Source organism: Phaseolus vulgaris, chromosome 4, assembly GCF_051622355.1.
Source record: "Phaseolus vulgaris cultivar YP4 chromosome 4, ASM5162235v1, whole genome shotgun sequence".
NCBI lineage: Eukaryota > Viridiplantae > Streptophyta > Magnoliopsida > Fabales > Fabaceae > Phaseolus > Phaseolus vulgaris.
In genome coordinates, this window is record NC_143501.1 from 42,457,290 (window position 1) to 42,601,468 (window position 144,179).

Sequence of the window (144,179 nt, forward strand, 5' to 3'; positions counted from 1 at the left end):
TGATGGTTATTGCAATAGATGACATAAAAAACTTTATTTACTATGACGGGTGTAGGAATATTTGTCATAGAAAACCACTTAATATGACGGTTCTGATGATAAACATCATAATAAGTCGTATTTTTTATGACGATTGTAGAAATATCAATCATAAAAAATTTTGTTTGAACATATTATAACAGGTATTTTGTACATTTTATGACGATTTATAGATAACAGTCATAATAAGTCAACTTACTATGTCAGATTTTCAACCAACATAGAAAGTACAAAGTTTTTATAATGTCTGAATCTATATCATCATCATAATCGCCATAAAAAGTCTTGTAGTACCGTAATAGAAAGTCTTTTTTGCACTAGTCTGCAACAGTTGGTGGCAACACATCCACATAAATAGCAACAACTACTTATTTCTTATCCCTTCTACGGATTGACGCCATCAATATTTGTTTAGCTTCCACTAGTGATGATCTACCTTTGATCCTAGCCATATATTTGCCAACAATAGGAGTCACATGATAAAATCATTAATTTTTTAAAAATAATTTATACATTCTGGAATGTGCATTCAAGAACATATTTTTGGATCCAAAAATATATTTAAAAATAAAAAATGTAAAATATATTTATATATTCTAAATTGTGCATTTTGGAATGTGTTTTTATATCCAGAAATACATATTGAAATATACAATTTAAAATGTTTTTATATACTCTCGATTGATATTTTAGAATGTGTTTTCAGATCAAAAAATGGATAAAAAATCAAAAACAACATAAACACCTATCTCTTATGGTAGTGTAACGTAGTGATTGAAAGTGATGGTTAATGAAATTTTGACATGACTTTCACACTCAAAATCAACAGTTGCAGCGGGGGTGCAACATAGAAAAAAAAAAGTGAGGAAAGAAGGAAAGGTAGGATTTAATATAAATATAAAGTTTGCGTAATATCATCTTTTCATATATCCTTCAGGGGTGTGGTTTAAATTTACGGGGTGCAGATGTAGATGCCTCTTTGAGTGGGTTTGATTTTTGATTTTTAATCCCGTCAAAACAAGATGAGGCCCAAATTGCATAGCCCAACACTGTAATTTTACCCAAAATGTAATATATATATATATATATATAATTATATATATCATTATTAGGAGATCAAATGGCACTCATGTAACTTATATAAAATATTACAGCATTAACGATATCTTTATTTGATAATTATATTATTAATAAGTTAATTGAAGTTGTTATATAGTTGAATGTTTAAGAGAGGGTTGACTTCTCTAATGGTGCTTATAATAATATTACATTCAGTGATTATTACCCTTTTCTTTCCACCCTACATAAGTATATTTGGAGATGATTATTATAATCTTAAACTTTGTAAATGATAAATAAATGTAAACGAAAATTCTTCAAAGAAAATCTGATACTTAAAAAGAAATAGAATAAGTTTAATTTGACTCAAGTTCTTAATGTAATACTATTAAAAAATTAATTTTTATACCTATTACAAAATAATTTTAATTTTAATAAATTTTACTAATATTTTAATTTTCTTCCCAGAAAGTAAATATTATGAAAGTGTAACCAAAAGTTAAATACCCATTACACTAAAAAAAATTATTAAATAAAAACTAATTTTAGATAAAAAAAAATTAATTAGTTACTATAGTTACTAAATTATAGACCATTAGATACTAAAAATATTATTAATTTTTAAATTAGTTTTCATTATTGATAAATAGTTTAAATTGGTATTTAATTAGCTACCAAGATTTTTGCTACCAAATTTAGAATCTTAATAATACCAAATTTAGAATCTTAATAATTGGTAGTTAAAACCTTGATAGCTAGATATCAATTTAAAAATTATTTATCAATAATAAAAATTAATTTAAAAATCAATAATCTTTTTAATATCTAAAATAGTATCTAATTTAGTTATTATAACAACTAATTATTTTAAATCTCTAAAATTGGTTTCTATTTAATGATTTTCTTATAATGAAAATTAGGATATAGATTAGAAAAATATATGACATAAAAATAGGTACAACATTTATTTATATTTAAAATAAAAGGAAGGCAATATATATATATAAAAGAATTGAGGTAGTAATAATGAAAATTGTGAAGATTATTTAATTTATTAATTTTTAAATTTATTTATATAACAACATGTGTTAATTAAGTATATTAAGACAATTATTAGATGATAATGCTAAAAAGATGCTAGACCCTAGAAGGTGGGAAATACTAAATTAAAAAGTAAACGATGAAGTCATTTGAAGTGAGTTGAGAAAATTTATGGGTACTTTCTTTGGAAAAAAATATTGTTTTAATAAAATAATTACTTATTATACTTTTAACATGTTTATATAAACTCATTTAAAAATCATTAGAAGGAAATTTTGTTTATAAATAGTTTGGAGTTTACTTCTCAGATATATAATAAAAGAAATACTCTGAATAAGAAAAGTACTTACACACACAAAAATGGAAACAAAACAAGTTTATCATTAATGGCCGGTAGTAATCAAGTTGTTATATACATTAATGTCCCCTTTTAATTAGATTTATTCTTTGCCATAAAAAAAAAAAGCCCACAGAATATACCCGTTAAAAAAATAAAATTTCATTATTTGTGTAATGTAGGAGTTTGGCATATATAAAATTCACAGTGAAACAAAAACAAATTCTAGGTCAAATATTCTTGATCATGATGTGTATAATAAGTTCATAACATTGTTAATATTGGTGCTAACTGTTGACATTAATTGGAAGTTTCCAAAATGGAGACTTGTGTGGGTGATAATGGAAAGATAATAGTTAATAGAAGATGACTAAATAGCCATGCGTAAGCCACAAAAAGTTTTTGTTCAAATGCTAGCTGTTCCATGGAGCTCATCATTCATCTCACAAAGAAACTAATTAATAAATTAATATAAGAAGGGAATCCCATGCAAGGATTTTATTAGGGTTTTTCCATAGTTGGTTTGATATGGATATCTCTTAAAGCCATTTGAAAACTAAAGAACATCTTTATTTTGATTTGAAAATCAATGTCTTTTTAAATAATCTAAAAAATTAAGCATATACATACATATTTAAAAATGTTAATCATTGTAATAGTTTGATTTTGTTACTTTCTTGTTGAATATTATGTATCTATTTTTAAATGTCATTTTCTATTTTCTTTATCAATAATCAATAAAGAATCACTACTGTATAAACAACTACTATTTATTTAATGCGTTTTTAGGATTAGTCATTGTCATTCAAAATTAACTTTATTTATGAATGCGACTATTTGTAATAGTCGTATTCTTAAATCAAAGTGCATGATTTAAGAATGCGACTATTATAAATAGTCGCATTCGTAAATCAAAGCATATGATTTAAGAATGTGGCTATTACTAATTGCCGCATACTTAAATCATTTTTTACCCTAATTTTGAAGCGCGTTACTTACGCTTTCATACTTTCTTTCTTCTTGGCGCTTCCCGTTTTCTCTCTGATTCTGCTCTAGTGTTCCTCTCTTCTTCTGCGAGGTTCATTGTGTTCTCGTATCATTGTAAGTTCGTTTCGATCCGCTTTCTTTCTTCTTCACAAATGGTTTATAAATTTTTTTCGTTTCACTTATTCACTAGTGCAGAAACATAAAACAAATGCGGTTGTTTTGAATTTATAAATGCGGTTTTATAACCGCATTTGATCAACACGCACTTGTAAATCAAGAAATATAAATGCGGCTATATAGCCGCATTTATAAATACCATTTACAAGTGCGGTTATTTGCTTTAACCGCACTTGTATATGCCGAATCATTAAAAAAAATTAAAAATTTTAAAACATCGTCAATCTTGTGTAAAGCCAAGATTGATGAAGAGTCACGGGAGCGAACAACGGTGGCGGCAGCAGAAGCGACGACGGACAGGAAGCAGCAACGGAGCAAACCAAAAAATCCACAAGAAACCACGAAGACAATGAAAGAGTGCTTCGAGACCACTAATGCAAGGAAAAAAACATATATAAGAAAAACGAAAAACATTTATGCATATATTTGTGAAGATGAAGAGGAAAAAAGAGAGTTCAAGAAACTTACATTGCACAAATGGAATGCAGATGCAGTAGAAGGAGACGAACTCAGAGTGCAAACGCGAAACGAAGGCAAAGACGAGAAATAAAGTTTGAAATTGTGTGTGGCGCGCTTCAAAATTTAAGGTAAAAAAGGATTTACGAATGCGGTTAAAGGTAAAACCGCATTCGTAAATCAAAGAATTTTGATTTACGAATGCGGTTATTAAAATAACCGGATTCGTAAATCAAGCCCTTTGATTTACAAGTGCGGTTATTCAAATAACCGCATTCGTAAATCAAGCGCTTTGATTTACGAATGCGGTTATTCAAATAACCGCATTCGTAAATCAAAATAATTTCAAAAATGCCACCGCATTTTTTTCGAAAGCGGGTAGCGCAAAAGCCGCATTAAATAAAGCGTATCCTTTTTTTCTTTTTGCACTAGTGATTTGTTTGTTTTCTTGGATTGGCAAAGGGTTCCCTAGAGCTTCATTTTCTCTTTTGTTTCTGCACTCGTGCTTCCTCTCGTTTTTTGCGAGTCTTCTTTGTCTTCTTTGCGTCATAGTAAGTTTGTTTCGAGTTCTCGTTCTTCTTCACCATTGGTTTATACATTTTTTTTCGTTTCTCTTATCTATTTGTTTTCTTGTAATGGCGAAGGTCATCATTGTTTCATTGCCTGTTGTTTGGTTTTTTGCTATGTCGTATTTGCTCCGTCGTTGTTGCTATTGCTGCCTTAGGGTTTAGGTTTTTAATTTTTTTAAAATTAAATAAGAATGCGGCTATTTACCATAACCGCATTTACGAATGCGGCTAAATAGCCGCACTTATAAATCTTCAATTTTAGAATGTGTGCTAATCAATGCGGCTATATAGCCGCTCTTATAAATGTAAAATAACCACACTCGTTTTACCTTTCTGCACTAGTGAATAATAACATTAAAATTGAATATTTAAAGAATGTTTTCTATTAATTTTCATTAGTTCCACCAAACTATAATCCAATTATGACTAATCAAAGGCCTCAGCCAAGATTTAAACTCCTCTCTTCAATTTCAAATAGTTGTTCTTTCTCAATTTAAATCTCTGCCGCAAATAATAATTTTACAAAAATAAATCATCAAACACACTATTAGATTATCTCATAATTAATTTACAAATTTTCTTCGTAACACATAAGTCTCTTATGTACACAATAACTTTACAATAACATTAAACGTTTGTTCTATGATTTGATTTGTAAGCAGGAATTTACATTTATGATTGGAGTTAATTTATTTTCATTCAAGTATTTCTAAATTATAATCTTAATGTAATGCTAAAAGGTTTGTAACACAAGAATATAAGGTTATTTAGATTAGCTTATTAAAGAACGATCACTAGACATTAAATTGTGATTAAAATATATATTCCGATAAACATTCATTGACTTAGATCATGAATAACTATGAAGTTCCAATTTTGTAACAGAAGACATGTTTTTTAGATTAAAAAAAGTTGTATTATTAGTACGTGTTTAAGAAAATGACACGAGGCAATCTCAAAAAGTGATTTGAACATTGCTTATAAATATGATCGATATATATATATATATATATATATAAAAGTTTAATCAATAAATTAGCTTTTGACTTTGATCTTTTCTACCATCTCATTTTGGTACTTAAGAAAAACTAAAGCAGGTTTAGTATGTTTAACTATTATAATCTCATTTTGTATTTGCCAAAGACTGCTTTCTCTAAGCATGGCAAATTTGTATGTAGAATAACACATTTCTCAAATAAATATATGCACATGATAAACATTGCATAACTTAATCTCTTATACTTTATGGTATACTCATGAGCTAAATAGTTAAAAAGTTTAATTAAATTTTAAATATTTTATTTAGCTATTTTTAATTGAGCTTTTATTAAAAAATTATTTTATTAAATACATAAAATATATTTTTAATTTAAATACTTAATTAGTTAATTTTTATTAATAGAATGATATAATTTATTAGGTTTTTTTTTTCTATTTTCAACTTGCAGATTAACTTTTTTTCTTTTTTTAAATTGGAGAACGAGTTGACTGGTAAATTAAAAAAACTAAAAGAATAAATTAAACACAATAAAACAGACATCGCATGTAAATCATATCCAAAAAAAAAATCAAATAAAAATATTTTGAATAAAAAAAACTATTTTAAATAATATAAATAAAATTTAATTAAAAATATTTAAACTTATAAAATTCTTAAAATTTGATTAAGATTAGTAAATACTACACATATCAAACTACTAAATTATTAAAATTTTAGCTTATAGTTTTAAATGTCTTTTCTCACCCTTTTTTTTTATCCTTTGACATTCTTTCATATCATCAGTTAAATCAACGGTATAATATAATGAGCTATGAAATTAATAAATTTAACTGTTAGTTTTAAATGTGTTTTTTCGCACTTTTCTATATTTTGAACACTATTTCCCTTACTGTCACCGACGCCGTTTCAGTCAATGACAGAATTTCTCCCACCATTATAATTAATTGCTTATCATTAATTTGTTGCTTATTTTCATTATCTCAGTGGTTGCGTTGCAAGATCACACTTCTTCCTGTCTATTTCATCTTCATTGACATTCTCATAACAATTATTAGGATAATTCATTTAAAAAATTAAAATAATCTTTTTATACTTTTTTATATTTGATTCTATACTTTTATTTATTTCAGTTTAATTTATACCATTAAAGTGTCGGTCCATCCGTATAATTCCTTAGTACTTCAAATTTATACTTGTTCAAACATAATTTTCCTAAAATTAATCATTGTATTTTTTAATTGTTAAGGTACTGGATCTTTGATTGAAAGAGAGCGAAAAAAAAAGATGAATAAATGAAAATAATTAAAACAATTTATTTATAAAAAAATAGAATAGAAAGAATTAGAAGAAAAATAAATAGAATTCTTGTTATTATTTATTATTCATTCAAACAGTTTTTATTTTATTTTTTTGCAACATATTTAATTATGTAGTGAATATAATTACATCTCTATATGTGTTCAACAAAGTTAGTGTATTTTTTTTTTAATTTTGCACGCTTTCTTTTCTTTTTGTCTCAAAGAAAAAATGCTTAATTTCTTTTTTCTTTTCGTATTTTACGAATAGCATAGAATCGTAAAATAGGAATAGCATAAATATTAATATTAAAAGATAAATTATAACTTTCAAGTTATAAACTAAATTATTGTTTTGTTGGAGATCCCTAGAGATTAGAGTATTTTATAGTATATAAGTGTGTATAAACCTTACCTCATTGAGTCGATTTTATGGGGTTGAGTTAGGCTTAAAGTCCACTTTGTAATATGGTATCAGAATCATTTCGAGTCTATCCTAGTGAATGTTTGTGTTGGACCTATCGTGTCATTCGCTATTATCGGACCACCCATATAAATAGTCACACGCACGAGTTGACAGTCTCAACGATATATATATTTCAGAAACACTTCTAGCTATTACAATACAAGTTCAACTTATTTCTATCCAAATTTATAGTTTTTTCAAAACATTCCTGAATATTTTTAGTTTTAATTTAATTTATTTAGATAAACTTCTCTCAAAATTCCCTTAAAAATAAAATAAAAAATTGACAAATTAAAAGTACTTTATACTTGAATTAAAAAAAAATTAGAAACATATAAAAAATAACTTCAACAAAATAACTTATATATAGAATTATGAATTTTATTTATTCATTTAGAAATGCTTGTGGAATAATTTCTCAACTTAAAAAACTTAAAGATTAAGAAAAAGTTAGACTATGCAACTGTCAAATGTATAATAATTACTTATATTTACAACATAAAATCCATTTATTCTATTTTAGCGTTGCTTAATAATGTCAAACAATATTTTTATATATTTTATTTTTATATTTGTATTTCTATGTAATAACATCTTTCTTAAATATAATAACATAGAAACATTATCTTATTAGTCGAAGTCGATTGCATGGATTACCGTTAAACTAAGATTTTCCAAAATTAGCCCTCTCTCGTGTCTTTTCATAATAAATATACGGGTAAATTTTTAATTATATAATTAGTAAATTTTAATTTATCTATTTATTACTTCTTTAAAATGAAATTTTTTTTCTTTATTTTTTACCTCAAACAAATAAATAATTTTTACTTATTCCATTTTTTTCTTTTCTTTTTTTTCATTGTCTTTAATATTTTTCTTGCAATCCAACAAAGGGTAAATATTATGATTATCAAGCAATTGCATAGTGAATCTGAGTTCTTTACCAATATTAATGGAATTGTTTACATTTTATTGCAAGATAAAATTATGATTTTACATTATAGAAGGGATGAGACTAGAAAATAGTGTAATAAGAAGAAAAAAAATATTATATTTTTGTCACCTAACTTGATAATAGAAACAAATGAGGAAGGTGTTAGGATGGTGGAAAAACAGATAAAATGGTTCACATGTAGTAAACATAATAAGATGATATATATATATATATATATATATATATATATAAATAAAAAGACTCAAACCATTATCTTAAAATTTTGGAAGAAAATTAATGTACTCATTAGTTATATAAGTTTCATAATAACTATTAAATTTTATTATATATTATTGTTATTATTATTTTATAAGTAATTTAAAAATTCTCAGAAAATTACTACTAATAAAACACTTTTAAGTAAAACCCAAAAATAAATATCACATCATATATAAATTTTATTAATTCACATAATATATATATATATATATAAATACACTTATTTATGAAAAAATGAAATAAAAAAATCTTTATTTTATATTTCTCTATAAATGTTGGTCTTGTATTTATATATATATATATATATATATATATATATATATTTATATATATTTTTTTATTCCTATACATAATACAATTATCAAAATTTATATACAAACATATGCAAATATAAGCTATTAAATTAAAGTAAAGTTCTAATATATAAAAATATAATTAAAAGAACCAATTTGAATAATAATTTATAATTAATTTAATTTCTTTCATTAAAATTGAATTAATGAAATTAGTTTTTTTAATTATATTTTTATGTTGGAATTTTATTTTGATAGTTTATCCTTACATGTATTTGTTTATGTATGAATTATAATGACTATATTGGGTACACAATATATATAAATATATATATATATATATATTATCTGAATTAATAAAATTTATATGCTATGTATGTTATTTTTTTTACATGAAAACGTTTTGTGAGGATCAATTTTCTATGGGTTTTAAAATTATTTATGAAATAATAATAACAATAATATATATACACTAGTAGAAAATTATGAAATAGAAATCAATTTTAGAGATTAAAAATAATTAATTATTATATTGATTAACTTAAATACTATTTAAGAGACTAAAATAATTATTGGTTTCTAAATTAATTTCTATTATTGATAAATAGTTTCTAAATTGGTATTTAATTAGTTACAAAGTTTTTAATACCAATTATTTATATTTTAAATTTGGTAGCAAAAACCTTAGTAACTAATTAGATATCAAATTAAAAACTATTCATCAATATCTCTAAAATAGTATCTAATTTAGTCAATATAGCAACTAATTATTTTTTTGTCTCTAAAATTGGTTTTTATTTAATGATTTTCTTGTAGTGATATATATATATATATATATATATATATATATAATTTAAAATTTATTATGAAAATTATATAACTAATGAAGACATTAATTTTCATCCAAAGTTTTAATGTAATGGTTTATGAGGCGTTTTATTTATATATGTCTCGTCTTATTGTGTTTACTGCATGTGAATATTTTTATTTATTTTAAATTTTTAATATGTTGATGAATTAAAATTAGTATTTAGAGAATTTTAGTTTTAAAATTCTAAATTTAAGAGATTAAAATTAGTTTTTAGAGAATTTTGGTTTTAAATTTAAAATTTAGGGTTTAACCTAAAATTTAGGATTTTAAATTATTTTTAATTACTCAAATTTAGAGGCTAAAAACATTTTTTTTATTTGAAGGGCTAATTTATTTTTAAAATTTAAAAAAATAAAACCAACATTAATCTAAATTTCAGTATATACATATTAAAAGGAGAGGATCCAAATATAAAGTTGACAGCTGGTTGGCTTGCGTGTTTGTCTTTGATGAGATTCTCATGTTCCTTCACCAACCTAAATGCCTATTGGAGATTATTTTTTATTCAATATATAATAAATTTTTTGCCATATGATTTCATTTAGAAACTTCCACCATGTACTATATTAGAGTCCAATATGTTGATTAAGTTATCCATACACGTGCCTACTTATTCATTTATTTATTTATTTTAGGTTTATATTGTAATATTTTAAAAGTTGATGACTAATCATTTTTGTTCATATTTGATGAAAATATCTTTAGACACAAAATATTATTGAAAATATTAATTTAGTAATAAAAAATAAACCTTCTCGTGGTGATTAATCATATAATTATTATTTTAGAGAAAGTTAAATTAATAAAAGCCAATCATATTTTTATAAAAAAGTGGTCAGAACTTTAATTCCGACAGTGAGATAAGGAAAGTAATTTAATTGAAGTTGAAGGATTTTTTATATTCAACACTACCAAAGTCTTTACTAATAATTACGTGGACTTAGAAAAATTAAAAGTCTTCATCTAACACTTTAAAATGCCCCAATTTGAAGATATACCTGATTCCATTTTTAAAAAATAGGATAAAATAAGATCAATTAGGGAAATTTTATTGATTTAATTAGGCTTACATGTGCCAACTAATCTCCATTATATTTTTATTAAGAATGTTCGTCCATATACATTTTATCATGTTCAATTCATGAATCCCACAATTAATTAATCATAAAATCACTCAAACTTATGTTTTTCTTTCTTTATTTCACTCGTGACCATATTCTATTACTCTAGAAAAAAAAGTTCAATTATACGATTTTATTACCTGGTATCTTTTTTTATGGTGTAGTTTTATTTAAAAAAACAAAAAATAAATAAATATCTTTGTGCATGAACAATTGACTCAACACCACCGATGAACCAATAAATCACGTAAGTTATATAAAATCATGTTAAATTATTATTTAATGTAATTTTAAAATGAATGTTTACATGTTTTAATACAAAGGTGAGTTATGTGATTAGAAGTATTGATTAAATATTCAATGGGTAATATTTTTTTTATGTAACTATTGTTTTTAAGATTTAATGTATTTTATATGACGGTTAAGGTTAAACGTGTTTTTTTTTATAATGAATATAATATTAATTATTATATAAAATAACTTTTTATATAAGATTTTATTTATTATATATATGAAATATTATTTTTTATGATAGGTGTAATTTAAATTGTAAAAAAAAAAATAGTGCGATTACATTTTAATATTCATTCTATAATAATTAAAATTTCACCCATTATAAAAAATAATGTGATGACATATATTAACATTTCTTAAGACTGGTTTTTTAGAGCTGATTTAGAAATTGTGCAACCATTATAGAAAAAGTCTAAATTTTCTATGTTCCTTGTATTTGGTTCTGGAAATGAGATAAAAGTTCATTTTAAACCTTGTAAAAATGTGTTTTTCTACATTAGTGAAATCATAATTGATATATTCGAATGAATTTCTTAAAATATAAAATAGAATATAAAACATAAACAATCATGATCAATATTTGACTTAAAGCAAATTTCTTAACTCTTGCGTCTTAACTCACTTACCATAAAACTCATCTGCCTTATTATTTTAGGAAATGAAAAAAAAATCTACCAGTTGACAATAACTTGTTTAAGAAACATATGAACAAAGAGACAGAATTAGTTTTGGAAATTATAAAGCACAACATATTGATCATATAATAAAAAAAATGTTGGGTTTGTACAAACTAAAACTTGGTATTGAATTACTATTAAAATTAAGATTTTGATTGATATTTTATCCTACATTAATATAATTTTTCTTGAATTAGTGTATTTCTAAAAGATAGAAGATGAATACGAGGATATACTCATGAAATACAAATATAAAAACACATGCTATCTATGATCTAAGAAATAATACCACTAAGTCACAAGTAAATCATATAAGGGATCATGACACTACCTTCAACCGTCGATCACCAAAACAAGTTATAGGTTCCGATACCATTGTTGGAATTTTTCTAGGGAATAAATTGATTTTTCTTTTAATATTACTGAGTCATAAGTAAATCATATAAAAGATTATTTTTTTTATCAGTGAAGAAAAAATAAAATATAATGAGACACTTCAGGGGTGTCATAACCCTTATACAAAAATTCCAAATCAAGCTTCCTAGCACCCAACCAGTTGGGGATCCAACAAACATTACACCACATCAGCTATATTAACATACTAGATCAAGATACAAGAGCAAAACAAAATACAATTACATCAACCCTCTAAAGGAATTACATTCTCAAAACAAGACTCAACAGTCCAACAACTAAACAAGATATTTGCTAGCAAACAAAAGTACGCCAAACATCCAAGTGCTAAAACCATCAAACCGACCATGTGAGGAGGATACAAAAGCCAAAAAAACCTGTATAAAGCACACCACAACTTTCAAATCTGGACAAATCGTTAAACATGAATCACCAAACCTCAATCTCTCAAATCTCATACAACATAAAGGTTCCAACACCAATCCGAATAAGATAAATTAGCCAAATTTTCTTTACCGTAACCCAAGACCAAAATCATCAAACCGACCTTGTCAAGAAGGAACATAAGCCAAGAAAATCTGCACAAAACACACCCCAACATCAAAACCTGGACAAAACGTTAAACATGAATTACCAAACATCAATCTCTCAAATAACTCATACAACATCAATCTGAGTAAGAGAAATCAATTAATTTTTCCTTTACTGTAATCTGTTGGAGATCCCACATCGACTAGAGATTAGAGCCTTTCATTGTATATAAGTGGGTGCAAACCTCAACCCTATGAGCCGGTTTTATGGGGTTGAGTTAGGCTTAAAGTCCACTTTGTAATATAATCCAAGACCAAGTCTTCCTTTGTACCACAGTAAAAACCATAACTAGATCAACTCGCCCATTCTTAAAAATAACTCTATTCCTATAGTTTTAAATTTCACCTATAATACCTACCCAAATTCCTCCAACACTTAAGAATAGCATGTTTCAAACCTATAGGTTTAAACATCTTAAACCATATAAATGATAACATTACTTTCAATCCAAAATCTTAAGATTTTATGTTTAATTTTTTATTTATTTATATGCAACACAATTTTTTTATTTATGAAACTTCAACCTATACTTATTTCTAACAAATATCAGTCTAAGAAATAAATCTAGAAGGGTTTAAAAATCAAGCCCAAAACATCAGTGAAACAGTAGGCATAGAGGGATTCCTGCAAATATCTTAAATCAATAATGGTACGTACCAATCTTGAAAAAGAGGTAGAAAATGCACATTATGCAAATCCAAATAATGAAGGAAAACAATGAGTACGACTAGTACATCCAAGAGTTACTAATAAAATATTTAAGTTTTTGGACAAAATAGTGGAAGCAGTTCAACTTTATCTCATCAAATAGACTTTTGCAAGCAACATGAACAAAATGTGTATTATGATGTTGAAAAATAAAAGGTAGAGAGATATAGTTGTCATAGTTGCAACATCTCATCCAAAAGTTTGGCATAATTGTATATTGGTTTTTGACCACGGGAATCATGTGGCCTTAAACTTGAATTGAGGACATGAAATGTAATTTTTTTATTCAAAATAAATCAAGAAATTAATTAAAATGTATGGGAGTTTTTTTCACCTTGGTATGAGTGAAATGATTGTAAAATAAACAATTATTAATTTTTGTAATACTTATTTTTGAAAATTAATATTCGTGGTGATTTTAATAATTAATAGCATGAAAATGTTTACATAGATAAAATATAAAAAAAGAGTAAACTCATACATTAAATCACCCAATACATAATTAATAATTTAAAAACAAAACATAAGTCCTGGTTTTAGATTTTTTTAACAGTTTTTTTAATAAATAAAAATTTGTTTTCTTTTGTTAATAACATATTCACCAAACTATGTTAACCTTTGTTAAATTTTTAACTAATTATCCAAATTCTACTTAATTTCTCATCATGTATTCCATGGTTGATGCAATAACCATTGTAACTAGCAAGTCAAAATTTCTCCCATACATGATGACAATCACTAGCTACATAAAATTATTCTTGAACAATAACTTAATGGTTGGAGCTGGTATTTATGTCTTCAGCTGCATACATCATCCAATGATGAATGAGAAACACTGGTTTTCTTAGCAGCATTAACTTTGTAACAATGTTTTGATTTTGATGTTTGTATAAAGAATGGAGGAATTTTCTTTATACCAAATACTCTTGTCTCTTTCTCTGTGCCATCATCTTCTACAGCTAGATGTTCATTTCTAGTCCTTTTATTAATCATATTCCATCTACTGTATTAACCTAATTTCTATTTCTCTTCATTTGTCATGTCTTCCAAACTAAGGAAGATATATTATCCAATTCTACTACCGACACCAGTAAAAAGTTGTTGTTAACAAGGGCAATGCATAAGCAAAAAACAAGATTCTCTGTCATTCTTTGAATGATTTGAATTTTGAACCATGTTCAACTTCAAAGATATTACAAATTGGTGCAGTTGATTAATGTTGTGTTTGGATAATTCAGATAATTGATTTTATTTACTTGAAAACAAAACTATTTGTTTTTTAGCTTTAGTGTGATGAAACTAAATGGTGAGACATGAATTATAAATGCATCCTGCAAGCTCTTTAATCTTTTTTCGTAAGACTTTAAGAAAATAAAAACAAATTGAAAAAGGGGTTTATTTAAACGGCTTAACAAACACTTACAAGAAAAAAATTTGAAGTAATTTTGTTTTCAAAAGTTAGATTGTATATATATAAATTCATTTTAGAAAAAAATTAAATATTAATTTCCTTAATTTTTTTTTATATATACAAATTATTTTCTTTGTTAATTATAAGTGTTTATAGAAAATTTTATTTAAACAAATCTATACAACTATTTTTCTATTATACAATATTATGCTAATTGCTGCTGCAATCATAGAGAATGTGTTAATTAAGCTTCGAAATTGTTGAGGTTTAAAGGAGACAAAATTTGCCTCAACTAGATAAATTTAAGTTGTAGATGAAGTTTGAAGATTCTTCTCTATCTTTAACAAGGGCTTTTGCTTAATTAGGTAAGAAAAAAATAGATATTAAAATACCAGGTGAAGGTTTAATTAAATGACTGGAACAATGATTTTTTTTAAAAGTATGCAAATAAAAATGTTTAAAAAGGGTCATTCACAATAAAATAATCATGTTGCATTTGGGGTTTTGAACTGTAGTGTATACTTATTTTGGTGAATGATTGAGGTCAAGAAAATAGACAAAACAGTGATGCCTATGGTACAAAACTAAGCCAACAATTTCCAACTTGGTACTTCCATTGAAGTAGAAATAGAAATGGTTTCATGCAATAGAATATATTTTTTTAAGTTATCATTTTGAAGGGTTTTCATATGCTTGGTTTACATATATTTATTTGTTTATTATGATTCAAAGTTTCAACTCTTTATTTTTGCCATAAAATTATGAATATATACTGCACAATCACACCAATCTATTCCATTATATATCAGTCTGCTTTTGCACTATTTCAATGCCAAACATTCTCTCCCTTCTCTATGCTTGTTTCTTCTCTCTTTAGTTCATACCTACTCTAAGGAAACCAATCTTACCATTGAACTCAAATTCTGAGAAGAAAAAGGCAAAATGGAAAACCAGCCACTAGAAAAGGCAAAACCAAAATACAGAAAAGGGTTATGGTCACCTGAAGAAGATAATAAGCTCAGAAGCCATATCCTCAAGCATGGCCATGGATGCTGGAGCTCTGTCCCCATTAAGGCAGGTGAGACCTTTTTATTCCCTATGATCCTTTATCCCTCATATCAGTAGCATATCCATGAATTTCTACTGTACCTTTCAAATTAAGGAGCATTCATTGGTTTCTCTTACTTGAACTTGTTTGACTTAGATAACCAAGTTGAAATGTTGACATGCTTCATTGTGTGTGACAGTAATAAATTTAACAAGTCCAGTGAAATGAATCAACAGTTAAGAGTTCATTCAGACATTCTTTAGCAGAAGCAGTTCTGAGAACTTTGTCCAATTATATTCAATTTAGAGTAGTTGAAATGTGGTTAAAAGTTCTTTTTCATGCTTCTGATTTGCAAACTTCTATGTTTTATAATTAGAAAACCATTTTGAGTCAACATTACACATTACTTAAAATCAAAGTTAAAGTGCAGAAGATACAAAAAGGGTTTTGATTCTTAACATAAAACTTTTAATATATGCTTTATTTTTGCAATATATATAAAGGGTGAAAATTGTATTTATTTTATTTGATGTTGAGTTACCAACTACACTTAAATTTCTAGGTTTACAAAGAAATGGAAAAAGTTGCAGACTAAGGTGGATTAACTACCTGAGGCCTGGACTGAAGAGAGGGGATTTCAGCAAACATGAAGAAGATACAATCAGAACCCTTCACCACATGTTAGGCAACAAGTAAGCAAGATGAACATTTTTTTTAATTATACTTATTTCAAATTTACTTAGTAAAATAAGTAAATTTTGTAGTATTTTAGTCAGCATACCACACTAACTTAGCTACCTAATAATTAGTGCAAATTGACAAGTCAAGGAAAACATTTGTTTTTCTTCTAACTTTTTTGGAGGCATCAAGTTAAAGAATGTAATTGGATGAGCCAGCTAGCTATTTATATTTATTTTTTATTTTAGTTTTGCAGAAGCAATTGGGTCAAATTCAATTTTTTTTATTTTATAGAAGCAATTGGGTCCTATTTAAAATGTACCAAAAGGAAAAAAATATGATAGGATGGTCAAACCATGAACTGGCATGGCTAGCAAGTTCCATTTTTAAAAGAGGGAGAGAAGAGAATTTGTACACAGAAAGACAAAATTTCTAGTTTTTTTCTCTTCAATTAATTTAAATTTAATTTGCCCAATATGAATTTTTTAGTCTTCTCATCATACATTATTAAGAGTTTATTAAATTTTTACACGCAAATATGCTTGTGTATTCTTTCCTCATGTTTGTTTTGATATGGAATTATTCTTTATAATTGTGAAGGGTATGAATAAAGATATATATATACTTTTAATATAGTTTAGAGGACACTGTGATCTTAAAAAAATCAAATTTGCATTCATAAATAAGCTCAATTTAAAAAAAAAAAACTTTTTTTTTTCATTTTTTCCTACTATAAACTTCAAAACTTGAATTTATGTATCATAGCTTCATTTCCCAATTTTATAAAACAAAGTCAACACTCTTTTTCTAATTCGTGTGAGGAGGAATAAAATAGTGAGGAGACATCTCTTCATGAACCATGTTTGACATCTTTATTTATTTGCTTTCAACTCTTGAAAACAAAGCCTTGTAGATTAATCACTCTTTGCATTTTCCTATTTCTTTCCTAAAATATTTTTATTTTATTGATAAAAATTGCTGAAAACAAGTTAAATTGTCTTGGTCAGATGGTCTCAGATAGCACAACATTTGCCAGGAAGGACTGACAATGAGATAAAGAACTACTGGCATTCATATTTGAAGAAGAAAGTGATGAAAGCTAAGGAAACAGAATCTGATAAACAAATTCAGCATGCTAGTTCAAGTTCAGACTCAGTGGACAATTCACTCTCTCCACAGAAACTTGCAATTCAAGATCCAAGTTATGCATTGCTACAAAACATGGAAAAAACAGCAACACACTCTGATAACTTTTTCTCACACAGCTATGACTTTTCCCAGGAGGCTTGTCAGAGTTCCCTACCAAAACTCTTATTTTCTGAGTGGCTTTTAGAGGATCAAGTAAATGGTGCAGGCTCAGTGAATTCTGATGACTCTTTGGTATTGGGAAATGTATTTGATCAAAATTCATCTTTCCAAGAAGCTATAATGCATTTGTTAGAAGGGAACTTTGGTGAAGAGTATCACAATAGTCTCATTCAGAGTTCAACCACTGAGGTGTACAATTCACAGCTTAAGCCATCAAATCAAGTGGACGGAGATGATTTCCTTCACTGTATTCCTGGGAATGATTTATGTAGCAATTTCAGCCTAACCAATTGATGAGAATCAAATAAAGGAGGCTTTTATTAATGGAGGAAGAGGACATCCACCCTCACATTTGAAGTTCTTCCTTCTAGTCTTCTCAAAATTAAAAGAAGACATAAAATAAAGATGAGGCCCAAGCCCAAAGCCCAAGCCCAAGCCCAAGAAGGCCAAAGCCCAAAGAGCCCAAATCCATCCCATGAGGGGCAAGGCCAAGCTTTGAAATACTCTTGTATAGTTTTAGGAGGTGTGGTTATTAAATAAAGGTGTGTGAAAATGTAAAATAAAGTCACATTGTCCATGTGACTTAGGAGAGTGGTGTAGGTGTAGTTTTTGGGAGGTGTCATAGTAGAAAAAGGTCACACCTCCCATGTGACTTGTTTTTGGTGGGAATTTCAAATGAGTTTATTTGAAATTTCCCACCTATTTTTCAGCACCTTAGGCTATAAATAGAGGTGCTTCCTTTGTAAAATTCAGATTTGAATTTTATCTAAAGAAACTATACTCAAAATTGGAGTGAGCATTTGGAGAGCTTTGAGCTTCTTCTCTAGTCTTATCTTGAAGGACCATGGTTTCCTCAAGTGGCGGCTTCCACACTCATCTAGGAGCATCCATTCTTCTAGTGGCGTGATCATCCAACCATTCCTCCATCTTCATGAGCATTCTCTTCTCCTTCCTTTCTTCTTCTTCAATTTGTTCATGTTATCTTGTGTTTTGAGTTGTCTAGCTTTCGGTTTTTCTATTTTCAGCACCTATATTCTGTTTTGTTTTTTAAATTCTGTTCGGATCTTTTGTTTTAAGTTCAATTCTGTTCGGTTTCTTCTTTTCCTTCTCCTTTGTTGATTCAATTTGACAATATTTGGTTCATCCAAATGAGTTTGAGAATTGGTACTTGTTTTGGTGAGTTCTTGATTTTAGAACCATGATCCAACTTCTAAGAAAGTGCCTCTATATTTTCCAGCTCAAGGTGATTCCTCAAAGTGTCAAGAATCTTGTTCTAAGTGGCTATTGGAATCACATCATGTGGTATCATGAGTCTTAGGTTCATTCTTGTTAATTGTTGAGTTGTGTGCACTTTAATTTCAAGAGCTCTTTAATTTCTTGCAATTTTAGTTGCTGTTTTAGAATTTTAATTGAGTATTCTTGCTGTTTTTCTTTTGCTCCAAGTGTTTGTGGAAAGGTTTATGGCACTCATAATTCTTATGAGTATGGTTGCTCTTTTGGAATGGCATTATCCTTCCTAGAGTTTACCTTAAGCTTCCTTCCACTTGTTACAATTTGTGTTGTGTCTTTTAATTTTTGAATCTTGTTAAGTTTTGTCTTAGTCATGTTATTCCATATATGTCATTACTTCTAGTAGTACTTTTATTGTTTTGATTGTTTCTTGCTTTGGTGTCATATATTTTTTCTGAATTGATGTTGATCCTTTGAGCATTTTCTTTTTAGCATTGAGTTCATACTTGTATTCTAGACCTATACAAGTTCCAATACATCATTTTCTATTATGTCTTTGCTAGTTCATCATCCTGTTTTTTTATTCCTATTAGGATTCCTCTGTTTCTGAAAAAAGTGCTTACTGTTTTTCCTTATTGCAATTGATTTACGTACTGTAAAATTCTGAAATTCTGGATTTGAGATATTGAAAGTGTTAGAAAAGAATAGAAAAAAGAATCATTCAAAAATATGAAGTACACAAAAAATGATAAATAAAATAAAAAAAGTGTACATTCCTGCCGAAAAAAATACGGTAATCTGGCAGTGATTTTAAAAAATTTATTTCTCTCAATTGGCTTACTGTTTTTAATTGATTCCAGTGCCATTTTTGAGTTAACATCTTGAAGTTTCTGTGGTATAAATTTCATAATCCAGTTCGCTCTACAACGTTCCAGTTAAATCAGTGAATATCAAACACAGTTTGCATAAAAAAAAAAATTTCCAGTAGCTAAATTTTTTGTTTTCTTCATCTCCTCTAGTGCTTTTCCTTAGGTTTTCTTTTGTGTGCCTACTTTTCTCATTGAGTTCTTTATTTTCTTGATTGTCTTTCATTCTTACTCTTTGAGTTTGTCTTACGTATAGTATTCCTTTTGCAATTACCTTTCCTTGCTTATACCTTTTCTTGTTTGTCTTTATTGTTTCTTTGGTTTTGTGGTGGTTTGCTCTTAAGATTGGTGTGCTTGCTTTGACATATTTCATTTGAGGATTCCAAGGCCTCAAGATCAGATTCGTGCAAGAACATTATTTCTTTGAGAGTGATCTCTTTTTTCAGCCTCATTTCACTTCGGCAGTTTCATTGCCAAGCTCACTGTTTTTGCTAATTTTGTTTCTTAACTTGTTTGCTGTTTTTGTGTGTTTGCTGTTTTTTATTTGCAAAATGGCTGGCTATTCAAGTGGTGCATATTACAAGCAGCATTCTCCTTGCAAAGTTTCAGTCCTTGGTGAAGAAGAACATAGAAGAAGGTGGCATCACCATCATTCTCATGAAGAGAGCTATAACCGTGACCAAAGATATCACCAAGTGTTCAACATTGCTTGTAAAAAAGTCCCTAGTTTTAATGGTGATACTGATCCTAATGTGTATTTAGAATGGGAGACTAAGGTTGACCATTATTTTCATGTGTATAAGGTCCAAGATGACCAAAAACTTAGATTAGTTTCTTTATCCTTTTTGGGCTATGCCAAAGAATGGTGGCATAAAATTGTAATGGACATTATGTATCGCAAGAAACCTCCCGTGGTTTCTTGGAATGCTTTGAAAGAGTGTATGCGCGCGAGGTTTGTTCCTCCTTCTAGGAAGGAACACTTGTTGAAGTTCCAAAGGCTTCCTCAAGGACATAGGATGGTAGAAGAATACTTTAAAGATTTTGAAACAACTTTGACTAAAATGAATATGCATGCTAATGAAGAGTCAAAGATAAAATGGTTTGTACGTGGTTTGAGAAGAGATATTAGAGAAATTGTAGAATTAAATGAGTACTCTTCTTTAAAGAAAGTGTTTCGCCAAGCCATCAAGGTGGAATCCTATCTTTTGAAAACAACTTTCAAAAATACTCATGATGATGATTTCTACAACTCTTCTAGGAAGGATGCCAACAAAATGTCTACTCAAAATTCTCCTTCCAATTTTTCCAAACAAACCATATTTCCAAAAAACGTTTCTACTACAAAACCTTCTACTCCTAAGTCGCCTACCAAAACTTCAAATACCAAATGTTTTAAATGTTTAAGTTTTGGGCACATAGCTCTTCATTGTCCACAAAAGCAAATCTTAAAGATCAACAAAGTAAAACAAGACCTAACTCACCCACCTACCACAAGTAAACAAGAAAAAGACAAAGAAGGCCAGTTTACAAGCTGCTCAAAAAGGAAAAGTAATTTGTAATTAAACATACAGAAAAGAAGACAAAATTGATCAATGTAAATTTATACTTCTAATTGTTTGTATTGTCTCCTACCCAACACAAATAAACTCAGTAAGATAAGAAAAAAGTGTATTTCATTGTGATTTTTGCGGTGTTGTTTCAGCATACTCATGTACATTTGCTTCAAATCAATGAGTCAAAATCTTGTGGTCTTCAATGTTGTTTTTCCCTGGAACTGTTACACTGATTTATATGCTATATGAGAATTCTCATCAGGAAACTCATTTTTCTTTGCCTGCAAGGAAGCAGGAGTTCAGAACTACACACAATCGACACATTCTTCTTGATCACCACTTATTTTGAGGAACAGAACACATAGCAAAATAGTAGCATGTCTCTCGTTTAGTTTATTCCTTCACAATTTGTCATGACATGACACAGAGCCAGAGGATTCAATCATTGACCTAAGTAACAGTTGTAAATGATTTACGAAAAAAGAATGAAAAAGGTAAGAAAAGCACAGGAAACAAATTAATCACAAATTTCAAGTTAATGTAGACACATGTCTGTCAATATCATAGCCTTGTTAATAGCATGAAAGTGGAACTTTCATAGCAGAATAATGTCAAATTTACAGTTAGTTGATTGAAGTTTGGTTTTAGGTGTACTAAACTAAAAACAAGAGCAGCATAGAATTATACTTTACCCTAGTCATCAGTTGACTAATGTTTAAAAATTAAACATGACCAATCTTCTTCTACTTAGCAAAGAAATATAACGAACACCAACTAGCAGAAGGAACTAGTTTCTCATTAATTAAGGGTAAGAAAAAAATTCAAATTCTCATATCCAATCAATCTATAATTATCCAAATTTATATTGCTTTTAAGTCTATTTAAATCCATTTACATGAAATTCAAATCCAAATTTTTGGATTATAAGTCAAATCCATTTAATTGGATATAAATGAAATAATTTTTTGAATTTTAAAAATCAACAATTAAGTCTAGATCATTTCAAATTATGAAATGTTAGCTCAGGCTAAACCTAACTAAGGTGATATCGGGTTAAACTCATGTAAGGTCGAGCCGAATCGGCTAGGTCAGAGTCAAGCCAAGTTAACCCGTACTCAAGTTGAGTTGAGATGGCCCTAGCCAAGTCAAGCTGAATCAACTCAGACCAAAATTGAGTCAAGTTGACCTGAGTCCAAATTGAGCCAAGTTGGGGCAAGCCCACATTCAGTAGAGTCAGGATAGGTCCATGTTCATCCTAGTCGGGTTTGACATACGTTCAACCAAGTTGGGATAGGCATAGGTCGATCCCAGTTTGATCAAGACCAGATCAAGCCTAGCCCAATCAAGTCAGGTTAAGCCGAATCCAAATCAAGATGAGTTAGCCTAGACCAAGTCAAGCTAAATCGGGTAGGGATTAAGTTGAGTCAAGTCGGTGACTATTTTACGGCAAGTGTACCGTGTCAGAAGTAATAAATTTGTCCCTAAGGACAGATATCTAACCCACAAGGAACAATTGAATTCTCAAGTATAATATTCACTAAATATAAGACAATATGTAAAAGTTTGTTGGAAAAGGTTGTTTGTATGGTTAATTTGTAAGAAATTAAAAAAAGCAAAGTAAAAGATGTGTATGAGTCAATTGGGAAAATTGAGATTGAGGGTTCTTCCTTCTCACTCTTATGTATTCTTCAAAATATTAGAATATTCAGTCTTGGTTGATATTGATACACATATAAAAATAATACATATCGATTCCTCGCATACAAAATTATTAAGAGAATTTCCTAAATATCGATTCCTCGCATATTTATAAAAACTCCTTATCATTACGAACAGATGTTATAAAACAATTAACATTTCAAATTATTCCTAGCATTTAAATATGTTGAGCATTATCATTTAGGTTAGATGCTTCAAAATACTTTCCAGTCAAATCTAATGATCAAAATCATGAATAATTCAAGCTTTGAGAATAAAATGATAATACCAATCATCAATCAAGAATTGAAATATTATAGATAAATATCACCTCAATACATAAGAGTTTGAAAGATTATTCACAATTCCAAAGAAAAGAATTAGCCACTCCTGGTGACTATTACAAGCATGGACAACAAGAAAAGAAGATCCAAAGTGTTTCTCTTTGATGACTGCCTCCTTTAGGGTGTCCTTCCTTTGGTTCCTCCCAATAATCTCAATAATGTCTAGGGTTATGCCTCACACCTTCTATTTAACCTAATTGGGCTTAGGCTAAGTGACATATTTATTCATAATATATCATTTAGCTTAATCTCTTTAAATTCTTGAAAATAACAAAAAAATAGGGAATAAATCATTCTTATTCATCTCATTATCCAAAAATATGTAAAAAGATTCAACTTCCTAATTTAGAGGTTGAATTACAACTATTTTATCAATTAAAGTGGTGTTAGCACTAGCCTAAGTCAAGCCAAGTTAGCCTGGACATAGGTCGATATGAGTCGATCCAAACTAGGTCATGTTGAGTCGGCTTCTACCCAGGTCAACTGTACTTAGCTTGGGTCAAGGTTCAGCCGAATCAACCCTAGGCCCAGATTGAGCCAAGTTGGCTTAGGTTCAGGTAGAGATAAATCGATCTGGACCCATGTCAAGCCAAGTTAGACTAGGCCCAATTCAAGTTTGATTAAGGTGAGACCATGTTTAGTCTACTTGGGTTAGGCCCATATCGAGTCAAGTTCAGCCTAGCCATGCCTAGGTGGGATCAAGATAGACCGAGTCAATTTTTGGCCAAGTCTAGTTATGTTAGTGTTGGGCCAAGACATCATGCCTACATCGATTTGGGGTCTTGCCAAACTAAGTTGTGTTGATCCAACTTAGTTTTAAAGGTCATATGTTTCTAAATGTTATATTAGGTTTCTTTGTGACAAGGAAAAAACGAAGAAGTCAAATCTAGCAAAGATGAAAGTAGAAGAGGAGACATTGCTAATGGTTATCCAACACATTAAAAAAGTTGAATCAGATTTATGGTAAGTGGATACAAGTTGCAACAACTATATGAGTTGGAATAAATCTTCTTTTTCATTTCTAAATGAAGATTTTCAATCTACTATGAGTTTTGAGGATTACTCTATGGTGAAAATGATGGAAAAATGTGATATTAAAATAAAAATCAAGAGTTATTTTGTTGAAACAATTTCTAATGAGTTACATGTTTTTTATTTGAAAAATAATTTGTTAAGTGTTGGACAATTACAAGAAAATAATTTGTGAAGTGTTGAACAATTACAAGAAAAGGGCTACATTATCATCATTAGCAAATGTTCTTGTGAAATTTATGATCCTATTCGAGGTATTATTGTTGTTGTAAAAATGAGTTCAAACCAATTTTTCCTTCTAAAGATTGAAAGCATTCAATCCAGTTTAATAGCCAAAGGTAAAGATCCTTTCTGGCTTTGTCATTATTGTTATGGGCATTTGATTTTTAAAGGATTAAAGTTCTTCAAATATAAAGAAATGGTAATAGGTCTTCCACAAATTTTTGTTCCTTATCAAGTTTTTGAAGAATGTGTTGTTAATAAACAACATTGATCTCAATTTCCTAGCAAAAAAATCATGGAGAGCAAAGAATATTTTGGAGTCGGTGCATTCGGACTTATGTGGCCTAATAAAACTTTATCCGATGAAGGTAATAAGTATTTAATTACTTTTACTGATGCTTTTTCTAGGAAAATAAGGGTATATTTTTTTACAGGAAAAGTCATACGTCTTTTATGCATTTAAAATTTTCAAAGCAAGAGTTAAAGAAGAATTAGGAAAGGCCATTAAAACTCTCCGAACAGATCATGGTTGAGAATATTTCTTGAATAAGTTTGATGTTTTTTTGTAAAGAACATGGCACTGGAAAAGAACTTACGACTACTTATACACCATAACAAAAATGATGTATCAGAGAGGAAAAATAGAACAATTCTCAACATGGTGAAAAGTTTGCTAGCACAAGGACAAGTTCCAAAGAAATTTTGGCTAGAAGCTGTAAATTGCAATGTTCATATTTTAAACAGAAGTCCAACTTATTTTGTTTAAAAGATTACACCTGAGGAGTCTTGGAATGGAAGGAGACCAACCATAGATTATTTTAGAATTTTTGGATGTATTGCCTATGCCCATATTCCAAATGAGAAGAGAAATAAACTTGACGACAAAGGAGAAAAATATATTTTTCTTGGTGTTAGTGACCAATTGTGTAAATTGTACAATAATATCACCAAAAAAAATTGTTATTAGTCATGATGTGGTGTTTAATGATGATCAATTCTTTGGAATGTAGAAAAAGTTGAACAACACTTACAGGTTGATCTTGATGGTGATAATAATTTTGATGAAAGGGGACAACAACTAACAAGGAAACTTCAAAGTGAGCAACAATCAACTGAACCAACAAATGAGTGTCTTCAACAAAATAGGAGGAGACTTGCATGGATGGAGAATTTTATGGTAAAGGGAATTAATGAAGAGGAAATAAGCGATACAAATTTGATTATACGGAAGTGTTTTCTCCCATTGAAATACATGACTCAATCTCTTTGGTGGTTACATTAGCAACACAAAATTCCTGCACAATCTTCTAGTTAAAGGCCAAATCAACATTCCTGCATGCATATTTAAAAGAATAGGTATTTATTAATCAACTCCTTAGATATGTTAAAATTTGACATGAAAATAAGGTTTATATATCAAAGAAAGCTCTTTATGGGCTAAAGTAAGCCCCGAGGGCTTGTTAGAATCACATTGAGACTTATTTTCTAAATATTGGATTTGTGAAATGTCCTTACGAGCATACGTTGTTTGTTAAGGTGGGAGACAAAGGAAAAAAAGCTTAGAGTTTGCTTATATGTTGACGATATTATATTGATTGGAAATTGTACTATGATTAGTGAATTCAAGAAGTCGATGATGAATGAATTTGAAGTGTTTGATATGAGTTTGATGTATTATATTTTGTATATAGAAGTGATTTAACAAGAATATGGGATATTTTCTATCGCAAAAGAAATATGTAGGAGAAATTTTGAACGGGTTTCAAATGAAGGATTGCAATCATGTATTTGTTGAAGTTGAATGTGGCACAAAGCTACACAAAGATGCAATGAAAAGAAGGTTGATAGCATATATTTTAAATAAATTGTTAGCAACTTGATGTATCTTACTGTAACTAGGTCACACATCATGTATTTTGTGAGTTTGATTAGCAAGTACAAGGAAAATCCAATTGAATTACATTTGTTGATTGTAAAAAGAACTTTGCGCTATTTATAAGTAACCCATAACTTTGGAGTATACTACAAAAAAAGACAAAAACATTTGATTTGTTTGGATTTACAAATAGTGATTATGCATGTGATCTAAAAAACACCTCCGATTTTGTCTTTATGCTTGGAACAAGCTTTATTTCATGGTCTTTTGAAAAGCAACCCATTATTACTTTATACAGTACATAAGTTAAATTTGTTGCAGCTACAACTTGTGCTTGTCAAGCCATATGGTCGATGAAAGTTTTTGAAAAACTCCAATTCATGCAAATAAAGACTACTACTTTTTTTTTTTAGAATAACTCAACAACTAATTTGTTAAAACATTAAGTCCTACATGAAAGAAGCAAACATATAAATGTAAAGTTTTTTCTCTTAAAAGATCTTTACAAAGAAAAAACTATTGATCTAACTTGTAAGAGTGAACATGAAATCATTTGCAAACATTTTTTAAGTTTTTTAAGTTTGAAAAGTTACTAGATATCAAGGCTTTAAACTAGTATAAGTATATAATTTTAAGGAAGTAATAATTAAAAGAATAATTTATTGAATTTAATAAATTAACTGACTACTTGTAACCCAGTAATTAAGAGGTGGCTATAGGGCATGCATCTTACAATCTTTTGTGGTGTCTATCTTACACTTTTTACTTTTTATTAGGTAGAATTCTTCCTTACAATAGTTACAATTTTGTAATGTGTATTTTAAAGGCTATATAATTTGAATGAAATATAGAAAAAGAGAAAACAAAATCTTATAATTTTTGTCACGATAGTGTCAACACTGAATTTTTTTATCTGGGTAAATAAAATTGTTTTCAATAAAAATAACTAAAAATAAAGTTTTGAAAATAAAAATAATAACAAATATATATAAATCTTTAAAATTGTCTTCTTTGTATTATGAAATTTTAAAATATCAAATTTTTATTTTTGAATTTGTATTTTCATTTTCATTTTTTTTATAAAAGAAAAAGAAAAAGAAAAGAGAGAATACGAAAAAAATGTTAGGCCCCGCCCAATTTAATTTTGTTTTAAAAAGAAGAGAAAACATGACAAACTTTGAACCCAGCCCATTTTCGTTTTTTTTAAAAAAATGATAAATTAAAAAAGAAAAATAAAAATGAAAAGAGAAAATATGGTTTTTTCTCATAACCTCTCCCTTCATGAATCATAATACTCTAACATTTCACACCACCCATTCTCTCAAATTTCACTCACCCTCTACAAATATTCCCTTCAAATATCTCATCTTCACTGTGTACGCGGGGCACCAAACAAATATCTCATTTTTTATTATATTTAAAAAATAAAATTATATTTCATATATGATTATTTAAAATTTTAAAAAAATTAAAATCAACTTTTTATAATTAATATGAGGTGTATGGAGGAAATATGGAAGTCTTCTTTTTATATATGCGTTTCTGAAAAACCTGGATACATTCCACTGGTCCAATATTTTTACTATGTGTCACTCTTTCTTCTATTTATATATATATATATATATATATATATATATATATATATATATATATATATATATATCCATCATTTTTTAGGTAGTTTCTTTCTGCACCCCTACATTTTTCTTTCTGCACTCCCACAAGGTTGCGCAAAGACAAAACTGTTCTTATATAAACTGTACATTTTTTTTTGTATTCCGGATTGTGAAATCTGGTAAATTTTCGGATTGAATTTTCTGGTAAATTTTTGGATTGGCGCATTCGGTAATCTTCCGGATTGATGCTTCCAGTAGTGTTAATCCAAAATAAAAAGATGGAAAACATCCATAATTGAAAAAACCATTCCAGATCCGTCAATCCATAATTTAAAATATGCATTCCAGATTCAGAAATCCATAATTTAAAAAAATCATTTTGGATCCACCAATCCGTAATAGAAATTAGGCTTTCGGATTCAGCAATCCAGAAATCAATAATTTATGCAAACCTTGCTTCCGGAACACCCCCTCATCTGGAATGCAACATAATTCACTTTCAGATTGATGAATCCGTAGCACACTCCCAGATCCCGAAATTGTGGGGGTCAGTTTCGGAATTTACAAAATTGTGGGTGTGCAGGAAGAAAAATGTAGGGGGTGCAGGAAGAATATGTAGTTAAAAACGATTTGGGTCAGTTCGTTTGGCACAATCTTTCTTCTATTTGCCACATATTTTTTATATGTTCAATCACTACAATTTTTTTGTGAAAATTAAAATATAAATAAAAGTATAGTTTTAACGCTACGCTCAAATAAAATTTAGATATATGTATGATTACAAGCGTCATCTGATACTCAGTATGGTTGTTTGAGTATTTGTACGATTATATATATAATCTTATATTTTTTTTGAAAAAAAAATATGTTTTCTCCTATAAATTCACGCAAATGGTTAATAATATAAGTGTACTATCTTTATTTGTATTGTTGTCTGATTTGTAAAGAGTATTAATTATAGTCGGCCACACCATCTTATATTCTAAATATAGTGAGTCGTAAAAAACGTAAAACTTTGAAATATAATTTTTTATTAAGAATATCAACACCAAATAAATTTCTTTGACCTCTAGAATTATCTAGTTTATGATTTTTTTTATTGTAAATGGAAATACGTAAGAGTAAGACCCTATGAGACTCAGACACTTATCTTAAATGGGTGTATCCGTGTCGGACACACGTATCGGTATCGACACTCGTACGACACCTGTAGGACACTTATCGGTGAAGTGTTCAATTCAAAAAATATTTGTTGGATTTTTGAAAATTCTAGCATGGTTCTGACACAATTTTAAAAGGTATAAATATAATAATTTTTTAAAAACTCAAATTTATTGTATAAATTTGTATTATGATTATAAAAATAAGGAACAAATTCTTTTAAACAGTCATGAAAAATATCTTCCTGCTCCCAAAAGAATCTGAAACATACTTTTGCACATAAATATTTATTTTCAATTTATATAATTTAAAATTATATAATATATAGATATGTGTTCCCGTGTCCTACATTTTAGAGATTATACGTATCTCCGTGTCCGTACCCGTATCGTGTCAGTGTCGTGTCCGTATCCGTATCTGTATTACGTAGGTAAAACCATTTTTATCATAAATAAATAAAAAAAATTAATTTTTTTTATTTTCACATGCGTTTTTGTTCTATTTATTTTTATTTATGAAAAAAAAGTAAACATTTCAAAAATCACACTCATTTATGTATATTTAATTAAGGGTACCGTGTTATATGTATATTTAATTAAGGGTACCGTGTTAGAAGGAACGTTGTAAAATACTAAAACACTCTTTACACGTAAATGATTTCAGACCTTAATATGATTTTTCAGACCATTTCTTTCTATTTTTCTATAATTTCAAAAAAAATTCGTCGTCCCGTGCTGCCATGAATAATGAGAATACTACGTATTTAATATGTAATAGTCTTGTATCATTAAATATATTAAATTATTGTTGTATGTATACATGGAATGTATGAATGATAAGGTAAAACTCTCTATACTACGTTCTTAGAAAATAAGTAGGCTCATATGTACATTAAATTATTATTTTGAAACTATTTATTTTAAAAAATTCTTATTTAATAAACTCATAAGAATCTAAATAATTAAAGTATTAATTAGATACAAATTTAAAAATTATTTATCAATAGAAACTGATTTAATATTTAATTTATTTAATATAATAATTAGTTATTTTTAATTTTTTAAATTGATTTATATTTAATAATTTTCTTTTACTAATGGATAGAACTTTAAATATCAATTATTTAAAGTCTTTCTATTTCATTTACCTAATTTTATAATAACGTATGAAATGGGCATGGCTGAAAGATCAACAATTAATATAAAGTCTTTTGGACTAGTTTCATTTTTTCGAACTCATAAAAAATGGATTAAGGTTTAGATAGTTTAGGTAAACTAATTCATCCATCTTATCATTAACTAAATGGTTAAATATATTTTTAGTTTATATTTTTTTTATAAAATTGAATTTTGTCCCTCATTAAAATTGTAGAAAAATTGTAGAGTAATTTTTTTCTTACATTTTAGAAAGTTATGAAAGAAATTTTTGTTAATTCACGACTTTGTCAAATGATAAATAAATATAATAAATAGAGTTGAGTTTTTGAATCGGCTTTTGTCTTTATAAGTTGTTTCGGGGATTTAAATAAGAAAATTGTATTTAAATTGATCTTAGTTTCAACTCCTAAGTGATGTAAGACTATTGGATTACCAAAACAAACCTCGAGTCGAAGATTAAGGAAACGAGAGTTCGTCTTTAGAACTACTTTTCCATTTTTACAAACAACGTAAATGTTCCAACCTCAAGTCTGTCAAGATAACATCATTACGGTCAATTACTGCACTCGAGCTATTGTCTACTTTGAAGCTCGTAACTTCATCATACTTTTGTTTTTAAAAGACGTATTTGAGAGTTAAGGGATAAAGAATTAATTAGTTGTAAAAAATTAATTAAATAAAATTTAAATATGTTATCTTTTTTATTTGTTTCATACATTTAATTATTTCATTTGATGGATTAAATTAGGAAGATCTAAGAGCTTTGAAATAGTTTTATTTTCGTTATTTTAGTGTAATGTAATTTTCTAACCCATATTAATGGGTAAAACTTTAAAGATCAATTATTTAAAGTCTTTTGATTTAATTTATTTTCCTATTCACCTAATTTCCCAAACCATAAAATGGGCATGACTAGAAAGTTAACCAATATGAAGTCTTTGGACTAATCTCATTTTTCTAACCAATAAAATGGATTACGCCTTAAAAGTCCATATAAACTAATTCACTCATCTTATTATTAAAAAAAAAACATAGATGATGTTTTACACGTGATTTCAACAAGTTTATAGTTTTTACTTGAAAGCAAAATGCTTGTGTGACCATGTTATTAGATTTTGGTAATTTATAGTATTTTTTAATGCTATTAGAAGTACCCTTTCATGTAATTATTAATTAACATAATAATTTTAGTTTATGCAACACCTTAAACTATACAAATATTTTACAAAAGAATAAAATAAAATTATGTTCATCATTCTTTTTTTTCTCTAATGTACTTACACATACATTTACTAGTGTACATGGTATAGTTATTGATGGTTTATATAAACAACATATGTAAAAATAAGCTATCAAAAATAAAATTTTAACATACGAAAATATAAGTAAAAAAGTCAATCAGATTAATCATTCCTATATATATATATATATATTCTATTTTTACCTTTTTTATCAATCATAATCATATAATACTCAATATTAATCACCACTATCAAACTACATTCAAATATCATCATCAACAATCATATGAATCAAATTATCAATCACAATCATTTTCATTTTCATTAATACTAACAACTTATACATTTTCCTTTTAATTCCTATTACTTTTGATTTCATTTCAATCATAATGATTGCATATAGATCTATAGTCTTCCAAAAGACTCATTAAGTATACCCCTACTAGAGACTAATATATTCATTCCTTTAGAATCAGGATAAGTCCAAAAATCCAATATTGTGCGTCTATGTAAGTTACAGTGTGTAGGGACTCCCTCTTTAACTTCTTATTACAGTCAATGAAGATGAATATTTCTTGTCTGATGTGGTGCATCAAATGCAGCGCACGTAATCGCAATGGAGAAATGGAGGTTCTGATGAACCCTAATTGCAAATGAAAAAGTGACCATGACTTAAGCATAAAAGAGAGAAAAGCAGAGAAAAGAAATTCTTATTTACTTGTGTATTAAAGAGTTAAATACATGGTGTATATATAAGAAAAAGACTAAGACCTAGCTGAAACAGAAAAGGAAAGTTGGGCCAAACAAACAAAGTCCAATAACTTAAAAACATAAAAACTAAATATGTTAACACTTCTCACTACTTGGTATCTTAGTCTACGCGACTTAGATCATCAGTGAAGCTAGATGATCCCTGTTAAAATATAGGTTGTTGAAGATGGATGAAGGTCATCTCTACCTAGTCTTAGTGTGTTTGATGTAGATGTTAGCTAGTCTGCTTTGTAGGTTGCAATGTGTCTTAGATGATCTTGTACTCTAGGGTTGTGTGTATTCAAGGTTGCCTTTTGCTACATGACCTATCCTAGATGCCTAACCAAGCATAGATCAAGCACTTGAAGTGGTTAAAAGTTTTTCCAAAAGCTTTTTAGAGTTCTCTCCAAAAATCAGGATACTGTACAAAAATAAATCTGTTTCTCTGTAAAAGAATAGGTTTATTTTTGGTGTGCTGAAAGGATTTTCGAAAGTTGGTTAGGGCACCAAAGGTACAACTCAGTCAGTTATTTCAGTTAGCTGAGTTGGCAGTTTTCCTAAAATAAATCTGTTTAGTTTAAAACTGAATCTGTTGTTTTCATAACAGCTTTTCAACTGTTTTTTGAAAAGAAGTTAGAAACTGTTTTCTATATAAAGAAAAGCTTCTCTCACATGAAAGAATGCTGAGCAATCACGTTTTTGACAGAGATTAAACACTTTCTATGTGAGAAGAAGGATTGAAAAGAGTGTTTGAAAGGTTTTCCAAAGGGATTTTCAAGTGTGCTTGTTCTAGGAAAACTTTGATCTTGGTGAAGGTGCTGGTGCAGTTCTACAACAAATTGAACTACTGGTTTTGAGTTCTTGCATCTTCTTTTCAGGTGTTATCTTTCCTTTATTCTGGTTTGTAAAGGTGTAAGTGTTAGTCACTCCTTGATAGGGTTTCTTGGAGTGCAAGGTGTGCTGAAATAGGGTTTTTCAGCATTGGTTGTATTGTTCTTGTAGTGTTCAAGAACTGTTGTGTTTGTAAGTGATTGATACTGTTTTAGTGGATTCCACCTTGGAGTAAGGTGAAACTGGATGTAGCTCTTTATGAGTGAACCAGTATAAAAGCTTGCCTGTACTTTTCTTCTTATCCCTGCACTCGTTTATGGTTTTTTGCTTAATTCTGTCAAGAACGAAATCTGTTCATTTGAAATCAAATCTGTTAATTCTGGGTTTAATAAAAACTATTCTTCCTTATTTGTTAAAGTTCTCTAATCACTAACACAGTATTTGTATATGAGGTTTTCACTGATTTAAGGACAAATAGTCTTATTCATTAAATCCTAACAAAGATTCATTTCCTTTGAAACCTTGTGTTGAATGAACTTGATTGTTTTCTTGGCATAATCTGTCTTCTTCAAACTGGTAAAATTTAACCAATCTGATTCTGTTATACCTCTCTGTTGATTGCAATTTTAATCTGAACAAGTTCAAATTGTGTTAGATTGTTCTGAAAAATCAATTTGTTTCGTTTAGAAACAATCTGTTCTTTTTCCTCTGATATACTGAAAGTTGTTTGTATTTGCGAAAATTTTATATGTTCAATTCACCCCTCCCCTCTTGAACTTAGACACTAATAGACCCAACAAACACTTCTCACTACTTGGTATCTTAGTCTACGTGACTTAGATCATCAGTGAAGCTAGATGATCCTTGTTAAAATATAGGTTTTTCATACTTAATATACCATTACATAACATGTCATACATTATCCCAGATGTATGACATCATACAAGCCTTCATTATTCACATACAATACATATCATTCACACATAATGCATATTAATCACTCATACATTATTTAAGATTTCTCAAATCAATTACACATATATCTCAATTTCATATACCTTCCATCATTCATAACACAATTTACAACATTCAAAAACCTATTTAACATAAAAAAAATAACACTTGAATACTAAACTATCAAAATCTAATATTTCTAAAAGTTCATATAACATATAATCACACAACATTTTTACAAGAGAAATTGAAGTTTGAGATCAAATCCTCTCCACATCCAGATCTTTTAACCTAAGATGCTTTTAAAAACCTAAAGTTAACTTTCCTGACCTGAAAATGATTTAAGTAGTTAGTTAATTATAAAAAAAACATTAAAATTATTTAGCAATTAGTTAATTGTAAAAAAATTGGTTAAACAAAATTTAACTATTTGTTTAAATATATTATCCTTATTTTTATTTGTTTTCATACATTTAATTAATTCATATAATAGATTACATTAGCAACATCAATAACTCAATCTTGAAATAGTTTTATTTTCATTATTTTTGTGTAATGTAATTTTCTAACCCCATATAATGGGTAGAACTTTAAAGATCTTTATTTAAAGTCTTTTCATTTAATTTTGTCCCTATTCACCTAATTTCCTAACCCATAAAATGGGCATGACTAGAAAGTTAAGCAATATAAAGTCTTTGGAATAATCTAATTTTTTTAACCCATAAAATGGATTAGGCGTTAGAAGTCCATGTAAACTAATTCACTCATCTTTTTTTTAAAAGAAAAACAAAACATAGATGATGTTTTATACGTGATTTCAACTAGTTTATAGTTTTTTTTTCTTAAATAAAAAATGCTTGTGTGACCGTGTTATTAGATTTTTGGTAAGTCATAGTGTTTTCTAGACGCTATTAGAAATCCCGTTTCTTAAAATCTCATTTTCCTCAGTTTTATATTTATTCCTCTTTTTTCGTTTAAACATTAATAAGTTTTAAAATACACTCAAAATATATTTTATCAATAAAAACTTGTTTATTGTTTAATTTTGTTGTTTAGTTTCATAAACTTCTTTAACTTATATTTATCAAACCCTAATAATTTAATTAGTTATATATCATTACAAGAAAATCATGAAATAGAAACCAATTTTAGAGACAAAAAATAATTAGTTGCTATAGTGACTAAATTAAAAATTATTTTAGAGACTAAAAAAAATTTTGGTTTCTAAATTAGTTTCTATTATTGTTAAATGGTTTCTAAATTAGTATCTAATTAGCAACCAAAGTTTTTGCTATCAAATTTAGAATCTAAATAATCGGTAATTAAAACTTTGGTAACTAATTAGACACCAATTTAAAAACTATTTAACCATAAAAACTAATTTAGAAATCATTTTTTTTTTAATTTTTAAAATATCTCTAATTTAGTAACTATAACAACTAATTATTTTTGGTTTATAAAATTGATTTCTATTTCATGATTTTCTTGTAGTTGTAACAACTTTCAGCTATAAGTTAGGTTTTTTATTTTTAAGTATTTTTAATTTAGATGGGATAATGAATTGATTTCTCAAAATGCAAATAGTGAGAATGATAAAATAACGCGTGTTGAACTTAATCCAACCATGAGTGACTGATGAAGAGGGGAAACGTGTCAAACATCTTGAGTAATTGATATTAATTTTTGTGTAAAAAATTGAAAATTTTAACTTCACACTTAATTAAAAATAGATAATAAATGAATTTATCTCAGTTAATGGACATATTAGAAAAAAAGAAAGTGTGGAAGAAGAACGTTAATCTCTATATGTTGTTATTTGTGTCCTGTAATTAATCTTGGAGTATTAAGTAAACGAAATGCAGACAAAAGACAAAGACTTTTGAGGTGAACACTCTAATTCGTTTTTAGCACCTAAAATCACGTTGCTCTTGCTCAATTAAGAAGATAAAATATGATATACTGATTTTGAAACGTGAATTTGATTTTATAAATTTAGTATAGAAAATTAAAAATGTTAGATAGATAGCGTAAATATGAAAAGGAAGTGCAATACTATATATATAGGCTATTTAGTGTGCATAGCCCATAACCACTTCTTTCTAATAAAAAAAAACACTTGTTTATTGAGAGCTTTTGTGATGATGAATTCCTCAATTTTAATGGTTGTGTTTGTTCATCTTTGTTGGCTTTCTCTTAGTGTTTGCAGAGAGATAAAGTGCATTGGAAGTGAGAGAGAGACACTGTTGAAGTTGAAGCATCATCTCAAAGATCCTTCAAACAGACTTTCTTCTTGGAATGCTACTGCCAATTCCAATTGCTGCCAGTGGGATGGTGTTCTCTGCAACAACATTACATCCCACACTGCAGAGCTTCACCTCAACACTCCATTTCCTACTTTCCATGGTTATGAAGTTTACGAAAAAGTTTACGAAGAGTATACTAGACGAGCATTCGGTGGAGAGATAAATCCTTGTTTGGTTGATTTGAAGCATTTGGATTACTTGGATTTCAGCGGCAATATTTTTGAAAGCACTCCAATTCCTTCCTTCATTGCAACAATCACTTCCTTAACTTATCTCAACCTTTCTTGTGCTGGATTCACGGGGAACATTCCTCCTCATTTTGGAAATCTCTCAAATTTGCTCTATCTTGACCTAAGTAGGAATGAATTGCTTGGAGGAGGTATGCCAATTCCTTATTTTGTTGGGAGAATGACCACTTTAATTCACTTGGACCTCTCTTATTCTGGATTCATGGGCAACATTCCTCCTCAGATTGGGAATCTTTCCAATTTGGCCTATCTAGGCCTAAGGTATGTTGCCAATGGGACAATTCCCTCTCAAATTGGGAATCTTTCCAATTTGCTCTACCTTGAACTCAGAACTCTATTTCTATTTACAGAAAATGTTGATTGGCTATCAAGTCTTTCAAAGCTTGAATACCTTAATTTGGGAGGAGCAAACCTATCCCATTCGACTCTTCCTTCTTTAATGCACTTACATTTGTCAAGATGTATCCTCCCTCACTATAATCAATTATCCTTTCTTAACTTCTCATCTCTCCTCACTCTTGATCTTTATCATATTTCTTATCCTTCTTCAAATTCTTTTGTTCCAAAGTGGGTGTTTGAACAGAAGAAACTTGTTTCTCTTACTTTGTTTTTTAACAACATCAACGGTCCAATTCCTGATGGTCTTCGAAACCTCACACTTCTTGAAAATCTTGACCTTCGTCGAAATTCATTCTCATCTTCTATACCTGATTGGTTTTACGATAGTCTTCCTCATCTCAAGTTTTTGGACCTATCATTCAACATCTTACAGGGGACTATTCCTCATATCTTGGGAAATATGACTTCTCTGATTACACTTGATCTATCAGCCAATCAACTTGAAGGTCCAATTCCAACTTCTTTGGGTTATCTTTGCAGCTTAAAGGAGATACATTTCTCAGATCTCAATCTTAACCAACATGTTAATGAAATTTTAGATATTCTTACTCCTTGTATTTCCCATGGACTCGTGACACTTGAAGTTTATAGTTCTCAACTTTCAGGTAATCTGACAGATCATTTTGAAGGTTTTGAAAATATTATAGAAATGGATTTTTCTGAAAATAAAATTGGTGGAGAACTTCCAAGATCACTTGGAAAACTTTCATCACTGAGATATCTTATTTTGTTCTCAAATCAACTTAGTGGAAATCTATTTGAAAGTCTTAGATCACTCTCTAAGTTGTCACTCCTTGACATTGCTGACAATTGTTTTCAAGGAGTTGTCAAGGAAGGTCATCTTGAAAATCTTACCAGCTTGAGTAAGTTTTATGCGCCAAGAAACAATTTGACTTTAAAAGTGAGTCCCAATTGGCATCCTACTTTTCGACTTACTGATTTGGATATGAGCTCTTGGCAGTTAGGTCCCAACTTTCCATCATGGACTCACTCACAAAATGACCTTCAAAGTTTAGTGATGTCTAACACAAGGATTTCAGATTCTATTCCCTCTTACTTCTGGGAGGCTTTTTCTTTTCTTCAATATTTAAACCTCTCCAATAATCACATTCACGGCAAGATTGAAAATTCATTGACAAATCCAATATCTTTCTCGGTTATTGATCTAAGTTCAAATCACTTTCATGGAAAATTACCTTTTCTTTCTAATCAAATTATATGGTTAGATCTTTCAAGTAATTCGTTTTCTTCCATGAATGATTTCTTATGTTGCAAGCAATTCAAGAAATTTAACTTGTATCTTCTCAATCTTGCTTCAAATAACATATCAGGAAAAATACCTGATTGTTGGATAAAGTGGTCAAATTTGATGGATTACAAAGCAACCATTTTGTTGGGAACATGCCCTTATCCATGGGCTCTTTAGCTTGGTTAGAGTCTTTGAACATTCGTAACAACTCATTGTTAGGAATATTTTCTACTGCTTTGAAGAAGAATAATCAATTGATATCATTGGACCTTGGAGAAAACAATCTTTCAGGAACTATTCCAACATGGATTGGAGAAAGGTTGTTAAGATTAAAAATTCTTCGCTTTCGATCAAACAATTTTTCTGGTCATATTCCTAATGAAATATGTGATATGATATTTCTTCAGGATTTGGACCTTGCACAAAATAGTTTGTCTGGAAATATTCCAAATTGTTTCAACCACTTTAATGCCATGTCATTGAAGAACAAAAGTACAAATTTAATGATCTACTCTAATGCATCTAGATTGTATACGAGATTTGATGTAATCAGTATTATTATATGGACAAAAGGAAGAGCTTTAGTGTACAACACTATTCTTGGCTTGGTGACAAATGTTGATCTTTCTGATAATAATTTATCAGGAGAGATACCTAGAGAAATCACAGATCTAGATGGTTTGATATATTTAAATTTATCAAAGAATCAATTGTCAGGCCGAATTCCACAAAGTATTGACAACATGAGACTTTTAGAATCCATTGATATCTCTAGGAATCAAATTTCAGGAGAAATCCCTCCAACCATATCAAAATTGTGCTTTCTCAACCACCTAGACTTGTCTTATAACCATTTAAAGGGAAAAATTCCAATAGGCACTCAAATTCAAAGCTTTGAAGCATCTGGCTTTATTGGAAATCATTTGTGTGGTGCACCTCTACTCATCAATTGCGGTTCCCACCAACAAATTTCATATATTAATAGTTTTGGACCAGAGAATGATAAGCATGGAGTGAATTGGTTCTTTGTGAGCATGACACTTGGATTTATTGTGGGATTCTGGGTATTTGTTGCTCCTTTGTTCATTTATAGATCATGGAGATATAGGTACTTTTGCTTCATTGATGACATGTGGTATAAGTTACAATCTTTTTGGTGATTGTGTTTGTAATGTAGCATTATTGTTTTACTTGAGATCCATCTATTTTGGTATTAGTTTGTCTTATCTACATTCATGTTTATGTTACACATGTTTTTGTATTTTCTTCATCTTAGAATGTCAACAAGAATTTATCTTTTGCATGTTGCTTACTTGTATTAATGTGTCATGTTTATATTGTTTTGATAATCTAATAATGATGGATCTCATTTCTTTTCCCTTCTCCTCCTTTGCTTAAAATATTGAGTCATTTGAAGTAGCAATTCCATTAATAACATTAAGCAAATAGGTTAATATTTTTTTCCCTAATAGTTCTGCTGGAATAAAGTGCAATATGTTTATCTTGCCTCTGTTATTATTTTCGGTGATGAAACGGCTACATCAAAATTTTATCAGGCAATTATCAATAATAAAGAAATTATTTCAGAAACTCCTACTAGATCACATTTCTTATTAAAAAAAGTTAGAAAAAGTAAACCAATTCTCTGAGACTTTGGTAACTATTTTGGATCTTCTGATGTTGATCAACATTACTGTTAGTTGTGTGGGCCTCAACTTGCTCGTGCAGGCCTATCAATTTCCCAGCTACAATTATAAAATAATAATCACAAAAAAATTAATTAAATTTTCCTAGAAATAAATTTTCAATTTTGAGCTGAAATTGAATATATTAAAAATTTATTAAACTTAACATCTTAATAGCGAATTAGATATAAATTTAAAAATTAAATTTTAATAATAGAAACTAATTTAAATATTAATATTTTTTTAATTTTTAAAATAATATTTAATTTAATTAATATGATAATTAATTATTTTTTGTTTTTAAAATTATTTTTTATTTAATAATTTTAGTAGTGTCAAATCTACATTGAAAAAGTTTGCATATTTCATATTTCATATGTCAGATTTATTGCAAGTGACACTGAGTGTATGAGTATGTGAAACCCTCTTCAAATAATAATATGTTGAATACTTTAATTTTCTTTGCATAATGATAAATAAGGCTTATGCTTATCAAATTCCACCCTCTCAAGATTGACAATATTTGATTTAAGAGCATATAAAATTGTGATTTCCACTTCAAATCTTACAAAAAAAAATTAGTTTTCCATTTTGGTTGGGTTCGGTGATGTAAAATAGTTTGATTTGCTTTTCAAGACCCCATTTACGAACACTTCTCATTTTATCTAAACTACTTAATAAATTGCATGGCAAATTTATGCTTCAAATTTTAAAATGACGTAATTGTATTTAAACATAAATTGCTTTTTATTTTCTAATAATATAGTTATGTTAAAACTACAATTTCAATAAAAACTAGTTAACTAATTTTAAGATGTTTTATTCTTTACAATAATTTTTATAATAATTTAAAATATAAAATTATTAAATTAGATGAAAACCATGGAAACCATATGCTATTCAGAATAAAATATTATTTTAATCATAATTTAAATTTTATTAGTAAGATGAGCAAAAATAAACAAAAGTAAGTGTTTAACATTAGAAGATATTTAATTAGTTAAAAGTTTTCATTCTTGGTTCCTGGTTTATATTTGAGTAAAACATGATTTTAGATTATGCAAATATATACCATTTATTAAGTAGTCAACAAATCTCTGAATATTTCTGAGACTAGATATGATTTGGCTTTTGCTGATATATAAATGTGCTTGGAATGATTATATCAATAACATTATTTACCGTAAAAAAAAATATGATTCTAGTTCTCTATTTTTTTCTTTTACATAAGAATAAATGCTAGTGTAGTACGATTAGATGTATATGACATTAGTATTAAGCAGTGAAGATTTTTTTGTTCAATTTTAAAATATTTAAAATAACAAAGGATTATTGATATGATATGGAAGACTACAAGAAAATCATTGAATAAAAACCAATTTTAGAAAAAAAAAATAATTAGTTGATATAGTGACTAAATTAGAAATCATTTGAGACACTAAAATACTTTTTAATTTCTAAATTAATTTATATTATTTTTAAATAGTTTCTAAATGGGTATCTAATTAGCTACCAAGGTTTTAACTACCAAATATTTAGATTCTAAATTTGGTAGCAAAAACCTTGATAGTTAATTAGATACCAATTTAAAAACTATTTAACAATAATAGAAACTAATTTAGAAACCAATTTTTTTTTAGTTTATAAAATAGTCTTTAATTTAGTCAATATAGTAACTAATTATTTTTTTTCTCTGAAATTTGTTGTATTCAATGATTTTTTTTTTTTAGTGTTACAAATTATAATTACTTAGATAGTTTTATCTTTTGAGTATGTTATCAAGAATTTGATTTTTAAGCTTATGAAAAGATGTGTTTCAGAAAAAAAAAAAAAACCAGTTTCTTATATAGGTTTTAGTGACAAGTCCAAGGCCAAAGATAGAGAAGATTCAAATAGTTTAGAGATGCTGAAGTTGGTGAATGAATTCATGGCAGAAGTAACAAATGAACAGATTGAATCATTAAATTTTCTTATCCACAAAGTAGTTGATATATACAGGCCAATGTGTCGGTTTGCACACATAATAAATGAACATGGGCATATAAACTAAAGCAAACACACTTGTATGCATGATACTTTAATGATCAAAGATACACAACAATAATTAACATTTTTTGTTTTCAACAATGTTTGATGTTTGAAGCTTCAGAAACAGCCTAGGAGTTTCTTTGGAGCTGTTCCAGTTGCTCTATACTTTGCAGCTGTCTCCTCTGCATTTAGAAGATCTTCCCCTTTCTTTGCCTCAATTATTGCTCTTTTCTCTTCAGCTTCCTTGTGAATTGTAGCTATTTTGTTCTTTATTTTTTCTGCATATTCTGCTTTTTTCTTCTCCAATTGTTCCTACTCATGCAAAAATGAGAGTTAACTTTGGCCACATTCAATGCAGGAAGCATCACACAAAACCAATATTTAAAAATGTGAAATAGAAGAAAAAAACACAAAACATGTTAGAATTGGCAATGAAATTAATTCTTACTTCAATCTTTTTTAGTTCTGCCTCCACTGAAGCCTTCTTGCTGTTTTCCCATGCTGAAATGGCTGAAAGCTTTTTATGTGCCCTGTTCAATAATTTTAGTTAAATTAGCATCCTAGACTTTGTTAACCTCAGAAATTTATAATACTATCTGTCATTTATGTTCTAATTGGAATCATTTTTTAACATATATGTTTCCAAATTGACCACCTTTATGATGGTGATATTTTACAATGAATGGTGTATATTTGGTTCCAAGAGTGTTCAATGCACAAAAATAGCAAAGATCAGTACAAGTTAAAAAAGAAACCAACCAATAACCTTTCAATTCAAAGATAAAAGAACATAAAGTTGATGTTAGGTTGATTAATCACCATGGTTAAGGTAAATCAATTAAAGAATCTTACCAATTATTTGGCACAACAATGAAATTGATTCTACTACCCAACAAGATTTTAGGTTGATGTTAGGTAGATTAATCACCATTGTTTGTTTGTGTGCTGGGGTAACAGAAAAATCAATTACCCCACAAAATTTTGATACTATGAAAATGTAGAAGTAACTATTTTTCACTTGATCTTCACTATGAAAAATTATTGATTATTTCTTACCAAGAAGTTAATGTAAGCACACCATTAAATATGAACCAAAAGGGATGCAGATTCTTACTTGTTTTCAGCTTTTGATTTTTCACTTTCTTCCCATGCTTTGATTAGTGATAACCTCTTCTCAGTTGCAACTCTTGCAAGCACCGCATCTGAAAATAAATGAGGATGATGACATAATACAAAAGGGTTCATAAGTGGAAATGAAATTTCATAATGTCACATGACAAACCTCTGTTTACAGAACCCTCAGTAGGTTTCACTTCAGCAACTTCTTGAGTCTCTGACAATATAACCAAATTAACAATAATAAACAGCATAACAACAAAAATGGACAGAAGTTATGATCATAAATATGATGATGAAACAACAAAAGATTATTTTGTTGCAAACCATTGTTGGTCTGTTACTAAATGGCATGTAACTTGCTTCAATATTAACATTGAAAGCAAATCAATCCCTCACATGGGAATCAACAAAACTCATTCTTTGTATCTTTCACCAAATAAGAGAAACTTTTGTTATATTTATTTCTTGTTCTGCTTTAATGAATCATTGAACTAAAAAACCTCATTCAAAAATAAATTTTGTTCGTTTACTCTCCTCTGAACTAAGTTTCTGAACCAACAAGGCTACATCACCTTGAAATTGGCTCAAAAAATAGTGAAGCACAATAAAATTTGAAAAATTTATGTAAAATGAAGTTGTACAAGACTTGGATTTAAAGAAGGACGACTCTGTCACTTACTGATAGAAATGGAAAAGATGCAGTGCAATATGAGAATATTGTTTTGAATAAAATTACAACAGGAAAGTTCCAGCAAAAGGGAATCTGATAAAATACCAGAAAACGCAATCAAGTACAAGTAACGACAAACGACCAAACAATCAAATATGAAATTTTTTTCTCCAAAAAGGGGTTAGGAATATTAATATAAAAACATATCTAAGATATTAAAACCATTTCTCAGTGATTGTTTATAGCTATTTAAGAGAATAATAACAAAAATATTTATATCGTTAGCAGAAGCATATCACCTTTAGACACTAGAGTAGGAAATATGACACGAAATTTTCAGAAAAATCAGGTCCAAAAGCAGTGAACAACCATGTAATTTGAAAATATACTCAGAAGAAGCAGCAGAAGAAATAGTGAATGAAAAAAAACACTTTTTTCCTCAAGCAATTACAAAAAAATCTTTTTTTCTTTCTCAAAAAATTACAGAATAATAAAATTAAAGCACCCTTTGGAATAAACAAAACACGGGTCCTCAAAGAATTGGTTAGCCTAATAAATAAAGCATAAAAGAAATATGCAGAGAGACTCCATAAACACAGGTTTCAATTTCTTTGTTTGCAATCAGTTTTTCTCACCAACCAAATATAACTATCCCCAACTTCCAGAACATGAGATAACATAACAAGAATCAACATAACAATATTTTAGTCTCGACCAAGACAAGAGCCTTGGACTCCACCTTCCAAAACATGACAACATGAGAATCAACAAAACAATATCTTACTCTCAACCAAGACAAGAGCCTTGGACTCATCAGGCTTTTCATCAGAAGAGGGCACTGGAATCACAGATTTCTCCTCAGCCACATCCTTTGGAGCCTCAGGAACAGGAACAGGAACAGGCTCAGGCTCAGCTGGGGCCTGTGAAGAAGGAGCAGCAGGTGCTGCTGACTCTGACTCTACCGTTTTAGGTTGCTGTTCTGTCATTTTTCTCCTAAGAAACTCAGAATTCTGTGCACACAAAAGTGGTAAACAGAAACAGGTATAACTACACTTTCACTTATTTAGGAAAAATCAACACTTATTGAAGAGAGAGAGGGAGAGAATTGAGAAGGGTGTTGATTGGTTGAGATATTATAGTTGGAGGAAGGTAACTGCTTAACTCTAAGTTCCAAAAGCTTAGCTGGGAGTTAGGTACTTGTGGCCTCACCATGCGTTGGCACAGTAACAGATATTAGAGACCATTGTGGACGATGAAAGCTACATATGCTAACACTTGTACAACCAAAGTAAATTAAGGATAAACCAAACAAAATGTTCAATAACCCTTCTACACCTGTTCTTCGTGGGTCCCTTCATTAATTCTCTCTTCTTCATTCCATCAATGCCATCATTTCATGCCATCATTTCTTCCCAACACTTTCCATAGATAAAGTTCAAGAATAGGAATTTTAATTGTATGTTTGCTACTTTATTAGAGTAAAAAAAATTAAAATAAGAACAAACAAAGAGATAGGTATGATATTTGACTTTTACTTAACACTATTCAAGGATTTTAAACCATGACTTTAGTAAATTAAATTGTTCATAAAGTTTTTCATTCATTTTTCAATACCTTCACCTCACAATAGTTTGTATTGTTTTATGTATTTATTTAATTGATTGCCGAAACAATGAATTCTACATTTTTTGTTGTTGTTGTTTATTTGCTTGGAATTCAATTAAGAACCGCTTATAAATTATTTGTAAATGTATTGGTAATGCGCTTTACAGAACAAAATTTGAAATAAATGTAGTTAAAAGCATAATGTATAAATTATTTAATTTTTTTTTATGAATATTGATTTATATGATTTAGTAACAAATTCTATTCCTTAATAAAATATTTAGAAATTCAAAATTTAGTAATATCCCTTTAATTATTACTTTCAATCAATATAAGTTAAAAACAAGTATTTAATTATTTTTTTTCATTTTCTAACTTGTCACATGCTTTACAATTCACACAATAATTTTCTATTTTATTTTATTGTTTTAATAATAAAATGGATTACCGTATCTGAACCAACATGATAAATTGGTTCAAATTAAATAACTATTTAAAAAATATATGACTAAAATGTAATCAATTTAAATCGATCAATTCTAACTAAAGAAAAAACATTACAAAACCTATCTCCATATTCACCCTACTTCCACCACTACAACTATTAAGTTCTATCTCCATCTCCACTTAATTGAAATTTATGATGTAGTTTTAATAAGTCATGAATAATTTCTTTTTAATTTGCAACAACTTCCTTCTATTAGGAAAATATTCTTTAATTTTTGAAGATTTGATATTTTGTTTGGAAAACTGATATTTAATTAATAGCCACAAATTATGGTTACTCTTTGAAGGGTTGTTGACGCCATTATTGACAAAGAAACTTGTGATACATACAATAAAGTAAACCAACATTATTAGGTAATCACTCCTTAATCTATTGATTGATGATAACAATTCAATACTTTATTGGTGTTATCTTATTAATCAAGGTTACCCCACATATAGACACATAACGTGCTCTAACACCCTTAAACGTCGCCGTTTTTTATTACCTTACTCAAAGGGAAATTTCCATAAAAAAATGTATAGTTAATAAAGATTCTTTCATATCGTGCACACAAGGGAATATTTTGTGAGTGCCCACCTTGTAAAAACTAGGAGAAAAATTCATAATGGGTACCCAAAAACAATGTCATTAATCATCTATCACAATCAATCTCAATCAACTAAGTTGATTTCTTGCTCAACTTGTGCAATATTATTATCAAAGCTTTTTACATTTTAGATTTCAATGTTGCTATGATTTCAAGTCCAAATCTCACCTAGATATGGTAGGTTTTAAGGATGAGCTTCCTTTTGCAACATCGCAATATAAAGTTGATGTTGTTTGTTTCAACATATTGATTTGAGCAATCCTTTTGGTCATTTGAAGGATAAATAAGTTTTTGATTAATTGAGAATTATAATCATATCATATTTTGATATCTCCTTCTTTAAGATTTTGATATTTATATTAATATTTTTTTTACAAAAGTAGTTAGTTTTAAGGAAAAAAATAGTATTTTCACAATTTAAAAGTATATTAAACTTGTTATAATGATTAAATGAATAAATTGTTTGAATATTTTCCTTAAGTGGTAGATTTTTTTTAAAGAATAATCTAGATACTCTATTCTATTCCACACTCTAACCGAAAAAAATATTATGATGTGATTATTATGAATTAATTATATCTCATCAACCAATTTTGTTGCCTTGAATTTTATGTAAAATGAATAAATTGCTGTGGTATTAATAATACAAATTAATGACATTATTACTTGATGTAATAAATACGAAGACAATAGAAGCACTTTTTTTTCTGTCTTTGTTTTTTCACGTTTTCACATTATACATGGACGGTTTGAGAAGGAACACACCAACCACTACCTGCTAGGGACACAACAATATAATTCTTCTATGGAAAAAGTATCATCAATTTTTATTTTACTTTTCATACAGTATAAACAATCACTTATTCTGGTTATTCTCTTATCCATTATTATTATTATTATTATTATTATTATTATTATTATTATTATTATTATTATTATTATTATTATTATTCAAAACAAATGTTTGCCAGAAGTTAATAGTTAAAAGTGATTTATTAGGGCATGTATTTTTTTCTTAATAAATTTTAACAAAAAATCATTTGATTCTTTAACAAGCAATTATAAGCAAGATATTTAATTAAATGCATCAAGTAAAGTCATTTTGGGCTTATAAAAAAAATGTAAAGTTGCCATTCTATGAGTTTCTCCTCTAATTAACATTTATCCCTGTTTGTGTATGTGGAAATAAGTTGGTATGCTTTTAGTTTTACATTGTTCTTATTAGAACTTGGCATCATGTAGATGAGATTTTTCATTTTTATTCAGGCAGAGGTACAAGAGACCTAATGCTTAATTGGATATGAGAGAAAATTATGAAATAGAAACTAATTTTTAATGACAAAAAATAATTAGTTGTTATAGTGATTAAATTAAAAATTATTTTAGAGACTAATTTTTTATTTATTTTTAAATTAGTTTCTATTATTGTTAAATGGTTTCTAAATTGGTATCTTATTAGCAACCAAGGTTTTCGTTACCAAATTTAGAAACTAAATAATTGATAATTAAAACTTTGGTTTCTAATTAGATACCAATTTAGAAACCATTTAACAAAAATAGAAACTAATTTAAAAATCATTTTTTTTTAGTTTCTACAATAGTCTCTAATTTAGTTACTATAGCAAATAATTATTTTTGATATCTAAAATTGGTTTCTATTTCATTTTCTTGTAATGTATCTAAAATACTATAAGAAAAATAGAGTTTAAAAATATCTCCAAATTCCCCTTTTAATTTTTATATTTTCATTGAGATTTTTACTTTGTAGAATAATAAATGAATAAGATAATTGAAAAACAATATATTCAGAGGACTTCATATATATTTTGTTGAACAGTCTTGTTTGGCATGTGTTGTTTCCACTTCTTTTTATGAGATTATTTTCTTATTGGGATATCATTTTCAAATTGGAGAAGAAGTTAAAGTAGTTTTCATTTTTGTTACCATCTCTTGTAAAATCATGAAAACAAAGTGTATGTGGACACCAAGTGTGCTCCTAAACCACAAAAACAAAGAAAGTGATAAGTTTACAGAAGAAAGAAAAAGGACAAGAAAAAGAAGAAACAGGACAAGGTGGATGGAGCAAACAAGAACAAAATGTAGAATTGACCAGGAGATTGTCACCATGTACCCTTGCCTTCCACACTGTTCAGTGAGACAAAAAACACCTGTTTGCTTATTCCATGCACATGCATGTTTCATGAAATATATTTTGGACTAGAATTTTGGAGATGGTAAGATTCATTTTAGGCCATTCAGAATGGGAAGATTGGATAAGTACCATTTGAAGTGAAACTTTTAAGCCACCAAAAAAAAATATACCATGAATTGGAAAAGGAAAAAGAAAGGAAATGATGGGATAATAGTTCCATCAAGAAAATTTGTATCCTTTTGCATTTTTGGAGTTTGGTAAGTGTCTGTGTTTTTTCTTAATAATTTTCAGAAATATGTGTTACGAAAAAGAAATATTATCTATCATTTACTTCAAGATATTTTGAGGACATTGTTCATATTTCTCTGTGATATTTAGATAATTAATTAATTTCATATTTATATAAAAAAAAACTCATCTTTTGTTTGTTGTCTCTTTTAACTAGTAAAGAAGAATGAGTAAGCTGAAACTTCTAAATTGGTTTCACATATGTAAGGTGTGAGTTTCATTAAAATATACCAGCAAATGCAAGCTCTTGCACTTTGAATTTTTATTTATGATAACATGGTTATATTTAAAAGAGAATTTTCAGGCTCTTTAGAAAATTACATGATCATGGGTTTTCAACAAAACCTAAATTTAAACTATCTCAATTCTTAAAAGAGTAAAGAGAAAAAAAAAGGTTTTATTTGTGATTTAAGAAAATGAAACATGGAGAATGAATGTTGCTTCCACTTGTCACTTGATATCCTTCAAAGCAAAACTACTCTGCAAAGTAAGATACAAGAGCAAGCTTATATGAATAAATATAAAAATATGAGTAATGATGTGAAGTGTGAGAAGATGTTCAGTGCAAGCACAGGCCAAGTAACAAATTAAATTGAAGGAACATATAAGGGAAACTACATAGCAAGAATAGTTGAAGTTTGAACTTTTAAGACACTCCCTTTTCCCAAAATGGTTGTGCTGGCATGGACAACTTCACTGCTATGAAAGCAAACATTTGGCATACAAGTGTGCAAACCTTAATTGATGTTTGGTTCCTAATATGATTTGCTCCTAATGTTTAGATTAGATAAAAAAATTTAAAGTGAATAAAAGTGAGATACAATGCTTTTAAAATGTTTGAAAAGTAGAAGGTAAGATATGTACAAAAATCACAAAACACATCTTATAGTAAAATTTGCTTATTATCCAGAAAGATAAAATTGCCTTTGAACTCAAAGCTCCAATATTGTGATTGCATTGGCCCAATCTTTAAAAAAAATGGCCCAGAATCATCACCCTACAACTACACCGTAATTTTCTTATCCCTTCTATTCTATGGTACTTTCACATTCAATTGCTTTCCCGTAGAGAGATTCTTGTATGTAATTAGTTTAGACAAGTATGTGAGACAATTGTGAGAGTAAATTATTTTAAAGAAAAAAAATTAGTTTTTAAAGACTTCAAAAATTATAAAGGTGACTTAAGAAATATACAATACAACAATATATAGTTTGTATAACTAATATAATTATACATACTCTCATAATATTGATAAGTGTCATAATTCAATAATATTTCATAAAAAAAAAAAACTTATAGACTTTAATTGCTAAAATAGTTGTAATTCAACCCCTAATTTAGGAATTTGAATATTTTTACATATTTTTGAATAATAAGATGAATATGAATGATTTATTCCCAAATTTGTGTTAATTTCAGGAATCTAGGGACAAATGGAGATAAAAAGGCTAAGGAGAATGAACAAGTTAAAGACAAGATGAAAAGACAAAGTGATATTGGATACAATATGATGTAAGAAATGGAAGTTGTAGGCTTTGGGATAATGGAAGAATCTGACTATGCTATTTAGTTTTTTGATGAATTGATGTTCTTTTCATCATGTGAAGGTTTGTTAGTTGTGATTTATGTGTTGATTCTTACAATTGGGTTGTTGATTTCTGAATTTTATATTATTTGATATTGCATAAATGTGGTTTTGTGAGTTTTGTAAATAGTTTGGACATAGATGAAGCTTTCTGCATAAATTTTACTGATTTATGGTGATGATTTCCATTTTACTGATAGTTTATTAGACAAACCAGATTATTTTATTGTCTTTGTTTTCTTTTAATGTTGTTATGAAGTTACTTAATTAAAGTTATGTTTGTGATTCAATGATATTGTTTTGGTGGTGGGGTGTTTTTTTGTACTGTTCCCATTCTGGTTTGTCTTGATTGACTGGAAGTATGTAGAATGGTGAAATCTTGTATAGTTTGTAGAAATGTTGTTTGATATTTGAAAAGTTTCTATAAGATGCAAGTGTAAAAGATTGTATTGTATATTATGTCAGATGTAGTTAAAACATTTTAATGTCCGATTATGATTAACTAATTTATTTTGAACCTGATACATTTTTCTTGGCTATTTTTTAGATTAGATTTTGTTTAAAGCGCTTGATTGATTATTAATTTGATATTAATTGGTTAATATTTTGTTGTTGTGGTGAATGATAGTTTTATGAATGTATAGTGCATGTGTGTTTGTACCTCTAGTTCTTGTATGTTTGTACCTCTAGTGTATGTGTTTTAGCAATCCTTTTAATGATGAATTTCTTAAACTTTTGATGTTTGTTTCTTAATTTCAAACATGCATGAGTTGATCTTAGTTCTTACATGATAATGTTTGTTTCTCTCCTGGTATGTTATTTGTGTGTCCTTGGTCATTTATACGAGCATGGGTTTCTTTAAAGGTGATTCAAGAGGAAAACAACGATGAAGAAAAAAGAAACCATTTTAGAATCCATTTTGCTACTAAGTGTTGATTTTTCTCGGCAAGTGCACTGAATCAACTGTAATATAGTACTCTTTAAAGTACGAATGTCGAACCCATAGGGAACAATTCTAATTAAGATGTTTTGTTATAAAACTCATCAAGTATAAAAAATAATGTTGAGATATTTGTTCATAACCAAATTAAAGATTTCACAAGTAACTCAAATATTTAGGGTTTGATTCAACCAAAAACAAAACTAACTTATCAAATATAGAGAAAGATACTTGGGATTGAATTGCGTCTATCTCAATCATCTGTATTTTGAATAATACAATATATAATACTCAAAACTACTTATTCTTGATGCTTAATTTAAAGTCATTCACCTTGATTCCTCACAGATGAAATTCATAAGATAATTTCTCAAATACTGATTTCTCAGATATCTAACAAATCATCCAGCTTTATGAACAAAATTATGATGCAATTAATAACCTGGAATCTATTCCTAACATTACAAGTTATCAAATATTTTCGTCTATTTCAGATCCTTAAAGGTACTTTCCAGTTAAATTTAAGAATCAAAATCAAGACTCCATTGATCAGATAAAATCAAGCAATAAGCATGAAACGAAAATACCAGGAACGAGTAGAAAAGAGAATAATATATATATATATAATATATATATATCACCAAGAATACATTTTATCAAAGTAGATTACATTCAATCCCAAGTTAGAAAGCACTTAGCCACTCATGACAGCCCCTCCAATCTTCATTCTTGTTCTGGATTGCATAAGAAGGACTGATATGAGCAAGTTCTTCTCCTAAGAACAAAGGTTTCTTCTCATTCTCTCACTAGCTTCTCTCTAAAAATCACTTCTTGTTTTCCACCGCTTCCTTTTGAGTTGTGTCTCAAAATTTATATAATGAACTTTAGCTCAAGCTAGCCAATTTAGCTTAAGCTAAATCTTTCGGTGCATTTTTAGCTTGAGCTAGATTAGTACTGCACCTTTAATCAAATCTGGACAGTTTTAGCTTGAGCTAAATCCTCTAGCTTGAGCTAAATCTTCTTGTGATCCAATTAAGTTTTTTCTTTCTTTCTTTCAATGCTTCATATTCATTTGCAATTTACAAAAAAATTGAGATTAAATTTCTTCATTTGTTTCTTGGTTCAAAATATATAATCAGATTCAATAATTCTCAAATTAAGGTAATTTTCTTACATTAAGCAACAATTAAGTTCTAAAGTGTTCAATTTTCTCAATCATAAAAAGTACACATTGACACTTATCACTAAGCAAATTCCAAGCCTAAAGGATTTAATTTTTAACATTAAGAGTGAAGGACAAGACAAAAATTATTAGAAAATGAATTTACTAATATTCAGTAGAAGCAAGAACACTTTTGTATTATTAATTAAGCATTTTTTCTCTTATGGAATTTCATTTCTAAGACATATATTATTGCTTGGAAATGTAGTGACTTTATGGTGTATAAACATGATAAGCTTACCACTGTAATTGCATTGGAATCAAGTGTTCATGGTAAGTAATATATGAAATTCTTCACTATGATCTCTACACTTTTTTTTCCATTGCTTCTACTTTCCTATAGAACATTGACTTAATTTAATGATTTACTTATTATTATAACCTTAATTAATCTTTTCTATAATCTTCAACTTCCTCTCGTTATTTTTACTGTCTGCAACTCTACTATTATTTAGATTTTGCTTGAGTAGTTCTTTTAAATGAGCATTTGCAACTCGTGAATGTAAAAGGTTGCAGGCATAGAAAGAAAGAACTCAATCCAAAACTAAAGTTCTTCCGCTATATGATAATTTGTAAATCCTAATGCAGGTATTAAAGTAAAAATATGAATAGAATAGAAAATACTCAAACTGAATCCAAATCTAACACATAAAATACTCAAACTGAATCCAAATCTAACACATAGTGACCCTCATCTAATGCCATTCAGTTGTAGTAACTAGTATATTTTTCTGTGGAATGTCCTGCCAGAAAATGAAAGCTAACTATTATCTGATGTTAAATTTTAACTATTACTTGAATTTCTAAAATCATCTTGGTGTGACTTAAATATTACAATGGAACTTAAAAGGACTCTAATATTAAGATATAATTATGGATATTGGATTATTCTTTCCGTTATAATAAGTAGATGAAGTCTAGAAAAACTTTGGATCGTACAATTTATCAGTAACTTTTTAAATTTTATTTTATGATTTATATGAGTTATTTTATGATTTTATGAATAGTAAAAACAAGAACAACACTTGGTTGACTGTAAATATTACAGTAAATGAAGATGAATATTCTTTGTCTGATGTGATGCTTTAATGTAGCGTACGTAATCGCACGTAATCGTAATGAAGAAAGAGAGGTTTTGATGAACCCTAATTGTAGAGAAAAATAAATATAAAAGAAACTTTTATTCACTTGTGTATTAGAGAGTAAAATACATGGTGTATATATAAGAAAAAGATTAAGACCTAGCTGAAACAGAAAAAGGAAAGTTGGGTCAAACAAACAAAGCCCAATAATTTAAAATAGAAAATTAAATATATTAACAGTAAATTCTCTTGAATGTTTCACGTGACAATGCTTTTATGTTTTTAACAGTGTCTGAGTTGAAAAATGGGGTGGTAAAAGAGAGAAGTAATTGTGGCATGTTCATAGGAAATTGATGATGCCAAAAAGAGATAAGAGATAGGGAAAAGGTTAAAATTAAAGAAGCAAACATAGAAGATGGTGTGTGTCCCCTACTCTCTTTAGATCACCTTGGTCCAACAGCAATGACCAAATATTCCAATTTAGTTAAAACAATGACCCACCTTGTATTGTCTTGTTGTGGTTGTGGATAGTTCTATCGTTTACAAGACCAACCTCTTTTCCCTACTCTACCTCTACCATCTTTTTGTTTCATTTTTAATATTAAAATTTGAATACACTTCTCTTACTTTGTATTAGTACATTTATAAGAAAAAGGAAAATGGGTAAATGGCTTGTTAGATATCTAAATATGTGACTTGCCGTCAAAAGAATAAAAGATATGATTTCATCTATTAATATAATAATTACCAACATGAAAATATTAATTATTGGGAATATTGAAAAAGAAAATTCATCACAGAAAAAAAATCAATCGGTCTTAAGTTAAAGGTGGAATATTGCACTCAAATGGCCGAAAATCACGCTTGGATATTGCATTATTAGGCCTGATAAATATTACTTATTCCTCATGTGTAAGAAATTATATGTAATTCAATTCAGACGTATAAGACATAAATTCTTTATAACCATAACACATTTTTCTTAGGAACATAAATATGGACTACCTATTGAACTGGATGACTTATTCCTTACCACTCACACAAACAACAAGGGTGACTAGGTATATAGTCGTTCCAGACTTATGTAAGTAATTTCTTTGTTTTAAATTTTTTACTTCATTAAATTTTTTAATGTAAATTACTAACATTTACAACTTCCATTACTCTTTAGGAAACCTATCATGAGCGATTGAGGATGATGCAATCAGAGAGTTCAGAAGGATCAACTTTTGTTATCTCTCTCATTGATTTCAGTGCTGGAAAGATGTTGCTGGAGGGAATACTAGAAGTAGAGTTTAGGGCACTTGGGATTTGGCTGCTAACTTCCGCCATGGTGCCTCATCCCTCACTCAACCCCATGTATTAACTTGTAGTATTGATCATGATGATCATCTAGCTGAGAAAGCACAATGTAGAAACCAAATCTTAGAAGCAAATGAAAAAGTAGATAAGGTTGATCAAAGGAGGAAACAATTAGAGGAAACATTGAGGTTGATGCAACAACAAGTAGATATGATGATGGAAAAACATGTTGCAAACACTTCAACAAGTACCAATCAGGTCCACCCCAACTATGTCGAAGACTTTGATGAACACCATCTTCCTTGATTATGACTTCTACTATAAGTTAAATTACTTGCCCATTATGTTATATATTTTATATCAATAAATATAATTTTTATTTCATTTTAATTATTGTTATTATTTTTTATAGGTATTTTCCATTGTTTCCATTTTTTACAGGGTCTTATGCTCTGGGAAATATCATGTGTTAATTTGAAGACTTTTTTTAACTATGTAATATTGACATAATATTTGTACTTCTTTTAGTTAGCACATTCACTTGACAAAAAACTTCTTATGCTTGGTATTTTTAATTTTCCTATGTTATCTTTTAGATTAATTTATGAAATTCAGTTTGAACTTTTATTTCTATTACAAATTACCATTTGCAATTACGTTGCAAACTTTAGATTCAATGATTACATTCACAGTGATTGAATGATTGAAAATGAATAATGTTGGATGTTTGTAAGTTTGTAAATGGTGGATAGTAAGTAATTTTGTAAATTACTGGATAGGTGATATTTAAATATGGATGGAATTTGGATAGGATAGTTATTCTGGATGTGATAATAGAATTACACATGTTATTATGAATGTGAGAATGAGATTCTAAATAGGACCATCAACATTTTTTAAGTTATTTGTGGGGTTAGCAAGGGTGAATCCCTCACCAGGCCTTCCATCAACCTACACGTTCACATTACCATGGTTGGGGCTTAGTCCTTGTTTTTTGTTTCTTTAGCTATGGTTTATCCCTCTCTGGGTTAGACTAAGCAAGGGTTTGACCCTCTCTAATTTAGGAGGAAGCTAATCTACTAGCTTCAAACTAGAAAAGGGTTAAGCCTACACTAGTAACTACTGTCGCATAAAAAATAGCTCATATGAGTTACGATTTAGCAAGGGCCTAACCCTTTCTATGTTAGACTAAGTGAAAGTTTGACCCTCTCTAATTTAGGAGGAAGCTTGTCTATTAGCTTCAAACTAGACATGGTTAAGCCTACACTAGTAGTTACAACCCATCACATAAAAAATAGCTACCAGTCTTTTAGTTTCCGTTGGCCAGTCCTTACGTCCATGCTAAAGTATATTTAGCGTTCATGTTTCATCATTTGTGTCCTTATTTAGTAGAGGTTATTGGCATTGTTTCTTGTAGTGCAAACCATTGAATAGAAACAATTACTATTTCTTCTTTCTTAAATGAAGAATGCCTAGCTAACAAAGTGCTTTGGGCACTTGCAACAATCCACCAAAATCCAAGTAAAATATTCAACTACCAATCCATATACCACAACATATTTTATTACAAATTAACCTAGAAAAGAAGAAGAAAGGAATTAAAACATTAATAGAAAATAATTTACTTACTAAAACTTCAATAAAAAAATACTAGTCATTATCCATTTTCTCCATAGGAATATATTCTCTTCTCGTAAGTGAGTCACAACAAGAAAATCATTAAATATAAATTAATTTTAAATACAAAAAATATTGATTAAATTAAATAATATTTTGGATACTAAATTTTTTTTTATATCTAAAATAGTTTCTATTATTAATAAATAATTTTTAAATTGATATATAATTAGTTACCAAGATTTTAATTATATACCAATTTAAAAACTATTTATTAATAATAAAAACTACTTTAGATACTAATAATTTTTTAGTATCTAAAATAGTACCTAATTCAGTCAATATAATAACTAATTATTTTTTGTCTATAGAATTATATTTTATGTAATGATTTTATTATAATGAGCAAAGTATTATTAATCTTTAACTTAGATAATTTTAAAGAGATAAATTTTAGAATAAAATAAGAAATATTATAATTTTTATCTATAGACTTGTAAGTCTTTATTCAGTTAAAATTTTCCTTAAAATAAAACTAAGATCTTATATAATTATTAATTATTATACATATAATAATTATTATCGTAATCTATAGAAGATAAATAAGTAAAAAAATAATGAGGTTAACATGGATTAATGACGTAAAATTGGTGTACTATATCATATAAAGAGGAGTAAAATTTTAAAAATAGGAAGTAAAGGTGGCAATATTCATAAAAGTAAGAGGTAAAATATATAATTAAATGAAAAATAATTAATGTAGGATAAATTTTAAAATTATGATAGAAAAAAAATACTTTTTGAAAAAAAAAATATTATACATGATAATTGTATGTGAGTGAATACGGGAATGTTATATTTAATAACTTAGGGCGTGTTTCTTATTAAGCATATATTCTCGAAAAAGTTTCATGTTCATTTTATTAAACCTTTAAAATTTATTTTAGGATGTAATTAATTTTTAAAAAAATTGCACCCCATATAAAGAGATAGAATATAATACTCCTGTGGGAATAAAATGAATTAATATTAAACATATATGTAGCCTATATTTTTATTGATGTTTTTAAGTTAAAAATTTGTGTGAATAATCAAATATAAACAAAGACTATAAATTAAAAATGTTTGAAAATTTAGCTCCGAAATTGGAATAATTTTTTTTTAATGTTCAAAATGAAGTGCTTCTTTGGCAGGCCTCCCTCCTTGCTATTCAACCAAGCTTAGAGATTGTTAGTTCGTCTGTTCTTGATACGTTTATTTGTCAAGAAAAGATTGCTAAGGAGAAGATTGATCAAGCTTTTTATTGTCAATTTTTTTTATAAGCAAATAATGAAATTAAATTAAGAGGGATACAAAAGGGGTATCCCAACCCTTTTACATAAACCAAACCACATTAAGAATCTCCAAGAATAAAGAGATGAACAAACACCCCAGAAGCAATAGAAAGATAATGTTTGTTGCATAAACTAGACATCTTATTCCAGCTATCACCGTGCTCGTATTGGAATGCTATAAGCACTGCAAACTGCAGCTACAAAACCATCAAAATACACCAAAATATTGGTTATCTCCACCACCTCAATGACATTCCTTCTACCCAGTTTGCAGTGGCACGATTGTAGCACTTGTCACATAATTAATCACTTCAATGCAGCATCTTCCATTCGCTCCTTTTTGGACTTTGGCTTCCCCCTGTTTGCTCCTTTTAAGCTCACTTTTATCAGAAACCAACTTCCTACTTGCCAGGGTCCATCTCGCACTTAGATTGGTTGGAGTTTACAACTTCGACTTACATCCCCCAACATGTCTGAATCCCCACCACAACCTCTACTGCTACCATCCACATGTGAGACCACTAGTTGATCATCAAACACACTTAAGGATTTCCACAACAATCAAAACACCACATAAAAAACACAGTTTTTGTTTCTTGCAAAAAGAACCTTGAACCAGCATACACCCTGCCTCCATTAGTCTGTTATAAGACACATCAAAACAGAATCCTCCATCATGTTCTTAACATTCCTTTGGACTTCCTTGCATACAAGCACATATGTCCTTTCCATCTTGCTTTTTACTGTCAATACTTGTTTTGGAAAGAGAGGGCCAAGATGCTATGGTTTAAAGATGTGGATCAAAACACTGCTTTTTTTCATGATGTGGTTAAAAGGCATAATAATTCTAGTGGGATTCATAGATTACAGACTGATAATGGTGTTATTGAGGATTCTAAACTCATTGTGATCATATTTTGGATTTTTATAGAAATCTTTATGTTGAGTCTAATTCTAATTGTCCAAATACTGGTAGTATGTAGGAGTTTATTGGTCTTTATATCCCTGAAATGATTTCTTTCGAGGAGAATATTATGTTAAATAAATTCTCGGATTAATTAGAAATCAAAAATGCAGTTTTTAATCTTAATAGTAATAGTGCTCCTGGTCCGGACAATTTTGGTGGTGTTTTTTATCATTCTTGCTGGGAGATTATTGGGATGGATAGTTGTAAAGTTGTTTAACATTTTTTTAAACAAAACTATATTCTTCTTGGAATGAACAATAATGTAGTTTCTCTAATTCCCAAGACTTTGGGTGCGGATTCCGTTAAAGATTTCAGACCAATTGTTGTCGCTAATTTCAAATTTAAGATCATCTCTAAAATACTGGCGGATAGGCTTGCTATTGTGGTTGCTAGAATCATTTCTCCAAATCAATATGGGTTTGTGGGTAGACAGATTCATGATTGTACAGGTATTGCTTTTGAAGCTATTAACATGCTTTCTAAAAAGTTTAGAGGAGGTAATATGGCTTACAAAGTTGATATTCATAAACCATTTGACACTCTGAGTTGGAAGTTCTTATTGTTAGTTTTGACACACTTTGGTTTTCATTCCTCATTTGTCAGTTGGATTAGTATAATCCTTCATTCAGTTATGTGTTCTATCAGGATAAATGGCAGTATGGTGGGGTTTCTTCCTTGTAGTATAGGTGTGAGACAAGGTGATCCTTCATCTCCCTTGCTTTTTTGCCTCGCAGAGGAGGTTCTAAGTAGAGTCATCTCTAAACTTGTGAATGATAAGAAGATTCAGCATATGGCTAGCCCTGCAGGTTACATCACTCCCTCTCACATTTTATACATGAATGACATCTTTGTTTTCTGTAGGGCGGATAATAAGTCTCTTATAAATTTGAGTATTTTCCTTAAAATATATGGTGATTTTTTTGGTCAACATGTTAATAATTCTAAAAGTACTTTTTATACCATGGATACTTCTACAATTTGTTACCAAAGTTCAATGTCTTCTTTCTTACGGTCATGGGGTGTTACCTTTTAATTATTTACGACTGTCTATCTTTGTTGGTGCTCCAAAGTGTCGATTTCTTCAATCTTTGGTTGATAAAGTCAAATTGAAGTTGACATCTTGGAAAGGGAAATCTCTTAGCATGATGGGTCGGATCCAGTTGCTTAATACGGTTATTACTGGTTTTCTCGCTTGTAGTTTTAACATATATAAACGGACGGTTTCTATTATTAAGCAAGTTGAGCAGTGGAACCGAAATTTTATTTGGACTGATGATATTATGAAAAAGGGTATAGCTACAATTAATTGGGCTAAGATTTGTTCTCTTCTTGAGAATGGAGGATTGAAGATTATTAATCTCCATCATGAAAATAATGTGTATCATCTTAAGCTTAGTTGGAAATTTTCCTATAGTAACAAGTCTTTGTCTCTCCTCTTAAAAGCCAGAGTTATTAAATCAAAGTACCAATTTAGAATGGTTTATAAATCCTCCTCTATTTGGCCTAGGACTAAATAGTTTTATGACATTATGCTTGAACATACTTCTTGGACGTTGGTACATGTACTTTTATTAATTTTTGGAATGATAAATGGTGTTTCACTCCTTCTTTATCAATCACTGCAGGGGTACCTAATGCTTCTAGAATCTCGGATACAGTTTCTCAATTCCATAATGGTAGTGATTGGAGTATTCTCTTGCCATTACGGCAGATGCCTCATTTTTTTGAACATATCATGATTAGGAAGGAACAAGATATTCCTAATTGGATTATGGAAGATTTTGGGCGTTTCATTAAGTTGGCTTAGACTTTTTTCTTGCATCCAAGAATTCCCTATGGTTGGAGTAAACTCATTTGGTCTTCATATATACCTCTTTCCAAAACTCTAGTTCTTTGGAAAGTTTTTCATAGACGACTACCTACAAATCAACACATTCAGCATGGAGGTTTGCATATATGTTCTATGTGTACGTTTTGTGAAAAGCAGGAGGAATCTATTCATCATTTTTTTAAATGTCTTAATGTTATGCATTATCTCCTTTTTCTAATGTGGATTATCTCCTTTCTTTTATTAAGATAATGGTAGTCCTTTGATTAATCTGATTAAACTTGCTATGATAACTTGTTCTATTTGGATGATATGGTGTATGAAGAATTATGCTAAAAGTTCACTAAATATTTCACTTGTCTAGTGGGTAATTCGTTTAAAAGTTTTATGCGAAATGATATGTTTGATTTTAATGTTCTAAGGTTTTTTGGTATTAATACTTGTAGTGGTAAAGTTCTATCTCCTTTTTCTGTTCGATGGGAGTTTCCTTCTCCAGGTTGGGTTAAAATAAACACTAATGGTGTTACTATGGGTTTCCTGGTCTTTCTAGTTGTGGTGATATTTTTCATGGGAGTATGGGGGAGTTTATTGGTGGTTTCTCTGTTTTCCTTCGTGTTTAGACTGTTTTGGTTGTTGAGTTTTATGGAGTTATACATGTTATTGAACAAGCTCAAAAGATGGGTACTACTAGTTTATGGCTTGAATGTGATTCTGCCTTGGTTTGTGTTGCATTTACTTCTAGGACTAATGTTCCTTGGATGGTTTGTAAACACATGTCTTAACTATTGTGGGAAAATCAAGTTTAGGGTTTCTCACATTTTTCGTGAAGGGAATGCATGTGCTGATAAGTTTGCTAACTTAGGCTTTATTCATAAAGAGTATTTTCATTGATATAATAGGCTTCCATCTAGTCTTTTCTTAGAGTTCTTCATTAATAAGTATAGATTACCTATGTACATTTTTGTTAATATAGGGATTTTGGTCTAGTCCCCATATTTTCTTGTATTTTTTTTCCTTTTAATAATACTTTTTTTTTATATAGTGACAGTTGTTGTTATTTGAAGTGTCACTCTAACCGAAATGTTAAAGTTTCGTAATAATACTTACGATAATAGTGTTTTTAAAAAAATGTCTTCGAAAATAATAGTCATAGTTAAAATATTAGAAAGAAAAATATGTTACCTATACACTCACAATAAAATTATTAAATGAAAATTAGTTTTAAAAACAAAAAGTAATTAATTATTTAATTAAATTATATATTATTTTATAAATTAAAAAAAATATCAATATTTAAAATAATTTTAATTATTAATAAAAATTAATAAATTAATTTTAAAATTAATATCTAATTAACTAACAAGTTTTAATTTTCAACTATTTTATATTTTAAAATTAATAACTGAAATTTTGCCAATTACTTATTTTATTTTCTAAAACTAGTTTTTATTTAATAATTTTTTTATATTAATATAATACTTCCTTATTCCATTTTAGCAGTCTTAACACTTTAAATCAAATTTCAAATGAGACATAAATAAAATAAAAAAATTGTCCATACTTAAAAAAGAACTGGAGGAGTATAATTTTGTGAAACAAAGACTTTGCCTCTGTGGAGAAATTAATTGTTGATTTAAGCCTGGAAGTGTCCCTTGATAGCAAAAGCAGATGGGTGAGACACAGCATGCAATAAATAGAGAGAAATCCTGAAATGCTCCCAAGCTTCATAACCTATCTATGCTCACTTCAGAGAAAGACAAAAATATGGTGTTGGGAAAGCATGATGGTGTTCTTCCATTAACTTTTGTGGTTCACTTACTAGCAATTCCTCCCATTCTCATGGTTTTGGTTTGGAGCATACACTTCAGGGGTGGCTTCTCTTTCAACTCTTCCAACAAATCTCTCATCTTCAATGTATGTTCATCTCTTTCTAACTTCTTTTCATTCACTTTGCAATTTGTTTCAGATATTTGGGCCACTTCATGTTTCTCCTTCAGAAATCTTCTCTTCTTTGGACACTCATGTTTGAACTCTCTGTGTTTTCAACTTTGATCTTACATATATAGTTACTGTGTTTTGCATGTTCACTGTCAAATTTTTACAGTTTTGTTGGCAAAATACAAGATTCTTTTAATTTAGTTTAATATTTATTTAGTTGGTGCTAAAATACTACTTTTTGTGACCAGTTTCTTGTAAGATTTGCCAAAACAAGAACCAAAGTAGAATCATTATTGACAAACAATGGAAACTGTTAATTTTGTATTTTTTAACTTATGCAAATATATCTTGAATTTGGATAGGCATTGAAAAGTACGATTTTGTCAGATGTATGCATACTTAATAAATGAAAATTAAAATGAATAAAAAGATTATTTTTAATTCAAATAAAAAAAATTCTTACTTAATTAACTAAACAAAATCACCAGGCTTAGAAAAAATGGTTGTCATTTGTACCTTATAGTAACTATAAATGTTTGAGGTACACGCCAACTACCATTTAAAGTCTTGAAAAGATCGAATGACCCTATCTTTTAATACGAGAAATGAGTGAACCATTTCTCTTTGACAATTTCAACAACTATTTCTTGAAAAATAAAAAATAAAATATTTTTATATCAAAATATTTAAATATGCTTTAGTTCTTATGAAATATTGAATTTTGATTTTCGTTAATATGAAATTCAATATTTTTAATAAATTTTATTTTATTTATTATTATGTAATATTTATTTATAATTTATGTGTTTAACGAAATATAAGTGATTATCTAGATAATCTTAGTACTGTAATTTTAACCATACCAAAAGTTTCATATAAATGGTATAATTTTAAGTTTTTTTCATCTTAACATGTACTCAAAAAAATATTTTATTTTTCTTATTTAAAATAATGAATTTATGAAAAAAAATAGTAAAATAACTTAAAAATTTGTATATTTAATATGGTATTAATTATATAATATAGAAATAATTGATAGTATTAAAAATTTCTAACCCCCACACGCAACATTTAAAATGCTACTTTTTAGTTCTTCCAGCTGGCGCAAGCTCAGCCACTACACGTGGATAAATAATAAACATACACTTCCTAAATGTTACGTACTATACCCACAGGATAAAACCAACTCATGGAAAAAAATCAAGGTTAACATAATCACTACACTAAGAATTTTTATTAAAATAATTAAAAAATATAAATTAAATAATTAATAAATTACTTATTAAATAATATATACATAATTTATGTGGTTTAATTAATGAATTATTGGATCAATGAACCACTAAGTCAACATGTTCTAATTTCTACTAATTAAACACGTGTTGAATGTTGAGATTTACATATTTAATTATTTTTTTCTTAAATAGTTGGTTTAATTATGCTTTAAATTTTAAAAATTTAGGATACTACATCAACTTTAATTTATTTATAAACATCTTTTTACTTTTTTTCATATCATTTTTATTCTTTTCTCTCATTTTTTATTGATCACGTTTACCATATATATATATATATATATATATATATATATATATATATATATATATATATATATATATATATATATATATAATCTTCGTTTTTTAATTCCTCCCAATACTACATCGTTACAACTAGAAACTTTTCATTCTTGTATATGTGTAGGTCTCAATAGTGAAATTGTGATATTACTCTATTAAATGAAGCCCTCTAATCTTGTGCATCTTTTGATACAGATTCATCCTGTTCTTATGCTAATTGGAATAATAATTATTGGAGGTGAAGGTAAACAAAGTATTTTCACACTATTTTATTAATATTACTTTGCTTATTACTATCTCTATTGTTTATTTTGTTTTTAAACACTTTCTAAGTAGCTACCATGAGATATGAATTTACAAACATGATGAGATTGGTTCTTGTGGATTTGATGCAATTTTTTACAGTTCTTTATCAATTTTTAGATAGATCACACTAAATTATGTGAATTTTATTATCTAGTTAATAGGAGAAATTTTAACAAAACAAATGTTGAAATGAAAATTATGTTAATGATTTATCTTTCACTCATTGACCTAACTAAATGCTTGTTATTATAATTTTTGTTTTGATAATTGCAGCCATTGTAAGTTACAAATCTCTTCCTTTGAAGAAAAAAAGCAAGAAATTGATACACCTTGTTCTACATGGCATGGCACTAATACTTGGAATAATTGGAATTTATGCTGTCTTCAAGTTTCATAATGAAAGTGGGATTGTCAATCTCTACAGTTTGCATTCATGGCTTGGAATTGGGGTTATAGTTCTCTACGGTGTTCAGGTAAATCATTGGAATCTTGTCTTCAAACCCTAAATATCCTGAAATCCTACTAAGAATATGTGCAGGTTTGGGCTTCAAGGTGAAAATTCTAATTTGAAAATAGTCAAATTATGTTTGCACCTTCGTAAGCACTCCTTACTTTTTGAAAATTTCAAAATTACTTCATAATTTATTAATGTTTTTTTAATTATATGAAATTTGATTACGTCCTGAATAAAAAATCTGAAATTTAATATTTGTGATTTTCTATATTTTGAATTGTACAATAATGTAACTCAAAATATAAATTTTGTATTTTGGAGTGCACAATTCAAAATACAAATTTTTCGGAATCACTAAATTATAAAATTTTTGTATTTTAAATTGTACGATCTAATTCTGAAAAACTAATTAAAAAAAAGTAATTTTATTATTTTCTGAAATATGGGAGGGCAGAAAGAAACGCATGAAGGTGCAAGGAAAAATTTGCCTTCAAAATATGGACTTTGCTTAAACCCAATTGAATCCATGGCTATTAAGAACCAAAACAAATTCAAAAATATTTTGAAAACAAAAACGGCTCTTTCTTCCTACACCTCCATATATTCTTCTTTCACTTCCATAAGTTTTTATATTTTCAAAAATACCCTTCTATAATATTTCAGATTACGTAATTTGAATTTTTTTTTTTTAAATTCGTAATTAGCTTTCAGATTACATAATCTGAAAACCTTTTTTCAGAAGAATGATTAGTTTTCGGATTATGTAATCTGGAAGTTTTTTTTAGCTTCCAGATTATATAATCTATAAGTCTTTTTTTAAATGTGTGTCCGGATTACATAATCCGGAAGCTACTCTATAGGAGTGGCACAAAAGGGATAAAAATGTATTTTCATATTCTATATTGGGTGACAAAAAAAAAGGATGGAGGTACAGGAAGAAACAGTCAACACATTCATCCTTTAAAATAATGATAAAATTAAACAATTTTTAATTATACGATAATCTATCATCTATATAACTAGATTAAAAACAGATAGAAACCTATATACGTATTCAACTAAACTCTTTAAATAATCATTCAGTTACACAAAAATAGAATACTATCGTTCAATTACAAAAAATTCTCAATTTTTACAGAAATGATACATGGTTAATGAACTTGTTTCCAAAACTATATCTAACATTATTGATGCTTTGCAACACAGTGGTTATTTGGGTTTGTGATGTTTATCTGTCATGGAGGGAATTCATCCCTGAGAAGCAGCACAGTTCATTGGCATGTGAAAATGGGGCTCTTTTTGTATCTCTTGGGTGTTGCAACTGCTTCTCTAGGGTTTCTAGAGAAGCTTACTTTTCTGCAGAGTTCAGGATTGCCAAAACATTCCTCTGAAGCCATTCTTGTCAACTTCACTGCCATTCTCACTATCTTCTATGCTGCCTTTGTTGTTCTTTCTGCTGTCTCACCCTCCTCAAGAACATGACATCACTTAGCAACATCACTTTTTTAATAAGTTTTTCTCATGCTTGCCACTGGAAACTAAGTATGAAAGCACAGAAATGTGATTACGATGAATAATGTATAAATTTTTTAATATTCTCTTCATATTTGGTATCATAATCATTACTAATTACTATAAAATAATTTTAGATATAAAAATTAAATAATTACTATAGAATAAATTAAATATTATTTTAAAAATTACAAAAATTATTAATATTTAAATTAATTTATATTATTAATAAATAATTTTTAAATTAATATTTAATTAATTATTAAAGTTTTGGATCTCACTTATTTAGATTATAAAGTTGGTAAGGAAAATTTGAGTACCTAATTACATACTAATTTAAAAATTACTTAAAATAATATATAATTTAATTAATATAATAATTAATTATTTTTTATTAATACAATTATTTTTATTTAATACATTTTTTAGTAAATCCCAGTAATAAAATAATCACAGCAGTACTATGTTACGTGGGATTTAAAGTGGGAATCCCTTTTATTCATTACTAATGGATTCATTACTAATGGGAAAACGGCCTAATTTTTAGTTATATATATATATATATATATATATATATATATATATATAAATTTATGTGTATTTGTATGTGCGAGAGATATATTATTAAATTTTAAGAGATTTGAGGAATGAGAGAGATAAAATAAGAGAAATTTTTTTAAAAAAATTAATTAAAGAAGAATATCAGTTTAAAACAGAAAAATAACTAATCTTTCTACTCTCCTATCAGTTAGTGACAACCAAATAAAATTAACTTACAAATCTTTTCACTCTGTTAGTTATGTAAGAACAAATAAAATAAAATTTTAAAATAAAAAAAAAGTGTTTTATAAACTTTTAAAATTATAAAATATTCAAATAACCAAAATAAATTAATAAAACAAAATATTAAACAAAGATAAAATAGGAAAATAATTTAGATCAGTAGAATTTCTTTTATATATAAAAGATATAAATAACTAAAATAAATAAATGTTGTCATGTCTCTCTAGATTTTTTTATGACGTTATATTGGTTATTATTTTTTATTAAGATCGGGTTAGGGATTATTATTATGAAGCTTATTGATACATTGTTTTCTAACATGTGTATCAACATTATTAAAAACAAAACAAAAATATAAAGACTACGAGGAGACAAAGCCGAAACTCACGCAAAGAAAAAAGTCTCCAAAAACTAACTATATGAAAAAGATACAAATAGCACGAGGGGACCGAATACAAACTCCTATAAAGAAAAAAAAAAGACTTAAAAAATTAACTAAACTTAAACCTCAAGAGATTTAAATAATTTCTAAAATAATTAAAATACGGAAAGTTAAATAATCAAAAACCAAAAAAAAAATCAGTATGTTAGCAAAATCATCTAACACATTTATTATTCTAACAAAAATTATAAGAGACTTTAAAATGCATATATTTACATATGTTAAAAACCTATTTTTTGACAACGACGTTTTAGTCTTAACGGAGAATATATCAAAACTTTGAAAAGCATTGAAAACTAAAAGAGAAGTTATATTCAAAATCATCTTGTAGTTTTTAGCTTCAGAAAACCTATTACAAGAATGATATTAAATGATCAACTTAAATAGAAAAATTGATGTCAAAATAGGTAAAAAAAATCCTCCAACAAAGTCTCTTTTTTGTATTTGAAGATGTCACCACCATGAGATGATCGGGAAAACCTGTAGTACTTACCATCAATATTAATATCTAACCAACTTACCTAGACATTATAATCAATCTATCTTGTTTAACTCTAATATTGTAAGGATATTGATGTGATTCCAATAGCCACATAGAACAAGATTCTTGACACTTTTAGGAATCACCTTGAGCTGGAAAATATAGAGGCACTTTCTTAGAAGTTGGATCATGGTTCTAAGTCAAGAACTCACCAATAACAAGTACCAAATCCCAAACTCATTTGGATGAACCAAATATTGTCAAATTGAATCAACAAAGGAATTATAAAAAGAGAAGACCGAACATAATTAAACCACAAAAACAGAATATAGGTGCTGGAAATTGGAAGAAACCGAAACTAAAAACAACTCAAAACACAAGGCAACATGAACAATTGAAGAAGAAGAAAGGAAGGAGAAGAGAATGCTCATGAAGATGGAAGAATGGTTGGATGATCACGCCACTAGAAGTATGGATGCTCCTAGATGAGTGTGCAAGCCGCCACTTGAGGAAACCATGGTCCTTCAAGATAAGACTAGAGTGGAAGCTCAAAGCTCTCCAAATGCTCACTCCAATTTTGAGTATAGTTTCTTTAGATAAATTCAAATCTGAAATTTACAAGGAAGGCACCTCTATTTATAGCCTAAGGTGCTGAAAATTGAAAGCTAAAACAAATCAAAATTCCCTCCAAAACAAGCTAGAACCGGCGCTAAAATGCAAAGCAAGGAAGGTGTGATCCTTTCCTTCACTTTGGCACCCCCTATTCTACTCCTACACCTATCTACTAATACACCCCCCTAAAGCTCCTAACTAAAACCTAAAAGATGCTATAACAAAAGAGGTTTCTAAGGTTTCCCTCTAAGCACCTTCAACTAAAGATACTACAAAAAGAGAAAATAAATGTCCTCTAGCTCCCAAGGCTTTGAACATGCTTCTTGTAATCCTTTGAGGTGGACTTTGACCTCCATGGGCGTCCTCCATTTGTGCCTCCACCTCTTCTTGAGCTTGATGAGTGGCCTCCATGTTCTCTTGGGCTTGATCTCCATCATACTCCCCGAGTTGGAGAGAATTCGACCACGAATTCTGGAGACCTACAGAAAAAGGAGTTAGATCGCTGACATTAAAAGTATGACTACCTAAGAATGTATCAGGCATATCTAACTCATAAGCATTGTCATTAATCCTCTTGAGGACTTGGAAAGGTCCATCCCCTTGAGGCATTAGTTTGGACTTCCTTTGAGTAGGAAAACGATCCTTCCTCAAGTGAAGCCAAACCCAATCGCCCTCATCAAACAACAATGCTTTTCTCCTTTTATTGGCAAGTTCAGCATACTTGCCAACCTTCTTCTCAATTCTCTTCTTGATGTCTTTATGCAAAGTTTTCACAAAAGAAGCCTTTTCATCCCCATCTTTGCACAAGACATCGTCAAGAAGGGGAATAGGAAGAAGATCAAGAGGTGTTAGGGGATTAAACCCATAGACCACCTCAAAAGGAGAATGGGAGGTGGTAGAATTTACTACTCGGTTATATGCAAACTCAACATGGGGTAGTAAATTCTCCCACACTCTAGGATTCCCCGAAATAAAGCATCTCAATAGTTGTCCTAAAGTTCTATTCACCACCTCGGTTTGACCATCAGTTTGTGGGTGGCAAGTGGTAGAAAATAAAAGCTTAGTTCCAAGCTTGCCCCACAAGGTCTTCCAAAAGTGACTCAAGAACTTAGGATCTCTATCGGACACTATAGACCTAGAAATCCCATGCAAGCGAACCACTTCTTGGAAGAAGAGGTTTGCAATGTGGCATGCATCATCCACTTTGTGGCAAGGAATAAAGTGAGCCATCTTTGAAAAACGATCCACTACCACAAAAATGGAGTCCTTTTCCTTTGATGTCTTGGGTAAGCCTAAGATGAAATCCATAGATATATCTACCCAAGGCATTGAAGGGATAGGAAGAGGAGTGTAAAGACCATGGGGATGCATTTTAGATTTAGCTTTGCGGCAAGCTATGCATTTATCACACAAACTATGAACATGCTTATGCATATGAGGCCAAAAGAAATGTTCATGCAATACATCCAAAGTTTTAGCAACCCCAAAATGACCCATTAAGCCCCCCTCATGAGCTTCTCTAACAAGAGATAATCTAATAGAGCATTGGGGAACACAAAGACGTTTTCCCTTAAAAAGAAAGCCATCTTGAATAAAAAAATCTTTGTGTCCTCCCTTAAGACACTCTTGATAGAGGAGAGAAAAATCAAGGTCATCATGATAAAGTTCCTTAATGTGATCAAAACCAAGATATTGAGAGGTTAAAAGATTTAGCAAAGTGTATCTTCTAGAAAGAGCATCCGCCACAATATTTATTTTGCCTTGCTTGTGTTTGATCACATAAGGAAATTGCTCAATGAATTCCACCCACTTAGCATGCCTCTTGTTAAGTTTGTTTTGGCTTTTCAAATATTTAAGAGATTCATGATCACTATGTATCACAAACTCTTTGGGAAAAAGATAGTGTTGCCAAGTAAACAAAGCCCTAACAAGTGCATATAATTCCTTATCATAGGTGGAATAGTTGAGATGACTTTCCTTCAATTTCTCACTAAAATAGGCGATGGGGTGGCCCTCTTGAAGGAGAACAGCCCCAATACCTATGCTTGAAGCATCACACTCAATCTCAAATGTCTTAGTGAAATTAGGAAGGGCCAAGATGGGAGCATTAGTCAATTTTTCTTTCAAAGTATCAAAAGCATTTTGTTGTGCTTCTCCCCAATGAAAGACCACATCCTTTTTCACTATGTCATTGAGTGGTGCGGCAATGGTACCAAAGTTTGGGACAAATCTTCTATAGAAAGAAGCAAGCCCATGAAAACTTCGGACCTCATTCAAAGATTTCGGTGTAGGCCAATTTTGAATGGCCACCACCTTTGTTTTGTCCACATGGACCCCTTTACAACTCACAACAAACCCTAGGAATTCTATATGATCAAGAGCAAACATACATTTAGCAAGGTTAGCATACAAATGTTCCTTCCTAAGGGTTTCCAAAACTTGCCTAACATGCAACCTATGGTCATTCAAAGATAAGCTATAAATGAGAATGTCATCAAAGTAAACCACAACAAACTTACCAATGAAAGGTCTAAGAACATGATGCATGAGGCGCATGAAGGTACTTGGTGCATTAGTTAAACCAAAAGGCATAACTAACCACTCATATAAACCAAAGTTGGTCTTAAAAGCCGTCTTCCATTCATCACCCGGTTTGATACGGATTTGATTGTAGCCGCTTTTAAGATCAATCTTTGAAAAGATTTTAGAACCATGTAATTCATCCAACAAATCATCTAGTCTAGGTATGGGATGCCTATACTTAATGGTTATGTTATTTATGGCCCTACAATCCGAACACATTCGCCATGTGCCATCCTTTTTTGGCACTAAGATGATAGGCATAACACAAGGACTCATGCTATCTTGCACCCACCCTTTCTCAATCAAAGCCTCAACTTGTTGGCGAATTTCCTTGGTTTCACTTGGATTGGTCCTATATGCGGGACGATTTGGTAAGGAAGAGCCCGGTATCAAATCAATTTGGTGCTCAATCCCTCTCAAAGGTGGAAGTCCATTTGGAGGATCTTGAAACACATCTTTGAACTCTTCTACCAAATTTTCCAAGCAATGAGGACTATCAACAAGTGTTTCTATGCTAAGAGTTCTAGGGATGGCTAAAAAAAGAGGATGATGAGCCACTATTTCCCTTTCAATGTCACGCCTAGACACAAGGAGTGTAGGCTTAGAACTCTTATCTTTTTTATCTTTTTTATCTTTTTCACTCTCCCTCTTTTTCTTCATGATAACTTGGTCCTCATGGACTTCTCTTGGAGAGAGAGATTTTAAAGTAACCTTGTGACCATGGAATTCAAAAGATAATTTGTTGGTAAAGCCATCATGTAAAACTTTTCTATCAAATTGCCAAGGCCTTCCCAAAAGAACATGAGTGGCTTCCATGGGCACAACATCACATAATACCTCATCTTTGTATTTTCCAATGGAGAAATGGATGAGGACTTGTTTATTAACAATTATTTCTCCTACTTCACTAAGCCATTGTAACTTGTAGGGCTTTGTATGAGAGATAGTAGGCAATCCAAGTTTATCTACTACTCTTGTACTAGCCACATTTGCACAACTACCCCCATCCACTATCAAGGAACAAATGTTGTTTTGAATAAGACATCTTGTATGGAAAATATTTTCCCTTTGACTTTCATCAAAAGGTTGTGAAACTTGTCCAAGAAGTCTTCTCACAACTAACAAGTCCCCTTCAAGTGGACATTCGCTCTCTTCCTCACTAGATGCATGAGAATGCAATGAATGCTTTGAAGAATCCGAATCATGCTCACTAACTACAATGCCCTCATGCATGTACATACTTCGTTTGGAAGGACAATTTGCAGCAATATGACCATAACCCATACATTTAAAGCATTTAGTGTTAGATGTTCTAGTGGGAGACTTAGGTCTAGATGTTGATGGCTTAGATTCCTTGGGTTTGAAAGAAGAATCTTTGGAAGGATGTTTAGAAAAAGAAGTTTTGTTTTTCCAAGACTTGGAGTAGTATCCATTATTGGAAGCATTTTTAAAAGAGTTTTTCTTAGCAAGTTGGGCTTCCACCTTCATTGCAAGATGAACTAAAGAGCCCAATGATGAATACTCTTGTAACTCAACAATGTCTTGGATATCCTTCCTAAGACCACTCACAAACCTAGCAATCATGGCTTCTTCACTTTCTTCTAATTCAATTTTAAGCACAAGCGTCTCAAGCTCCTTATAATATTCATCCACATTTAGCGTGCCTTGTTGAAACCGTTGGAGTCTCAACATGAGGTCTTTCCTAAAATGTGGGGGCACAAACCTAGTGCGCATATGATCCTTTAAAGAGTTCCAAGAGTCCACGGGAGGACCCTTGTGATAGATAATGTCCTTTACAATCCCATGCCACCATTTCATGGCATAATCACTAAACTCTAGGGTGGCTAGCTTGAGCTTATGCTCATCTTGGATCTCATGGATCTCAAAAATTTGTTCACACTTAGCCTCCCAATCTAAATACACATTTGGATCACTAGAACCATTAAAACAAGGTAGTTTGACCGAAGGAAGCTTGGACTTTGCATCATGGTAGAAGCCATTGCCGTAGTGAATTCTTTCCCCTTGGTGATGATGTCTTTGTCCATGGACTTGGGGTGGAGGTCTCCTTCTCCTATGCTCATCTTCACGGCCAACATCATTTGAAGAAGCTCTTGAAGATGGTCTATGAGAATGATGTCCATCATGGATAGAAGGAGATGGTCTAGTTTGTTGGACCTCCATCTTTTGCAATTTCTCCTCCAACCTTCTAATTGTTCTTTGAGCTTCATGTAATTCACCAAGAATTGAAGCTTTGGAAGGAGAATTCTGCTTGTAGGATGCATCACTTGAAAATCCAGCCATTTGTAATTAAAAACAGCAAACACACAAAACAGCAAACAAGTTAAAAAATTAGCAAAAACAGTAAGCTTTGCAATTGAAACTGCCGAAGTGAATTTAAGGCTGAAAAAGATATCACTCTCAAAGAAATAATGTTCTTGCTCCAATCTGATCTTGAGGCCTTGGAATCCTCAAATGAAATATGTCAAAGCAAGCACACCAATCTTAAGAGCAAACCACCACAAAACCAAAGAAACAATAAAGACAAACAAGAAAAGGTATAAGCAAGGAAAAGGTAATTGCAAAAGGAATACTATATGTAAGACAAACTCAAAGAATAAGAATGAAAGACAATCAAGAAAATAAAGAACTCAATGAGAAAAGTAGGCACACAAAAGAATACCTAAGGAAAAGCACTAGAGTAGATGAAGAAAACAAAAAATTTAGCTACTGGAAATTTTTTTTTTTTATATGCAAACTGTGTTTGATATTCACTGATTTAACTGGAACGTTGTAGAGCGAACTGGATTATGAAATTTATACCACAGAAAATTCAAGATGTTAACTCAAAAATGGCACTGGAATCAATTAAAAACAGTAAGCCAATTGAGAGAAATAAATTTTTTAAAATCACTGCCAGATTACCGTATTTTTTTCGACAGGAATCTACACTTTTTTTATTTTATTTATCATTTTTTGTGTACTTCATATTTTTGAATGATTCTTTTTTCTATTCTTTTCTAACACTTTGAATATCTCAAATCCAGAATTTCAGAATTTTACAGTACGTAAATCAGTTGCAATAAGGAAAAACAGTAAGCACTCTTTTCAGAAACAGAGGAATCCTAATAGGAATAAAAAACAGAATGATGAACTAGCAAAGACATAATAGAAAATGATGTATTGGAACTTGTATAGGTCTAGAATACAAGTATGAACTCAATTCTAAAAAGAAAATGCACAAAGGATCAACATCAATTCAGAAAATTATATGACACCAAAGCAAGAAACAATCAAAACAATAAAAGTACTACTAGAAGTAATGACATATATGGAATAACATGACTAAGACAAAACTTGACATGATTCAAAAATTAAAAGACACAACACAAATTGTAACAAGTGAAAGGAAGCTTAAGGTAAACTCTAGGAAGGATAATGCCATTCCAAAAGAGCAACCATACTCATAAGAATTATGAGTGCCATAAACCTTTCCACAAACACTTGGAGCAAAAGAAAAACAGCAAGAATACTCAAATAAAATTCTAAAACAGAAACTTAAATTGCAAGAAAATAAAGAGCTCTTGAAATTAAAGTGCACACAACTCAACAATTAAACAAGAATGAACCTAAGACTCATGATACCACATGATGTGATTCCAATAGCCACATAGAACAAGATTCTTGACACTTTTAGGAATCACCTTGAGCTGGAAAATATAGAGGCACTTTCTTAGAAGTTGGATCATGGTTCTAAGTCAAGAACTCACCAATAACAAGTACCAAATCCCAAACTCATTTGGATGAACCAAATATTGTCAAATTGAATCAACAAAGGAATTATAAAAAGAGAAGACCGAACAGAATTAAACCACAAAAACAGAATATAGGTGCTGGAAATTGGAAGAAACCGAAACTAAAAACAACTCAAAACACAAGGCAACATGAACAATTGAAGAAGAAGAAAGGAAGGAGAAGAGAATGCTCATGAAGATGGAAGAATGGTTGGATGATCACGCCACTAGAAGTATGGATGCTCCTAGATGAGTGTGCAAGCCGCCACTTGAGGAAACCATGGTCCTTCAAGATAAGACTAGAGTGGAAGCTCAAAGCTCTCCAAATGCTCACTCCAATTTTGAGTATAGTTTCTTTAGATAAATTCAAATCTGAAATTTACAAGGAAGGCACCTCTATTTATAGCCTAAGGTGCTGAAAATTGAAAGCTAAAACAAATCAAAATTCCCTCCAAAACAAGCTAGAACCGGCGCTAAAATGCAAAGCAAGGAAGGTGTGATCCTTTCCTTCACTTTGGCACCCCCTATTCTACTCCTACACCTATCTACTAATACACCCCCCTAAAGCTCCTAACTAAAACCTAAAAGATGCTATAACAAAAGAGGTTTCTAAGGTTTCCCTCTAAGCACCTTCAACTAAAGACACTACAAAAAGAGAAAATAAATGTCCTCTAGCTCCCAAGGCTTTGAACATACTTCTTGTAATCCTTTGAGGTGGACTTTGACCTCCATGGGCGTCCTCCATTTGTGCCTCCACCTCTTCTTGAGCTTGATGAGTGGCCTCCATGTTCTCTTGGGCTTGATCTCCATCAGATATGGTCCTCACTCGATCCTGGATGTATCAAGATCGATTGCCAATCGTGATAATAGGCGGACATCATGGCACGAAGCATGGGATTCAGAGTAATTAGTCTTAAATACTCAATTAGGACATAATCATAACCGTAAGATGGAGGTTAGGAATACACCCATATATACTATGTAATATGTTGCTAGAAAGAGGATCTAATACATTGAATACTCACCGGTGAAAGGGTGTTCCTATCCTTAACCACTTTTGATGTTCTAGGTAGAGGGTCGCCTATATTTCTGTCTATAACATTTTGGCACCCACTGTGGGGCAGGTAATTTTTTTTCCTGCGCCACTAATTGAGACAGACAAAAATGAGGGGAGGAAGAAGAGCAGCTGTGGAGGAAGAGGTAAATGTTGTACCAAATGGAGATCATACCTTAGACGCAACTAGGACTTTGATGGAGATGATGGAGACCATGAGGAGGCGAAGTGATAAACAAGCTGAGGAATTCAAGAGGAGACAAGGATGAGAATGGAGGAAACATTAAGGGGTCAAGAGCAACTCCTGAGGCAAAATGAGGAGCTTTAAAGGCAGATGGAGGCTCAGAGTGTGGGGAAACGAGTAATGGAGGACGTGGAGCCAGATTTTCAATCGTTTTCTTTTGAAATTTTGAATGAACCAATTCTGGAAAATTATGTTTTTCCTAAGATTGGCTCGTTCAATGGGAAGCAAGATCCGAATGCCCACCTAAAGAATTTTAGGGCGCAAATGTCGATATATGGAAGGTCGGACGCCGTCCGATGTAAAATGCTGGCAGGATCCTTGATAGGTACGACGTTGGATTGGTTCAACAATCTGCCAGAAGGATCGATGACATCACTAGAGGTTTTTGTTAGGTTATTGGTTGCTCATTTTGCAGCAAATAAAACTAAACCTCCAGACACAACAAATTTATTTTATGTAAGGCAGGTTAGGGGAGAGGCGGTAAAACAATATTTGCGTTGTTTTAACAAAGTGGTAGTTCAAATTTCCCAGCCTAATAAAGGAATGTGTGTGAAGGCTTTCATTATAGGGTTGAGGTCAGGATTGTTTAGAGAATCTCAGGTGAAGAAAAGACCGGCAAACATGGCAGATATTAATCTTCGGGCTGTATCGTATGTCAAAGTGGAAGAGTTCGCTAGGAAGAAGAAAGAGGAGGAGCGAAGGGGTGAAGATGGGTTGCGATCAAAGGCAGAAAAAAGAGGTAATAAGAGTTCGTTCAGCTAGCGGAAGTGGGGGCCTGTTGAAGACACGAAGGGAGGAAAAATCGGGAGGAGGTTCATATGGAGGAAGAACTGGAGGAGGTTCTTATACGCATGGAGAAGAAAAGCCTTATGAGAGAAGAGAGGAAAGGACGTGGTTTCCACCGAAACTGCCAATATCTCAAAGGGATATTGTGAAAGACGTAAATACAACACGACTTTTGCGTTTTCCAAAGAAGGCCACCATGAACATGGGAAAAAATTCGAGCGCTTGGTGTTGTTTTCACAAAGCATATGGACATGATACAGAACGGTGTTATACTCTGGCGAGACAGATTGATGATCTAATGCAAAGAGGAATGTTGCAAATAGCAGGAATGAAGGAAGTGAAGGAAAAAGAATCAGAAGAAAAAAGGGAGAGAGAAGAGAAAAGAATGGGGAAGAGGAAGAAGGACATGAAAGTTCAATATTGGGAGATTTAAATACAATTGCAGGAGGATTTTTGGGATGAGGAGTTTCTAGTGCCGATAGAAAGCGTTATGCTCGAGCGGTGCTGCATTTGGCTACTGAAGTCACTCCAATGCCGACACTGAGTTTCACCAAAGAAGACTTGGAAGATGTTTTTCCCCATGATAATGATCCCATGGTTATTTCGATTGTAATGAAAAGTCGATGTATCCATAAGGTGTTGGTTGATCAAGGGTCTTCAACTGATGTGCTTTTTTAGGATGCTTTTGTGGCTATGAGTGGATCGTTAGAAGAGCTAAAGCCGTATGAAGGGGTTTTGGTTGGGTTCTCGGGCGATCCAGTTCAGGTGCGAGGATACATACAAGCTCGAACCACTTTTGAAGATGATAGCAATACCAAGACAATTAATATCAGGTACATGGTCGTTAATACTCCATCATCATATAATATCCTATTGGGACGACCAACTATTAATAAGTTAGGGGTAGTAGTGTCTTCAGTGCATATGAAGATGAAGTACCCTACTGATCGGAGCAGAGTAGGGGTAATAAGGGTGGGTCAAAATATGGCAAGAAAGTGTTATGAAAGGAGTTTAAAAAATAAAAAGAAATGTTGGCAGGTAGAGAGGATAGATGTGGAAGTAGAATTGGACCCACGGGTAGATTATGAGGGGGAAAGACCACAACCAATGGAGGAAGTAAAAATTGTAGCAGTTGGAGAGGGTAAGTTGTTAAAGACAGGAAGTTGTATGGAGTTGGAATGGGAAAAGGAGTAGATAGAATGTTTGGAAGACAATTTAAGTGCTTTTGCATGGTCGGTTCAGGATATGCCAGGGATTGATCCTGATGTCATATGCCATAGGTTATCAATGAATCTGAACGTGAAACTTGTGGTACAGAAGAGACAGAAATTAGGTGAAGAAAGGCGACATATAGTAGACAAGGAGGTGAAGAAATTGAGGAGTGTTGGGTATGTTCGTGAAATACAGTACCCATCTTGGCTAGCTAACGTGGTTTTGGTGCAAAAAGTAATGGAAAATGGAGAATGTGTACAAATTTTACTTATTTGAATAAAGCATGTCCTAAGGATGCTTATCCTCTGCCTAATATCGATGTCTTGGCAGATGGGGTTTCAGGTTGTGAGTTATTAAGTTTTATGGATGCATATTTGGGTTACAATCAAATACCATCCTATGGATGAGGATAAAACAACATTTAGGGGAGGTTTGTCAAATTTTTGTTCTACCGTAATGCCGTTTGGATAAAAATATGTAGGAGCGACATACCAAAGGTTGATGGATCGGATTTTGGAGGGAATGTTGAGCAAAAATGTGGAGGCATATGTAGATGATATGGTGGTGAAGTATGTAAAAGCTGATAGTCATGTGCGAGATCTAAGGGAACTTTTTCAGGCGTTGGACAAATATAAGTTGAAGTTGAATCCAGAAAAGTGTGTATTCATAGTAAAAGCAAGAAAGTTTTTGGGTTTTATGTTGACACAAAGGGGAATTGAGAAAAGTGTGCGGCAATCTTGAACATGCGGAGTCCAACGTCAGTTAAAGAAATGCAGCAGTTAGCTGGAAAGATGGCATCTTTGTCGAGATTTATTCCGAAAGCGGGTGAAAGATCGGTCTCTTTTTTCCAATGTCTAAAGGGGAGTAATCAATTTATATGGACACAAGAATGTGAGGAAGCATTTCAGAAGTTAAAAGAAGTATTAGCGTCACCGCCAATCTTAATTAAACCAATGGTAGGGTCACCTATCCCTCTATACTTATGTGTCACAAAGAAGGCGATAAGCACGATGTTAACACAGGAGAAAGAGAATGAACATAGGCTGATCTATTTCGGACATTACAAGGAGCGGAAGTAAGGTACCAAAAGATAGAAAAATCAGCATTAACAGTTGTGATGACAACAAGACAGTTGAGGTATTATTTTTAGAATTTCCAGGTAGTGGTGAGGACAGACTTGCCAATTAAGCAGGTCTTACAGAAGATGGATTTGGCAGGAAGGATGATGAAATGAACGATTGAATTGCCAGAGTATGGGTTGTTGTTTGAAGGCATGGGGCTTGGTAAGGCCTCAGGCACTTGTAGATTTTGTGGCAGAATTAACACCCTCAAATGATGAGGATGTGAAGGGAGGTTCGGGAGGATGGATCTTATATGTGGATGGCGCGTCAAATGTGCAGGGTAGTGGAGCAGTGATAATCTTGGAAGGGCCGGATGGTGTCCTAGTAAAGAAGTCGTTAAAATTCGCATTTCAAGCGAGCAATAATCAAGCAAAATATGAAGCTTTGTTGGCTGGAATGAGATTGGTGATTCATATTGGGGTCAATAGGTTGGTGGTAAGAAGTGATTCTCAATTAGGTGACCGAACAAGTGGCAGGAAACTTCTAGGCACGAGACCCGCATTTGGCCAACTACCTGGAAAAGGTATAGAATATGGCAACCAATTTTGAGGAGTTTGGTTTGGTGCACGTACCACATGACCATAATGCTCGAGCAGATTTATTGCTAAATTAGCAAGTACAAAAAAATGGGGTAATCATAGGTTGGTCATTCAGGAGAGCTTAGCAACACCAAGTGTAATCATTGGGGAGATCATGGAACTTCGTAGCAGGCATAGTTGGATGGACATGTATTTAAAATGGTTCAGAGATGGAGATGAGCCTGTTGGGTTGGAAGCACAAGCTATTTTGAGAAAAAATATAGCTCGATTCCAGATAATTTAAGGAAAGTTATATAGAAAAGGATTTTCGACACCGTTGCTGAGGTGTGTAGACGAATTGGAAAAGGAAAGGATAATGCAAAAGATTCACGAAGGAATTTGTGGGAGTCACATCGGGGGGAGATCCTTAGCTATGAAGGTACTAAGGGCAGGTTTTTTATGGCCCACGTTAAGAGGGGATTGTGCAGAGTATGTTAAGAAATGTGATAGGTGCCAAAGACATTCAAATGAAATTAAGATTCCAGTGGAGCGATTGTACTCTTTGATCACCCCTTGGTCGTTCTTTAGATGGGGAATTGACATTCTGGGACCTTTTCCCATATCGGTAAGACAATTCAAATTCATAGTAGTAGCTGTTGAATATTTTACGAAATGGATAGAAGTGGAGGCTTTAACCACCATTATATCAGATAAAATTACCAAGTTCGTATGAAGGTCAATAATATGCAGGTTTGGTATACCTAAAGAACTGATATCAGATAATGGTACACAATTTGCTAGTTGGAAGATGAGGCCCATGTGTGAAGAATTGGGAATCCGACACATTTTCATCTATGGAAGATCCGCAGACTAATGGACAGGCGGAAGCAACAAATAAGGTAATTTTACAAGGGTTGAAGAAGAAGATGGGAGCAGCCAAAGCCAAGTGGGTGGATATTTTACCAGAAGTAGTTTGGTCGTATCACACTACGGTGCAGTCAACGACAAAGGAAACACCTTTTGATTTGGTATATGGTGGGGATGCAGTATTGTCGATTGAGGTGGAAAAGATGTCAAGAAGCGTTGAAAATTTTTCGGAAGCAGCATCGGAAGAAGGTCGGTTGTACCGGTTAGATACTATTGATGAGTTAAGAGAAAAAGCGAGGATACGAGAATCAGTGCAAAAATGGAGAATAAAAGCAAAATACCTAAGCAAAGTGCATGCAAGGGAGTTCAAAGAGAGACACCTCATCTTAAGAAAGGCAGTAGAAGCAAACATGGATAGCAAATTAGCATCGCGATGGATCGGACCATATAGGGAGAGAAGCGTACAAGTTGGAGACCTTAGATGGCGGGGAAATCACTCGGACATGGAATGTAGCTAATTTGAGGTTTTATTATAGCTAACCTGCATGTTGGGATTTTCATTTATTTTACAGTTTGAGACATGTTACAACAATATTTTAATAATAAATTACCAATTCAAATGGATTGGCGTTTGCAATGATTTATTAAATTGTTTTCAAGGTCAGGTATATCCAATAAAAGCCATGGGAAGGTGTTCACTGCCCATGGTGTCGAGCCAGAGTTGTTCGGTCCAATAAAAACCATGGGAAGGTGTTCACCGCTCAAGGTGCTGAGACGAAGTTGCTCGGTCCAATAAAAACCATGGGAAGGTGTTCACCGCCCATGCTGCCAAGCCAGAGACGCTTGATCCAATAAAAAACCATGAGTTGGTGTTCATTGCCCATGGTGCCGAGCCGGAGATGCTCAGTCCAAGAAAAACCATGAGAAGGTATTCATCGCCCATGGTGCCAAGCCAGAGACGCTTGGTCTAATAAAAAATCATGGGTTGGTGTTCACCGCCCCTAGTGCCGAGCCGAAGATGCTCGGTCCAAGGAAAAATCATGGGAAGGTATTCACTACCATGGTGCTGAGCCGGAGATGCTCGATTCAATAAAAACCATGGATTGGTGTTCACCGCCCATAGTGTCGAGCTGGAGATGCTCGGTTCAATAAAAATCCATGGCTTGGTGTTCACCACCCATGATGTCGAGCCGAAGATGCTCGGTTCAAAGGAGGAGGTAGGCATTCACCACTTTTGGTGCCAGGTTGGAGATGTTAAGTCATTTATAAATTATATTTATAATTTATTTTCAAAAATTACGTTTAAAGTTGATTTTCTTTTAAGTCTGAATTTGGATACGTTTGGTTTCGTTGTATTACAAATAAATTTTGTTCAAATAAGTAGGAAATAAGCCTAGATATCATAAGAGTCGCCCAAATACCAGTAGTCTAGTTGTTTAAATAGTAATTATGAGAAACAATTGTAAACTTGATTACACGAAATATGGTTAAGTTTTCAAAATGATACCGAGGTTTAAATTTTTTCTTTGATATATTCATTCTTCATCCACAATCTGACCATCAACAACACTCTTAAAAAGGCTCATAAACGAGATATCCAAATCTGGATGGATCACTTTGATTTTCTGCACAGCTCCATGGAAATCGTCCACAAAGGATCAGGATATTTCATTCTTAGCTACTTCCAATGCATTCTCCAAAGTGTTTATTTTATTGTGCATCGTGGCTTCAGTGTTCTTCCAAGTTTGGTTGGCGGCCTAATGTTCATCCTGATGGCGAGCATAATCTTCAAGTTCTTTGTAGCTTACTAAGAGCATCGTCGCGGTCATGAACTAAGGTTGTTAATCGTTGTTCTTCCAGTTGAGAATTCGTGGTACGAACACTCTCTACTTTGTTGCTTAGCTCGTCTATTTTTCTTTGTCTTGTTTCAACAGCCGGTAGGCCATGTGGTCAAAGGCGTTTAGCAGCTCGGTCTAGGAAGAGACGTTCATCTCAAAGGAGGGGTTAGCCTCATTATGTGAAGCTCGGGCTCTTGATGATCCTTGTTGGTGAGAGAAATGATCATCTAGGTCGAATGCGCCTTCTGGAGGGCGACCCTCAACATTACGCTTCTTTCGTACCGGTAAGTTGGTGGTGTGCTCAGAATCACCAACAGTTGGTTTGGTGCTAGGTTTTAAGGAAGCCTCCCTCAGTCGGCGAGCCATTTCAGCTTTAGTAAGAAGCATGGCGTTATCTGAAAAGGAAAGTATTAATGAGACACCAATAAACAATTAGAGGAATAAGGAGAACCAATAGAAGTGTGTACCGATATAGACTTTTAGGTCATGTAGTTGGAACTCGAGCTTTAAAAGTATGGAAGTTTCAAAGACAATCCCTAAGTCGTCAAGTTTTTTGCAGTCATTAAATTCATTACTCTCAAGGTTGTCAGGAGAAAGAGATTGCTGACTCTGAGGATTGGATGTGCAGTAAAGGGGAAACCCTTCAAAGAAATCTGGATTGCGATCGGCCTTTTGGATTTTTATGAACTTGCCTTTAAAAGATTTATAGTATGGCCCGATCTTTCGCTCCGCTAATAAAAGCCCAGGAAGTTCATTTGGAAGTTTTATATTCAAAGAAGTAGAAGAACATATTTTCACTCGGAACAAAGTTAAGCTGACAACACAGGATATAGAAGGCTCGCACAAAAGCCTAGCTATTTGGATGAAGTTGTGAGTGAGCCACATTCATGGCACTAAGAACCTCTTTTTCGAAGGGAGTCAAAGGCTAGCGGAAACCGAGTTTGGTAAACAACATTTCATAGAAAAAGCATAAGGGTGACTCGCCTAAACAACAACTACTACAAATGGGTTTTGTAGGTTTGCAAGGAACAACAAGATCTTTGTCGGAGCGAATATGACTCATCGATTGAGCATGGCGAAGTTTTCTAATGCGTTTAAAGGAAGAAAATACATAAACCTCACGTAAAACATCAAGTTTTGCCCAGGGATAAAGAGCACTGTAATCCACGAGCAAGAAACTACAGGATAGAGGGACGAGGAATGAACATCGTATAAGAAGGGAAGGATAACCACAAACCCTATATCAATGATAAATCTGAAATGCAGTGTTGATGCAAGCAGTGGAACGACTGGAAGTGAGTTAAGCATGAACGGGAAAGCACGCAGGAGGATGAATGTCAAGATAACACAAGTAATAGAAGAAAATCAATTGCGTACCTGGAGAGTGGAAGTGGGTGTAAAGAGTGGCAAAGTGATAACGCGAAGGCAATGAGGTGTACGGGAAGAGACACGATGGAAGTAGTAAAGGGATGCAGAATTGAAAAGGCGTGAGAAAGGGATTTACATTAATTCATTAAAGTGTGGCCCAACATGGGGAGACACGTGGGTGCATGGAAGAAGAAAAAGTGGGTGATGAGATGTGGTGCAGCACGTGGACGCAAAGAAGGAGAAAAGATGGGTGATGAGACGTGGTGCAGAGCATTAAATGAAGAGTGATAGTATCATGATGCAGAGCATTAAATGAAGAATGTTAGTATCGATAAAGTGGACGATATTGGATTTTGAAAGACAATTAATTAGAGCCTCGGTATCCTACGTTGGAGCCTTGGGGGCACGTAAGGATATTTGCCTAGTCCAATCTCGAGAAAGGATAGGTCACCCTCAGACCCTTATCTCAATAAAGCTTCATTGGCTTCGCTTGAGGCTGAGGGGCATGTAAGGATATGGGTCTGACCCGATCCTGGGTGTATCAAGATCGGTTGTCGATCGTGATAGTAGGCGGACATAATGGCACGAGGCAGGATTCAGAGTAATTAGCCTTAAATACTCAGTTAAGACACAATCATAACCGTAAGATGGAGGTTAGGAATACACCCATATATATATATATATACATTATGTAATATGTTGCCGGAAAGAGGATCTCATACATTGAATACTCATCGGTGAAAGGGTGTTCCTATCCTTAACCACTTTTGATGTTCTAGGTAGAGGTTCGTCTATACTTTTGTTTAGAACAAATACCTTTGAAAGTTTAGTTTGTACATTGAAAAACTTCAAAATGCAAAGGCCATTTATATCATTATGCATAGATTTATAAGTATTTTGGATTATGCAATCCTCTTTCTCGTTGTCACACTCTTATCTATATGTTGTGTCATGAATGGACTCAAGGATTAAAACTTTCTAGATTACATAATCTTAAAGGTTTTATTTTAAAAAATTGATTTCCAAGTTCTTAAATTTGAGAACTTTTTTCATGCAAAAAAAAATGACTAATAGATTGTATAATCTAAAAAAAAAAAAAACTTTTTGGGATTACACAATTTAGAATTCAAAAGAATTTCTAGATTTCACAATTCATAATAAAAAAAGTTTCCACTTTACGAAATCAGAAAGTCAATTGTACAATCTAAAAGCTCTTTTTTTTTTCACGCAAAAATATTTCTAGATTCAAAAGTCAGTTTTAAATAAACTAGAAGAGCAAAGTGGAGATTTTAATATTTGTGGAAGTGCAAAAGGAAATTATGGACGTGCAAAAATAAATTGCCAAGAAACAGCACATACGGTAAAGCAGATTGGGTTCAGGCCCAAACCATTTCTCTCACTCTCTCTTTCTCTCTCTATATATATATATTATAAAAGATTTGAGCATAATTCTTAATAATTAATTTTAATCAACAATGATAAACATATTTATTTCTTTTTAAGGTAAACAAATATTTCGATGTGATCTAAAAATAGGGTTTATTGGATTCAAAAATGCATCTCTTGCAACCCAAAAGTAAGCAACAGGATATATATGGTTCCATTAAAGATTTTATTATTATTTGATGATATAATTTTTTTGATTTTTAAACAATGTCGATTATTTGTTATAATATTATACTACTACATTAATAATGACACTACAAGAAAATCATGAAATAGAAACCAATTTGTAGAAACCAAAATAATTAGTTGCAATAGTAACTAAATTAGAGACCATTTTAGAAACTAAAAAGAAATTTGGTTTCTAAATTAGTTTCTATTATTGTTAAATAGTTTCTAAATTGGTATCTAATTAGCATCCAAGGTTTTTGCTACCAAATTTAGAAACTAAATAATTGGTAGTTAATGTTGAAGCTGGAGGAAGCTTCTTCCCTACCAAGGCTTGATATGTGTTTGATGAAGAAAATGACTTGAGTGCTTTGAAGATTGTAATAGGTTTTTAGATTCATTTGTAATTAGGCTTGTAATTGTGTATGATTGATTGCCTTTTGCTGTATAACCTATCCTAGATGCCTAACCAAGTCTAGATCAAGCACATGATGTGGTTAAATGGTTTTTGAAAAGCTTTTTAAAATGATTTTAAAAGTTTTAAATCAGTACACAAATAAATATGTTTTATGGAGAAAGAATCTGTTTATTTCTTCTCTGTTAAAAGGCTTTTCTAAAATTTTGTTAGGGCACCACAGGCAAAGCTTAGGTCGTTATTTCAGTTAAAGCTGAGCTGGCCTATTTGCTCTCATTTAATCTGTTTCACTGTGAAAGAATCGGTTTGCCATTTTGGTCAGTTAAAAGGTTTTTCACAAGTTAGTTAGGGCACCAAAGGTACAACTCAGACAGTTATTTCAGTTAGCTGAGTTGGCAGTTTTCACAAAAATAAATCTGTTAAGTTCAAAAATGAATCTGTTGTTTTCATAACTGTTTTTCAACTGTTTTATTAAAACAAGTTAGAAACTGTTTTTCTATATAAAGAAAAGTGTCTCTCACATGAAAGTGTGCTGTGCAATTACGTTTTTGACAGAGATCAAACAATTTCCATGTGAGAAGAAGGATTGAAAGATTTTTGAAAGGTTTTCCAAAGAGATTTTCAAGTGTGCTGGTTCTAGGAAACCTTTGATCTTGGTGAAGGTGCTGGTGCAGTTCTGCAGCAAATTGAACTACTGGTTTTGAGTTCTTGCATCTTCTTTTCAGGTGTAATCTTTCCTTTATTCTGGTTTGTAAAGGTGTAAGTGTTAGTCACTCCTTGATAGGGTTTCTTGGAGTGCAAGGTGTGCTGAAATAGGGTTTTTAGCATTGAATGTGTTGTTCTTGTAGTGTTCAAGAACTGGTGTGTTTGTAAGTAATTGGTACTGTTTTTAGTGGAATCCACCTTGGGGTAAGGTGAGACTGGATGTAGCTCTGTATGAGTGAACCAGTATAAAAACTTGTGTGCCTTTTCTTCTCATCCCTGCACTCATTTCTGGTTCTGCTTATTTCTGTCAAGAACTAAATCTGTTCTTTTGAAATTGAATCTGTTAATTCTGGGTTTAATAAAAACTATTCTTCCTGATCTGTTAAAGCTCTCTAATCACAATCAAGACAGTTGTATATGCTGTTTTAATTGATCTGAAAACAAATTGTCTATTCATTAAAACCTGAGAAAGATTCATTCTCATTAAAACCTTGTGTTGAATGAAGTTGATTGATTTCTTGGCATAGCTATATTCTTCATACTCATAAAATCAAATTAATCTGATTCTGTTATAGCTCTCTGCTGATTACAATTTTAATTTGAACAAAGTCAAATTGTGCTAGACTGCTCTGAAGAATCAATTTGTTTCATGTAAAATCAATCTGTTCTTTTTGTCTCTGGTATACTGAAAATTGTGTGTTCTTGCGAAAATTTTATAAGCTCAATTCACCCCTCCCCTCTTGAGCTTAGACACTAATAGACCCAACAGTTAAAACCCTAGTTGCTAATTAGATACCAATTTAGAAACTATTTAACAATAATAGAAAATAATAGAAACTAATTTAGAAATCAATTTTTTTTAGTTTCTAAAATAGTCTCTATTTTAGTTCCTATTGTAACTAATTATTTTGGTCTCTAAAAATTGGTTTCTATTTCATGATTTTCTTGTAGTGTGATGAAACTGTTTTATTTCTGAAATTGATAATAGTTGACATTATTAAAACACACGCCAAACAAATTATACACATATTATTCTATAGTTAACTTCTAATGTTAGTCCATTATATTTTTCTAAGACTGATTTTTTATCATTCAGAAATATTTTAACATTTACATTTGATTTTAATTGAGGGGTTAATCCACACCATTATACAAAGGCTATACTTTTTTTTTATTAATTGTCTTTGGTTTCTATTTTACCAGACCAAATTTATACCTTTGAAACAGTTTTAAAAATGGTATAGTTAAATATTTTCCAGTTAAACTTAAAATAAGTATTTTTTTTAAAAAAAAACCTATTTAATAAAATTTACTTATTAAAATAAGTTAAAATTTACTTACTTTTAAAATAAACAAATTAGACAAACAAACAAAATGTTTTTTTTATTAAAAATATATTTTGTTTTTAAATAAGCACAAACAAACTGACCCACTATTTTAACAATAAAATTTTATTATTTTGGTGAACATAACAATATAAAGGATGAATATTTTTTTCAAGAATAGTTGTTATGGAGAGAAAGAAAGAAGGATATTAAATTAGGTATTACTTCAAACAAAAAGGAAAAGAAAAAAAGAAATCTAACATGTTCTAATTAACATGCAAAGTATTAGGATTGAAGGGAAAAAGTTTGGTCTCATACATAATTAAAGACAAAGACCAACAAAAGGCGTTTCTTGACTTTAAAAAAGAAGAAGGAGAAAAAAGACAGATCATTGACGAGTAGAAAACTAATTAACAAAAACAAGCTCTTTAACTAATCAAGAAATTAAATATAAACCTTCTTTTTTTACAGAAAACTATTAATAATGTGTTTTTGTTAAGATGTTTCTACATTTTTTTTATTTTTTAATAATTTCTTAGTCCTTAATTATTCAAGTGATGTCATTAATATATTCATTAAGAGTATACTACTAAAACTTAGCATATATATGTGACCGTTATAGTGAAAGACCTTTTATATTAACTTTCATTAAAGCTTTTGAAAAGATATGATTCAAAGATAACAAAATTCATGGAAGAATATAAATAGTATTTAGTGAGCATAATATGGGTTTCAAAAGTCATTAAAATAATGCATTTTTAATATAATTAAAAAATGCAAATATATATATATATATAATAAAAAATTATAAAAAAAACCAAGAAGCATGCAAAGTTGGCAAGAAAAAAAAATAAATGAAAATATTTAAAAAAGAAAAGGTTGGAGAGAAAGCCATGTGGAAGATGTTTGATTAATATAAACATTGATTTTGATATAATTATATATAACGATAGAGATTGATTGGTCCATATGAGGTTTACGTGTGTTAGATGTGATCTTCAATCAGCTTATCAACATTGTTCAAAATAATTGAATAGCTAAGAAAGATAAGTACAAATTTTAAAGCTCTCTCTTTCAAACAATCTTAATACAACATTGTACAACTACCACCACGACTTTAACATAGCTGCATTATTTATACTAGGCTAATTTTAACAAGAATTCTAAGAGTATTGGCTAAGAAAAATATCTTTTTTAATTTTTAAATAGTTTTATGAAAATTATTAAATAAAAATTAATTCTAAAAATAAAAAATAATTAATTATTATATACACTAGTTAAATATTATTTTATAAACTAAAAATTATTGGTATCTAAATTTTTTTCATATTAATAAAAATTTATAAATTAGTATTTAATATTAATTACTAAAATTTTAAGTATTAATTATTTAAAATTTTAAATTAGTCATACAAATTAGTTTTTAATTATAAATTGATAATTAATTTAAAATAATTAGTATTTAAAATTTTGATAGTTAATATCAAATATTAATTTAAAAATTAGTTTATAATTTTTTATTAATAATAAAAATGATTTTAGATATCAATAATTTTTTAGTTTATAAAATAATATCTAATTAATTATTTTTTATTTTTAAAATTAATTGTTATTCAATATTTTGTTTACTGATTTTTAATAACTTTTTTATTTTATTTTAACACCGATTAATAAGATCAATTAACCTGATATGTAAGTTTTTATATGATAAATGGTAGGAGTAATATCCTTTAACACACTCTTTTGGATATATATTTTTTTCATGAAAGACGCATTTTTGTTGTTGGTTGAAATATGTTGAAAATGAAAAAAAAAATTAAGACTGAGTTTCTATTTAATAACTCTGTCATAATTTTACAATTTTTAATAAAATGAAAACGTGTTAAAAGAAAAGTGTGTTAGATGTGTAAACATGCCATGTTCAAATGTAATAATATGATTGGTTTTGAAAAGGTAATTGAACTTGTAATTAATTTGTTGGTAATTGTGATCATTATTCATCATGCAACCTACAAAGGTAGGACAATGATAGAACATGTGGCCTTCAATGAGGTTGCAATATGGAGAAAATGAGAGTTTGTTTGGATAAGTAACAAAAATAAATAAAGAGGTTTTAAAAAGGAAAAGAAAAGTGTTATAGAAAGACAATGAGGGTGGTTTGATTCAGGCCAGAGAATGAAGATAAGATCCAAATTCAATTAAAACAAAGTTTGACAGTGATGAGTAGATAATTAAGGAGCATTTTAATGTGTATAATAGTAGATACATATATTTATTTATTTTGTAAAAATATAAAAATATTTTTAATATAAATTATATTTTGGATTTTTAACGAGGAAAGGGGTTCTATAAACATTCTGATTTATGACTGGGTATGTTTGTTCGTTTGCGTTTGTATTTTAAAACGTAAATAAACACATTAATATGTAGTTATATAAAAATTATGTCAAAATAAATCACATTTTATTATACTAGAAAACTCATTATTTGATAAAATAATAAAATAATTAGTAATATAATACAATTTGCACTCTAAATATATAAAAACTTATTTTTTATTTTCAGCCACATTCATAATGTTAGAGATTGGATGAGTTCAGCTGATTCTACTCCACATAATGATTTCCTGCACAACAAATAAACCTTTCCCAGTTCTTTCAAGCCTTTTGTTTTACTCCACCAAAAGAAGACTAACAAAACAAAAAATGGAGGAGTTGACAAAAAAATCATTTACATCACTGCATAGTTACAGACAAAATAGAAAAAAAAAAACCCTTAAGAACCAATTCCTCTCAACTTATCACCTAATAGGCCATGAGATTAAAGGCACCCCTTCCCCAACCCAAACCAGTGAACATAACACAATTAACCTAAGGTTAAGTCCAAACCCTATTCCATAAACTGCAATTTACTTTTTTTTTTATATTTTTTAAAAAGCTAAATGGATCAAATACACAAAAAAAAATAAGGAAATCTATTGATATTGATTTTACTTTTGTAGTAATATAGGACAATGTCTTTAACCGAGCTAGAGAGAATATCTCATCTAGATTTACTAATGCATAAACACTATATTATTTTTTTTGTCTTCAAATCTCCCAAACAACCGTGATCCACATATAATTCCAGACGGTGTCAGACTATGTTTTATAGGTATAGACAACCTAACTAACTTAAACCACTGAAAATGCAAGTTTGGGTAACCATGTTGTACAACTAACTCATTTATCCATTTATAACACTTATTCCAAACAAACCAGACTATCCTCTACATGAAAAACAAATATGGAGTATCTTCCTTTACCTCACCACACGTAACACATATTGCACTATCTACAATTATACTCATTCTCACTAAATTGACTTTAGTTGCTATAATATTATGCAATACTCTCCATGCCCGAAGTTGTGTTGATGGGAGGGCTTTGACCTTCCCAAATGATTCAGAAAGATTTTTCTCATCCCCATTTGTCCAATTAGATAACCTATTATAACTCGCATTAACTTTATAGTACATTATGTGTTCTCCCTTCCACTACCATTCATCTTTTTCTTCCATTATTCCCACATATTTCATTAAATTCCTCCCATCTCCATACTTTCATTCTAAAATTTATTTCCAAAATCCAATATTTTCTATCCCTAGCCTCCAATTCCATTTCGCTAATAAGGCAATATTAAAGACTATAAAATCAATAATCTCTAGTCCTCCATCACTCTTTGATTTGCATATTCTCTCCCAAACAATCCATACTATTTTCTTTTCCTCCTCTAACTCGAAAAAAGACGTCTTTATACTCTTAATCTCATTATGAACATATTTAAGCATTTTGAAAAAGAACATAAAAAAGGAGGTATAGAAGATAACTGATTTCAAAAGACATATATGTGAATGACATTTTCATAATTTCAAAATTTAAGATTCACGCATATCTTTAAATATTAGTCCCTTCTATTCCTATCCCCTCCGATCTTATTATGACATTATCTGTTTTAATTTATAATTTTTGTTATCATTCTAGGTTTTTTTTATTTTTTTATTTTTTTATTTAGGATGTCTTTGGGTTTAATTAAACTTTATTTATGCTAATAAAAGAAATTCAATTGGTGACTTATCTTTCTTGATTGCTTATAATTGGAATTTCAATTTTCAAATCTTGACTTGGGTTAAAAGGCATAATGTGTTTCTAGGTGTTCAAGAATTCAAGATTGATCTTGTGAGAAGCCTCATCTTCTTTTAAAGTAAACTTGGCTGGTATTGTATTTCCTACAACAGATTTGAAGTAGTAAAACTCTAAGAATACTATGTGAATCCTATCAACTAAATTAGAAAAACTATATTAATAGAGAACACAAATATTACTACAAGAAAATAATGAAATAGAACCAATTTTTAGATACCAAAATAATTAGTTGTAATAGTAACTACATTAGAGACCATTTTAGAAACTAACAAAAAAATTAGTTTCTAAATTAGTTTCTATTATTATTAAATAGTTTCTAAATTGGTATCTAATTAGTAACTAAGGTTTTAGTTATCAATTATTTAGTTTCTAAATTTGGTCTCTAAAACCTTGGTTGCTAATTAGATACTAATTTAGAAACTATTTAACAATAATAGAAACTAATTTAGAAACCAATTTTTTTTAAATGGTCTCTAATTTAGTTACTATTGTAACTAATTATTTTGGTCACTAAAAATTGATTTCTATTTCATTATTTTCTTGTAATGTATTATTGATTATCTAAAATTGAAAAATAATGAATTATTATTTAAGAGATATCAATAAGCAATTCAATAACACTACAACAACTATCTACTAACACTATTACAAGATCATTAAATAAAATCTAATTTTAAAAACAAAAATCTAATTAATTACTATATTAACTAAATTAGATATTATTCTAGAGACTAAAAAATTATTAATATCTAAAATAAATTTTATTATTGATAAATAATTTCTAAATTGATATCTAATTAGTTACCCATATTTTAGCTACTACTTATTTTTTAGATTATAAAGTTGATAGCTAATTAGATACCAAATTGAAAAATATTTATCAAGAAAACAAACTAACTTAGATATCAATAATTTTTTTTAGTTTCTAAAATAATATCTAATTTAGTTAATATAACAACTAACTATTTTTTATTTAATGATTTTTTTTAATGTAATAAAAGACTTAATTAATAACTGAAAATTAAAAACTAAAATGAATTATCCTTTACAACTTTTTATATATATATATATATATATATATATATATATATATATATATATACGTGGATGGTTAAGATATTACAATAAAGGTTTATTAATTTGATAGTAGATTAATACAGTTGTACCTAACACCTTTGCATCAGTTTGAAAATGAAGTGCGGGAGGAACACTCCAACTATAAAGAAGTTTTGACGCATTATGAACTTTTATTTTTAACACAAAAATCTAAATTAGAGAGCGTTTTAATTATGATTTCAATATATAAGTAAATATTTCGTTAATAGATGCAAAATTTATAAATATGCGTGTTATATGTTGAACTTAGAATTTTGTTAAATAAATATGATTTGAAAATGATGAAATTCTTTTATTAATTTTGTATATAGAATATGTTTAAATCGTTAGATACCCACTAAACAAATGAATGACATATGTTAATATTATATTGAATATATAGAGCAACCACTATTTTAATTAAATTTATATACTGCGTACTACGCAACAACTTTTTCGTTTTTAAGAAAATTGAAACATACTTAATTTATTTATAATGTAAAATTCTTAATAAAAGTCCCTGAGATAGTAAAAACTTACTATCATATAAAAAAAAATATGGAATGCAACATAACCTAATGAAAAGGTTAAGAAAAATGCATTTTATAAAAGAGTGATTATAATTTCTTTTCTTGGTGTAGTATGGGGTATAGACACGGCTTGCTACCGGTTAGACAATTGAAATTTATCTTTTAGTTGATTTTTTTTCTATGTTACTGTATTCGAGTTTTAATTTTTGGTTGGGAGTGAACCTGCAAAAAGTTATAAGCTCAAGTGAGTATTCGGGATTTAAGTGTGGTTAATGTAGTAATAAAAGCGTACTTTACTCTTGTATAACATGCTTATTTATATGATTTATAATGGGCTCTATTGATGTACCATATCTAATGTGTATCATAATAAAAATAGAATTATCTGATTTCACTAGTGCAAAAAGATCCATTTACAACAATACATTCACAACACTTTTACTGTCAAATGTTATCCATCAAAACGCTTTCAAAATTAAAGCGAGTCTAAAACAACAACTATGAGTTACAGCGTTGTTTTAGACCTAAGCGCTTGGTCTAAAACAACGACTTTTACTATAGCCACCGTTTTAGACTAAATGTAACACGACGGCTATCTTCTTTGCTTGAAGAGAATAGACTACGGAAAAAATAACAATCATACAACTGTCATTTTAAGACTAAAATGACCGTTATTTTTCATTTTTTCTGGCTTAGTGTTTGTCGTATATATCTTATTTTATCTTGATGTGTTTATGGCCGGTCGGAAAACCTCCGATATTGAGTGTCATTGACTCGTCCGATCTCAACTGAAACACTTGGAATACTTAGATAATGATAAATTGTTTAAAAAAATATACTATTTCCCGCGTTAAAATGTTACAACTTCGTTTTAAAGCAAATGAACCTGTTCAGGCCAACTTTTTTCTTTTCTTTTTATGAACCTCATCAAGATTGAAAATTAATTATACTTTCTTCTTATATATATAACTTGAAATATTTTACTTGACAACGTTACCATACATGGAATAAATTTGCTAGTGATTATATTATTATTATTATTATTATTATTATTATTATTATTATTATTATTATTATGATGACGACGACGACGAATAATACATGCAGAGAATAAGACTAGTAAGTAGCCTAGAAGAAAAAGAGAAGACTACAGAGTACGAAATGAATAAATGAAAACTATAGAAAAGGAACCAAATCCGTTTGCATTTACAACTTTGATTTACGACATAAATCAATTATTTGGTGCCTTTTGGTTTGTTGTGTTTTGTTCAAAGAATTAGGTAGTGGCTAATGAATGCTCCAATCAGTTTATAATCGGATGATAAAGATGACAAAAAAATGATATACGGATAATTAGTAATTTCTTTAGTAATTTTTAAAAAAATTAAAATTAAATTATCAATTTATTTGGAATTTATAAAATATTATTAAAAAAAATTTACATGATTGAACTATCACTTATTTCATGGATTGACAATGAACTAGAACTTTTCACATGTTGAATAAAAAATGCTTATTTTATATAATTGAAATTTATAATATATATATATATATTTAAATATTTAATTTTTTTATAATTAAAATATGTAGAAAATTTCAATTGTGCTTTTATCAATGATAAAAATTATAATTACTAAAAATTCATTTTAAAAAAATATTAAAATTTAACTTAAATTTAAAGATATTAAAAAAAATAAATTAATATATCATAGTAGTAATTTATCATGATTTGGAAGATGCATATTAAACATGTCTCATCATAGACTAATATTCATTCCACTAGTGATACACAAACTTTATTTTACTTCTCATCCTACTATTATGTCTTAATCTATATGATTTAAATTAGTGTTCATCTTATATTATTCCTCACCATACATTCATCAAGGGTTACAAATTTTCTCTCATTTAAATCAAGTATCTGTGTGTGATCATGTAAATAAAATGTTTTCTTTGTGTGAAGGAGGAAGATTGTTGAAGAGACATGTGTTTGATGGTATATGAATAAATGGTGATAAGGATATGGGATAACAATGATAGTGTTGACAAGGCAAACAAAATATCCAATTATTTTTTAAGAAAATAAGGTAATGTGGAAAGTTTTGAAAACAAATTACCAAATTAAATATGTTTGCCATAAATAATTTTAATGATTTTACTTAGAGGAAACTCTTACGGGGTTGTTTTATTTTTCTGGTTCTACTCATCAAATAGTTGGTCTCGGGGTTTGATACATGTAGAATGTTGACACCATTGGAGCAACTTTGTTTTTTTGGTCTTGGTGTGATACACGTCAAAATTTCATATAATTGAAGAAAAAGTTTTAAGTTTCAAGAACTGATATCCAAGTACATAATTCTAATTCTTCAATTTTTATCATTGTGGTATGTTTTAAATTTAGAATAATCATTCTTTTCCTTTATAAAATTTGCCTGTCTGCTGTGGGTGCATATTAAAAAGTCAAAAAAGAATAAAGAAGGTGTCGGGGTTAATTTTGTGATTTAAATTTCCTCATTACTTCTTCTCAAAGTAAAAAGCCAAAAAGAAAACCATACGTCTCATCTGTGTTCCTTTATTTATTTCCTCTAACATTTGTTAAACTTTGGTTTAGAATGTCTCTTGAGGAAAAGCTATTGTTGTCAAATTCATTTTTGTTTTTCAGCTTGCTAACCATGCAAGTTCAGTACAGCATCTAGCATCTCGTTGCTTTCAGTGTATCTATCCCACACTTCACTCTACTTGTTAACTAAATATATCAAAACACAGCAAAATTTCAAGCTAACACAGGATCCCCCGAGGGAGCAATGAGGTGCCTCTTATAAAAGCTCTGGTTTGCATCCACAAGACAAGAACAGCAATATTTTGTCGGCCGGAAAACATGTTTAAGTCACGGGGCAAGAAAAACAATACTAAAGCTGTATTCAAACTGCAATTTCAGGCAACTCAGGTAAAATGAAGACAAATAAATATTTATCCGTTAAATACTAAATGGGGTTTGTGCTAGTAGTTACAAAATTACAATTGAAACATATTGCCAAAAAGTTTGAAATTAGTACAACATCACATTGTAGATTCAGGTGAGTTTGATAACACTTGCATATTGTTGGGAATTTAATGCCAATGTATAATTTTATCAGGTGCCAAAGATGAAAAAGCCTGCACTGAAGGTAGCTTTGGTGCCAGATAATGTTGGGAAGCCTACGGTGAAACTAGAGAAAGTTGCTGCCCAGGATGGAACCTGTTCATGGGAGAATCCGATTTTTGAATCAGTAAAATTCGTCAGGGACGCAAAATCAGGAAAACTTCAAGAGAAAATCTACCATTTTCTTGTTTCAACCGTAAGCAGTAGATTTAATTGCATACTATCCTTTACCTGACTAAGATGTTGACTGGAAAGTCTAATCATTTTAGGTTCTTGCAGGGATCTTCAAAATCTGGCTTTCTTGGAGAATCCTCAATTGACTTTGCCGATTTTGCTGCAGAAACTGAGCCACTGACTGTGTCCCTACCTCTGAAGTTTGCCAATTCAGGCGCAATCCTACATGTTGGTACCTTCTATTTCCCTCCCCACCTGGTTTCTTATGTCCCTCATATCATGCACATTATTACTACACATCTTTAAAAATCTCATCTTCATCAACCTTTTTTTTTCATTCTTATTCCATATTATTTAATACCATTGACATTACAAAGCACCAAAATTATTCCTCAAATAACACATGTTGAGACAGGTGACAATTCAGATTGTGGAAGGGGTACAAAGAGATCAAAGGTGAAGATGAACCTTGCAGCCAGTTAATTTATCTCTATAAATTTCCTTTCGTTTCAGGATTTCATTCCTCTCCTTGTTAACTTCCCTGATGCAGTACATTCAGAAATGGGGAAGACAATGGAAATGGAAGCTCAAGACACCTACTGAGCATTTGCAGTGCGGATGAAAATTCTCGTAATGTTTATGAAGTAAGGTTCTACATGATACTGTGAGTTTATACAGCTAGCAATTTTTATTGTACAAAGTTGAAAATTTCCTAAACAGAACAGAGGATAAATTAAGAAAATAAATAATCTATATTATAAAATTTCAGAAATTATTAATATTTTAAGGGATGGAACCCTGACTTTTAAAGCATCTAATGGTGTCACCCGTATGGTAACTCTATGGCAGGATTTTCCCCAGCTATTACCACCCTTGAGGCAAAATTCAATGCCGTCCAAAGGAACTATCGAGGCCATTGCAATAAGAGCTCAAATACATAGGGGATCACTGGGTTCAGCGTCAGATAGGAATTTAGGCGACTCCTGGAGAAACAGCCTTGAAGATACTCGTCCTCGAGAAAGATTACAAGAGCCTTCAGATAATGTCATTGAAAACCTCAAAAGTGAAATTGTTTCTCTGAAGAGGAAAGCCGAAGAATCAGAACTAGAGTTACAATCGCTTCAGAAGCTGATAGAGAAGGAATGCAGTCGAGGACAAAGTATGTCAAGACAAATAATCAGCCTCAGAGACGAGAGAAATATCATCAAAACTAAATATGAGCAACTAATGTCGCAGCAAAACCTCATTAACGAGACCAAAAATTCAGAAGCCTTACAGACCGAGATTGAACACGCTAGGCAGCAGTTAGAAGCAATAAAAGAAGACCTTGATTATGAAAAAGAGTTTAGTTCTAATCTTAAATTGCAACTCCAGAAGACACAAAACTCAAACGCTGAACTACTTTTAGCAGTGAGAGAACTTGAAGCAATGCTGGAACATAAGAATAAGGAATTGTCGGACAATACTAAAGAGCATGATGATGCCACAGAGTTAGGTCACTTGAAGCAGAAAATTGCAGACCTGAATGGTGAAATAGACATTTATTATAAGCAACGTGAAGAGCTAAATGAGCAGATAAAAGACCTCAACTTTGAGTGTGAGTATCTGAAGAAAGAAAACCTGGATATCTCTTTGAGATTAAACCATAAAGACGCCCAACAAATTGCGTTACAAAATAAATATTCAGCTTCTTTGGCAATCATAAAAGAATTTGAATCTCAAGTACAGAGATTAGAAGAAAAGATAGGGAAGCAGGTGGATGATTTTTCAGTGTCTTTGATTTACATCAATGAACTTGAAAATCAAGTCAGTGATTTGACGAGAGAAATGAAAATAAAAGAAGAGGAATATCGAAGTCTTTCAGTTGAAATGACATTGAAAGTAGAAAAAAACGAAAAGAAGGTCATTGAAGCTTATGCAGAATGTGATGAATTGCAGAAGAAGAACAAACTCGTGGAAGAAATTATCCAGAAATGCAATCAAGAGCTAAGGCTTATTACAAATCAGAATGAATTGAAATGTCAACAGCTCTTGAACCAAATAGATTCAAAAGAAAAGAAAGTGGAAATGATGTCTAAAGAACTAGAGATTAAGTCCAAACAACTTGAAGATGTCCAAAGGCACAGGGATGAAAAGGACAAGGCATTAAGAAAGCAAATTCAATTGCTCAGAACTGAAATTAGAAAGCTGATGCCAGAAGAGCATGTATTGTCTAAAGTTGATCCAACAGAGCTGATGACTATGATGTTAATGCTAGAGAACAGTGACGAGGAGATAAGGTTTGACACCCTAATGTCAGCAGTAGAAATCTTGAAGACCGAGCACAATGAATTAAAACATAACTTGCATGTGGAACAAGCAGAGAAAGAAAATATGAAGGAAAAAATATCTCAATTAGAAGGAGAGCTGAAGAAGAAGGTAGAAGAACTAAGTGCTGTAGAAAAGAGGCTCAAAAATAGCAAAGGACCAGCAACAGCCAAAAGTATGCATTTTGCTTCATGGAACTACGAGAGTGCTGCATCTTGTTCAACCACTAAGGAGCACAATAGGAAGTCAAGATCGGAAATGCAGATGGTAATTTTCGAGCTCCTTTGCTAAAATTGTAATCAAGAAAATTAGTGTCACTGTCATATATTAGGTCAGGTTGCAAGTTATCACCACAAGCACCCCCTTACGAGTACTCTACACAGTACAGAAAATTGAGTAATCTAGTAAGGACTTAGGATACAAGCAGATTGGCAATATATTCTGAAATTATGCTATATTTATAATTTGGAACAAACCAACGAATCATCATTTTCAGGGCATGTTATAAAATTTTAATACTGCCAAGCAAACATTTGACACGAACACGACAGATGCTGAAAAAATTTGTCTGAGAAACAAATTATAATCAGTTTGGTCATACATACTTAATGCTTTGAGGATGATAATGTCCTTTTTCAGTTCTTGTTAATAACCGTAGAAAGCATGATCAACAAGTTGAAGATTTCTAGGGGTGTTGGACTCATTATGGGACACCACAACACAAGTAGTTAAGTCATAGGGCAGTTTTTTTTAGCTGATTGATGATCAATGCACCTGGATAAAAATTCTGTGCTATCTGCCAATTGATAATTGGCAAAGTTTACTGCAATACAATTTGTGTAGTACATTTTGCACGCAATGGAGTTGGCAAAATGAGTAGGGATCATTATCAGTCTTTTTTTCTCTTTTTTGTATTATGAAGACAATTTTGTCGCCTGGTTAAGTAGGTAATAAAATTTCACTGTTCTGTATTGTTCCTTGATCTTTTTTCTGTATAATACATGAACTATTTTGAATAACAACAAATTACAAATTTTTGGATGCGATCCTATCCCTTAAACTTTAGCAAATCAAACAAATCTTAAAAGGTAAAACTCTTATAAAAGAAATGTCCAATTAGCCATAAGTTTGGTCCTACACTGAGTCATCTTTCCCTTTCCTATTCATGTGCTTGCATCTAATATGTAACAAAAAAGAAGAGGAAAGAAAGAGAACATGTAATTTAAGTTTACTTTGGTTTTGATTTGGACATATTAGTAGTTAATAGTTAATGACTTGATGAACTACATTAACTTGGGATGTTGTTATATTTGTAACATGAAAGGGAATGGATGATGCAAACACCTCTGTTAGAAAGTCTGAAAAAGGAAGAACCATATGCAGTTCAGCTGAGAACAAAGTTCATCTAGCAGCACACAGAAGGTAAAAGACAAATTCTTGTTCTGCCATCTGAATCCGTAGATCCCTTGAGTTACACCCATTAACCTTCTTATCATTTATTAACAATGTAACAGAAAAGTAGTGCTTCAGGCTCAGATATCAAATTTATAGTACAGTCATCTAATGAAGTTATTTTTATTCCTCTTTTACCCTGACAGTGAAGTGAAAACTTGCTTGGAAAATGAGGCTATTGTCTTCAATTATGATGATGATTGTCCTACAAAAGAATTGTTGGATGAAGTGGCAGTACTAAAGGAAAGTAACAAATATATGGGAACTCAGCTAAAAGAAATGGAAGAAAGATATTCTGAGATTAGTCTTAAGTTCGCAGAGGTGGAGGGAGAAAGACAACAGCTTGTTATGGCCCTACGGAATCTGAGGAATGGTAAGAACTAGAATTCTTTACATGCGTTATTGCTCACTCATGAATTACACGAGTTACGAAACAGACAGGACATCATGATCGTATTCGTGGAATTCATATCGAGCTTAACCCGTGTTTTTCACTTCAGTAGAATCAACATTTAAACCTCCAATTTAAATTTGTTGACCTGTCTGCTTAGTTCGATATTTCTGGTCGATTGATTCATTGAATTGACAAAGGTAGCTATGGGTGGGGGCATCAGACAGGCTATCTAGAAAATGGTTATCATCTATTTGAACAATTTTGGGTTACATGTATTGTAAACATTATAGCCGATAAATAAGGCTTGTGATTCTCAGATGAAACACATTTTATTGAAAATGTTAAAGATCAAGAGCAAAACGGCTACTGAATCTAGAATAACTATCATCTAGATGAGGTACTTGTGCTTTTTAAAAGTTGTTGGCTATTTTTTTAAGCTCCGATGTTAATATTTTTTGAATGATTGAAAAGGAAAATGTGTTGTTTTGTTCATACAAAAAATCGGGTGTACGTAATATTAACATTTCTTAAGATAATTTTGGAGTAGCAAAACAGTAGAGTTTATTTTTATAATTTTGGAAAAAATACAAAAAAAAGAGCACTAACAATATGAAATGCAATTTTTATTTTTTTAGATAGGCGTAAGACCATATGAAACTAAATGAAAATTATAACGTTAGAACTTAGAACTAAAAGTCCCTACTCGGGTTCTTAGATCGTACATCAATCATCATATGATATCCCTATTCGCTCCAAACATAGATTATCCAGTACGGTATCTAACTTCCTATTCTGATCCCGAACTCCATTTTCATCACGGGAAACCATTGGCTTCAACTTTCATCAATATTATAAGTCAGTTATTACCATAGTCCATTGAGTTATTGTAGAATAGTATAGAAGTATAGATGAAATATATGCCATTTAAAGAAAAGGATCAGAATCAGAAGTATGAGGAAATTAACCTGAGTATTGTTTGAGAATTACTTCGCAACTATGGTTTTAAAGCAAAATACCTTTCAAATGGTTAAGGCCACCGTCATATATAATATAAATTCTGCACTCTTTTCTCCAATGATGGTTATTGTGTCTGGTATGAGTTTATCTTTTTATCACTCCAGACCAGCCTTGTTTGGCCTCCACTTCCGTTCCTCCCAAAGGTCAGTGTCTGCCAACGACCGAATGTCCGTGAATAATAATAGGATAGAAGCAAAGTTGTCTTCATGTCAATCAATCTAGGAGGGACACGAAGTTGAATGGGTTTGCCAGTCTAAGTATCAATTAATTATTATAATGATCAATTTTTTATATAAGTTACTTAAATATTTAAAACACGCATTTATTTATTTCAATAGAAAATAAATTATTTTTAATGTAAATAAATTTCGCACAGTTAAGATTTCTAAGTTCTAACTATATAACTACACTAGAAGAATACAAGTTTACCTAGATAAGTAGCTAGCAGCCCACGTAAGTAAGGCGGGACCGATCAGACTATATTTGGATAAATATTTTTAGAAGAAAAATATAGAAAATAAAATAAAGTTTTTAATTAATTTAAAATTATTATTATTTTATAAATTAATTTATAAAAACTTTTTTGTATACTTTTTCTAATTTTGTATTTTATTTTATACAAAAATTCTTATTAATAAAACAGGATGACACGTAATGAAAATTTTTCATGAGTAAAATTCTCTACAAAACAAGACACATCAAGTAGTAGTTTGTTCAATGACGTATGATCATTGAGCTAAAAAATGGTGTATAACACTAAAAGCCAATAGATGAATAAGTATAAGTCTACCTGCAGTGAATAACTGAATATGAACGAAGACTATGTCACTTCTCAAAACAACCCACCAACATAAATTTACACATTTTATGCATTAACTGGCACATTGAGAACAAGACAAGATGAACAAGAATCAAGAATAAATTATATCGCATTTCTATCTCTGCTTCTTTTGGCCGTATTTTCACTTTAATTAACACTAACACACAATATAAGCGTACCTTTGTTGATCGCTTATCTTTTGGAGTCCATGAGGATGAGGGAGTAGAATATCTTCCTTTCTTGGTTGAGTTTGAAGATAGTCCAGATTGCTTCTGTCTTTTCTGTTCCGAAACATTTCCAGATCTGCTAGGTTGGTACTTAAAAAAATCAATTACAGAAGGACTCTTTCTCTTAAAAGCTTTGGACATGTTCCCAGGATACCCAAAATAAGGGCCAGAATTCTCACATAATAATGATTTTTGACGCAATTTGCTCTTTTCTTTTACTTTATTGATAAATTCAGTTGTCCAGGGTGAATTCTTTAATAGACAAGCTGACCGGCGGGCAAATGAGAGTGGAGTTTCACTCAAATGCGACATTTCTTCCTTGAATGCTGATTCTTCTAAATTTCTCATCGATGCCTGAGTTAAACCAGTGTTTCCATGTGACTTGAAATCAAGAGGAAATACATTTTCTCCAAAATCTGGTTCGGGGAATTCGTCTATTTCTCCTTGTGTATCTTTTAAGGATCTCCATATTTTCGATGAGTTGGTTTCTTGGTGACTACTATTATCAAATGACAATTTCCTTGCAATTTTATTCTTTCTCATGTGATCTTTCTCTGTTTCCGTTATCAAATTTGTGAAGTACATGGAATCAGGAATGTCAAAGCTTTTATCAAATAAGGGGCTATCTGTCAAGTCCACCACCTCACCTCTAATGTCTTCATGCAACTTCTCAGAATTACTAAGGCTGTGCCAATTCACACTTTTTCCAATAAAATCAGTATCCAGTATTTCATTTTGAGCTAACTCTTTATTTTTCAAAGATAAACCGGGTTGTCTCAGCTGCTCTAATTTTTTGGGAGCTTTGCAGTTCCCTGGTGAATAGGAGACTCCGGAACGGTTTCGCATTGTAGCCGCGATGATGTTCTGCTTTTGACCAAAAAACTCACTCATGGATAAACTTGTCTTTGCTAACTCACTGGATCTCCCAGCATTTTTTGAAACACCGAAATCAAAAGGTTTTGGCAAGGTAGAGGAATCCGGGACAGCCTCAACTACTGGATTTAGTGTCTCGATTTCAGTCAACTCATCAAAACACAGTTCATCCATCTGATGACTACTTATTGAATGTTTTCTTTTTCTTTCATTTTGAACTTGATATAAACAAGACCTATCTGAGTCCAGACCTGAAGATACCGAAGAGGAGCAATCTGTCATTATGGATTTTGAATCCTCCCGTTCCCCATATCTGCAGAAAACACTGAAAAGAGAAATACTTTCTTCTGGAACGTGATACTTTTCTAAAACATGCATCCTTTGCTCATGTGACCACGCAAGAAACTCATTAAGCATGACCCCTGAAGATAGTATAGAGTGTGCCGTTAAAGGATTTATTCCAGGGAATTCCGTAAGAAAAAACTCGGCAAGAGTTACCGAGTCAGGCATTTTAGGATACAGACCCCTTGTCGTATTGGTAGCGGTCTTAATGCAGCTTACAATAACTTCATTTGTCAATTCAGGTGAGTAAGAGAAGAATATCTGCAAATCAATTCCCAGGCTTGTTGCTGCAGCATAAAGTCCATCAGAGGATTCCATTACAGTTGATAGAAAGTTAAATTCACCTTCAAAGACCTGAAAAGAGAATATACCATATTCAAACAAGCTCAACTAACACTCAGCATCACAACAACTCTCAAATCTTAATTAATCATATTTACGTTCATGATGACCCTTTTACTACTACCTCACATCTCAATATAATCATATTCTGAAAACTAATTTTATCTGCTACCTTGTATAAGAGCTTATATCTTACAAGCATGTAATACAAAATGACGATGACTATGATTAAAGTTCCTTAATTACTCTTTCCGCCCCACAGGGGTTTATTTGAGAATGTTTTTACTCCGCGAGACATTAATCTTCCAGAGGGCCATAACGAGATTTCAAAAATGGAAAAGCCAAAGCCGAGTTCCGAGATTGACATACTTTCCGTCAAAAGGCTGTTCAAATAACTCCTAACAAAACTTCTGGAGCACCATTTGACATTGCAATATTTTATAGAAACAGTTGAAATAAATAAACAAATAAGTATCATACAAGTGTAATCAATATAAAAATTTGAAATTACCAGAAAGCAACCATGGAAGTAAAAACTAAGCAGTGTCAGGACATCTGTGGCAATATTCTCAATACATAAAGGCAAGCTTGAGGATGCTTCGGTTGTTGGAGTTGCTTTCTTCCCCAGGGTTTTACTATCATACCATGCCAAGCAAATAGCAGAACTTAGTATAATATCAGCCGGCAAATTTAAATCACGTTCAACGACTTGAATTCCTTCTTTCTCCATTGCCAGAATCACTTGGTAAGAGCTTCTTCTAGACATTATCATTTCCTTATCTACATTTTGAGTATTTACGATGATAACTGTTCCAGGGAGAGCCTCCATGTTCTTATGACCTTGCTCAATTTTCACAGCAGGAATTAGTGGCACAATATTATCTGCTTCAGGTGCAACCTTTGAAGATATTTTATCATAGCATTGCTCCACAGGACAAAAATTCAGTAGTCTCTCCACGTTCTGATTCATCATACTTTCTTTATGATTGAAAATAGGACGAGTCTCACTTTCCTAGCAGACAGTAGTTGTAAGTTGCATGAGCGAGTTCTTGGTATACCATATATGAACAAGGAATTAAGAGTAACAATCAATTGACACAGGTAATTCAGTATATCTCCAATTAAAAATAGGCGACAGAAGAAATAATTTCATTTCAACTATGATAAACGAATACCTACCATAAGCGTGATACTACTCCGTATGCTTATTTTTAAAAATAATGTGATAAATATATATTTAAAAATATATAAAAATTCTTAAAACATAATAAATACATAACCGCAATTGTGCAGATCCAAATTAAAATAACATTTCTTAAATATTTTCAAAATACAAAATTATAAATCATTATCATTATAAAAGTATTTGTACTTCACAGGTTTGGATACTACATCAATATATATCGGTGAAGCATTCAAGAATATTGGTATAGGACGGGCTCTAAATATGGATACGTGAAACAAATTAAAATATCAGGGCATTTCAACATCAGTACTACAAATGTCACACATCGTTCACCATAAACACAGATTTGAAGTTACAGTCATCTTTCATTGAAAGAAAAATTATTTTTCATTTCCATGTCTGTTCAAATAAAGTATCCCCCACTCAAGCCTTCTATTCACTCAATTTTACACAGGCACACATGCAGAGATACATAAGCAAGAACATGTAACATGCATTATATTGATACCAGCCTGTCCCTCAAATTTAGGATAAGTAATACACCAAATTAGTTTATTAAATTTCAAATTCCGGTCAATTAATTCCTAAAATTACAAAGTCCTTCAAAGTACCAGCAACAATCATTTTAGAATCTAGTCTGTAACCTACGCAATGGTCATTTTAGTAGAAATTTCAGAAAAAAAAACACTAACATAGCTGAAAGTTTAGAATTTCAGGAACTAAAATGGTACTTTTTGTAATTTAAAGATTACATTGGCTAATACTACTAATCTTAGAATTCCATGTTGATTATTTCTTTTGTTTTTCTTATCCCTTTGCTCTTAATGTTTTCTACACTATGTTGGATAAACCCAGAAGTATGCTGCTCTAATATTTTTATTAGGAACTGCAAAAGCCTATTTTGTGGAGAATCCTGGCCCATGTGAGGCCAATGAAAGAGCTACGCAGTTGTGTTTGAGCATTTTCTTGATGGAGTAACGAAGAAATCAAAATATCAAAACATGTTAATATTTTGTGTATTTTTATTGAGTGATACTGCTGGTTCTTGCTTTTCTGTAACAGCTCCAGACATTTTTTTCCTCATAAATGAAGAATTAAAATATAATTCAGAAACTTTATCCTTAATTTACTTAAGTAACACAAAACCCTATTCATGTATGCCTATACTTATTTACATCACAATAAATAAGATACTTTAATTATACGGTAAATAAAGTATAGAACACGTGCAAACAAAATTATATGGAATAAGGAACTTAGACAAATAATGTAAAGTATCTACGATAAAGATTATATGCACATTATCATAATCACAGAGGCTTACCAATAACATCTCAGTGTTTGGGTGCAATTCAACACCTTCGCAGAGTGCTTTCAGAGCGGCATGATCATCAAATTCAACGGTCAAAAAGTGAAGATGAGGCAGTCCAACCAAGGTTTTGGAAATCTCAGATATCCTAGATGAGCCGTATGAACCTCCATATTCCAAGATAATGTCAAATTTGTTGAGTAGAAGCAACGAAGAAACATGCCTTCAATCAAATAAAACAGTTAACTTAGATTCATAGCAGAAAAAGTATGACCAAGAAGATGGCAGCAAAAGACTTATGCTCAGCATTGATGCTCAGAAATACTATTTGATAAACAAAACCGAGGAAATTGAAAGAAAAGCAGTTTCCTTTAAAAAATGTAAGCAGTGCCCCTTGTTTGCTCACCCTTTTGGATTTTTGCTGCTCCATATGCAATATACAAAAAGGAAATACATACGTCTGGAATGGAAATTTGAAAACATGCTAAACGTATAAGAAAAATAAAGTATAATTCTATGCATGCAACATAAATAAAATATCCTGAAACAAAAATCTTACTTGTGTGAAACCAACAAGCAGTCAGAAATCATAAGTTCTCGCATTTTAGTATCTGCCTCCTCACGCCCATTATTGGCATATGGATGATCTCTATTATGAGCATTTTGTTCACTGAATGATAACCCCACGGAAAGGAGAAGATTTTTCAATGAAGACCAGAATACTTCTTCAGCCACAATCAAAGTTTTCAAACTATCCCGTTTGATGTATGACAGGAAAATTTCCTTCACAATTTTTAATGATGGGTGTGCCAAAGTAACATTGTTGTCCACCTTCCTCTTTTCATCTTCAATCAAAGATTTGAGGATGCCTAACCTTGATTTCAAATAGTCCAAGTTTTGACATAATTTGTCTAAATACAAGAATGCTGGATGGAGACCATAGAAACACAAGTACCAAGCAGCCTGTTTGATAGCACATAACACAATAAATGCCATATTGTTTCCATTTGCATGGTATTCAATCAGTTTGTGCCTTTGAATGCTGAGCAATTGAAAATAATCTACATTTGATTTATCTGTTTTTGTCATTTCTGTATCTCTTTGCAAAATGGCTAGATAGCTTTTTTCAAAATATCCAGCCAGGGCCACAATATCATCAGACAACTTAACTCTATGCAGAATAGTATTTGACCCTAGAGACTGTGTATCAACTTTCAATTCAGTGGATGAAGCTTTTGGAATACTAACATTAGCATTAGTGGACTCTACTGCATAATTATAATTCCCCTCACCAGTAACTTTCTGAGGGTTCAAGAAATAATCAAGATTACTGATTTCTGACATAGATTTAAATAATAATGAAGCCCTCTCAGTCATTCTTTCAGGTAATTGTTCTTCACTTCCTTGTTTAAAAGATACAGGTTCTAATATTTTGCCCGAAGCAAATTCCACCGGATGATTGTCAAGGACAGGCATGCAATCAGAAAGCAACTTCTGTAACTCTTCATCCTGTTTAATTTCACATTCACCTGTCGTATCCTCACAGAAAACTAGACCAAATACCAATTTTCCATCATCGAAAGGCTTACCTCCAAAATCCTCGTTGCTCAGATCTATCTTGGCCAATATGTCCTGATACCAGTTTGAAATCTTGCGGTTGCACCTATCTTCTTCAAGTAGATCCCAATTTAAGTAAATTCCATCAGATGCAGAGAGGGGTCGGGTCTTCAAGCTGGAAATTTGTTCTCCAATAATGTCATGTAGATATATCATCCTTTTATGATCAGAGATAACAGGTACAGGCAGTGATTTAAACGCGTTATCTGTTAGCGCTATCTCATTACCAACAATCAATTCATCAAAACTCTTGAAGTTAAACTCTTTCTTAAACATCCAGTCATTTGTTACTAGATCATCCGAAGCTTTTGTTTTGTACAAAGCATCAAAGGTTTGCATTAAGTCTTCATCAAGGAACTCAAACTCCTGGAAGGTAACAAGATTCTCTAACAAGTCACCATTAGTATGTGATGTCTGCAGGCCAGTACTCCCATTAACATGTTCAGTTTCCAACATATTCATAAAATCACTTTCGGGAAACATATCTGATAACTCAAGGCTCTTCTTTGATAAAAATTCATCTGAGAAAAATTCCATCATGCTATGCTTCATAGAACCCAGAAGTTCCTTGCCCTCCGCTATGGATTGACATTGCTCATCGAAATTTTGAGATCTGGTATTTTCAAAATACGAGTCAACGATTCCTACCAAAGAAATACCAGAGGGAATTGCCAAACTTCCCTCATCCACTTCCAAAATAAGAAATACGTTTTGGTCAGAGCGTGGCAGTTGCTGAACAGAAATATGATCTTCTAGAGGATATCCATTTTCCCCCACCAGGTACTCCGAAATTACATCTTTAACCAAGAATACTGATTCCAAAGCCTCGTAAGGGTACTGCCTTGATGGTTCAGGCATCTTGAGCATTTCCTGCAAGGAAACAGAAGAACTTGTTCTATATGAACCTTGGAGACAAACACATCATGGAATTTTAAAAAAATTGAAAGATTTCCTTGTATCCTATTACTGTAAGACCTAGGGAAGACCAAATCCATTCTTATGCTTGAACATTCCATGCTGAATGATACAAATAGTTATCAGCATTCCAAGGATAAAATTAAAACAAAATCTTTTTAGCTCTTCCATTTATCAAATGAATTAACTACAACAATTAAAGGAACAAGTAAGAAGCCTGCGTGTATAAACTATATATAGTAACATGCATTAAAATATCTTATACTTTGAGATCACATAATCAAAGTTTACAACAAGAGAGTAATGTTATAATTCCAATATAACTAACAGACTCAATTGCCATAACTGTACATAGTTCATACTCATACACAAACCTATAGCCACAACGCTATGTACAGCAAAAACCAAATTATTACATGATTGTTGACAAATTACACCATTTTACCAGGCTATTTTCGACCTCTGGAGTTTGAGACAGCATTTGCATCCTCTCCGACTCAGCGACACGTACATTTTCCTTTAAAATACAAAGAAACAAAAGTAAAATAAAAAAACGAAGGTAAAAATTGAGTTAAACTTCTTAAAACGGAAAAAGCTATCTTATATTATGCATAGAACCACAAAATTAGAAAGAAGCACCTCACCAAGAACACGTCAAGCTCAGGTGTTTCAAATTGAATCGTCTCATAAACAACATCGTTCTTATCACCGAGCACAATAGTTTTACTCTCCTGTCAATAATATCGCAAAATAAATAACTAAATAAACAAAAATCGCCGCAAACAAGGCTTATTAATTAATTAATTAAATATACATTTGAAAATTTAACTTCAGTGTCGGAGCCACGATCTTCGAAGATAACCTCCGCCTCTTGCTGCAACGCAATCAAAACAGTCAAAAAACATGAGCACTCTCAGAAATGGTAAGATTCATATGTAAGTAAGCAATGCACATGGAATCACAATTTCACTGGCAGAAACAAACGCAAGCTCAAAATTCACTATGTCATTTCAATTCTCGAAGCTTACCGCGGGGTTTAAAGCGGTGAGATCTCGAGAGTGGATGCGGATTCGGTGTGGGAGGACTGCGGCGAGGAAGGCGGATAGAGCAGCGTGTACAGGGAAGGGATCAAGGTGGAGGGAGAGATTGAGCGGAGGATCGAAGCGGAGGAGGTTGTGGATGTCGAAGGGCGACTGTGGAGGGAGACGAGGGACGGGGAGGTAGAGAAAGGGAATGGTTTGTGGTGGAGGGAGAGCGAAGTAGTTGTTGTTGAGAAAGCGAGTTCGCATTTTCTGAATAAGGTGCTAACGGACTGGGAAATTAAATTGAATTTTGGCGCTAAGTTTAGTATTTATAGCACGTGATATTTGGACTTCCGAGCGGTGCAAGAACCGAATCTTGAGAGGTTCACTATGATGACCCGAATTTGGGATCCGATGATTATTGAGATAAACTTAAACACTTTTTGTGTTCAATTTTTTTGTCAATCTCTCTTGTTGATATTGATTTTGTGATCAAGAGGGATGCTTTTTTTTAACCATGAACTTATTTACTTATTATTAGGTTGCAAAGTCGTTCTTTCGGTTGTTCTTACTGCTTGGAGGATGCTTGAAAATAAACTTGTTACTAGGGTCAATCTGGAAAGACGAGGGGTGTCGGTTGAAAATTATTTGTGTTGTTTGTGTGGAAAGGAGGAAGAATCGTACCGCCATTTGTTTTTCGATTGCAGTTTTGCCTGACACGTTTGATGTTTATGCTTTAAGTGGCTTGAAGTTTCGTTTGTGTTTCACATTGATCTTAAGTCAAACTTTGATCAATTCAAGTTGAGCCGGTCTTCCGATTCGGTTAATGTCGTGTGGAGCACAATTTGGGTTGGGGTGGTGAGCGAACTCTGGAATCATAGGAATTTTATCATATTCAAAAGGGGTGTGGCAGACGCGTCTGAAGTGTTTGCTTTGGTGCAAGTAAAAGTTTGGTCCTGAATTTCGGTAAAAATTCGCTCTGCTTCTTTTTCCTACTCTAATTTGTGTTTGGAACCTTTGGTATGTAGGATGATGGTTTCTTGAAGTTTTTTCAGGATTTATTTATTCGGGTAGGGCTTCTGTTAGTTAGTTAGTTTGGTGGTATTTGTTAGATGTTGGTTTTTTTGCGTATTCTGTACAAGGGTTGAACCACCCCTGAATTGGTTCCCATTTTATTTATTTGTTATTGTTGATAAAAAAAATACTTATTATTACTTATCACTAAATCAAATTATGGAAGTCTTCTTAAATGTAAAATTTAATTTTCAATACCTTTTATTAGATTTTTGTTTCTAAATATATTAAGGAAAAAAAAGTACATCATTAAACTTTACTCATATGTTGGATAGAGAAGAAGAAAAATAGAGAAAGTATAAAAAAATAAAAAATGTAAAACAGAGTCAATAGAAAAATTGTATAACTTAAAAAGAAAATGAAAAATAAATAATATAAAATATAATTTTTTAATTTGTTTTTAGTAATTTATTTATTATTATTTTATTTACTTACTATTTATAATCTATAAGAGTAATAAAGAATTATTTTAAAGGTGCCTTTCTTCTTCCAAATAACAGTTTTTTTTATATATTAATAATTAATTATTATTTTTATATGAAAATAATGTATTATTAATGGATAAGTAAATGAGTAATTAATTAAAAAAATTAAAGATATTATTATTTAATATCTTTGAACATGTAAGGTGACAAATGTTATAAGATTAGTGTTTGAATCTGAGCGAATGCATGTGTCTTTTTGACAGGATGGTTAATATTTGTTAACAAGTTTTTTTTATAGAAAAGGATTAATTCAACTTTTTTCAAATAAATAAATTCTAAATAAAATAAGTGGTAGTCACTATAAATGTTTACAGAAAAACTGCACCATTTGTGGTATTAATGAATATTAACTCTTAACCAAAGGTGTTGACTTTGGTAACATAAACAGTGCATTAATATTATTCCAACAATTTTTGGTTCATATGTATAATATGATTGATGCACAGGGAATATGTTTCACAAGAGGACAATGCAACAATAAAACGACCAAGACCTCGATGCAAGTATGAATACCGTGCCTAAATGAACCTATATTTGAATGTCCAATATAAAGATAAAAAGTAAATTAGATCAAATGAATAATAATATATAGCAGAAAGTAATGGTGATAGTATTCCATGAAACTTGTAAGCGGAATATGTACATTAATTGCTATCATGTAAATGACATGCAATAGGAAAAAATGTATCACATTTATAACAATACATATAGTAGATAGAGTAAAGTAAGAAAGGTTTAATGTACATTAATTGTTATATTGTAAATGAGATCTAATAGAAAATAATGTATCACATTTATAATAATAGATCTAAGAGATAGAGTAAAGTAAGGAAGGTTTACAACTTCAAAATAATCACTAGTTGAAAAAGTCTTAAAAAGACAGTGAATAATGACAGTGGGTCCGAAATCCATTTTTGAAAAAAACGTGATGACATTTTCGTTATTAACTGCAAAATAATGACCATTTTTTTATAAATCGTCGTTAATAGTTTTTCAACGATGATTTTTTTTTTGAAATGTCGTCTTTAATTAGGGGTGGCAAAGCGGGCCAACCCGCCCCGTGTTTGGCCCGCAAAAATGCTGGACGGGCCAACCCGCCCCGCAAAGTTATTGCGGGCTAGAATTCCGGCCCGCCCCGCATAAGAGCTGACCCGCGGGTTTGTGGGCCAGCCCGCGTTCTTTTTTTTTTTTATATTTTGTTTTTAAAAAATTGTCAAATTAAACCTATATATTTGTTACTATCAAACCTAAAATTTTTTTTCTTCCTTTTCAAACATCAAAACATTAAACATTAAGATAAATATCAAATATCACTATTCTTCCACTTCCAAAACATAAAAATACCTAATTTCAAAACATTAAACATAAACATAAACATTAGTTCAAAAACATTAAACATAAACATTATTGATATTCTTCCATTTCAATAACATTGGTTGTCGCCTTAGAAAAACTTTCATCCATTTTTTTTCTTGCGGGTTAGCGGGCCAGCCCGCCCCGCCCCGCTGCTGGCCGCGAGCTAATGCGGGGCGGGCTAATGCGGGTTAGCGGGTTGAAAAGGTTAGCCCGCCCAGCATTTTTTACCAGCGGGCCGCGGGTCGGCCCGCACGGCCCGCCCCGCTTTGCCATCCCTATCTTTAATAGTGATTCTGGATTATTTATAACGACGGTTTGAACCGTCGTTATAAATGGGTTCCACATTCAAAACAAAAAATAAACTCATCTTGTGCACACTCATTCACTCATCTTCTCCCATTCGCGCCTTTCATTCTCTCAAAGCTCCGCGCCCTCCTCTTCCATTCTTTCTTCTTTTCCCATTCTCGTCTCTCACTCTCCAATACACTCAAAGATCTGGCCCCTCCTCTATTCTCATCATCTTCTCCAATACACTAAAAGTTGCATGCCGCTCTGCGCTGTCTTCCAGCTCCAGCCCTGCCGCTTCTTGTCCAGCTGTCCACGCCTCACCACCATGCCAACACGCCAAACGTCTTATCTCCTTTGAGGTAACAAAGCCCATGGCCACTAGGAGGGGATCGGTCCATCAAAATTCCAAAAAAACACCGTTTACTATTGGTTTTTAGGATTTAAGTATTATTTAAGTCTTTCAAGTATTTTAAGGTTTTAGTTCTCATACTTACACTTGTTAGAAAATTCTGAAATTTTGCATGATGTTTTCTAGTATAAATTAGAGATTTATCAAACCATTATGATTACATTGCATTCACAAATTTATTACTTTTACATTACTCACAAACTTTTTATGTGTGTGTTCTAACATAAAATCTTATTATTTCTGTGTTTATTCTGGATATAACATGTTGAGTGAGGGGCGGGGGGAGTGCAAGTGCAAATGAAAAGAAACTCACTTAGATGCGCTTTAAGGTAACCATATATACACTTCAGAATGACACAACTTTTTCATATAGTTATAGAACTTTTTGTACACTTTCATATTTAAATTATGATATTACGTGCATTATTGTTTTGGGAATTTGATATTTTATGGAAGATTAGAGTGAATATATAATATATATTTTTTTTTTAAAAAATACACTTATAACGATAGTTCCCACTGGAACCGTCTTTAAAAGCCCTCCATAGGCCCTTATAACGACAGTTCCAAATTAGAATCGTCGTTATAAGTGTTTTATTATAATTTATTTGGTAGAATGTTAGCTTTTACACGAGTTGTTAATGTGGGTTTATAACGACAATTCTAGAATCATCGTTATAAACAATTGATTATAACGACACTTGCAATAACGAAGGTTCAGGAACCGTCATTATATGGCTTTTTGAATAGTTGTTAATGTGTTATTTTGTACTAGTGAATGGAAGGAATCAATTTGTCTTGAATTTGTAATGGATTGAACAAATATTTTTCCTAAGAAACAAATATTTTGATATCAACATTCATATAATTTAATGAATAAAAATAGTTACAATAAAATATATAGATAAAGTATCTTCACTCACCATCATTTTGTTCTTTCTAGATTGCTTCTTCATCATCCAATATTTTAAGAATTAAGTTCATACTGTTGAATGCATATTGAATAGTTTTCTCAATAATATGATTTATTTGTGGTGAAATTATAATAGATGGCATAAAATCTTTACCTATAAAGAAAGTTAATAGTATATCAGAATTCACAAATAATTAAATGTTTAATATAATTGAAAGACATAAGTATTTGTAGGAACGTTTTCCAACTTGACGAAAGTACTGTCTGAGAAAGGTTGTCATTCATTTTGAGTTGATTATGCACAACATAATGATATAGATTTAGACCTTCAAAATATTGAGAGGAATCAATATGTCTTGATTGAATAGAAGTTTGACCTAAGAAACACCAAAAAATAGAAGTTTTCTAATTTTTATAATCAAAACAATTACATATTTATGGAAGATCTTTTATTAGTATTTTTATACCCAACAACACCAAACACTTCCATAGAATGTAAATGTAAATTATTGTAAACTCAATTGTAATATCTTGTACTCATTTAATTATGAACTAAAGAAAATAGAAAGAGAGGATGATCTCAAAACAAAGATATATATTGTCTAGAAATTATTCAAAGATCAAACAATTGTAAGGAAAGAATCATAACTTACCATTTATAACTCTTACTAAAAACAAACATGGATAACTTCTAAATATTGATGAAGTTAATGAATCTACATAGGGTTGGAAAAACGGGGTAAATCGCACAGGCCGCCCTGTAGCCCACAAGAAATAACGCGGGGCGGGTTCCCCTATTTGACCCGCTAACCCATTTAAGCCCACCCCGCATAACTCGCGACCTGTGCGGGCTTACGACGGGGTAGGGCGGGCTGGCCCGTCAACCCGCAAGAAACTCCATATGCAATGCAACCCGCTGTTGTGTTGTGTTGTTGCCCTTTCTTTCTCATCATCAAGCATTTTCAATCCCTAATAAAATAAGAAAATTTGTGTCGTTGATTCCTTCACCGCGCACGAGGTCTGTGACCGCCCTCCACCGCCAAGACCACCATCTCTGCGAGGGTCCTCCACCGCGAACACCACCATTTCTGTGATTATCCTCCACCGCCATCACCGCCATCTGCGATCGCCCTCCACCTCCAGGTTCTATCCTTTCCTCCTTAACCTTCTCCCACTTTGATATAGAGACAAATTTATGTTGTTGCCACTTTGATTTGATTTGTGATTTTTTATTTGAAAGCTGGTGAAGGGTGATTTGTGATGTTAATTTCAACTTTTACTCATGAGACTTTGTTTTCCCTTACCTTTTTCTGCCTGCAGTTTTAAGACTTTAGCAGTTCAAGATTTGTAAAGTAACCTCCACATCGTTTTTTTTCCAGCATATTAGTCATGAACATGTCTTTCATTTGTTAGTTGATGCCTTCCTCTGATATAAAAGAGTTTAAAGTTATATGAAGAAGCTTGTTTTATATTTGTTTTAGTGTTGGCTTCGTAGTTGACAACTTCGTAAGTGACAACTTTGGAGTAATTTTTAAATCCAACGTCATGTTGGTTATGTTGTGTTTTTCTCTTTGTATTTATGGTTATGTTTAGATATGTTCTTATGTTTATGCTATTAATTAATTAGGATCTTAATTTGGAAATTGGAATGGCTGAAGAGGATATTAATATTCCCCTTTGTGAAAATTGAGGAAGGTGATTTTGAAAAACAATCTGAAACTGCTAAAGGTGAGAAAAAGAAAAGGGTTAAGACTAGCACATCTGATTGTTGGAAGTATTTTACTAAGATTGGGGTGGATAAGGATGGAAAAGAAAGGGCAAGGTGCAATAGTTGCAATAGAATATATATAACTGGTGGAAGAAAATATGGCACTTCTCATTTAAATCGTCATATTATGAAATGTCATAAAAGAAAAACTGAAGATGTGGGTCAAATGATTTTAGATATGCAGGGAAAGTTGAAAGGAAAAAAGATAGATCAAGTTGTACATCATGAATTGTTATCTAATCTAATTATTAGACATAATTTGCCTTATAAATTTGTTGAGTATCCCGAAATTAGGACTTGGATAAACTACTTGTGTCTTGATGCAATTATGATTTCTAGAAACACTGTTAAGGCTGATATTGGAAGAATGTATATCAACGAAAAAACAGTGCTTAAGGAATTGCTTGTTTATGTTCCTAGTAGGATATGCTTAACTACTGATTTATGGACATCTATTAATACTGAGGGTTTCATATCATTGACTGCTCATTTTATTTACCTAAATTGGAAGTTAAATAGCAAGCTACTCAAATTTTGTCATATACCTCCCCCTTAAACAGGTTTTGAGTTGTCTAAGAAAATATACGAATTTTTACAAGATTGGGGATTAGAGGAAAAAATATTTTCTATCACTTTGGATAATGCTTTTGATAATGATGTTCTCCAAAGTACTTTAAGAAGCCAACTTCTTTTACAAAATGGTTTGATATGTGGTGGTGAATTCTTTCATGTCCGTTGTTGTGCACATATATTAAATTTAATTGTTCAAAAAGGATTAAATGTGCTTGGTGAGGCTTTGAACCAAATTAGAAATAACATCAAATATGTGAGGGGTTCAGAGAGTAAAATGATGAAATTCAAACAATGCCTTGAAAAGTTTAGTGATATTGATGTATCATGTAGGTTGTGTCTTGATGTCCCTACAAGGTGGAACTCAACTTACTTCATGCTTAAAAGTGCTCTTAAATATCAACGTGTTTTTTGAAGCTTGCACTTGGTTGATGAATCTTATAAATATTTCCCTTCAGAGGAAGATTAGGAGAGAGCAGAAAAAATTTGTAAGTTCTTGTTACCCTTTCATGATACCACTCCCTTGATTTCTGCTACAAGTTATCCAATTTCCAACTTGTATTTTTTACAAGTTTGGAAAATTCAAAGCTTGTTGATGGAAAATGTGAAAGATGAAGATGCACTAATTAAGAATATGGTTGAATTGATGATAGTAAAATTTTGAAAAATATTGAAATGAATATAATGTTGTACTTGCATTTGGTGCAATTTTAGACCCAAAGATGAAGTTAGAAACATTGAGTTTTTGCTTTGAAAAAGTTGATTCATTGACTTGAGAGCTGAAATTGGAAAAGATCAAGCAAAAATTATACAAACTTTTTTTCGAATATTCTAGCAAAGGTTTGAGAACAACATCAAATACTCTAAAGTGTAAGCAAGGACAATCTTCATCCTCATCTACTTCTAAACCAAGTCTTTTTTTATGTAAGTTGCTTACTTGAATGTACTTTAGTTAATTTTTTAGTTTTTGTTGTACTTGCCCCATGTTACTAACTTATTACATCTATAATAGGAATTAAAAATGGGCAAGATTCAAGTAACTAATCAAAGTGGAAGAACACAACTTGGCACTTATTTGAATGAGCCAACTTTGGATTTTGATTTTTTGGAGCATATGGACGTGTTAGAGTGGTGGAAAAATAATAGTCAACGTTTTTCGGATCTTGCTTTAATGGCTAGAGATTTATTGAGTATTCCTATAACCACAGTTGCATCAGAATCTGAACATTGGTTCTCAAATTCTTAACAAGTATATGAATTCTCTTTTGCCTGAAAATGTGGAAGCAATTATTTGTACTTCTAGTTGGAAGCATGGATTTTCCGAGGGTAATTTAATTATTTTAACCAATCCTATTGTTTTTTTATTACTTTTGGAAGCATGGATTTCCTGAGGGTAAATTCATTCTTTCATTGTCATTGTTCAAATGTATGCAAATGATGGAAAAAATTATAATTATCAAAAAGTGGAAGATGAAAATTCTTCCAAGGTTGCATCTAATGTTCTTGAAGTGGAAGAAGATGATATAATAGCAATTGCATAACAAGTGTTTGATGTGGTAATTGCTTTTGATTATTAATTGATGTCAGTTGCTTATTCAATGTTGTTTTTGAGTTCATCAAATCTCTTGTAACTATTGATGATATGTACTATGAATCATTTTTTGCCATCTTGTCAAATCAATTTTAGAATTTGTGAGGTGTATTTGATTGTCATACTTTCTTGTACACCACAGACTTGATTAATTCATAATTTCATATTGCATCAATTCCCAGAGACTTGATTTAACTATATAATAGTCCATTTGAAGAAGTTATGAGGACCGGTTCGCAAGCTCGCGGGTCAACCCGCATGCGGGACGGGCCATGAAAACCAGCCTACATTATGTATGTGGGGCAGGTCGATCCGCTTTGCCACCCCTAAATCTACATTTCATTCAATAAGTAATTATGAAATTAGCTTGGAGGATCAAATAAATAACAAAAAGTATATTATAATTAGAACAATAGTTATACCTCATATGTCTTTGATTTTAAAGATTTTCAAATATTTCTTTGTACACCACATTTTTAGTTGTATTGGTTATGTTTCCATCTTCAACCAGAATAAGTATTTTGAATAATTTTTTTTACTCAACAAAATATAGTTGGTCATGTATGAAAATTGGACGCGGAAGATACAATTTAACTTTTGAAAGTGATTGACCTTGACTCTTATTTAATTATCATTGCAAAACATAGAGATACTGAAAATTGTATTCTTTGGAATTTGAAAGGCTAAACCCTAAACCCTAAATCAATATTTTTTACCAATGTTTTTTCTTGTGATGATAGTTGCAGAAATAACATTTTTTCCCCAAATCATTAATTTGAAACATTGTCTCATTACAAAGATCATTTACTTGATCAATATTTCTAAAAAACATGATAGGTACACTCATTTTCAACTTAAGTTGATGATTTTGTATCTCTGAACATTTAATAATTCATATGTAAACCAATCACCTTGAATTTCCTTATCTTAATCCAATTGGCAAGGTGTGTGTGAACTTAGATATGTTTTTTCTTCACCACTTGTTAAAGATAAAATGAAATCATTAACTTTCTCTACAAATTTAATTATGGTACAAAGTATTGTTCCATCATCAAAAAATTTAGGAAACAATTAAATAAAAATTGAGGATACACAAAGTGAACCAATGATAATAAAGGTGATTCAACATATTCAACTAAGAGATTTTATGGCATATGAAGAATATCCTCACCATTTTTACTGAAATCCATTTCTCCATCTCCAACTTTTAGAATCCAATTAGAATTTTTGTTATATCTCTTGCACTTTCACTACATTGACAGTATTCAATCTCATGTTTTGTGAAAGTTTTAAAACTTTGTAATTTTGCCATAAATCATAATATTGATGACTTCACAACATCATATATGGATCCCTTTCTTGCAAAAAGGAGAAATTTTCCCAAAATCACTTGCCAAAACAACAACCTTACCACCAAAAGTTTTTTTTTCTTTTTACTATTTTCTTCATTTTTAGTTTTCGGAATATCTCTCAAGGCTCTATCAAATGTTTCAAACCATAATCTATTCATCATTGGTGTTTCATCCCATGTAATCAATTTGGTTTCAATCAAAATCCTAACACGAAGACTTCATACAATTATGTTGCAAGTTGATTCCTCATTTATTAATAGTGAAATGCAAAATATAGAATGTTGTCTTTCTTCTAGGAAGTAATAAAGAAGCAATTCCACTTAAAGTTACATTCAAAGCAATCATTTTGTTACATCTAATAGTAGTGAATAATGTTCTCCACATAAATGTCTTTCTTGTACCATTATAACCATATAGAAAAAAATCCCGTGTGAAAGGACTATTGTCACAATGTCTTCATACGTATGTAGTTGCTCATTAGTGAGGGATTGCAATAGTGACACATTGTTTTTCCATGTATTATTTATCATAGTTCAACTTTAATAATAAAGCTATTTATGAATAGTAATGAATGTGAAAGATCAAGTTGAGAAAGACAAATAAAATCTTTTAAGGACCTACGATATATATTTTGTAATTCAACTTCCCAAAATTCAAGAACTACATACAAATAATTCTTAATATAAACATCAGAGAACATGATTAAATTTGAAACATTAATAAATATAATACTTGACAAATTGAACTCATTACTTTTTTAGTATAAAATTCAATCTAACAGTAACTTCCAAGTAACATTCTAGACTACATCAGGTTTGGACATTGTATTTACGACCAATAATGTAACAAATAATCTTCTAAGTCTATTTTCATAAGCTAGTTCTCTTGCTTATTTAATTGTATAAGTGAATTCTTGATCATCGGTTAGTAATCCTAACACATAGCAAGTTTGTTGGTATGCTTCAAAATTTTGTCCATTAATTATCTTTATGCTATCATAATCAATACAACCTTTTGAATTGTCAATAATATCCTCATAAAATACAACTCACCAGATTCAAGAGGAACATATGTAACTCTACCAATGTTGTAACCTTGTTTCCTTGGTTTCCATTCTTTTTATTTAGGTATCCAACCAAACTTGCTTGGAATTTCATAATATGTTAAATTCCTTCCCTTATCATAAATTTTATTACCTTCAAACCAAGCTAAAAACATTGTGTTAACATTTTGGCAATTTTTGAAGATTAAATCAATTTGATCATCATCTTTAAAAAAAATGTTTGTTGACATGACAAATGAAATGTTAATCTTGGGATAGTAGGCCATTTGTGGTAGATGTCAAAATGATGACTATTTTACGGCAAGTGTACCGTATCAAAAGTAATAAATTTGTCCCTAAGGACAAATATTGAATTCACAAGGAACAATCGAATTCTCAAGTATAATATTCACTAAATAGAAAAAATATGTAATAGTTTGTTGAAAGCTTGTTGTTTGAATTTGCAAAAATGTAAATAAAGCAAAGTAAAATATGTGTGTGATTCAATTGGGAAAATTGGGATTGAGGTTCATCCTTCTCACTCGCCTGTACTTTTACAAAAGATTATAATATTCATTCTTGATTGATATTGATGCACATATAAAAAGCATTCATATTGATTCCTCACATACAAAATTATTAAGAGAGTCTCCTAAATATTGATTCCTTGCATATTTATAAAGTTCCTTATCATTACGAACAAATGTTATAAAGCAATTAGCATTTCAAATTTATTATTAACATTTAAATATGTTAAGTATTATCATTTATGTCAAATTTTTAGAAATACTTTTCAGTCAGATCTAAGGATCAAAATCATGAATATAATTCAAGCTTTGAGAGTAAAATGATAATACCAATCATCAATCAAGAACTGAAATATTATAGATAAATATCATCTCAATACATAAGAGTTTGAACAAATTACTCCCAATCCCAAAAGGAAGAATTAGCCACTCATGTTGGCCATTACAAGCATGGAAAGCAAGAAAAGAAGATTTAGGACGTTTCTCCTTTACAGTTTCCTCCTCTAGGGTTTTCCTTCTCTTTCTATTCTCCCAATGATGTCTAAGGTTATGCCTCAAGCCTCATATTGAACCTAATTGGGCTTGGGCTAAGTGACTTCTCGCCTAAGCGAGTTATTACTTGCTTGGGTGAGTTTGACACCAACTTCACTGGAGTGAACTCGCTTGGGCAAGTGACTCTGGATTGAACTCACCAGGGCGAGTGACTCTGGAGTGATCTTGCTTGGGTGAGTTTGGGCAACTTTTGAGCGAGTTTCCAATGTTCCAACTTTCCCTTTTTATTTTGTCTATTCTCCTTTAGCCCTTTCATTTCCATTTTCCCCTAAAATCCTGAAATTAACACAAATTTGGGAATAAATCCTTCTTATTCATATTATAATCACAAATTATGTAAAAAGGTTTAAATTCATAAAGTAGGGGTTAAATTATAACTATTTTATCAATAAATATTTATAAGTGTCTGTCTTTTAATATGAAATATTATTGAACTATGACACTTATCACAACCAAAAAATCTCCAAACTACTTCACATGGGGATAAATATCTACAATCATAGTGTTGCTTTATTTCATCAACAATATATAGGTGTGTTTGTACTTTGTGTACAACTACTACTAATTTTAATTGTAGTTTTATATGGACCATTGTTAACATATTTAAACAAATATTTATTGAATTTGACGTATTGCAATATTATGTATTGACATGAGCTTGTTACTTCATTAAAATAAGTGGACTATAAGAAACAACATTGTTATTACCTAGTTTAATTCCATTCTTTTTGACAAATATACCATTATCACGTCGTTTATAACATGGATATTCATCTTCATCTATGGTAGTTGAATGTGTAATTTTTTTAGGATAAAATTTAGAACATATACATTCTTTCATGCAAGGTGAGCTGAATTTACTAGTTTCATAAGGACCATGTATCATGTAGTTGGTAATAGCCTTTGACATGTTTGGCTACAGATCTGAATAAGGTGTTTCAGTAGAGATTATTATATCAATGTCTCTTGCATTTTGCAGTTTGTTTTTGTCATCCAATATAACAATATATGAGCATGTGGTAGTCCCCTCTTTGAAAATTCAATGGTGTAAATTTCTAATATAATAAAAGAGAATTAGTGCAATAATTGACATTTTTAATATTGTTAATTCCTTTTTTGAAAGATAATAAAAAATCATAACCTCCTGTAATTTTTCCAAAAAAGTTATTCTTCCTAAAATCTGTCATCATTTGATCCAATTTCATTTTGAGCACCCTACTGACAATATAAGATCTATATGAAGCTATTAAAATTTTTTGACAAAAAAATCACGGATTTCACTCCAATTCACATTACATGTAATAATTATAATCAAATTTAGATATTTAAATCTCTTACAGATAACCATATAATTTTGGCAATTGTTGAACATCTACCTCATACCACTAGTAAATAAAGTATGTAAAACTACACATCTACCAATTAAAGAATGATCAATCTCTTCTCTATTAACTACTTCTTGAAAGCCATTAAGAATTTCATAATGAATTAATTTCTTATTTTCTCTTATGAAACATAATCGTTGTGCTTAAATCATGTGTAACAATCAACCAGAAAATGTTGGAAGAACCTACTACATTATACTATGTTACCGAACTCAACAATTATTTTTTAATTCTAAATGCAATAAATTTTCTTAAAGAAATGTGAATTCTTTTTCTACACTGCAAGAAAGTCATGAAATAGAAACCAATTTTAGAGACAAAAAATAATTAGTTGTTATAGTGACTAAATTAGAGACTATTTTAGAGACTAAAAATTTATTTGGTTTCTAAATTAGTTTCTATTATTGTTAAATAGTTTCTAAATTGGTATCTAATTAGCTACCAAGGTTTTAACTACCAATTATTTAGATTCTAAATTTGGTAGAAAAACCTTGGTAGCTAATTAAATACTAATTTAGAAACCATTTAACAATAATAGAAACTAATTTAGAAACCGAAAGTTTTTTTAGTTTCTAAAATGGTTTCTAAATTAGTCACTATAACAACTAATTATTTTTGGTCTCTAAAATTAGTTTCTATTTCATGATTTTCTTGTAGTGCTACTTTCACCACAATTGTGACATTCTTTTATTAGAATATCCTCTTAATAACTATTTTCTCCATATAAAAACATCAAAAGATATTGCACTGGAACAAAAACATTTGTGTGTTTCGCGCAGTCTTGTCAATTCACCATAAAAAAAAATCACAATTATGTCTCTTTTTACATCTATGTTACCAAAATCACCAACTAATAAAGTTGCCATCTTATCTAATGAAGATATATTATATACCTTAAAATCTTTGAACCGATTTCTAAGTGTAAAATCTTATTTTACATCACCGATATAACAAATCTCTAGCTCTTCTAAATGATTTAGCAAAAATATTATATTTATTGATCATATTTACGAAATCAACAACGAATGATTTCTCAAATATAAATAGTTCTAAATTTGATTTTTTTTTAATAAAAACTTTCATGTTAGGCATTACTATGCTACTTGACATCTCAGTTAGGCTGACACCTCAAATAACAACAATCATTTGTCATCACATGAAAAAGGTATAATTAAAAAAAGAAAAATAAAGAAAATAAAAAAATATAGGGGGACTAGACCAAAACCTATATGTTAACAAAAACGATACATAGGTAAACTATACCTATTAATAAAGAATTCTAAGAACATACTAGATGGAAGCCTATCATACTAATGAAAGGATTCTCTATGAATAAATTCTAAATTAGCCAACTTATCAGCACACGCATTCCCTTCACGGAAAATATGAGTAACCCTAAACCTGATTTTTTCACAGTAATTAAGATAAGTATTCCATCGATTACGAAGCATCCAAGGAACATATGTCCTAGCAGTAAACACAACACAAATCAAGGCAGAGTCACAATCCAGCCAGACATTAGTAAGTTCCAACTTTTGAGCTTCCTACAAAGCATATATAACTCCATAAAATTCAGTAACCAAACAGTCTGAACGTCAAGAAATGCAGAGAAAGCTCCAATAAACTCCCCTATACTCCCACAGAAAATACCTCCACAAGTGGCAAGACCTGGATAACCCCTAACAACCCCAGCAGTGTTAATTTTAACCCAACATGGTGAAGGAAACTCCCATCTAACAAGAAGAGGACGAAGAACTTTACCAGTACGAGTATTAATACCAAAAAACTTAATCAAACTGAAATTCATCATATCATTCTTCATTGAAGCTTTAGACGACTTTCCCATTAGACAAATCTTTAATAATTGAAATAGCCATAGAAACCTCAAATGTTATCCTGAAAACGAGCATAATTCCTCATACTCCATAACTTCCAAATAGAAAAAGTTATTACAACAAGCTTAATCAATTTAATCAAAGGACTACCATCACTTTTAATAAAAGAAAGAAGATCATCCTTATTAGAGAAATGAGAATAGGAAAAATCTGCGAAACACAACTACAAATATACAAAGCATTAGAGCATTCAAAAAATAAATGATGAATAGATTCCTCATGCTTTTCACAAAGCGTAGACATAGAACAAATATGGAGACCTTTTTTTTGAATATGTTGATTTGTAGGAAGCCGCCCATGAAAAACTTTCCAAAGGACAACAGTTTTGAAAGGTGGGATATGTGAAAACCAAATAAATTTACCTCAACCACAGGGAACTCCTGGTTCCAAGAAAAAAGTCTTAGCCGATTTAAGAGTGAAACCGACCAGACTCATCTAGAATCCAATTAAGAACATCCTTATCCGTCCTAACCATTATATGACTAAAAAGATGAGGCATCTGCTGTAAAGACAACAAAATATTTCAATCAGGACCTGTCCAAAACTGAGAAACTGTATCCGGAATGCTAATACCATCAAATAACCCTGCAATATGTGCTAAAGGAGTAGTAGAACACCATTTATCATTCCATAAATTAATAAAAGAACATGTACCAACAGTCCAAGAAGTATAATCAAGTATAGTAGAATAAAACTGCTTAATTCCAAGCCAAAGAGATGAGGATCTATAAACCATTTTAAACTCGTATTTTGATTTAAGAACCCTGGCTTTCAAATGCAAAGACCAAGACCTGTTGCTATAAGCAAAGTTCCAAGCAAGCTTAAGAAGATATGCATTATTTTTGTTGATCAAAGGCTTTAAAGAATCCAAATCCAAATGTTTGATGCAAGGCTGGAGTTGCTGCTGTGTTTAGGATAGGATCTGGGTAGTTTATTTGTGTAATCCACTCTTTGTTGAATCTAAAGCTAATGTGTTTTAAAACCTTTTTGAATTTAAAAGTGCTTTTCAAACTAAGTGAAAAACAACCTGTTGTTTTGTCGAAACAACCGATTGTTTTGCTCTTAGGTGTTTTTGAAAGGTTGAAAAATGTTTTGGTTAGTTGACTTGCTGTCAAACCAAAACAATCAATTGTTTCGTGATTTCAATCGATTGTTTCTTTGAAAATCCTGACAAAATTTTGTTTTGTTAGTTGAGTGTGCTTTAAATGATTTTCAACTGAATACGCTCCTCTATTAAATGCTTTGACCAATCTTTGAAAGCTATAAATAGTTTGTTTATGTTTTATAACAAACAAGAAAAACAGATTTGAGTTTTTCAGTTGTGAAAAATTGCTTTAAAGTTTTAAACATTCACAAAAGCTTTGGGTTTTCTCAAGAGAGAGTGGAATAGGATTACATCTGTATTGATTTTAGATTGTTCTGTAAACAAGTGTAATTCGTTCTGAATACTTTGTAAATTCTGGTGTTGTTGCCAAGGAGTGTTGTGTGCTCTTGAGGTTGTCAAGATCAACATTCTTGGTGTTATTTAAACTCATTTAAATTCAGTTGTTATTGCTTTGCTGGTATAAACAACTGATTGTTTCGAAGAAACAACCGATTGTTTTTCCGGTGCTTTGTTGTTTTGTGTTTTATATCTTGGCTAACTGAATTTCTGATTGAGTTTCATATAAAGGATTTTGTTCTAGCTGAAATTTTTTTCAAAAACCCCCTTTAAACAATTCACCCCCCCCCCTCTTGTTTAAGGCCATATATTCTAACAATTTTCACGGTGAAGGTTAATAATCTTCAAACCTCCATTCTCAAAGGGAGAACAAATCGTATCCCAATTAACAGTAGTTATGCCTTTCTTTAGAATTCTCTAGTCCATATAAAATTTCGACACCACTGCTCAACTTGCTTAAGAAGAGAAACAGGCCATTTATACAAATTAAAGTTATATGCTAGAATTCCCGTAATCACCGTATTGACTAACTGAATTCGACCCATCATGCTAAGAGATTTACCTTTCCAAGATGCTAGCTTTAATTTGACTTTATCCGCCAAAGGTTGCAGAAAATGACTCTTTGGAGCACCAACAAAGATAGGCACTCCTAAATAATTGAAAGACAAATAACCATGGCTACAAGAAAGAATACGTTGAATTTTGGTGACAAATCTTGCAAATTATCCATGGTGAAAAAACTACTCTTAGAATTGTTAACATATTGATCCGAGAAATCACCATATGTTTTAAGAAAAGTACTCAAATTTCTAAGAGACTTATTATCCGCCCTACAGAAAAAAAAAATGTCATCCGCATATAAAACATGGGAGGGAGTGAGAAAACCTTGTGGACCAGCCATATGTAGAATCTTCTTATCATTCACAAGCTTAGAAAGACCTCTACTGAGAACTTCCTCTGCAAGACAAAAAAGTAGAGGAGACAAAGGATCACCTTGTCTAACCCCTCTACTACAAGGAAAAAAACCCACCAAACTGCCATTTATTCTGATAGAAAGCATAGCAGACCGGAGAATAGTACTAATCCAACCGACAAACGAGGGGTGAAAACCAAATCGTGTCAAAACTAATAATAAAAACTTCCAACTCAGAGTATCAAAGGCTTTATGAATATCAACTTTGTATGCCACATTACCTCCTCAAACCTTTTAGAGAGCTTGTTAATAGCCTCTGAAGCAATGCCAATACAATCATGAATTTGTCTCCCCTGCACAAACCCATACTGATTAAGAGAAATTATTCTATCAGCCACAAGGGCAAGCCGATCTGCCAAAATCTTGGAAATAATCTTAAACTTAAAATTAGCAACGACTATTGGTTTGTAATCTTGGATGGATTCAGCACCCTGAAACTTAGGAATAAGAGATACCATATTACTATTCATTCTAGGGAGAACCCAGTTTTGCTTAAAAACTGTTGGACAACATTGCAAACATTTGTCTCAATAATATCCCAACAAGAATGACAGAAAACACCACCAAAACCATCAGGACCAGGAGCACTATTACCATTAAGGTTAAAAACAACATTCTTGATTTCCAAAAAATCAGAACATTTCATCAACATCATATTCTCCTCAGGAAACCAGATTAGGAATATAAGTACCAATAAAATCTTCCATATTACCTGTATCCTGATCATGAGAAATAAACTCAACATAAAGAGTTTTATAAAACCCCAAAATATGTTCCTCAATGATTTTAGGATCTTCAATAACCACATTATCAATCTGTAAACGATGAATCCCACCAGAATTATTTCGCCTTTTAACCACTACATGGAAAAAAGCAGTATTTTTATCCCCATCTTTAAACCAAAGCATCTTAGCTATTTCTTTCCATAACAAATATTGATAGTGAAGAGCATGATCAAGCTCCTCCTTAGCTATCTTTTCTTGACAGAGAATCCCATTAATATCAGACATACTAGCAGTCTCTAAATTTTGTTGAATACCAAGGAGGAGACCCTGCTTAAGAATAACTACATTGTGAACATTACCAAAAGAGTTTTTATTCCAATCACCAAGCTCAATTTTCAACCTTTTTAACTTATGTAGCAAAATAAACATAGGACACCCAACAACCTTATTATTCCAAGAGTCATGAATAAGCTTCAGACATGAACTGTCCTGAAGCCACATAGAAAAGAAACGAAAATTGCTAACCTTTTTCAAAGAATTACTAGTAAGACTAACAAGAATAGGGGAATGGTCAGAACAATTCCTAACAAGAACCTAATAAGAACATGAATCTCATTCATCCAGACATACTCCGTTACATAAAGCCCTATCCAGTCTTTTATGAATTTTATGTAGCCTCTCTTCTTCCATTACACCAAGTATAACCAGATCCAGTAAAAGGCATACAAGCAAGATCATTAGTAATAATCCAATCAAGGAAATCATTACAAGAAACTTGATTAGGAGCCACCCCCTCTTTGCATTCCTCCGTTGATAGCACAACATTAAAATCTCCCAAAATACACCAAGTCCCTATGAAGTAACTAAGATCCCTCCACAAAAACCGTTTAGCCAAGTATGTGTTAGCACCATAAACACCTGCAAAGCTAAAATATTTATCATGCAAATGGCAAGATATAGAAATAAACTGATCATTTACCGAGAAATTTTGAACTAGATTAGGGACCGATAAACACCAAAGCTTTGCAGACTTATTAACATATTTGAAAAGGACTTCAAAAGCATCAGTGTATGGCACCATTGGTTCAGCAAGAAAACCCATAAGGGATTTATGTATTTTAAGTAAACTAAGCAACATCTCTACAATTTTGTGGTTTATTAGTCCTCTAATGTTCCAGAAAAAAGAAGAGACCTTCATTTCGACGTTATGGTGAGAACTGTCTTAGCAGTTTTTTTGGCTTTACCAGTCCCCTTAGGTGGTTTCCCAAGTTTTCTTTTAGTACGAACTATCTCCTCCCCAGTATCACTGTCATCCTCCTCCATCTCATTAGGATCAGCCCAAATTTTGACCTAATATGATTTTCAAGAGTGATATGGTCAGAATTAAACTCAACAATGGCAGTAGATGTACCAATATAAGGATCACCTCCCACATCTAAAGTTTCCAAACCCTCGAGAGAGGAAAAATGATTTTGAAGGACCAACGACGGGGATGGTACAGTCACAATTGCAGACATGTGATGACCATCCATAGAAGTAGTGAATGGTGATGTAGAAACTACAGGTGAAGTAGCCCTCTGAAGAGATGGATCCCCCACAGGAGGTGAGACCTCCACCTGAAGATCCTCAATATGAGCATGAAACTCTGAGCCCTTGCCTTGCATAACAACAGGTAGCATTCCTTGTTATGGAAAATTCGAAGTATGAGTGGATAACCCTTTCCTGGATTAATGATCCGAAGCATCCTCAAGAAAAGGCATATCAGCAAAATCATCCTCTAGTCCTCCTGGTTTATCAGAAGCAAGGTGACCCAAGGGTGACCCTGCATTAGCCTCGTCAGGAACAACAAAGTTTGAATTATTTGTGGGGCCTTCCATGAGCTTCGGCTACAGATCTTTCTTTCGATATTCTTGACGTTGCTTAGGAGCCACAGTCCTCCCCTTATCCGGTTCATCAGAAACTATCTTCTGAGAAGATTTTTGTTGAGTCCCAGGAACACGACCCTGATCATGTATGACCCGACACTGAGCAAGCTCCTGCCCTATCATCTTACAATGAGAGAAAAAAGAAGGTAATCATTCATATTCCACACCAACTACAAAAGTGTAGTCTGAACGTTCAACCAAGAGGTGATCGGGAAGAGGGGACAACATATCAATATCCACCAACACTCTAGCAAACATACCCCTCTTCTTTCTCATAGTATTCTCATCCAAAGACAAAGGAGTACCAAGACCTTTGATGATGGAAAAAATCGTCCTTGATCTCCAATACTCCAAAGGCGACCTATATAGTCGAACCCAGGCCTGAGTTTTGGTACTCTTCATAGTAGCTGGAACAAAGTCTTTTGTCTAGACAAACAGTCTCAAGAAACCCGAAGATAACTTCAAGGAACCCATCCTGATGGCCCATCGCATGTCTTCTAAGGAAGCGAACTCAAACTCATAGAAACCCTTCCCGAGAGGAATTTCTTTCTACGGACCAAAAGCCTTTCACACCGGCTGCAATTTTTTAGTTAAATTCAGGTGTGTAAGGAGTTTATCCCCCTTAGAAAGAATAACTCAACCAAGAAGATGGGTCTTGCAATCCTCAAGTCTAGCCAAGTAATCTGCCTCATCTATCCGGACCACAATCATGTCTCCCTTAATACAAGGAGTGGGTAATTCGAACAAAGGAATATCACATGTAGTTCCCAAAGCCTGAGCAAAAGTTTTCCTTTGGTCAGGCTTATCATATACCGTCTTCATAGGAGATATTTCACAATCCTTCAAACAAGTCCATGGGAGAAGAAAACCCTTAGAACCCTCCGCCATTCCAAAAGTCACTACTCACCACACCACCCCTGCACAACCATACCACCACAACACCAAATCTTGAGTTTACCACAAATTTTGATAAAAGTATTGAGTTTACCACAAATTTTGATAAAAATCTTGACTTTACCAAAAATTTTGATAAAAATCTTGACTTTACCACAAATTTTGATAAAAATCTTGACTTTACAAAAAGTTATGATAAAAATCTTGACTTTACCACAAATTAGAAGTGGCTACAAGAAAAAGGTGAAAACTTTTTGTGTGTAATAGAAGTTCCACGAAGAAACACCTTTATAAAGAAAAAGATTTAAAAAAAGAATACACTTTGTACGTAGACATAGAGAGTCATCGCGCTACCACCAGCGCCTTGGCAGACTATCGCGCCGTCGCAGACCAACATCCACGACCCCTGCGCCACCACCACCAAGTTGGAGAATGAACAACTACTCACACAAACCCTAGCCACTCCAAATTCCTTCGGAAGAGAAAGAATAGAGAAAAAATATATGTTTCAAAAAACTTCAATCCAATCTTACTTTATTGAAAAGAACAAATTTATTGCAAAGTAAAAATTTTAAATAGAAAAAAAAAACACTTACCAAAAGTGATGAATTTTATTAGTTATCTAATTTTTCGTATCATTATTATTCATTTTATTAAGAATATAAAGAAGTGTAGTGTTTCTATATAATTATATTAATAATACATAAATAAAACTGAGGTCCATAAAATTATATTTATATTTAAAACATATAGCCACTAGTTTTGTATTTTATTAAGGAGGAATGAAGTAGCATGAACTTTCATGTTCTGTCTGTTCTATGTAAAATATATCATTATATTGACACAACTGTAGTAGCATTTATCTATTATCTAAAACGGCGGTTTTTCCTACTTCAAAACCTCTAGTGGTGTATGAGAATGAGCCACGTGGCTAAAATTGGTCAACACGTGTCAACTGGCAAAGGCCTGTCGGTTATGTCACAACACGTGTCTCCAGTTTGGATATGCCACAGCCATGCAAAGGTGGCAAAACACAGTTTCATGTTCTTCTTTATAAAGCATTCTTATTATAAACCTTTGTCATGAACATTCCTCACCGAGTACACTAGAAGAAGTTACCTATTCAATCTACCTATTCAATTCAATCTACCTATTCAATCATGGATCCAAGAGCAGTTCAAACTCAGGGGCACAACTCCGGTCAACACCACCATAATCCTCAAAATGTTGGGTCACGAGGTACAAATTTCACTTTTTTGGAAGTTGGAAGTTTGATTTGATCAACCTTTGTTAGCTTCCTCTGGTGGGCACGTACATGTTAATTTCCTTATTGTAATTTGTTTGGTTTTTGCTTTAAATTTTTTATGCAGTGGCGCATGGGGATGAACACAACCAGCATGAGAAGAAGACGGTTATGAAGAAGGTAAAAGAGAAGGCCAAGAAAATTAAGGACACTATCACAAAGCATGGCCATCATGACCATGAACCTGGCCACGAGTATCGCTATGAAGATCAACATATTCCTGATGATCATGACTTGGATGAAGAAGATGACGAAGATGTATACCCAGAAGTCCATGGAGCACCGAGTAAGTTCTTTTTCTAGCACATTTGAATTTATCATTGTAACTAAACACTCTCCTCTCAGGTAGTGTATATACCTGTTGGACAATTTTATTGAGTACGAACAAGTTTTAAGATTACTTGTCTATTTTCATTTAAGATAAGATCTGACAATTTAGTATTTTTGAAGAAAAAAATGATTCCTTGGGTTGACAATAATTTAGATGATTGTTCTGCAGTTTACGACAGTGAAGGTGTTAGAGGTGTTGGGAGAAGTGGTGTTAATTTAGGAGGTATAGCAGTTAAGGGAGGAGAACCTCATCATGAGCCAAGAGTGATGGTTGTTTCTCCAACTACTGGAGTTAATCAAAGCAGAGCCAGTGACCCAACTAGGACATTTGTTGCGGTAGAGAAAGCAGTGCATGCTAAGGTCAATTTGGAGAGACCAATTCACTTGGAGGAAGATCCTCACGCTCCACGAAGTGCACATCAAGCATATGCTCCAGCAAATTATGAAACCAAAGTCAAAGATCCAAGTGGGCTAGGTAAGTTGAACAAAGTTGCTGTGATCTGTTAGAGTACGCATGCGGATTCATTGATGTGTATACATAATAGCGGGTTAAATTCTCAAAGTTGTAGAAGGTGTTATACACAGGTTCTATAACACATTGTGGACCAATATTTAACATGAACTATATTTGTGTGCCATGAGATTTAGCATCTTCACATGCCTTGATTTGATTCTAATCTATTGTCATGCCGTTTTTGTAATGTTTTGTATGGCTAACAGTTGGAGCAGAAATTGACGTTACCCCAGTTGAGAAATCTTTCTCCATGTTGACTATTCTTTATGAGCCAAACCAAGAACCAAACCTCTTTCCAACTGTTCCTGAAACTCACCACCACCCTTCTGCTGGAAGCCACTCCCAATTTACACCAGAGCTGTCTACTGCAACTATGCCTGAACTTTCTGGTGAAGTTAAAACCCAATACCCCAAAAGCCATGACCAGTTTGCGCCAGAGTTGTCCACACCAACCAAAACTCACTACCCTGAAGCCAAAATCCATGACCAATACTTGCCACAACAATCAAGTGCAACAAAAAATCAATACCCTTCATCTAGAAGCCATGATCAATTTACAGCAGTGTCATCTACTGGACCTAATATTCAGTCTACCAAATTCCATGAACAACACTTTCCACAACATTCCAGTGCTACAAAAACTCAACAACCTTCATCAGGGAGCCATGATCAGTTTACACCAGTGTCATCTACTGGACCTAATATTCAGCACCCTTCTACCAAATTCCATGACCAACACTTGCCACAAGAATCCAGTGCTACAAAAACTCAATACCCTTCATCTGGAAGGCATGATCAGTATACACCAGTGTCATCTACTGGACCTAATATTCAGCACCCTTCTACCAAATTCCATGACCAACACTTGCCGCAGCAATCCAGTGCTACAAAACCTCAATACCCTTCATCCGGAACCCATGATCAGTTTACACCAGTGTCATCTACTGGACCTAATATTCAGTACCCTTCCACCTTCCATGACCAACACTTGCCGCAGCAATCCAGTGCTACAAAACCTCAATTCCCTTCATCCGGAACCCATGATCAGTTTACACCAGTGTCATCTACTGGACCTAATATTCAGCACCCTTCCACCTTCCATGACCAACAGTTATCACAACAATTCAGTTCTACAAAACCTCAATTCCCCTCATCCGGAACCCATGATCAGTTTACACCAGTGTCATCTACTGGACCTAATATTCAGCACCCTTCAACTAAAATCCATGACCAACACTTACCACAACAATTCAGTGCTACAAAATCTCAATACCCTTCATCTGGAAACCATGATCAGTTTACACCAGTTTCATCTACTGGACCTAATATTCAGCACCCTTTGACCAAAATCCATGACCAACACTTGCCTCAACAATCCAGTGCTACAAAAACTCAGTACCCTTCATCTGGAACCCATGATCTGTTTACACCAGTGTCATCTACTGAACTTAATTTTCAGCACCCTTCTACCAAAATCCATGGCCAACACTTGCCTCACCAGTCTACTGCAACAAAAACTCAATCCCCTCCATCCAGAAGCACTGATCGGTTCGCATCAGAGTTATCTACTGAACCCACACTTCGGCCCCCTTATACCAAAATCCATGACCAACACTTGCCACAGCAATCTAATGAAACAAGACATCAGTACCCTTCAACAGGAAGACATGTTCAGTTTACACCAGAGTTATCTACCGAACCTAAAGTTCAGTCCCATTACACCAAAACCCATGATGAATACCCTTCATCTGTAAACCAGGATAAGTACCATTCTACCACGAACCATGACCGACACTTGCCACAACAATCTAGTCGAAGTGCAACAAATACTCAATATCCTTCATCTAGAAGCCACGATCATTTTCTACCTGAATTTTCAACTGAAACCAGAACCCCACAAGCCTACAACACCACACACATGGAGGAATCCCAATACGGATCAAGGGAGAAACCATCAAATGAGAGCAGTTACACAGATAAAATCTCATCAGCAACCGCTTCAATAGCTGATACAGCCATCACTGCTAAAAATAATGTAGCTTCAAAGCTTGGATATGGCGACAGAAATGAGAGCGAAGCAACTCGAGCAAAGAAGCAAGAAGAGAACATAAGCAACGAAGAACCATCAACAGTCTCTTTAGCTACAGCCGTAATGGCTGATAAAGCCGTCGCGGCAAAAAACACTGTAGCTTCCAAACTCGGATATGGTGCTGACACCGAAACAACTCAAACAAAGCATCAGCAACAGAACACAAGCAGTGAAAAACCGTCTACAATCTCATCAGCAACCTCTACAATAGCCGATAAAGCTGTCACTGCCAAAAATACAGTAGCTTCAAAGCTCGGATATGGTCCTGAAGCAACTCATCAGGAAGAAGAAAAACCATCAACAATCTCTTCAGCAACATCTGCAATAGCTGATAAAGCTGCCAGTGCCAAAAATACCGTAGCTTCAAAGCTTGGATATGGTGCTGAAACAACTCATCAAGAAGAAAAACCATCAACAATCTCTTCAGCAACCTCTGCAATAGCTGATAAAGCTGCCAGTGCCAAAAATACCGTAGCTTCAAAGCTTGGATATGGTGCTGAAACAACTCATCAAGAAGAAAAACCATCAACAATCTCTTCGGCAACCTCTGCAATAGCTGATACAGCTGTCACTGCCAAAAATACCGTAGCTTCAAAGCTCGGATATGGTCCTGAAACAACTCATCGGGAAGAAGAAAAACCTTCCGTAATCTCTTCAGCAAACTCGGCCATAGCTGATACAGCTGTCTCAGCCAAAAACACCGTTGCTTCCAAGCTCGGTTATGACACTGAAACAACTCAAGCAAAGCATCACGAAGAAAAACCATCAACAATCTCTGCAGCAACCTCTGCAATATCTGATAAAGCTGCCTCAGCCAAAAATGCAGTAGCTTCAAAGCTTGGATACGGTGCCAACACAGAAACAACACAGACAAAGAATTACCAAGAAAATCCAAGCAATCAACAGCAATCAACAATCTCTTCAGCCACCTCTGCAGTAGCTGATAAAGCTATCTCAGCCAAAAACACCGTAGCTTCCAAGCTCGGGTTCGGTGACACAACAACAGCACATGAAGAGAGGAGAAGAGAGCATGCTGCTGCACCAACTGAATATGGAAAGAGTGTTGCTCAGTCTCTGACTGAAAACCTAGGTCCATACGGAAACGTTGGAGGAGTGGGAAGTGGTGTGAAGTCCAACGTTGCTGGTGAACAATATCCTAGTGTGGGTGTGAAACAAGACAAGGGTGTTTCTATGAAGGACTATTTGGCGGACAAGCTGAGGCCAACCCCTGAAGACAGTGCTCTCTCTGAAGTGATATCAGAGACTTTGCATAGGAAGGAGCCAGTGAAGGTTACTGAGGAAGGAAACAAGGGTGGTAAAAAGGTGATTTCTGATGCAGTGCATGAGAGAGAGGATGAGGCTGAGAGAAGAGTAGACCAACAGATACCATTATGGAAGGTAACAGAATCAGAGGAAGTGAAAAGAAGGTTAGGAAGTGAAGATATAGAGACTGAGAGAAGGTACCAAGAGATGTATGTGAAGACTCCAGGGACAGGGGTGGTTGATAAGCTTAAGGGAATGGTTGGATCATGGATTACCAATCCAACGGAGAACCAATCCTCACAAGGTAATGAGTTCTAGTATTTGTTTTCATGAGGTATCTCTGCAACATGATTTCCTATTATTTTTTTCATTTTACACACACATTATCTAATTGTTTCAATCTTGGTTTTATCTCGTAAGACATTGTAGTAGTTTCAGACTTTTTATATAAGTTGATTTTGTTTTTACAATGAGCATACTTGTTTCTGCAAGTGCCACTGTGATGCTGAATATTCGGTTTTGTTGTGTATGCATGTGAAGAAGATTCCTCTACTACGAATTATGGGACAGAAGTGGAACACCTTAACCAAGGTGGAGGTGAAAGAAGGCTACAGGATTCATCTAATTGAAGAATCGGTTTAAGGAATCTTTGCTTTTGATGCAAATTTGTCTAGATTTTTGTTATTGGTGTTTTTGTCTACTATCTGTGTAATGTGTTTGGTTCTTTCTAAGAACTCTGATGTTTTGAGTCACTAATAATTTATTTTCATGTTTCTTTATAATGTATACAATACTTTTGGGTCTGTAATGTTATGTCATTTCAGTGTGTTACTTTGTTATAAAAATATTGGGTTATTATATTTTGAGAACCTTGTTGCATCTTACCTCCATAATAAATATTAATACTTTTAATAAAAAAAAATTAAAAATATTATTTAGGGTGGAGTATGTCCAATAAACATTTTTGAAAAATATTTTATGTAATAAAATTTCGTTCTTTAAACATTATTTAGACATTCCAAATACGAGGCTAATGCTAAAGAATTTGACTTTTTTTTAATGTTTTAATAAAGATTTCAAATGTGGCTAATACATAAATTATGAAATGTACGCTTTCAATACAGTATATTAAAAATTGTACGCTTTATCCATGTATATCTCTTATGTCTAAAGAGTATATGAAACGTATAAAAGCAAGTGGTTTTTGAAATTAATTAATATAAATGTATGACTAAATACAAGTTTTTTTTATGTTTTAATAAAGATTTCAAATGTGGCTAATACATAAATGTACGCTTTCAATACAGTATATTAAAAATTGTACGCTTTATCCATGTATATCTCTTATGTCTAAAGAGTATATGAAACGTATAAAAGCAAGTGGTTTTTGAAATTAATTAATATAAATGTATGACTAAATACAAGTACAGTTTTTTTAAATTAAATATTATTTAAATTATACTTTTTAAATCTTAATTTTAATCCTGATACAGCATATCGATTTAATCTTTTTTAAATTAAAATGGAATTATAATATTATTTGAATTTTTAAAATTTAAACAGTCTTAACTTTTTTCTCATATAATATAAAAAAATATTTATGTATATTGCTCTCAAGCTTATATTAAGTTTTAATGGAAAATGATTCATTGTCTAGTCAATGTTAACTTGTTCATAAATATATGTTAATGTTCGTATTGATTATGTTATTTGGCTAATAATTAAAATATTGGTAATAATAGACACTTTATAAAATTAAAAATACTTATTTTTAAACTTAACCACATACATTTGTCTACTTTTACAAAGCTCATGTTAGGTATTATTCGGCATTTGGCAGACTAACACACCTATACAAGAAAAAAAAATTAAATTACAAGAAAAAAAAATTAAATCTCTAAAAAAATTAGACCAAAATTTTTAAATTTTATTATATCAATAAAATGATTTTCTTATAAAGAATTTTAAGAATAAATATTTATTTATAAAAAAATTAAAAATAGATTTATAAAGAGTTTTAAGAATAAATAATTTATAAAAAATTTAAAAATAGATGAAAATTTATTATATCTATAAAATGATTTAATAATTTTCTTATAAAAATTTTTAAGAATAAATTAGATGAAAATTTATTATATTAATAAAATAATTTTAATCAAATATTCTCTAAAATTTAAGAAAAATAGCTTTGTTGTTTCTTTATATTTTTATTTTTATAAATAAGTAAACGCTTATGTAATAATTTCAAACTTATATAAAAAATAAAATACAATGCAAATACAAATAAATATATTCGTATTATGAGTGTAAGTTTTATTTAGATTGAATTATATCAGTTTCCGAACTTCTATTAAATTCAATACTCTATTTGATTTTTTTTAAATTTTCTGCTTAATATATAAGAAAAAAAAATTTAAATATGAGTGATATAATAAATTTATAAATAAAAAATAAAAATCACATGTATAAGTTTAATGAGAATTAATATATATCTTAACAATATAAAGAAGTCGATTTTAATAATACCATTCCTTTATTTATTATATATATATATATATATATATATATATATATATATATATATATATATATATGAGTTATATATAAGAGTTGGTGCCTCTTATTATCTTCTGTTATTATTTTATAAACTCTTGGGAGCTTTGTTGTTTTTTTATATTTTTATTTTTATAAATAAGTAAACGCTTCTGTAATAATTTCCAAGTTATATAAAAAATAAAATACAAATACAAATAAATATATTCGTATTATGAGTGTAGGTTTTATTTAGATTGAATTATATCAGTTTCCGAACTTCTATTAAATTCAATACTCTATTTTTTTATTTTATTTTTTACTTTTCTGCTTAATATATAAGAAATAAAAAAATTTAAATGAGTGATATAATAAATTTATAAATAAAAATCACATGTATAAGTTTAATGAGGATTAATATATATCTTAACAATATAAAGACGTGGATTTTAATAATACTATTTCTTTATATATATATATATATATATATATATATGAGTTGGTGTCTTGATGGTTATTCTGTTATTATTTTATGAACTTTTGAGAGTGTATATATATGTGAGTTGGTGTGCTGGTGGTTATTCTGTTATTATTTTATAAATTTTTGGAAGAAAAGATTCTCTTTTATTGTAACACCTTGAGAGAAGGCGCCCTTGAAAAGATTGAATTTTCTCATGTTAAGTATGCTTTCAGTTGAGATTAAATTCTCGTGATAGAAAGCTATTACAAGAGGTAAGCTATAAAAAGGGCTTGAGACCCTAGGTAAAAGTACGTTGTTTTTAAGACTGAAACTAAATACTTCTTGATTTTTAGTAAACCCTTTACTAACTTGATCGTCGGAGTGCAATCAACATGCAGGGTCCCATCTATTTCAACGGAGCTACATTATAGAGCAACAAGAGTAAAAGACGGATTCGTGAAGAGACAGACAGAGCTAGAGCTTGTCATCAGAGTCAACCGGCGAGCACGTCAACCGACAAGAACATTTGGCACCCACCGTGGGGCTCGATAAAACCTGATCCCACCCACAGTCGTACTTGACTTTTCAGACGTGATGAGAAACATGAGGTAGGGTCCACTGAGATCTGAAATGAATGACACCCCCCACCATACAAAAACTGATGGAAACTATGAGTGCTCTTTAAGAAGCAATGGTGGTGGCCAAACCTGAACAGGAAAGACTCATGGTAGAAGCTCGAGCTGAGCAGCTGCTCAGACAAGACTAGTTGATGGAGAAAATAGACGTGTCACCAGTTGATGGCGAAAATTTTCGAACGCTCCGCAGGGGAGTGAGGCCAGACTGCTCAACTAAGAGCTCGCCCTAGACCGTTTTCGAAGACGATTATGGACATTGTCATACCAACTAATTACATAACGCCCAAGATTGTTTTCACGGGTGTAGAAGACCCCGAGAGCCATCTTACAACGTTCAACGTCCAGATGATCATCTTGGGAGGGACAGATGCCATACATTGTAAGATGTTCATGGGTACATTCACAGGAACAGCGTTGCAGTGGTTTAGTGGCCTTCCCAAGGGCCACATCACCTCCTTCGACCAGTTTTTCGAGTTGTTCAGGGAACAATTCATGTTAACCAGGCTCGAACACCGGTTCCCTTCGATCTTTTTGGCGTAAAGCAAAAACAAGGTAAGTCTTTGAAGGATTTTTTGAACAAGTTTGGGGCGTTCATAGTGAAGCTCCAGACACAGTACGAGGCCTTGATGGTCCACGCCTTTGGGCAGGGGATCATGACAGGACCGTTCAATGACTCTCTGATCAGAAATCCCGCAAGAATGTTTGCGGAGATACGATGTCGAGTTGTCGCTCACATCGGTGCAGAGGAAGCAGTATCTGTGAAGCGCGACAGCACATACCCAGGGCAAGCCAAGCCCAAAGAAGGTGGTCAAGCTCAACCTCTGAGGGTCCACAAAGCCGCAATCGAGAAGAGGTCAGACGAAAGGCGAGCATCATACATAGCTAGGAAGAATCAACCCAGAACGAAGGCAAAGGAAGATCTACCATTTCGACCAAGGTTTCGGATAACTTACAAGGAGCTGTTGAGTATACCAAGGATGGCGGATAAATTGAGATTCCCTCCAAAATCTGACAGGAACTTGGGGTCACAGAATGAGACCTGGTGCGAGTTTCACAAGGGGTTTGGGTATGACGTGGAGCATTGTATAACTCTGGGCTATCAATTAGCAGACCTGGTAAAGGATGGATTCTTTAAGGAATATCTAGAAGGGAGCCAGGAGGGGTCGAAAGAAGAGAGTGCTACAACGAACCAAGGGCATGAGGTACCAGTCCATGGCGAGCTGAACACCATCTCGGGAGGAGGATGCTCCGCCTCCATGCGTAAGAAGTACGCAAGAGAGGTGATGGCAATAGAAGCAAGGAGGTCTAACCAGCCGGTAGAGCCCGACCTCTGGTTTACAAGTGCTGACTTGAGTGGTGTGATCCCACATGAGGATGATCCAATAGTGATATCCGTGGTCACTGTGGGAAGAAGAGTACATCGAGTTCTCATCGACCAGGGGAGCTCAGCTGATGTGATGTTCTGGATAACGTTTAATAACTTGCAGTTGTCGCCTAACCAGTTAAGGCCTTACGACGGTTGTCTGTTTGGATTTGCTGGAGATTAGGTGGAGGTGTGAAGGCATGTGGAGTTGAGGATGATTTTCTCAAATGGTGCCTCATCTCACACAATCAGCATCAGGTATTTAGTAGTTAATGTTGTCTCAGCCTATAATTTGCTTTTAGGAAGGCCCTCCTTGAACAGGTTAGGCGCGGTGGCCTCCACGAGGCACATGAAGATAAAGTTGCCCTCCCTTGGTTGAGGGATGATCGTCATCAAGTCTGACCAGAAGGCGGCAAGAAAGTGCTATGAAAATAGCCTGAAAAACAAAAAGGGGAGTATGTTCGATCACTGCTCAGGCGCGAGAGGCAGAGATGGTCAGGCAAGTCAAAGTTGCCAGCGAGAGGCGACCTAGACCTGCTGGTGAGGTTCAAGAAAAAGAAATTGAAGGTAAGAAGTTTAAACTTGGCACGCCACTAGGCCGAGAATTACAAGACAAGATAGTTGAAGTAGTATCAAGGCATATGAGTGTTTTCGCTTGGTCGTCCGCGGATATGCCCATGATAGACCCAAACTTCCTCTACCATGGGCTTGATGAGAAGGTCATACC

At 31.4% G+C, this 144,179-nt stretch overlaps 10 protein-coding genes and 1 pseudogene across 14 annotated transcripts; 9 read left to right on the top strand and 2 right to left on the bottom strand.

The window, feature by feature from the left end:
• The first annotated feature begins 15,811 nt into the window (after window positions 1-15,811).
• LOC137837639 (transcription factor LAF1) lies at window positions 15,812-18,859 on the top strand. Its single transcript, XM_068646708.2, has 3 exons — window positions 15,812-16,097; window positions 16,630-16,759; window positions 17,753-18,859. The coding sequence occupies exons 1-3, from the start codon at window positions 15,962-15,964 to the stop codon at window positions 18,345-18,347; spliced, it is 861 nt and encodes a 286-aa protein (XP_068502809.2). The 5' UTR covers window positions 15,812-15,961; the 3' UTR covers window positions 18,348-18,859.
• Window positions 18,860-36,722: 17,863 nt separating this feature from the next.
• Window positions 36,723-38,960, top strand: LOC137837640 (receptor-like protein EIX1). Its single transcript, XM_068646709.2, has one exon. It carries the CDS (start codon window positions 36,723-36,725, stop codon window positions 38,958-38,960), a length of 2,238 nt encoding a protein of 745 aa, XP_068502810.2.
• Window positions 38,936-39,975, top strand: LOC150028099 (receptor-like protein EIX2). The gene has a single exon (XM_090301611.1). It carries the CDS (start codon window positions 38,936-38,938, stop codon window positions 39,941-39,943), a length of 1,008 nt encoding a protein of 335 aa, XP_090157737.1. The 3' UTR covers window positions 39,944-39,975.
• Window positions 39,976-42,405: 2,430 nt separating this feature from the next.
• Window positions 42,406-45,728, bottom strand: LOC137837641 (remorin). The gene is made up of 5 exons (XM_068646710.1): window positions 45,070-45,728; window positions 43,779-43,829; window positions 43,611-43,698; window positions 42,945-43,026; window positions 42,406-42,808 (listed from the first exon to the last, which is right to left on the bottom strand). The coding sequence occupies exons 1-5, from the start codon at window positions 45,269-45,271 to the stop codon at window positions 42,614-42,616; spliced, it is 618 nt and encodes a 205-aa protein (XP_068502811.1). The 5' UTR covers window positions 45,272-45,728; the 3' UTR covers window positions 42,406-42,613.
• A 13,998-nt stretch (window positions 45,729-59,726) lies between these two features.
• LOC150028100 (uncharacterized) lies at window positions 59,727-61,283 on the top strand. The gene is made up of 2 exons (XM_090301044.1): window positions 59,727-59,973; window positions 61,102-61,283. The coding sequence occupies exons 1-2, from the start codon at window positions 59,727-59,729 to the stop codon at window positions 61,281-61,283; spliced, it is 429 nt and encodes a 142-aa protein (XP_090157170.1).
• A 1,596-nt stretch (window positions 61,284-62,879) lies between these two features.
• On the top strand, window positions 62,880-67,186 carry LOC137837642 (transmembrane ascorbate ferrireductase 1). Its single transcript, XM_068646711.2, has 4 exons — window positions 62,880-63,218; window positions 65,018-65,066; window positions 65,402-65,601; window positions 66,789-67,186. The coding sequence occupies exons 1-4, from the start codon at window positions 63,042-63,044 to the stop codon at window positions 67,062-67,064; spliced, it is 702 nt and encodes a 233-aa protein (XP_068502812.2). The 5' UTR covers window positions 62,880-63,041; the 3' UTR covers window positions 67,065-67,186.
• Window positions 67,187-81,575: 14,389 nt separating this feature from the next.
• Window positions 81,576-82,106, top strand: LOC137838810 (uncharacterized). Its single transcript, XM_068648033.2, has one exon. The coding sequence runs from the start codon at window positions 81,576-81,578 to the stop codon at window positions 82,104-82,106; it is 531 nt and encodes a 176-aa protein (XP_068504134.2).
• A 15,091-nt stretch (window positions 82,107-97,197) lies between these two features.
• Window positions 97,198-102,474, top strand: LOC137837643 (uncharacterized). Of its 2 annotated transcripts, none has more exons than XM_068646713.2 (8): window positions 97,198-97,606; window positions 97,797-97,997; window positions 98,081-98,203; window positions 98,403-98,431; window positions 98,526-98,619; window positions 98,825-100,549; window positions 101,607-101,704; window positions 101,881-102,474. In XM_068646713.2, the coding sequence occupies exons 1-8, from the start codon at window positions 97,538-97,540 to the stop codon at window positions 102,116-102,118; spliced, it is 2,577 nt and encodes an 858-aa protein (XP_068502814.2). In that variant the 5' UTR covers window positions 97,198-97,537; the 3' UTR covers window positions 102,119-102,474. The 2 variants fall into 2 exon arrangements, with proteins under 2 accessions (XP_068502814.2, XP_068502813.2); XM_068646712.2 differs by having other exon boundaries at window positions 97,199-97,606; window positions 98,391-98,431.
• SHOC1 (shortage in chiasmata 1) lies at window positions 97,608-112,065 on the bottom strand. The gene is given in 10 exon segments (XM_090301765.1): window positions 97,608-97,897; window positions 98,033-103,296; window positions 104,145-105,761; window positions 106,261-106,761; window positions 108,260-108,467; window positions 108,804-110,731; window positions 111,222-111,293; window positions 111,421-111,507; window positions 111,591-111,650; window positions 111,778-112,065. Coding segments are annotated over 9 exon segments (4,848 nt in total). The 3' UTR covers window positions 97,608-97,897; window positions 98,033-103,209.
• Window positions 112,066-118,257: 6,192 nt separating this feature from the next.
• On the top strand, window positions 118,258-119,602 carry LOC150028101 (zinc finger BED domain-containing protein RICESLEEPER 2-like; annotated as a pseudogene).
• Window positions 119,603-134,042: 14,440 nt separating this feature from the next.
• On the top strand, window positions 134,043-139,322 carry LOC137837644 (uncharacterized). Of its 4 annotated transcripts, none has more exons than XM_068646714.2 (5): window positions 134,043-134,202; window positions 134,334-134,552; window positions 134,751-135,071; window positions 135,317-138,766; window positions 139,003-139,322. In XM_068646714.2, exons 1-5 carry the CDS (start codon window positions 134,124-134,126, stop codon window positions 139,089-139,091), a joined length of 4,158 nt encoding a protein of 1,385 aa, XP_068502815.2. In that variant the 5' UTR covers window positions 134,043-134,123; the 3' UTR covers window positions 139,092-139,322. The 4 variants fall into 4 exon arrangements, with proteins under 4 accessions (XP_068502815.2, XP_068502816.2, XP_068502817.2 ...); XM_068646715.2 differs by having other exon boundaries at window positions 139,006-139,322; XM_068646716.2 differs by having other exon boundaries at window positions 134,766-135,071.
• Window positions 139,323-144,179: the final 4,857 nt, after the last annotated feature.

Bases quoted from the DNA above. Each gene is read 5' to 3' on its own strand.
- LOC137837639 (XM_068646708.2), top strand. From the start codon at position 15,962: ATGGAAAACCAGCCACTAGAAAAGGCAAAACCAAAATACAGAAAAGGG. The intron at 16,098-16,629 runs GTGAGACCTTTT...TTAAATTTCTAG, and splicing joins CTCTGTCCCCATTAAGGCAG to GTTTACAAAGAAATGGAAAA. The intron at 16,760-17,752 runs GTAAGCAAGATG...TGTCTTGGTCAG, and splicing joins CACCACATGTTAGGCAACAA to ATGGTCTCAGATAGCACAAC.
- LOC137837640 (XM_068646709.2), top strand. From the start codon at position 36,723: ATGATGAATTCCTCAATTTTAATGGTTGTGTTTGTTCATCTTTGTTGG.
- LOC150028099 (XM_090301611.1), top strand. From the start codon at position 38,936: ATGCCCTTATCCATGGGCTCTTTAGCTTGGTTAGAGTCTTTGAACATT.
- LOC137837641 (XM_068646710.1), bottom strand. From the start codon at position 45,271: ATGACAGAACAGCAACCTAAAACGGTAGAGTCAGAGTCAGCAGCACCT. The intron at 43,699-43,778 runs GTTTGTCATGTG...ATTTATTTTCAG, and splicing joins TGAGGGTTCTGTAAACAGAG to ATGCGGTGCTTGCAAGAGTT. The intron at 42,809-42,944 runs GTAAGAATTAAT...TTGCATGAGTAG, and splicing joins CAGAACTAAAAAAGATTGAA to GAACAATTGGAGAAGAAAAA.
- LOC150028100 (XM_090301044.1), top strand. From the start codon at position 59,727: ATGAACAATAATGTAGTTTCTCTAATTCCCAAGACTTTGGGTGCGGAT. The intron at 59,974-61,101 runs GTAATATGGCTT...CAATCACTGCAG, and splicing joins TTCTAAAAAGTTTAGAGGAG to GGGTACCTAATGCTTCTAGA.
- LOC137837642 (XM_068646711.2), top strand. From the start codon at position 63,042: ATGCTCACTTCAGAGAAAGACAAAAATATGGTGTTGGGAAAGCATGAT. The intron at 65,067-65,401 runs GTAAACAAAGTA...TGATAATTGCAG, and splicing joins AATAATTATTGGAGGTGAAG to CCATTGTAAGTTACAAATCT. The intron at 65,602-66,788 runs GTAAATCATTGG...TTTGCAACACAG, and splicing joins TAGTTCTCTACGGTGTTCAG to TGGTTATTTGGGTTTGTGAT.
- LOC137838810 (XM_068648033.2), top strand. From the start codon at position 81,576: ATGGAAGATCCGCAGACTAATGGACAGGCGGAAGCAACAAATAAGGTA.
- LOC137837643 (XM_068646712.2), top strand. From the start codon at position 97,538: ATGTTTAAGTCACGGGGCAAGAAAAACAATACTAAAGCTGTATTCAAA. The intron at 98,204-98,390 runs GTTGGTACCTTC...ATGTTGAGACAG, and splicing joins ATTCAGGCGCAATCCTACAT to GTGACAATTCAGATTGTGGA. The intron at 100,550-101,606 runs GTAATTTTCGAG...GTAACATGAAAG, and splicing joins CAAGATCGGAAATGCAGATG to GGAATGGATGATGCAAACAC.
- LOC137837644 (XM_068646714.2), top strand. From the start codon at position 134,124: ATGGATCCAAGAGCAGTTCAAACTCAGGGGCACAACTCCGGTCAACAC. The intron at 134,203-134,333 runs GTACAAATTTCA...TTTTTTATGCAG, and splicing joins TCAAAATGTTGGGTCACGAG to TGGCGCATGGGGATGAACAC. The intron at 135,072-135,316 runs GTAAGTTGAACA...TATGGCTAACAG, and splicing joins CAAAGATCCAAGTGGGCTAG to TTGGAGCAGAAATTGACGTT.